A 130,866-nucleotide genomic window follows, 5' to 3' on the forward strand; every position below is an offset into this window, starting at 1 on the left:
ATTGATAATGAAGAAAGTGATTTTTTTTGGCATTGGTTTTCTTTGGGTGTTGGTTTTTTCTTTCCTTTTTTGTTTGATGAAATATAGGCAAGTTTTTTGCTATTTATTTGTTACTATATTGAGTTTTAGCTAATTAGTTGGGTAATTAATTTGTTTCTATATTGAGTTTTAGCTTATTGATGAAATATATGCAGATTTTTTGTTGTTTATTTGTTTCTATTTTTGTTTTTTTATTTTTAGAAAGAGAAATATAATTTGGATGCCACCTAATAATTTGGAGTTATTAAGGGAGATATGGAGTTCCTAGATAGTTATTAAGGGAGTCTAAATAGATTTGTTTGTAAACATAAATAATTATCAATATAATTCCTATTTTTAATCGAAGTTCTATAATCTGCAGTTCTGCACTAAAAAATCAGTGGGCGCCTTCGAATTTTCATTTACTAACATAAAAATGTATTGATCGACAGTTTGACACGATGACATCAAGTGTATATGTGTATATCAATTTGTGGTCCTTGATATATGTCATATAACAACTTGATCTTATATTAAGTAATAATATCTCCCACTCATGCTTTGTTGCTTTTCTCATATTTTTCTTGGTTGACTTGGTTTAATACTTTTAGAGAAAAAATCGCTCCTAGGGGCTTAGGAGTGAAAAGTCTCCTAAGAGCATTTTTATGAGTGATATCAATCTAACATCAAACACCAATAATTTGGTGTGTTTTCAATTTCACGAGAGTCACATGTTGATAAAAACACCAAACCAAACACCAAATCGGGCAATATTTGGTTTCAGCTTTAGTGCTGTATCAAATCACTCACACGGTTTTAGAAAAACCGCGCGGTTTTGCCAACACCTCGTGGGTTTGGCCGTTTGGACTGCTAAATAGGCTTCTATGGCGCGGTTTTGGCAACACCGCCTGGGCTTGGGCTTCTATTGGCGCAGTTTTGCTAACACCGCGTGCGTTTTTTCTAAAAATTTAGAAGTGTGGTGCATATAACTTGAGAAATTATGAATTGTGCATGGAAGTTAAGAAATTAAGAATTGTGCAATTGAAGAAATTAAGAATTGTGTTCCAAAATCGAAAAAATTAAAGAAATTAAGAATTGTGCAATCCAAAATCTATGATTATGATATAATATCAAAAATGATCCAAAACACATCATATTACATAAAATTTATTTAGCTCTCTTCTTACGCCCCTTACCACTCGATGCCTCTCCTCTCTCTCTATTTGGATACTCCGAAGCTGCTCCTCTAAGTTCCTAACCTGAGAATCAAGATCTTCTCTGTTTGCACAAAAGTTAACTACCTCAGCCTGAAGTTCCTCATATCCCTGATGTTATTGCGTGTACATCTGCTGAATATCCTCATACACTTTTCGAGTCTCGTTATATGCACGTTGGGATTGCTGATATGTCTGAGAATATGCCTCATCCCTTTCTTGGCTATAATGATACATGACAGTCCTCATCCCATCAAACATACAAATCTGGTTCTCATATCTTTTCCAAATCTCAGCCTGAAAATCAAAGAAAATATATTATGAGTACATATTATATATATAATGAATAAGAAAAATAAAATAACTAAACTCACCGTGGTATACTAATCAATCTGCGGCTCTAACTCATGGCAACGAGCACGAGGCACCGCAGGAATGGAAATGTAATTAGCCTCCCTATCAGGTCAACACACGGCAAACATATGAGGATTACTGGCAGACACAAGAGCTAGATGATATACATTCAGAGGTTGTGGGTTGTAAACAGGCTGTGGTGGATGAAGAATACATAGCTCACGTCTCATCCCTTCCAGGCCTACAAACTCGAAGTTGTTAGCCCGACCAACAGGGGGCAACAATGGACCCATGGAGACACGGTTCCACCATCTATAATACTGATCAACAGTCTACTCAACAACAAAAGAAGACGTATCTGGCCAAGGACCACCACTGGCATGAACTTCATGAACTTGAGTTCTACCCCACGACTTCACATTACTAACATCTGGCATGGGAGCACATGGAACTCCATAACGTCCAGTCATCTGTCGCCACAGTACCAAACATTCTGATCCACGTCGCGGCAAAAAAATAACTCGTGGACGTGACAACACACAAGCATACTGCATAACTGGATCGTCAAAGGCAGTAGACAAACGCCAAGGTCTCCACTCAATAGATGACAATTGCAATGATCTAATATTAATCTGAGCACGAGCCATACATATATTATTTCTAATTTGCCCCCTGTTACGAGTCAAGTGAGGCCCTGACCAACTACCAAATTTAGGGCGAGTATCAGCAATCATGTCTATGTTAGGACAAATAGTTCGAAAGTACTCATAAAACCAAATCTCTACAAGTCCTGTGAATCCTGCAATATGAGGAATTCTACTTCCGAATGTCTGTGAAGCTTTATCTAACACCACTATCAATGTGGCATATACTGAGCTACCCAGGTCATAATCTCTCATAGTATGCAAATCAGATACATAAGCATAATATTTCAGTCGTACCATAGAATGACCATTGAGAAACATAACATGCCCAATAAAAAATATCAAAAAAGCCCTAACATACACATCGACACCTTCACTACCAGGTAGAACAGTCAAAGCTAACTCCACTCGTGTATCAAGATCCAAGAGGGGTTCTATATATGCAGTCTTAATATGAGATAACTTAATACCAGAAGAATCATAAGCATCCGCATCCAAGCGAGGAAAACTCATAAGCATACTATCCATATTCTCATAATTTGTATGAGAATATACCGATACTCAACCCATAAATCATGGTGAAGTCTAGTGGTGTGAACCCTAACTCTGCACAAAGGAAATGAAATATATGAGTTCTACTCCACCATCTTTCTACTAAAGCTATGACCACTACCCAATCAGCCTTCTCATAATCCACATCAACCAAAAGACCCAAAGGTATACACATAATACTATCTCTAATATGTACAAACTCATCCAAACTCTTAATAATTATTTTAGTTTATCTTTAACACCAAGTAAAGCGGATCTAACTTCGGTAGTTAATAACATGTTGATATTATGAAAAAATAATAATGCGTATAAAATAAATAATTAATTGGTCCAACTCAACTAATTAATGCATAATATTCAAAATATATCTTTAATCAAAACTAATTAATTACCTGAGTATTAGCCACTGCACTTGACACGTGTTTTGTATCACGTGTAGAAGACACAACTCCCATATCAAGTGCTTCACCGGTGCAAATTGTCAATCAAGTGATTTCATCCGATACTCCAAAGACATAGGGATGTCTATCAGTTGGTGCGACATCCTTAGGTTCTTCTCCCCCACCGTCTTCTCCCTCACCGTATTGTACTTTCTCGGGTTCTTCTCCCCCATTACCAATGTCGTTTGTATACTGCAAATCATCACCCTCGAAAGGTTCAAAAAGATCCATATAAAATTTCAAGAGTTTAGATAGGTTTTTGTTTTTTTTTAACTAAGGATAGGGTTTATAATTGAAAGAAAAGTTGAAAGTGTTTGAACCGCACAGTTTTGGTCATGTATATATAGAAGTAGCACGCGGTGTTGAGAACACCAAAAAAAACCGCGTGGGCTTGGGCCCTGTCGGATGGGTTTTCCAATAAAATGCTATGATTTTGGAAAACAGCGTAGGCTATATATGGTTATATGCGGTTTATCCAAAACCGCGTCATTTGATGTCGAAAATTTGATGTTGTTCCTAAAGATGGTTGGTGTTTTTTTGGTTTGATGTTTTTTTTGTTCAAAATTTTGGTGTTTTTTTGTTATTCTCCTAAAGATGCTCTAAGCACCTATTAGGGGTGGGAATTTGGCCCTAACGACTTAACCCGGACCGACCGACCCAACCCTAAGCCCTATAAAGCCCTCACAACTAAAGCCCTCACAGAAAGTTTAGGGCGGGCGAACGGCCCTAATGCCTTAAAGGCGGGTGGCTAGGACTAAGATTCTAAAACATAGGCCCGAATCCTAACCAAGCCCTAACCGCCCTGTTTCATACTTTTACTATAAATACACATACCATAATTGTCCAACTCTTTGTTAAATATTTTCAATTAAAATAACATTGTCCTTTGTAATTTATCACTTACACCCAAAGGTACTTCCAATAACTTGTTTTATATAACAAAAACTTGTCAACTTAGCGACCATGAAGAACAATGAAAGCATAAATTTTTAATAAAAATAAGACTTTATTCCTTTGATCATCAAGTCAAAGTCCATAACTTATTATATTCAATTTCTTTTCTCACTTATTTCTTTATAAATTATATTTTTATTCACATCCGCCTAAGTCTAAAACTAAAGGTTTCCTTCCACACCATTAAAAGCGTGTTAGAAGTAGACATTTGTAACATAGAAACCAAAACACCCTTTATCGGAAAAATGACATTTGTAATCTCAAACATTTTCCATCACTTGTTCAAAAGCCAATATTTTTATTTCCATATACAAAGTCTTGAATCACTTTTAAATTAGAAGAAAGGTAATATTATATTTGTTTGAATCTATTATAGAAATAATTTATGATATTACAAATAGTTTAACAACTTCCATGACTTTAACCAAAACTATTATGTTTCTTCTTTATATCTATTACTTCTTCCTTTAAAATGATAATATAATTATTTGTCTATGTATTTCAATGTTAAATGTAATTTCAATTGAGGTTTGAGTCTGAGGAAGAAAAATTCGAACTCTCGATGACTTGAGTTCATTAGATTGTGGATGTGCAAGATTTTAAATTTTGGACTTATACTGAGATTATTACTAGATTGGTTGGACTTTGAGTTTGTAGATTATCAGATATTTTTGTAATATAAATGAGTTTTAAAACCGATGTAGTAAAAAAAAAATATATAGGTTTATAAAGTTTAAACCCTAAAGCCCTTAAAGCCCTTTAAAGATTTGGATCGTGGTCGAGGCTCGAGGTTTAGACTTGGTTGGTTTTTTAGGGGTAGGGGCCGATGTCCGCCCTAATATTCAATTTTTAAATGTTTTGGTTATTCTCTAGCCCGCCCATTGCCCACCCCTAGCACCTATCCACTACACATCCAACATCTCTTTTAACTAGTGATTAACTCTAGTTAATTAAAATCTAAACATATATTTATTTTATTCTCTCTCCAAATCATTCTATTTTTTTCTTCACAAACATTTTATTTCTCTGTGTTTCCATAAAAAATAATAATAATAAATTATTAGCTAAAATTTAAATTTAAAAATCTGCAAATAAATTTTTAATTTTTTGTTGTAGATTTTTCAAAGGGTTCTCCTTCATTCAATTATAACGCAAATTTCTAAATTTTATTTTGTATTAGCTATTATCGTCAATATTTTGAGTTGTAATAAAGTAGCAATTTATAATTGCATTTACGTTTATTTAATAATTATAATAAAATTTAAGATTTTTTTCATAAATGTTAGTTTAGCTTTCAATTTATTATATAAGGTTTATTATTATTATTTATTATATAAAAAAATAGAATAATTGGGAAAGAGAATAAAATAAATATTTAATTAAATTTCAATTAACTAGAATTAATCAATAGTTAAAAAGTAGTGAGTGTGTCGTGGATGGGTGCTTAGGTGACTTTTCGCTCCTAAACGCCGAGGAGTGGATTTTTTTTCCTATACTTTTATGTACTTCACAATAATTCCATAACAGGACATTTCCTTAAACTCAATATATATCCAACATCTTACTTTGGTCAGTGGGATATAATCTCATTCTTTCACTTTTCGTGGTGCCTGACTGGCTGCATAATTCATATTATCCACAAAAGAAACTTGGCCATGGCCCATGGGAAACCATTTCGAAACTACTGAAATTACGACAAGTCTAAAACACGGAAAAACCTTACTAAAACTGTGATATTATACTAAAAACTTCAAACATTTCCACCTCAAATCCACATTCCACATTGGCACATTCCACATTCCAAATTTCCAACCAAAACAACATGTAAAACACCAATCAATACGTATGTTGATGTCTCTGTCCATGTTACCATAAAACACTCCAACCAATCATGTTCAGACATTTAATCAAACACTCACTTGGCATTTTCTCTCCGTCCATTATTCCACCTTTTCCTTCTTCTTTCTCTTCATTTGTGAAGGGGTGTGACTATCAACATTGGCTTGTAGTAATGAACCGTCCACTAGGGTACCCATTAAGAGATGAAATAATTGAAGGTTACATCAAAACCTTATCATTAGCCATGGGGGGAGGTAAAAAATTCGACACAATAATTTTGGAACTTAAACTAAATGAATTTGATAATCTTATGTTTCATTTTGTAGTGAAGAAGAAGCTAAAAAATCTATTTATTCAGTTTCCACTAAATATTACTACGCGTTCGGGTGCAATGTTAGCGAAAATATACTTCATAAGATCAAATGTGAGTTTGTTTTACTATATATTGATGAAAGGGTAAATTTCTGATTCGGCCATGATAATATCAATGTGTTTTCAATTCGGACACAAATTGCAACTCAGCGCATTTTGTCAGCAATTAGTGGACAATGGCCGGATTAGGAACAAAATGACATTATCATGGTTGATGAAATACTGGGCACGTTATATGTATAGCTATATTATATCGTTCAGTTTAGTTTAGTTACGCGATGATAAACTTTGTGCCAGCTTTATATACTTGTGTTGTTTGCAGCATTGCCTAATGTGAGATGGGTGCTCCCTGATTCACACATAGATGCTGTCGAAAACGACTATGGAGGTACGATTCCAGTCAGCTTTTTTGCCGAAACTGATAAAAGCTCAATGCACTGCGTGGTTGAATTTTGTGACATCCTATAACTTGTTCATGGCTTCAGCTTACATATTTTTCACTTGTAAACAGGAGAACCATTTGTTAATGGAAAGGCTGTTCCATATGAAGAGAAGTATCATGCAGACTGGAATCAAGGCAGGTCAAGGAATGGGAAGATATAAAACAAGTACACCTAATTGAGTTATGCTTCTTGAAGATTAGTCTTTCAACAGGAAAATCTTGAGAAGTCATTTTTACTCTGTGCAATGTACATGGCATCTAAGCGTTTGTTAGGCTTAGGAGCTTGTTGATATTCGCATCTCAATTTAATGAAAAGCAGTGTATTGTATCTGCAGAGCGTATTTATTCGCCTATTTTGGAATTCAATGTAACAGGACACCAGGAACTTGAACTCGAGTAGCCCCAGTTCATCAGTAGTAAAAAGTGGAATAATGATTGATGAACAAACAAAGAAGGGTAACATATAAAACACGAAGGAAGTAAGGGAGAAGCAGTCTCTCCAAGTAAATGTACATCGAACCAGGAAAACAGCCAACAACATTGAAGCAAACTGGTTACAGACTTTCCCTAGAATTTCCACCCATGCAATAGTCAAACAGTAAGCAAATCCTGCAAACAAACCCATTCTCATTGATCTCCATTTGTCCCAAAGAATCCACATCTGTCCTCGAACATTTTCTATATTGAGTTTCTTCTTCATTTCCCATAATTTTCAGATGCCTGGGGATCAATGGAAAGCTCGTGTACAAACATTTAACGCCAGAAAATGATTGACTTGGGCTAATTATAGTAACTTGACACATAACAAGTCATGAACACTCTTTCAGCGTATCAGAGACTTCACATAGCTTGCTACAGTCTCCAAACCTTGTCAATAAAGCACAATAGCCCACTTTTTTGCCAAAACATTACTTTACTAACAACTTGTACCGCATAAGTGGAGTATATCACATCAATTGTGTGTGTGGGGTTGCGCATCACACTAACCCAGTGTCGTTTCTTTTCTTTCTTTTAATGACTTTCAGGGGCATAATATAATGTGGTTTTGCACCACTATCTTTTGCAAAATAAAAATAATTTACCTCAATTTTTCCACGCCTTTTACACATCATAATATGAAGGGTAAATGAGGTAAAAGCTGTAGTAAGAAAACCGAGAAACAACACCAGTAAAACAGAGAGGCACTCCAAATATCTGGTCACAAAATTACGAATTACTGTGGGAAAATTTTAAACTGACAGATTTCTTATGGCAAAGCCAAAACTAATACAAACAACTTGCTTTCAAAATTCTTTTCTATCTTACACTCAGCACCTTGAACAGAAAATGTCTGCATCACCTCAAAAGCACTTGTTCCCGGATATATACACCTATTGAAGCCAAAAAACAATATCAAAAGCCAGTTAGCTTCTTTTCCCACCCTCCTTTTTCTATCTTACACTCAGCACCTCGTAGTACATGAGACCACCAATGCTATATACAAAGAGGACCACGCCACCCTGCAGCAGATACTATGATTAATGTGGTATAGGGAAAATGTTCTGGAGATCAAAGTGCTAAATTGCTAAAATACACAACTTACCCATCAGCATTGGATGTCAAACAGAGTGCCAAACTCAAGACATCAGCAAAACACCAAAACGTCTCGTACAAACCATTTATCTATCTGGTTCAAGCAGAGAGGCAATGCTATCTGAATACAAAGCTTCCATTTTGTTGGCATCTCAATCTCTCTATGAGAGACTGGTAAAATGACTTCAGAGCCTTGATATCACTTCCCTGAGAACAAACATCCATGAGTTGGACGATAGAAGTTGATAAAATGCAAATATTTATGCAATATCCCAAAAAAATTCTGTTTAACTTTTTTGAATAATAAAATAGAACAAAACACAAGATATACATAGCATCTCGTTGAAATCTCTAGTGACTAATGACCCAATAGTAGTCTGATCAAGACCATACTTTTGCCGCACTGAGCATACACAACTCAAGCTCAAGGGGAAAAAAACACCACTAAGGCAAGGGTCGATCAAATAGTACTATGGACCATAAATGTTCACCTTATCAAACTTCCTAGGGACTACTGACCCACTAATAGTGCTCTGATCGAGACCACACTTATAGACTTTTAGCATATACCTCAGGTTGAAGGGAAATCATTTCATGCTAAGTCAAGGGATACATGGAGGACTAGAAAACACAGTACAGAATAGATGTCGATACTTATTGCAACCTCACTTTGACTCGTCAGTCTTAGTCTCATTATGTTTTACCACACTGAGCATACATACCTCAGGTTCAAGGAAAAAGAAAAACCTTACGTTAAGGCAAGGGTCAATCAGATAGTGCTATGGACCATAGATGTTCATAAAATGGTAACTAGCATCTTATCAAACTTCCTAGGGACTAATGACCCACTTGTAGTGCTCCGATTGAGACCATGCTTCACTTTTAGCACATACCTCAGGCACAAGGGAAATAATATTATGCTAAGGCGTGGGTTGATGAAGTACAACATAATTACTCCTGAAGTAGTACGTGGAGGACAGGAAAGACAGTACAAAACAGATGTGGATACCTATTGCAACCTCACTTTGACATCAGTCTTGGTGACAAATCAAACAAACTGAAAGTGACCCAATTTTCTCAAATATTCAAACTACTATAGGCTCTACATGGAGGAGCTAAGACTCCTAATTTTCATAATAAAGGACCTAGCAAGTTAACGAGATCAAGGCATGCAAGTCAAAGTGATGTTGTAATGCTGCGGAAGCGTTTAAAGTCCAAGGAAGCATTAGAGTCGCGTTGGAGATCAAAGAAGTACTCTACAAATGATATAGGGGAGTGACCGATTTGAAGACCTTAAGATTTCAAGACTTTGTGTGTGATTGGGATAACATTGTATTTTGAACTTGAAGGGTATCTTATGTTTATGGTGTGGGTAATCTTGTAACTTAGCATCTTGCTAAATGGGGATTAAGCTTTTGTAACTTTGTTTATGATTTGGAATACATGAATACTTCTTACGGATGCGGAAGCGTGTGAAATACCTAGGATACACTAGGATGGTGGAGGTTTCTGCTCGACTTAACGAGTCTATGAAACAAGAGATGAATCCTCAACATAAAGAAGAAGATGTAGGAGATAAATTGATAACTTAGATTTAGAAAAATAATGTATTGGATGTCTCATTGCAATGCATAGATCTACTTATATAGATAACTCTACTTGGGAGTTGGGACTCAAGAAATAGAATACTACTAAAACTATTGGACTTCTAATTCTAGCTAGACTCTTAATAATAGTAGGTTACTAAATAAACTATGTTGCTTTTTCTGATCTTCCCTTATTAACTAGGAAAGACTAGCTTGATGTTCGACATCATGTTGGGCTAGGTAGCTACATCTATTATACTGTGCTTCCAATCCTCTATGTACTACTTTAGGAATTATTGTATTATAGGTGATGAACTCTGCCTTAGTTGGTCCATGCACGATACACCTAGATCAGTTTGGAGGTTGAATTGCGCTGGTTACTACTCTGATATCAATCATGAAGAAGAATGTTAGAATTCACCATCTGTCTTGACCCTCAACTTAGGTTAAACAAACTGTCAATATTAAACATGTAGCACGCAAGGATAAAAATTATTGATAATTTGACAGGCATGTACGTGCCTCAGAGAATACATGCCTTACAAGGTTGTTTCTTTCTCAAGTTCATCTTAGTTCTTTCCTTATGTTCTTTATTTGTTTGTTTATTTTTTCAGTAGACAGCATAAAATAATTCTTAAAGTGATGGAAATCAACTACATGACAAACTTGCAGTACCTGTAACTTTTGATAGTATTCCTCAACTAAGTCTTGTGGGCACTGTGCATTCTTCAAACCTTTTGAGACGAAATGGACGAGAAAAACATTACCAAACTTCTCATACATGACTTTTTGAGCCACCACGATTTCTCCAAAAAGAATGAGCTGCCATACAAAACAGAAAGTAAGGGGAAAGCTCTTATTCCACAATGAAGTACCACATAACAAGTATATGCTCTTAACAAGATGTCAGTCACTCTAGCAAAAACAATAATAAACTTCGCTAATAATTATGAAAGGCAAATGGAATTATGATTCATCAACTGAGCTTCTTTAGCCAAAACCTTGATCCTAAGGGAAGTAGCGTGTGTACTGTGTACCTGAATAAATACAGTAGACTTCCAATTACATGATTGTTTTTCTTTTCTTACTATTTTTCTCTTCCTAATATTTGTTTGGATTAATAACTGCACTAATACGTCAGGAAGTTCAGTCTCACCAAAATAAAAAGATTCAACCTCCAAAGGCCTATCCTGGAAATACTGTATATAATATATGTATTTTCAGGTAAGTTAGTAGTGAAGAAAAAAGAAACACATGAACCCCACACACAAGTTGCTCTTCTTTTCCCTAATGATGGAAGTAAACCATGTCCCCTTGTCTTTTACGTGAAAAACCAAGAAGTTTAGGTAAAATCTCGAGGGTTTACGTGACAAACCAAGATGTTTAAGTAAAAATTTAAGGCTAAATAGCATCATAGCATGAACTTCAGCTATCATCATTATGCAAAAGGCAATTATTACCGAGTAAAAATAAAGGCAATTATTAGTTATTTTTAGCACAAAAGAGTAAGACAGCTTACAGTATTTGCATCACGAAGATCGAAAGATTTGTCAATCACACTGTAGAAACAACAGTTGGTTGCGAATGTTTCAACTATGAATTTCTGGAAACCAGGTACCTGATTATGTTCGATCAAGTCAATATCTGTAAAATTACAGAAACATAAATAGTTCGACTGGAAGTCAATAAAATACACTACCTTTTCTTCGCCTTGAGATCGAGTACACCAATCTTTGATCAGTCTGATAAATAACTGTACACATGTCTGGATAGTGGAGATATCAAAAACATTAGGTTTCAGTTAACAAAAAATCTCTTTCACAATTTATCAACATTCTAATATCGTAAATCAGTTACTAGTAAAGTAAAGTAAAGTAAAGTAAAGTAAAGTTAAAACACCTTCCGAAGAAGAATATCTTTGTGGCTGCAAGAAGTGTACAAGAGCAACTGCGTTATTGGTTCCAAGTAGACTATGCTTTTGGGAGTAATGAAAACTGAAGATAGATCATGTGTAGTCATTACATGAAGCAATGTATACAATGTTTTCTGCAGCTCTTGAAGCTCGCGAATTTCCTACAAGAATCCAATGAGTTGTGAGATATAAATGACCAACAAATCTACAAATAAATTAGCATATACATCACAGCAACTGGTATATCTGCTATCACCCCAAGAGACCATGCATGATCACAATTAATTCCAAATCTCTACTATGGTAAAATTTAAGAGCATGAGATCCACAAGCCTTGTCTTCATTCAAGTTACTTCACCCATCCAGTAATTCTATAACTATTAGCTGGGCCTATTACTACCATGGAATCACAGAATGAAACTAAATTTGCACTGACCGCACATCCATTCCATCAACGGGAGGTTGAAAGAGGTATCACTTCTTCTATGCTTAGCACATTTCTGTTGGGAGGAAGTTTAAAACACCTAGCAAGGATCTTACATTCACGTGAGACTCAATTACACAAAAATAAGCATCTTGGTTGCCAACCTCTGGAACACGGTTAAGACTTAAAAATGTGTCTCAGAATCTGAAACAGGTACAAAGAGTAGGGATGGGCAAATGAAGATAAGAAGGATCCAGAGACATGATGTCGCTTAGATATATAGGCTGACGATTTATCTAAGGCTTACACTAAAGAATAAAACTGTGTTAGGGACACAAATGTATAAACATGGTCCCAGAATTGAATTATTACAAAAGAGGATGGTGTGCCACGAAAAAGTGTCTTGGTTACCAACCTCTTTAAAATGGTTAAAACTTAAAAATATGTGGCTCAGAATCTAAAACGGGTGCAAAGAGTAGGGATGGGAAATGAAAATAAGTAGGATCCAGAGACACGGTGTACGGGTGTAGCTTCTAGGCTGACAAATTATTAAGGCTTACACTAAAATATAGAACTACGTTGGCGACGCAAATATATGGTCCAAGAATGAATACCACAAAAGAGGATAGCACCACGAGCAACCCTAACAGTCTAGTAGATAATTTAACTTCCAAATGTCTCATAAAGAAGAAATATTCATATATAAATTCTTTTAGGCTCTTAGAATACAAGCAAAGGAACAATTTTCATACCTCAGTATTACCTCCTGGCTCTGAAGGAATTCCATTTCTCGGAAGAACATGGAAAATCCTACTTGCAATAACAGGAAATATCTCTTCCAGTATACCAGAGACCAACGCACTGAATTTGCATATGAGCTGATTGATAAGTACAAGGAAAGCCACCATTTCCTTCGGCTGAGATTATAAAAGTACCACAAGTCAAATAAATAAAATAAAAGAACTTCAATAATAAAAGAATTTAAGTGTAATAACTGCTCAAACAAATGAGAGTATCCCCAATGGAATACTCAAAAATGAGTATGCCAAGTGGGCTGCAACACCTGATTTTGAGTAGTGCTAAATTCATCTCCAATGATTATTTGAGTTGAAACTCAAAGAATTGCAAGGTGCGGGAGAACTTCAAATGTAGGGTGACTTTCCATATTTAAACTTATGTATTGTATGCTTCATGCGGCTGAACATTTGCCATAAGGTGACTTTTAATGTCCACATGGCGACATAAAATAGGTTTTAGTGCCTTGCTAAATACTCAAATATTCCTTCATTTTTTAGGGTAAAAATAAGTTTTGATTTGAGATTTGAGTGGTAAAATAGAACCACGGGGAGTGCATATCAAATTAAGGAAGCTCTGAAAGATTCTGAATCAGTATACAAAGACAAATCACATAAAGTAATATGCATTTACTTTGATCATCTAAGCTGAAAAAGAATAGTTGAAAATGGTGTGTGTTGAAATAGAAATGAATTTTTAAAAAAAAAAGAAAAACAGCACTACTTATGGTTCACTCATACATGGAAAACATGAAGACTTAAAGGACACAGATGACAGATGTAAGGAATTCAAGATAGTATCTAACATCTTTCAACTTTAAAGAATCCAAAAACAACTCGTGTTGTTTACTTTCTAAATTGTAGAACCCTATGTAACAAACATATGTACACACACGTTGAGTGTCAGTATTAACATGTATGAAGTGTGTCAAACACACCGACCAACATATTCGTCCTATGAACAGAGGTGAATGAGAAGATCGAAAATAACAATGTACCTCACTTTCTGCAAGCAATTGCTCCAGCGCCTTAGGAAGGTAAGGAAATACAGAAGCCCCTAAAGTATCTACCATACGGTGAATAAATGACGTAACCTGTGTATGAAAAAACTATGTCAGGACCGCTGCTTACAAATCTAGTCTCATGATGCCCCATCATCAAATTCTCATTTGTTGAACAAAAAATATTTCAAATGTAAAATGTAGAGAATAAAACACTCTTTACTTACCTTGCTTCGCAAAGGCTCAATCTTTGGAAACACCACAAGAATTTCAAGTAGAATGTCCATTGTCTGGGAGAGGACAAAAAAAAACACCCAAGGACATCAGTCATGTAATGAAAATCAACTAAACAAAACCTAGAGAGAAAAAATAACAAAATTTCACTAGTTTATGTATCACTAAAAGATATAAGACCACGACAAATGTGCTCCTTCAAATGATCTCCTCTTCCATTTTGTGGTGTAAAACCATCACTGGATGTTTGTATATATATCCAGACTAATGGCTGACCGAAAAAGAACCCAGAGTTCTTAAAATACACCATACCGTCATACCACAACTCAAATCATATCACAAACTTTCACTTTAAATTCTAGCAATTACCATTTACAAGTTGTCCATACTATTAAGTCAAGATCCAACAAATGGAACCATTTAAAAACACAAACAACACAGGGACATAATACCAACCTGCTTGAACATTTCACCAATTCCAGGTCGGCTAGCTGTGACCTAGGACGTTCACTGAAGCCCTAAAACACCGTGAAAAAAATAATAAACATATAAGCATCTAGCATTCTGTAAAGCCAGTAAATGAATATAATAAAACTACAGACAGTTACTTTAGTGCTGAAGCATTTTCATATTTATCGTCACTATATGGCGGATGAAGTATAGTTGTTGGACAAACTAGGGTTATGATGTTGATTAAAAAGGCAATCTTAAGTGGACTATGATGAACCTATCATCTAGAGTATACCTGTTCCTTAAAGAAATGCCCTCTACAGAAGCTGAGTGGTTATTTGACTTTTAAAAATCGAAGGCCTAGTTTTATCTCAGCAGTACTAAGCTGTGAATGGCATGTTTTTCAGTACTTTCTTTACTTATATTGGACAAGGGAGGTTGATAGGGAAGGGGTGATGCTGTTTTTACTCTTTAGAGGGTCGAGAACTCGAGATATCAAGATTTCTTATGTACTCGGACACTTTAGTGTTGTAATTATCTCTAATTGTGTTTTTAGGGTTAGATACTTAAATGGTACTGACCCTCTTTAAGGGTAGTACATCTCTGTGTTACTTTTAACGTATCTTTTGAAGGCAATGTAATTGCATTTTATTGATCAAAACAAGGAAAAGTTGGATATCTATATAACAAATTAGGGTGGTGTGGGGCCCCAGAAACAATCCCTAACCTTTGGATCTGCTTATAATGCTTATGATGTGGCGGATCTTAGGGCTTATGGGGCGTGGACAGTATAATAAGTGGCAACAGGAGTACTGGATCATTGTTTGAAGTTAACAAATGCAGCTGGACTTTTTGGGTGGGCCAATACCAGTCTATTAACGGGAGAAGGAAGAAACTACAATTACATAAAGGGCAATAAAAAAAGAAAACAGTAAATATTATAAAAAGAAAACATCGGGGCTATCTTAGTCAAAATATAGCTTTATGTATAATTAGTGGGGACCGTTCTCATAATTTGCTCTTTTGGAGGTTGGGGGCTCATCTCCTACGTTGCGATATTCCCATCCTCCTTTAGACATACTGCCTGTTAGAATTGTATTTTTGGAGATGCCAAGGGATGATATTTGCACTACTACCAACAATACAAGTTCAATCACAAATCCTAATATGAGCTAATTGAAAAATAACTACATGATTTTGGGATAAAGATTTGAGTTCCCCAAAAGAATAATAAAACAGAAAAGTTAAAAGTGTATCTATGAAGAACTCAAGTAAACAACAAAAGCAGGAAAGAAAAGGCTAAACAATTTCAGGGCTCAGGGGCGAGTTGAACCTTGCTAAGTGCATTAATCGCCATAATTATTTGTTGAATATTTGCAATTTTTGCAAAAGGACCTTCTCCATTCTGTGCTTTGGCGTCTATGAGCAGCACCTCAACCTAGTGGAGTGCATAAACATATAAATTTTAGAATAACACATATTCAATACTGGCTTGCTAAAAAATACACTTCTTGTTTTCTCCTCTACTGTAAGTGAGTATAAATCAAGGTGGGTGAGTGGGTCTATACAAGTTCAAGAGCATAAACATAATTTTCCTCCCAACAAATAGTTTTGTTTTTACAGGAAACGACCTTTCTACCCCTATAAATAATAAAAGGTGCAAAAAAAAAAATGGTGCAACTAAACCTGTTGACAGAGAGGGGTAAGCAAAGACTTGAGATACTCCGATTGCTTTTCTGGAGACACTTCTTCCATCCCAATTAATAAACCGATTGCCTAGAAAATTCAACATGTCACGGTCAGGACGGTCAGCATAAGAAACGAAACAAGCTCAATCGTGCTAAACAAACTTCTAGATCAAATACATTAATGCATATAAAGTATACCTCAAATATGTGGCTCCCATCTTCTGACCCTGAAGCCTTTAGCTCTCTCGAAGCAAAATCCAAACTTGTCAATTGAGTCACCGTATCTTGCAATTGCTGATAAGCCAATACCAGAATAAATGAAGAATAACTAGAAGAAAGCACGAAACAAAAAAATAGAAACTGCACCTAAAATATAGTATAGAAATAAGGTATGGGACAAAAAGGAGAATATACCTGCAAGACTGTCTCTATAAAAGGCACAAGCTTTGCTTTCAGCATTTTAACTACTCTCATGAATAGATAACTTGCCCTTCTACTCACATTGACATTTGAATGGTGTATACCCCTTTCATCTAAAAAAGCAGTCAACAGGTAAGGTATATAGTCAGTGTTCTCCTGCACAAACTTCACATATCTTGTGATTGTCTCCATATACACCAATGCCACCAGACGATTAGAATGGCAAGGAAACCTCGTCGATAAAAGTGTAGGCACCAACTCTCTCAAGAGCCCACTTCCTGTCCTTATCCCCTCATCACTCATTGACTCTCCAAGGGCATAAAAAAGAGAAAGTGCAGCCTCAACTTCTTCGACATTTCTCTCCGAAGAAGACACAGCTGCACTTGCTAATGAATTTTTTATGAACAACTGGGTAACATCTGATGCAACACGACCCACACTGCGTAGCAAAACAAACAAGTCCTTCCGAAACTCCACCATTCGATCCTCCTCCTCTTTGCCAATTTTATCGGGAACATCAAGATTATCTCTATAAACTGGATCGTAGCATATCTGCACACGGATCACCTCCAATATCTGACCTACATGAAGAACCTGCTTCTCTTTTAATGGTGACAAACTCTTCATTGTAGCAACATAACTTGACAGAAACTGAACAACACTAAAAGCTGTATCCATTTCACAGTTCTGCATGACATAGAAGACCGACGGCAAAATTTCATCCAATAGTTCCACAGACATCCCCTTAATTTCCTCAGTATCCAATCGTTTGGAACAATCCAATACCTCGGATGCATAGCCAGTAAGCAAGGCTGCTACCTTGGACACCAGCTCCGAATCCCTATCCCCAGTCACTAAAGCAAATACCCGACTAATCTGAAGGCTTCTAAGAAGCATAAGTTTTGATTTTGAGTCCATTTTTTACAAACTATAGCCAGGACACAACTGGCAGCAGCACCTCTGAGCTGCTCCGGTGGTCCTTCGACCAAAATGAGTTCAAACAACAATGGCACAAATGCATCATTTGCAATCAATCCAATATCAATCCACGATACATATCTCCTCATACAATCTAATACACTAGTACATATCTCAGTATCGGAATTTCTAGAAAAAGATACAATGTCAAACCAAGCACGAACAATCTGAGCAATACACTGTTGCCTCATTGAATCCTTAACTCGACAAGCAACCGCAACTTCCTCAGCATTACGAGGGTAATCCAAACTAATCAACTCATCATCCAACGATTCAAAACCGACAAAACATATCAATCACCACTGCCCCTTTACTCAAATGAGGCAAGAAATCAAGAAAAACAGACTAAAAGCTCAGAGGGTATTCATAATAAACTAAAGTAACTAAAACCTGAGCAAACTTATTCTTAATAAAAGCAGGTCCATCTAAAACCCTTACACCACTATTCTCATCGAAAACATACTCATAACAAGCCATTGCCATAACAGTTTTCCTAATAAAAGCTTTCTCATCAACACTTATCGAAGTATATCTAAGACGAATAACATCATGAAGTGTCTGTAAACACCAAAACTGAACTTGAACAAATTTCGCATACGATAAACGTTCAATACAAATGCGATGTACATCGGGTGTTTCTTTTGTTTGTTGACAATATGAAACTGCTTGTGATTTCAATATAGGGTCTATTGTACCAGATTCATCAAAACTAATCAATATTGCTTTCTCAAAATCATCCATATACTTAAACCCTTGATTTTCACCTCTTGTCCAATTAAAAAACACAACTTTTAAACAAAATATAATAAACTTATAGATGATCAAATAAAGAGTGGTGAGAATAACTAACCAGGAGTAGAAAAATAACAATGTTGATTTAAGGGGCAAATAAAAAAAAATCTAGGGTTTTGAGTGTGTGAAAGTGTTTTTGTTTTTTTTTTTTTAAGAGAAATGAGACTCGTCCTCTCTGAAGGAAATTTCTATGTTTTTTTTAATGGAGAAGAAGGAAATAATGAGGACTCTTTTTACATTTTATAGGGCAAGAAATGGGCCTCAGCCCACTGGATTGGACCGGGTCCGTGTAAACCACCTCTCTTCGGCCCATATAATAAAACCTCACTATTATCCATTTGTTTTTGAGATTGGGTTCTCATTTTTTGATATTTTTATCTTTCTCTTTTACCTTTTGAAGAAAAACCCCATTTGCATTCTTTATCTTTCTCCTTCAACTTGTTTCGATTGCTTTGGATTCTCTTTCAATCAAGTTCGATATAGTTAGATTTTGAGAAATTAGATTTGGCAAAAAAGATATCTTTTTCAATAATGAATAAATCAAGTTTAACAATGAAGAATCACTCTCATTATCATTTTAATTGATTGTTGTGAATCTTTGTTTTTGTTTTATTGATTTTTATTTATTCTTTCTAATTTTGAATAAATTGGGTTTCCGTGACTATGTAAATTTGTTTTCGCATAGAAATTTAAGTATGCAAATTTATTTTTACATGTTGATTTTTCTCAGCAGATCCCGTGACTGACTGTGTAAATATGGTTCTACATAATCGTTTTAATATGCAAATTTATTTTTACATAATGATTTTTATGTGCGGGTGTGAGTATGTAACTATGTAAATTTGTTTTTACATGGATATTTCAGTATGCAAATTTATGTTTACATAGTGATTTCTCTGCACATTTCATGACTATGTAAATTTGTTTTTACATAATCGTTTTAGTATGCAAATTTATTTTTACATAATGATTTTTATGCGCGAGTGTAAGTCTATGACTATGTAAATTTGTTTTTACATGGGAATTTTAGTATACAAATTTATGTTTACACAGTGTTTTCTCTGCATATCTCATGACTATGTAAATTTATTTTACGTGGGAATTTCAGTATGCAAATTTATTTTTACATAGTAATTTTTATCTACAAATTTATTTCTACATACTGATTTTCAATGAAAATTTAATTTTTACATATTGATTTTATATCATAGATGTTTGTATTCTAAATAATTTTGATTCAACGATATCGTTGCTTGACATATCTTGTGTGATATACGTTCTCCCATTTGCCACAAACGAGTGTTAGATTTTGTTTCTTTTTGAGTAACAAGTGTTGGATCTACAAATCTACAATCATATATACTTTTGTTTTTAATGTTTTAATCATTTATTATTATTTTTTTCCATTACAAATTTTGTCGAAGATAGAAATTTAATATATCTTTTTGTGTGTTTTGGGTTGTTTTTTATTTTATTTTCCTTTTCATTGGAAAGAGGATGTAGAAGGAGTGAGAGAACGTGGATCTTTTGGAGGCGGTATTTTTTGTCACTTTCGATTGTGGGTTTGCATTTTTAAAAACATGAGGTTTTATCACTTTATGCGTGTAAAGAGGGTTTTATGTAGCCAGTTGAAGATAGAAGGAGATTAAACACAAAACCTGTTTTATAGGGTGCAGTGTGTGCCGCGTGACTTGCACGTTTTTTCCTTTGTTAGGTTCGAGACCTATGATGGGCTAAACCGAACCAACTTCCCAAATCCCTAATTCGACAACATCTTTGGTTATTAATTGGTACATTCTCAAAATGATTAATAGATTTATTTCAAAATGTAGAAATAGCATTTCAATAAAAATAAATATCTAATTCATTTCTCCCGTGATCAATTTTATGATGTTTTTTTGTAATTATTTGTTTTGGTTTGTTTTGTCTATTATTGTTGGAGCAAGTTGTTCATTTTGATTGCCCCACGGTGCTTATGTAATTTTACTTAATGATTTTGAATATGAGGACCCTTTTATAATTTGAAATTTATTTTTTCAATGTGTTAGAGCATCTTTAGGAGAGCTACCGAAAAAACACCAAGCAGCTTCAGGAGCAACATCAAATTTTCGATATCAAACTATGCGGTTTTGGATAAACCGCGTCATATAGCCCCCGTGGTTTTTCCAAAACCACGCCACTAAAGTCCAACTGATAGGCTCAAACCCACACGATTTTGAGAAAACCGCGCCGTGTATCGCACATATATATTTTTTTCCTTTCCCAATCTCTAGCGGTTTTCACAAAACCGCGCCATATAAGCCCAATTAGAAGCTCAAGCCCACGCGGTTTTGGCAAAACCGCATGAGTGATTTGATACAACACCAAACCTAGAACCAAATATTGGCCAATTTGGTGTTTGGTTTGATATTTTTTTGGTGTTTTCATCAACATATGACTCTCCTGAAGCTGGAAAACACCAAATTGTTGGAAATTTGGTGTTTGATGCTAGGTTGATATCACTCATAAAGTGCTACTTGGGAACAGTTAACCTGTCTGATCATACTTCTTGTACAGAACCATCTTGCTCAACCTGAAACCATATCAGTGTGTTACAGAAGTTGCCATGTTGATTCAACTCATACAGATATACGAAAACACATGTCAATTAAATGGTATCCGTCCGAGGGGAATATCTTTGTAAACATTCATTATCTAATTATCTAATTGCTTAAAACCATCGTGCTCACCTTACTATGCAGTGACGCCGCATTTTGTACTCGCATCTGATAAATGAAAACTTTGACTACGCTGTCGAGGAACTCTCGAGGTCACAATTGACACATGATAAGGAGCAATTTTGTTTTTTGACAACTCCAACAGTTCAAGAGTTGATGATCCATTTACAGGCACCTCATCCAACAATGTCGCGGTTGGCAGCCCTAGTTAGCGAGTTAATTGCGCGGTGAAACCTACTCATTAAGAAAATCAGAATTGAGCATCTGAAGAAACAATACATTTGGGGGTGTAAATATCAACTACCTAGAAGGAAAAAGAAAACTGGAAGTAGAAGATTTCAGAGAATAGTTGATTCAATGAAATCTTACTCACCAGCGAATCAATCATAAGTGTTATAGAATATAGAATAATCCAATATGGGAAATCTTGTGCCAGTCCTCTTCGCATTGCCTATACAAAGCAGAATGACAACTACTGACTTCAAAATTGGAAGGGGCAGATAGGTTTTGCAACCAATCAGGTAAAATTTCTAGCCTTACATGTATTGCACATATTTTTTTTTTTTTTCTTTCCCAATCTCTGGCGCGGTTTGCGCCATATAAACCCAATTAGAAGCCCAAGCCCACGCGGTGTTGGCAAAACCGCTTGAGTGATTTGATACAGCACCAAACCTGGAACCAAATATTAGCCAATTTGGTGTTTGGTTTGATATTTTTTTTGTGTTTTCATCAACATATGACTCTCCTGAAGTTTAAAAAACACCAAATTGTTGGAAATTTGGTGTTTGATGCTAAATTGATATCACTCCTAAAGATGCTATTATATTCCAATTGGTATCATTTTAAAAGCTTTGTAGAGATGAAACTAATTAACATTTAAAAAAAAAAAAAACATTGGTTCAAATAGTGCAAAGACTTTTGGAAAACCATGATACGAGTGACTTTTGTGATGAAGAACCTGACCGTGATTATAGTTGTTGTTTGTTTGTTTTTTTTATGATGGTGAAATGTACTTATGGTTGGTAAAATACTAGTAGTAGAAATTCAAAAAATATAAATGTGGATGTATTTGATCCCAATAGAAATCATTAGCATGACTTTGACATTCATAAATATAATTCCATATATCATAGACAAAGTAGCTTCAACAAATAACATAATCACTTCAACAAAGTATTTATCATATATATAATCTCAAATTTGCAGCGTTAAATTTGCATCATCACGATTTAAGAATTTATAGGTATGAATATATGGAGTATTGAAAAAAAAGTTTTTTTTTTTTTTTTTTTCTTGTTTCTACCGTAGCCATTTAGTGAGACTTTTGTTTGCTTCGTAGCAATTAGTGGTGTGGTAAGATCCAAGTGTCTTTAGTTGATCCCTATTTCAAGAGGTTTAGATTTGTTTGGTAGACCCGAAGAAACCAGTAGACAAGGGGAGTTGATCATGGACCTAAGCTAATTGCTAAGGTACAATATATATAAATAATAATTGTTTGTAATTATTTTGTTATTTGAACTCCTTATCTTGTGCAATTTTATATATTGTTTTTTTTTCTTCAAAATAGTGAGTTGCAGGAGGGCTTGTGTTTTTTATGGTGCGAGTGGAGTAGGTCCAGAAGTATGTAGAGTATTGAATAATTTCATAAAAGTCAAAAAGTCATGTGAAGACTCCCTTTGTTTATGTTTGCCTCCCTCGAAAGAAAAAAAATCTCACATACACAAAATATCACAACGAACTTCATAAGTTCATATATCCCTTTTCCACTAAATCTTAAAACAAACATGCACGATGTGATGCATTGGAATCACTAATGAAGGGGGAGGGTGGATGATCGAATAGACTAGTTTTTTCATTCATGCAGGTTTAAAGATCGATTAAGATAAGCGGTTGCAAACTTTCAATGCATATCTCATAAGATTCAATTTTCTCCGCAAAATGCCAAATTACGAGAATAACAATATTATGCTCGTCCTCAGTTACAGTAGAGTTCATGCACATTGATAGGCTAACACTTCTAATGGACACCTACAAGCTCTTATTGAGTGTTGAACCACTTGATTGATCAAGTTGTTGCATCACCTATCAAGTTGTCGAAACCACCTAAAAATCAAAACATACAGTGATCAGTTAAAGTTGAAAGATGGGAAAAACTACAAGATGCATCCTACGAGAAACATGGTAAAAATGAGAGACCTCTAGGGAGGCTTGGCAGCAACATCCGAAGCTTTGGAGACTCGCTTACGAAAGGTACACATAGACCTAAGTGACAAAGCTAAATCAATGGAAGTAATCAGTGGAGTGACCATAAATGGAGACACACATACAACCCTGAATCCACAAGAGGAGTAGGTCAAAAAGTATGAGGGAAAATACTCCATTTTCTTGTGCTTGACCTCTCAAAAGTAAAGAAAAAAAAACTAGTATGGATGCATGTCTTAGCTTGTGTAAAAAAGTTTAAGAATGAGATAACTTTCTATTAACTTAGTTCATAACTAATTTAAGAGGAAATCATAAGTGGTTTCACACAACATAAAAAATAACGAATATAACATATTTAATTTTTGTAAACAATTTGAAGTGAACTCAAATAACATAACAGTGGTTTCTATCTCATGGTAAAATTACACCAAGAAACGAGCCCATAGCACGCATCTCGAACGCACACAAACGGTGGATTGCGACAGTAGCAGTTATCTAATCTCGAACCCGGTATTACAGGAACCAAAAAATTGGTAAACAAATAAAACACTTATTAGCAAATTCCAGGTCCTTCCTCAAATCAGCCATGGCTTTGTCTCTTCCAAAAACAGCTCGCCTCTCCCAATTAACAACCCAAATCAGATCACTATCAACGTCATCACCAGCTCCATACACACGTCCACCTCTTCCAACAACCCAATCACCACCACCTGGAATATCCAAGACGGCTGAATATGTGGTATCGAAAGTGGATGATTTAATGAACTGGGCAAGACGTGGGTCGATATGGCCCATGACATTTGGATTGGCTTGTTGTGCTGTTGAAATGATGCATGCTGGTGCTGCTCGTTATGATTTTGATAGGTTTGGTGTTATTTTTAGGCCTAGTCCTAGACAATCTGATTGTATGATTGTTGCTGGTACTCTTACTAATAAAATGGCCCCTGCTCTTCGAAAGTAAGATTCTTTTCTAATCATATTCATTTTTTGTATTCATGAGCACTATAGAATTTGAGACTAGACATAAAAACAAAGTAAAGCTCCATTCTTTTCTGCTATCTTGGCATATTCAGTTTCAAGTAAGTATATTTCATTTGGTTTGTTCATAAATTGGTAATATTTTTGATAGTGAATCGTAAAGTACCATATATTATAGAAAGTATGAATTGAAATCTCAATAAAAAAAAAGCATACAAAATACCAAAATATATAAAGACTTGAGACGTACGTCTCATGGGATGTTTTATGAAGGAATTGATGCAAGGTACGTTGCATAAATTATACTGCTAGGATCGTTAGGAGTTAGGACTCGTTTAAGAACTCTGTTTCTAATTCGAAAAAGAAAATAAAGCACTTTCTTTGTGTGATGTCTTGTTACGATATAGTTGTGGCCTAGTTGATACTTTTGAATTTTCTAGGCATATAAGTTTTTGTGCTCTTTGCAATCAATGAGAAGTTCCTATTTTGAGAAGCATTCTATATGGTCATATTAAACAACAACAGGAAACATCCCTACTCACACTTGCCTAGTTGGATCTATCGAGAATGTCTATCCAAATGAGATATCTATAAATGCAGTTTAGAACATAGATCATTTACTGAAGTACGTGTTGGATAAGCCTATGTTGCTCCATTTACAGAGCTGCGTGTAGGACAAGCCTATTTTGAAATTGATTAAAATAGACAGGTGATTATCTGTGTTGAAATCGTTTTTCAAGGAATTGTATGTTATGTGATTTGGGAGATGGTTAGATGTTAGGACTGGGGTACTGGGACAGGAGTATTTGTGATTTTCTGTTTTTTCTTTGCCTCATAGAGTGTCTTAGCTGGTAGGTGGCAAACTGTGAATGGTATTTCATTTCAATAGGTCTGGGGTACCAATAGCGTGTTATACTTTATCTAATTTGCTTACTAGCAATATTCGTGTTAAGGAAGGGTATTTAAAATTACAATTAGCAAATGGGTATATTGTGTGTCGAAATGGGAGAAGGTTGTTCTTGGGGTTAGCAACCTTTTAATCACAACGCTGTCACTTTGTAAAACTCATTTTTTTGTTTGATAAGTAATGTTCAAGTGATTACGAAGGTTTGCTAGTTTGTATGTAACAACGCCAAGGTTTGTAGGTAGGCCATATTATAAATTGCTTGGTGCACTTTCTAGAGAGAGTTGTCATTGAGTTGTTAGGCATTTAAGTTTTTGTGCTCTTTGCAATCAATGAGAGGTTCCGATTTTCAGAAGCGTTCTATATGATCATATTAAACACCAACAGGAAATGTCCCTACTCACACTTGCGTAGTTGTATCTATCGAGAATGTCTACCCAAATTAGATATCTATAAATGCAGTTTCGAACGTAGACCATTTACTGAACTACGTGTGGGATAAGCCTAATTTTGTTCCATTCACTGAACTGCGTGTAGGTAAGCCTATTTTGTTCGTGTGTGTGCCTGATAGGAAAAGGACAATGGTTCCACATACCTGCTCATTTAGGTGTTTGAATGTTGTTGGGGTTATGACCTGTTGGTCATTTGGCAAAGCAGAGCATGTAGACATGTTTAACCTTTTGCTGTATCTAAGTATGTGTACAACTATACATTCTGTCGTTTATACGTTAAGGCAACTTATTGGAGCATTAGAACATGCAATGACAAGGTGTGTATGTACGCCATATTGTAAATTGCTTGATGCACTTTCTAGAGAGAGATGTCATTGAGTTATGTTTGAGATACATGCACCCTGAGACTAAACATAGAAAGAAAGTAAGCACAGTGCAACCAAATGAATCTCCATTGTTTTCTGCCAGTGGTAGTTATGACAATATGAGTTTTGGAATGAGAAACTCTAAAGGAGTTCAAAACCTTGTATGTATACGAAACTTATGGTCTACAACCACTGATACTTATTGAAGCTGTTGAGTGTCTTCGGCATCTTCAGTTTCAAGTAAGTATATTTCATTTGTTTTGTTCATAGGTAATATTTTTGATAGTGAACTATAAAGTACCATCTATTAGAAAATATGATTTGAAATCTCAGTAAAACAAAGCATACAAAATACCAAAATATATAAAGACTTGAGACTTACGTCTTATGCGATGTTTTCTGAAGGAATTGATGCAAGGTATGTTGCATAAATTATACTGCTAGTATCGTGTACGTCTTATGCGATGTTTCCTGAAGGAATTGATGCAAGGTATGTTGCATAAATTATACTGCTAGGATCGTTAGGAGTTAGGACTCATTTAAGAACTCTGTTTCTAATTCGAAAAAGAAAATAAAACACTTTCTGTGTGTGATGTCTTGTTATGAGATATTTGTGGCCTAGTTGATCCTTTTGAATTTTCTCGGCATTTAAGTTTTTGGGCTCTTTGAAATCAATGCGATGTTCCTATTTTCAGAAGTGTTCTGTTAGGTCATATTAAACACCAACTGGAAACGTCCCTACTCACACTTGCTTTGTTGGATCTATCGAGAATGTCTATCCAAATTAGATATCTATAAATGCAGTTTAGAACATAGGCCATTTACTGAACTACGTGTAGGATAAGCCTAATTTTGTTCAATTTACCGAACTGTGTGTAGGATAAGCCTGTTTTGTTCCAGTTACTGACTGGGTCAAGCAGCATGTGGGGGTGTAGCCAAATGGCTTTGCTCGTTTCTCATGTGCCCAAATGATCATTACGTGGTGAGGTGCTGGTCGGCAGTGTCAGCTGTGATATGCTGGATACCTTGTTCCATGGCTCCGGAGACCTGGGTCCCTCACCTTATCAGATGGCCTTGAATGATTTGACATCTTGACTCCCAGTTATATTATGACTAAATAAATAAATATCTTGATATTGTGATCTTCAATCAGCCAGTTTGTAAACCTGTGGTCGAGATTTGACCATTCACATGTAGTTATATGTGTTGTGAAAGTGAGTTTTTGTACTTTCTCTTTGCACACTTCTATTTGCTTTGTCTGCACGACTATACAATGTCGTATCATTTTACATAGTATTGCAGTTCGTGTGTGTGCCTGATAGGAAAAGGATAATGGTTCCACATACCTGCTCATTTAGGTGTTTGAATGTTGTTGGGGGGTTATGACCTGTTGGTCATTTGGCAAAGTGGAGCATGTAGACATGTTTAACCTTTTGCTGTAACTCAGTATGTCTGTATAACTATACAACATGTCATTTATACGTAAAAGTAACTTATTAGAGCAGCAGAACACGGTTAGTCTCGTACTCTTCTTGCATAAAGCTCTTTGTGTTAGTGCCTGTGTGCAGCAGAACATGTGTTTTGGACATGTTATTTGTTAACATTCCTGCTCCACTGCAATCTCACCAGAATGGGTTTGTGCTATAGGTTGTGAATTGGACATCTTTTACCTGTAACTTTACTTAGTTGCTTCTAAGTTCTGATTCCATTTTTAAATTAATAGTTTTAATACACAAAACCATCAGTGTAATGCATTATATTATATTTTAGTTAGTTATTGTCGTCGATTTTTACAGTGAGTGAGTGAAGAGGATGACTGAATACCTATGAAATATTTTGCAGGGTTTATGATCAAATGCCAGAACCTCGATGGGTCATTTCGATGGGTAGTTGTGCAAATGGCGGTGGCTACTACCACTACTCCTACTCTGTTGTTCGTGGCTGTGACAGGATTGTGCCTGTTGACATTTATGTTCCAGGTTGTCCTCCAACAGCAGAAGCTTTGCTCTATGGAGTTCTTCAACTTCAGAAGAAGATCAACCGACAAAAGGATTTCCTCCATTGGTGGACCAAGTGAGGATCCAGAGTGATACTACGGCGGAATGTCAGCCTGCAGTGTGTGTTTCAAGCTTTTGTTTTCCTGAATGTTCAAATAAAACCAGTTATATGGGACTCCGGCTGTTCTCCAGCGTCTGAAAAGAATACTGTGATTATTTGTTATGGTAGCAAGTCTTCTGTTCTATATTTTGTGACGAACCCTTTTACCCTTTGTATTTACTCAGAGGGTTAACGTACTATATAAGTCTAAATATTGTCTAATATGTATGAGCTTTTGTTCACACCATGCATTTTCAATCAGTTTTCAGTTGTTGTATGGTGGACAGTCACTTTGATTATGTTTTTCCCACCCTACTAAGAGAAACTGCCTGTCAATCATTTCTTTTTCCTTGGGCGAATAGCAGGGTAGGTATACAAAAGATACTTTTGGTGGAGGAGCAGAAGCAATAATGTTTGTTTAGTCATTTCAGGGCCACGTTCATTAGGATCATATCTGCAACCAAATGAACACATCGTTAAACATTCCAGAGAATCTGACTCAAATCAACTTCGTTGTAATTTACTTTCATAAACCATCAGTTAATAGTGTTCAAATTACACACATCACGTGGAGCACGAAGGAACACGTGGGTGATAAGTTTTCATTATTTTCAGTGTGGATAAAGGAAGCTCATTATTTTCAGTTGTAGTTGTTGCTTCATGGGATGCCAGAAGAAGCTCAGCTGTTTCTGAAGGGGTCTCTGAAAGATTTGAAGATTTTCCATCTTCAGTTAAGTTGGCAGAAGCAGTGGTAACTTGATGACGATCCCCCATGCATGACCATGAAGATATATTGAGTGTTGGACGGTAATGTCACAAAATCACCAACAAAAAAAGGAAATATGATGTAAGTCGAAGAAGTTTCTAGGAAAATTAGATTTTATTTGCCAATTAGGCAAAAGCCCCTGTTAGCTAGCCCTGCACACATTCGGAGTATGATCTGTGATGACACTTTTTTTGTTAGGGATAGTAATGCTTGACATAAAACCAAATTTAGAAAATAATAGAACATCATTTAGTATTTCTTGTACATAACCGCAACTCCATTGACTACATAATGCCTGCTGCACAGAAGTTGCTAAACAGGGCCTAGATAAAAACAAAACCATTGTCTAAATAACTAAGGTGCTGACGAAAACGAAAAACATGATTCTCTGCTTTTGCATCACCAGCACAGCCCTTGCCCTCCAAGATGCTATAAAAGATAAGAAAGCCATTATGCACATAAGTCCTGCCACACTGACCAGGGCTAACTGCTCTTCAATCTGCGAATCGAGTTTCTGATCCTCCTTGCGCTTCTGGTCTGGATGTTGCTGAACTACTACAACCAAAATTAAACTGTTGGAGCTGCTTCAATAACCAATCTTCAGTTTCTGGCTTGCACTCTTCGCTCAAATCTGTCAAATCAAACTCCACGATCAACACTTTCAGGGCCCCAGCTATTTTGTCGTCGATACGAGTAAGACACTCACGACAAAAGCTTAAGCTAGAACTGCAATCCTCAAGGTATTGCCGTCGTTTCTCATACAATGTGACCAATTTCGGTAACACATTTGTCTCTGTATACATTTTCATTGTATTTTGAAGACGGCGTGAAAATTGCCTCTGTCTGAATTTGAGACCAAACTTCAAAAGTCTAGCACAACGAACAAGATAAGATAATAAGTCATGTATCTCGTCTCCATCTTCATATATAGGAAGTTGAAACACATATGTTGAGTCATGATTTGGAGTACGTGCTACCCTGTCCAACAATTTCATGAGACAGAACAAAATCCACTTGCAACCTGGAGAATCATTCAACATTGACAGGTCGTGGTCATCAAAGTGAATCTGTCCCTTCAATGTGCCATCTGGTTCCTTTCGGCGCTGAGGCAAGTCGAGATCGACAGTAAGGATAGGATCTGGTAGACTTTCACATTCTTTTAAATCGGCTTCCATAATTTCTGTCCATCTTGCATCTAATGTGGCCTGATCTATCTGTAGAAACTCGAAAACAAAATCCAGACACGCTTGAATCTCTTTCTCTTTAACCACTGGTTTGAACTTGGCTTTAACAATTTTCACATATTCTTTCAGAGGAAGCCATGGTTTGAATCCGTTAGCCATAGAGACCAGAGAAGAAAAGGCACGAAGATCGCCAAAGAGATCCAAAAGGGAGAGGAAAGCATGCGTAAGCTGAAATAATATGCACATAGAAACATCGTCTTTCAAAAGGTTGTCCACCACCTCTTTCCTCCTTTTTTTTATCCACTTAAAGTGGTCGTCGAAGCAGGCAATAGTCCTCGGAAGTCTAGACTTGGCTACTTTGAACTGGGATCGAACTTGCGTTAAACGACCATGTTTCATCTCCATCTGACCCCAATAGTTCCTATTCAACTTCAACTTCGGCCTCCTGACGACTTGTCTCTTTGGCCTCTCCATTGAAAACTACAAAAAAGTCTTATTAATTGGATTCAAGAATCGATCTTTAAACGTTATAGAAGCAAACCCAGTCTAAGAAGAGGTGGAGACGAATGAATAATTATCAAATTTCAAACGAAATCACAACACATAACAAGAATTTCACGGTAGGAGAGAGAAAAAAAATTACCAGAGTTTGTGGAGTCGATTAAGAAGAGGAAAGCTACGTTTTTTTTCCTTCTATCCTACTAGAATTTGTCAACAAAGTAATAATAACGATTTTTATACTTTACTAGCCCTCATTGCACGTGGGTCCTCGCCTAGGCCGTCGTTGAGATCTGGATAAACTGGCATTTGATTCTCTTCACAATGGCTGTTGCGATATTCAGACGGTTGGAAGAGTACCTAATTGAGTAATATTATGTTTATCTCATGAGATGGTAACCACTAGAGATCATTTATCTTATATTATGTTTATCTATCTAATAAAACACAATGGAGTGGAGCCCGAAGGGCCCAATCCAAATAGTTATCATCGTTTTACTTTAAGTTTATGGCGTGGTTTTGTTTTTTATCCTAAGTGGTGTGCTATTCTCTAACTTTAGGTACAGTTCCACAATATCATTTTCTTTAGGGTAAAAACTTTTAGGTTCGATTCTCTTCTTCTCTTCTCAGATCTTCAATCGCCACTCTTGACCCATGTCAAGTATGCTACTCTCTCCTCTTCTTATCTTCCTCTTCCTTTATTTCTCTTTTACCAAAGTTTGGATCTTGATTTTCACGTTTTTTGATGTTTGAGAAGGTGGATTATCTTCAGTGGATATGTGCTGTGGCTATTTTTTTCTTTGTTGTTGTTTTAGTTCAAATATTTTTACCTGGTTAAGTAATGGAGAAATCAGGAGTTGGTTATGAGTTTGGTGTTGTAAGGGATAGAGGGGAGTTGGTGAGTTTTAAGGAGATTGGTGGATTGGATTTTGGAGATGGTATTCGATTCGAGCCTTCGAAATTGTTGGATAAGTTTCAGAAAGAGGCTACTACTCGGTTGAACTTGAGTAGACCTTTTTGTGAGGTCGGGGAGTTAGGAAACCTCGGTGGCTTTGGTTAGTAATGCTTTTTCCGGTTCATCTTATTTTGCATTCTTGTGTTTGGTTTGTTGATTATGTCTAATTGTGATGGTTGATCTGTATGTGCGGGTTTTGCCGATTTATCGGTTCGGCCAGGTACCATTTGATGGTGGTCAATGTGGTAGTTTCTTTTTGCAAGAGATTGGATATGCAATTGAGGTACTACATGCATGAAACATGTCTTGATGTAATTCTTTGAATTTTGTTATGCATGTAAGTAAATAGTTGGTGGGATGCCTAATCATGAATATAGGAATAGACAAGGTGCTAGACTCACGGTTTCGTTTCATAATTACATGGGGTGAAACAAAATACCATATGTTTTAACATTTGACACTGTCACATTGTTTTGCTGGGAACATTATTGTTACCAAATGCGAATGGGGGGAGGGGGAGGGGGAGGAGAGAGTATGATTGCAGAATGTAATTTCTCTATTAAGGGTGGGAGTCCTTGGTTCTGTTTAATGGTTATAAGGAGATAAGTTTTAGTTTTCCGACTTTGAATATACTGGTGGCTGAATTGTAACATATAATAACAAGAATTAATCCAAATGAGCAAGTTCCCATAAACTTACCCAAGGTCATACATGTTAATCCGCAACCTCACAAAAGACGATGATTTCCTAAAAGCTCCTAGACTTCCATAATAATCATCATTTTTCGTAAGATAGTACTCCTACCTCCCTGGAGGTTAATTATTAGATCAAGAAATTATTTGATGCAGCTTAGATTTGGTCACATGAAAAAAAACTACACGAGTAAATACTAGAGGAAATTGGAAAAAGTTTTTCATGAACACTGGTCCAGTCGTCCAACTGATTGTCACGCGACACTGATGTTCAACCAATATCACAGTAAAATTAGAACTATCCTTTCTTTGTTAAATCTCCAAGTTCGTAAAAGGTTGAGCTTTATCAATATCAATAAGGCCGGCCTGAATAATGTAAGTAATGACATTCAACTGAATGGTTTGAAGAAAATCTAGAGCAATATTTTATTTGAAGCTCGCTTTTTGAAAGTGTACTAAAAAAGCCATCTCACAATATTTTTTGCTGGTAATAAGCTTTTTAGTTCCTTATTGACAATATGAGGTCCTTTATTTTGCAGAAAACATTTATTGATCCCATTCACTCGAGAAAGCTGCAAACCCTCACTATTACAAAGGGGATTCTACTAGGAGGGATGGGGCGTGTAGCAGGTGAAGTACTACGTTACAACCCTAATTGTTTTGTTGAGATTTACCATCAAAGACATATTTTATCTGGCCATACCATTATCATTCACGTCCGGTATGTGCTTCACTTAAACTTATTGATTTCAACTGGATCATTGTCCTTTAATGGCTATTTGCAATTTTTTTACTCAACCTATATAGCTTTCTACCAGTTATACCAAATGTAAATCTCTTTTTATGTCTGCATTGACTGGTATCTGCCTTTGTATTTCCCTTTGAGTTAAATTGTACTAGCACCCACTTGCCAGAACATTAGAAATTTCTTCTATATCTGTGTTCATTAGTTTTGGGTAGTTTATCACATAAATAAATTTTTGGTATAGTATGACACTAATATATCTTTATTGCTTTTTGAAATCAAGGTTAACCTTGAGGAATTTAAATTGCTACAGAAGCGCATAACTCAAGCTGATAAATTACATTCACATGTGAATTAGTTGGATAAGTGCGTGTGTGTTGGACTGTTTCATTATTTATGAAGAGGAAATGAAACCTATCATTTTAAGACATTGTATTTGGTATGTAGTTTGACATGCTTTGTTCATTGCATACATCAAGTTCCAACCACACCTGGTTGTTGAATTTTGTTTATGTTTAAGATCTGCTGATCAGTAATTTTTTGTTTACAAATTCTCTTTCAAATTTATAAATTTCTAGGTGTCTCCAAAATTTTGGAAACTGATAAAAGATTTCAAAAAAATTTTATACTAGATATGTGGTACATTAGCCTACTATCAGAAGCTCAAAGGTGGTGCCACAGGCCGGTTCATGTGTGCCGGAGGGCACGGGCAAACCCTAGTCCCTAATAAATCATGTCTTTTATGTGGCAATGTGTTGGAGAGTGTACACCATCTTCTGCTGGCTGCCCTTTCACAACAGCTTTGTGGTTTCAAACATCTTGGATGTTTCTGGTTCAAGCCACCACCTGATTGGCCTATAGAAACAAAGCAATGGACCAAATTCTGCCTGCTTCTTTACTTTAACATCCGGGTGGGCCGGATGTAACACCCTCCATACCAAGTCTAAACCTTCTCTTAGCGAGAATAAGCAAAATCATAAGAAACTTCTTTGACGAGCTAAGTATACCTAGGCCTAACATAAACAATCTGCATTTGCCTATCACTGTTAATTGGTTACCACCTCCAAAGGGACATCTAAAGTTGAATGTAAATGCTAGTTTTCTTTTAAATAAAAAACAAAGCGGGTTATGGGTATGTGTTGAGAGATGACAAAGGCAATTTGGTGGCTGCGGGGAACAAGCACAAGGCAAGCTACCGGTACCAAGGAGAGGAATCGATTTGTAGAGGATTTGCTTTCGAGCTATTAGTTGGTGCCCAAAAACACCTCCTTAAAGCTTCATGTGGAGTTGGAATCAAAAGCTGCAGTTGATTATCTGGGGAATAAGCCTTCAAATCTTTCTGGACAAAGACAATTGATACTTTCGGATCAACAAATCTTTTTGAATTTTTGGTTCGTAAATATTAACTATGTACCCAAAAGTGGAAACTTGGTGGCACATAAGCTGGCGGCCTCTGCTAGTACAAATCCACAGTACAAAAACTGGACACTCACCCCATCAAACAACGAGGTCGACATTCAGTTTGCTTTCCCTATTATTCCTTGTCAGATAGTTCCAATATGGCTGAAACAAAGCCGGGAGCATGACAATGCTTTTGTAATCCGTTGTTGATATAAATAAAACAGTTTGATTACCAAAAAAAAAAAAAATGAGTAATATTTATTTTTCATGTTATTAGTCATAGTAAATAAACTTACAGAGGCTTGTGATGTGAGAATGTGTCCTCTGATTTACTTTCTCTTAACCATGAAATTGCATATGTCTAATTATAGGTATGGTGAATGATATATAATTCCATTTTCTCTATTGTTGACATTCTCGCTGAATTAAATCAGGGCTATAGTAGTGGCATTATTTCTAATTTATTTTACGCGCTAAATTGATATATTATGCTGTAATAGTTGTATTACAACTCATTCTGACAGAAATTTATGTGGGATATATGATTAGCCAGTCTGATATATGAAAAGATGTGGTGCATCTCCCTGAAGGCAGATTTGTTGGCATGTATCTAGTTGCCTTAGATACATCATTTTGATGGTATTTGGGGTACATGTTTGCAAAAATGGCTTCTGAAGCTTTGAGTGAAAATGATTGCTACCAGTTGTGCCTTTTTCAGCAAGTTCCCTTTCACTTTATGGATGGTAATGGGTGAGTTGATTTGATGGAAAGAGTTATGGGATGTGGATCAATTTGTGTTTGTATACTGGACTAAATCTGCATTAACGCATATTCCTTTTAGTAATTGCTCTTCTAGAACCGGATTTAATTGGTTCTTACTTGTAGTTGTAGTTAGGGCTAGGAGTAGGTAATGTATTTTGTTACGTTGGGGAGTAGAGGACTATTTTGTCAGACATGATTTCTGCTATGGAAATTGTTGGGTTCTATTGGTTGGTTGGAGCCATGTTGGAGACTTATGTATGAAGAATTTAGTAGGTTTGTTCGTTTTAAAGTATGTTGGCGAGATTGTGAGATGGATCTTCAGATTCATAATGAAATCACTTGCTGAGAAGATCAAGATTGAAGGCTTTGTATGTTTGCTTCAGCCATGTTTCTTCCTATTTGCTTCCTATATATCTTTTACGAAGCTCTAATTATTTATTTTACTTGTCATTTTCCCTTATAAATCTTGTTAAGAGAGTGCAGCCACCTACGTAATAAACAGAGTGCTCCTGCTTGAACTAAGTGATCCTAACGAAAAAAACACTAAGACATTCGAATCCACCCTAGACCGTTATAGGTTATCCTAGTTAAATCAGTTTATAGTTCTCTTTTAATTACGAGTAGCACAAGGGAAATGTAACCCTAGCTTTCTCGACAATATGATCGTGAAGTTCTTATATTTATTAGATTGATTGAATTTCAGCAAACGAAAATATAAATCCCTAGCAAGAGTTGTCTTTTTATAGCACAACTCTTCACAGATTTATTTAGACGATAAACGTAGTGCATTGATATTAATAAGAGAATAATCTAACTATTAATTAGTCGAGACATGAAAACATGCAAGATATAATTAATGAAAGTAATCCTATTACTATCTAAGGAAAACATTTGGGGGTTCGATCGCCGGAATTTGAGGAGCTTTTGGTTTCTGTTTCTGTTCGTGAATGGGAGAAGGTAAGATGGGTTGCTATGGTGCTTCTCGAATGGACAAGAAATGGTGTGACCAGTAATTAGTGGGTACGGGCTTTTTAGTGTGTGTATATGGACTGTTCTAAGGAAATGGGCTCATAAAGGTTCATGGATCAAAACTAAAGTTTAGGCTTAAATTTAAAGCATCCACCCTTTGCAGGTCACGGCTCTACTTCACTTCACTATTACAAAGGCCCAACTAAAGGTGGCCCATCCAAAAGTCTAAGCAATCATGCCCATCAGGTCATATCCTCTCGGCCACTAAATCCAAATAGGCTTCAAAAGCCATCCACAATTCCACATATACTAACAGTAAAGATACACCCACCCTTCTACTGCTGCAACACATGTATTCAGTGAACAATTTACGCTTTTACTACACTTTCATATATTATTTCAATTTCCTACAAAATCACCGAAAATGCACTAATTTAATCAAATAAATAAAATAAACGGACTAACTAATATAAAATTGGGCGTAAATATGTAACATTTACGTATTTATCATTTATCTTTCTGAAATATTTTTTGGTGGTGTTTGAGTTGTTCTTTAACACAGGATTTATTTGGACTGATAGCTGAAATTTCATTGCAAGCATAGCCATATAAAATGAAAGGTATGTGACATGAACAGTATTGAAACATCATTTCACGGTAAATATAAGAAGTCTTCATGAGTTTTCATGTTTGAAATGCTTATTTTCTGTTTATTTTCAGTGGTGGTATGTGACCTTAGTCCTTAGCTCAAGCATAAACCTTTTATTCATTAATTTTATCTTACCGTGAGTATGATTGTAAATCTTAAGTAGGACAAGGTGAAAGGCATGACCAGAGTGAGATGCCCCCATTTTGGTCGACAAGCTAGGAGAAAATATGACTATCGTATTGCTCTTATTTTATTTGCCTTCCGTCGGGGCATAAAATGTTTAGATATATATAATGAGAATTAGTAGTAAATGAATTTTCTCCATCATAGTAAACATTTTGATGCTGTGAGTAACTGATTTTTGTTTGTTTGCTCACCCAGAAAACAAAGAGATCACTGAAAGTAGAATTTGGCAGAGGAACTACTAATGCCTCCATGCATGAATGCTTGCAGGTATAAGTTTTTGTACATATGTCCTATAAAAAGGAACTTTTGGAAGCATTATAATTTAGTGTCCTCATTTTGCAATCTAAATATTGATTATTTCTTTCTTCACAATGATCTGGAGACATATGCTCAAACAACATCGAACAAGCTGAAAAAGAAAAAGTACTTGACTTCTCCATGCTTTTAGCTTAGAGGACCTACGAAGAAGTGAGATCTGCTACTGACATTATGGATTTGAGGCTCCTCCTTAGAAAGGGCAGAAGTTGATAGTAGGTACACATCTTATAAATTTATGATCTCTCTATCAGTCTATTTCCTTTTTTGTCTTCTCTCTTTTTTTATTGGGTTTTTCACTAACAATAGGTGTTAATAACTGAACTGTGCATAACACCTCAATTTCTGTTGTTGTCTATTCGAGATCTCAGCAATCCATCACTTCTATTACTAAAATGCTTGGACCTCGATATTATATTGTTTTCTAGAGAAGTTGTGCCCCAATATTATTTTGTTGTTTTTTAAGAAACTATTCTAAAATGGGGAATGACAAAGCAAGATACATAAGGATTCAATACTGGAATTTATATCTTATATATGTTTGGTGGTTGGAATTTGGAAATGCAAAAAATCAAAAAGCTTTTAAGAAATGTTCATCAAGTGATTTTGCATTCAATATTAAAATCTAGTAATGAAGCTCATAGTATATATACGATAAATGGGCCAATAGATATGCCGGAATTTGCCTGCCTCTTGGGTATGTATCTATGTAAAACACGTGTTATGGGGTTGGCTTTGTGTTAACTCCGCCTTTTTGACCACCATCGCTTTGATGTTTGTGCTTGCACAAATTTTGGGATAACACTTTTAATCCCATTTCTGTTCTCAGACTTCACAAGAACACGAAGTCCGTTATACTTATTTGGATATGAAGCTAAAAAACTTTTATAATATGATGTTTCACGTAATGAGAAACAGTTACCAACTCGGGTTCTGTGTCATTAGCAAATCAATTTTCATGCAAAGTGGATTACTTTCTTGAAACACACTCATCTAATACATCAATGCATATATTTTTCATGCTCCCCGGCTCAACCGGTTCAATAATCTGTTATTATTGTGTACTCCAACACGAAAGTGCTTGGGATATAATGTTGGGGATGAATTTATGGGGTACCATATACAATATCGTCTACATGTTCAAATTTAGCCACGTGGAAGTGGATTTTAGGGATCCAGTTTTGTAGAGATCATCCAGAGGCAAAGATGGGATATTTTTCTCTTTTGTTTGTGTGGGGCGAGGACTTTATCTTTTGACCATCACCGATTTGGTCCCTTTGCCAACACCACCATCACAACTACTTCGGAAATTTGTGAGCATCGTGGTTGCTTCAAGTGCTTAGTGGTAATCCCCACAAACCAAAGCAAAGAGAGTGGTGTCATAATGGTCTTCTCCGGTCTTTCATACCGGATATATTTGAAGTGGAGAAAGCTCCGTAAGAAAAGAAATCCATGTAAGAAAGGATATTAATTCATCATACTTCTTTGTTTCTATTATTATGGATGGGTCTAAACCTTAAGTTTTAGTGTTTCCTTAAGTTTTGATAGTTTTGTAGAGTAGAGGAAAATGTAATCGGCCATTTATGTAAAATGAAGCGGTGTAAAGCATAGGCTTTACCACTCGAAGTTCTTAAAGGCCCTAGCCAAGTGCTTAATGTGAGACCCCCTAACTTTGAGATCTAACAAAAAAACTATATAGAGAGTTGATTAAAATGAGCTGAATTGATATGTTGGAGAAGAATAAAGTGCCTTTGTACAATACGATTTATGTCTTGTGAGCAAACTAGTGATTTTCTTAGTTGGCAGTGAGAAAACATAAAATGTGTAATAATAATTGTCACTGAATTTAGGGCCCAAGTTATGAGCAAAAAAATTGGGGCCCCAGTTGCCCGCCTCTCTTGGCTACCCTCAGAGCCGCCCCTAGTAATACATTTGTTCTCATTTCAGCAGTGTCTCTTAGTTGTAAACACCAAAATATTATTTGATTTAAATTTACAATTGTAACAAGTAATGCTATACTTTGATGCATAACTATGATAAGTCAGTAAGTTGACCTTTGTGATTTCACGTCTATACGAATGAAAAACAATTTAGTGTAATTATCGAAAAAAAAAAAAAAAAAAACCAATTTAGTGTCAATTAAAGTTGTCTTACACGTCTGCATTGCTAATACTAATACGTGCATGATTCTAGTAAGAATAAAAAATTACATGGTTTTGTGACCTACTCACTAGAGCACCCTCGAAAGCGAAAGTACGTAGCATTTGGGTTCTCCCATTTATGCAAATATGGGGGAATGCCCTCATACATTAGTCTCTCATTCATATCTAAAGATGCACCTATTTTTGCCATGGCATCAGCAACAAAATTAGCTTCTCGCCAAGTGTGAGATAGAAGAAGTTGTATAAACATCCCCTTGCATCTCGTCCAATACAGACCAGATCGTTTCAATTCAAATCCTTGTTAAGCGTTGGCTCGATCCAAATGGGGGCCGGAATGATCATTGCACACTCCAGTGGATAATGCGCTTCAAAGCTGCAATCTTCCAGATTGAAGACTCCAATGTCATGAGGTCCAACTCCACGATCACTTGCTTCATAATAACCCTCCAAAAAATCGTCTGTGAAGTAGATGCAATTCGGCTTACATCCTGGGAAGTCCGAAGCCAATAGAGAAAATGAACTATTATCACCTATAAACACAGAATGACCGAGTAGACTTTTGACCTCAGTCCATTTATGTTCATTAGTATTCAATTTGCACACAACAAACCCAATAGAAGAATAGGTAATAGAAGAATAGGTGTTTTCATGATATCTCCTTGTCCTTATAACTAGTAGCAAGTCTCCACCTGATTCCACAAGATACTTCGTTTCCTCGCCATGAACTCCGATAGGTGGTGCTACTCTTGACACTTTGGGATGATGAGGTTGATTGAGATCACAACCAAAAAGTGCTCCATAGTCGTCGACAAAGTAGAATTGATAGCCATAGTAAATAACGTCATTAACAAGTGTGTATGTTGAGTCTAGGTTTGTCCAAACTTTGTCGCCAGGCTTGAAGAAGGCTATGCGATTAAACCCACCATGGATTGCCATTATAGCATAATTGGGATTAGATGTTGGGTTTGCAGAGACAACTGCTTTTCGCAGATATTCACAGCCCCAAATTCCATGGTTTTCGTCATGGAATTCGAAAGCTGTTAAAGGGGGAAGGTGGATCTCATTCTCAATCGACACAAATGGGTTCAAGAGGCGAACCTCGTAATTCTCCAGAACAGTTACCAGCCATCCAAAACTACAACCCCGACATAACCTGTTGTGCGGCACTGGTACTTGGAAATCTAAGACTCTTTTCCTGGAGAGATCGTACAAGCTGCGTGTCTGGTTATCAAGTGTAATTGGAGTTGGAAGCATGAGAAGAGGAAGTTGGTGAGGTAGACAACGGGGTTGACTTTCCAAATAAGCAGATCGCCATGACTTACAAACTGCTCCAAATCGAACATAATCATCCACACCACTCAATTTTTCTGCAATTGTAGAAAGAAGATGACCCGGAAGTTCCAACCAGTTAACCACTCTACTATCTGTGTCCTCGAAAGGATCATAAACAGTAACACGCCCACCACAATTATCCTCTCCATCCCTTATATAATCGGAACCGTTGAGAAGATTTACAACAAAGCGAAGAAAGAAGAGGACATATTTCAAAAGCTCCGGCGGCACAATGTATCTTAAAATGAAGTGCAAAATATGTTGTTGTTCACGGAGAGAAATCATCGCCACCACAGAGACAAAGAGTACAGCAAGCCGGTATCTATATAGACAGAAACTTAAATAAACAGATTTCCGATTTATAAGAAGGAAGATGGTTTCCTAATTGTACAAACTAAAGAACTTCCAAATTAATTTAGATTTCCTAATCGTACCTCAAAAAGGATTCCTAAGACCACATATTTGGAAAGGCCTCCAAATATCTAAATTAGCCTTATAGCAATCCCCTTATTTCTGTTTTTAATGCGGTATTATGGTAATAAACAATAGATATAAATGGTAAATGTCATTTCGAGGTAGCTAAATCTTTCACTCCAGGCACTAATTTTTGGGAGAGAATTAATTAAGAGTGCTTCTACAGCAACACACACTTTGAACACAATTTGTGAACACAATGACGTGGCAAGCTGAGAGACCTTGATTTTCAGTACTTCTTTGAGAAATACACACGCATCCCCTGCCTGATGAGTGCCACGTCATTGTGTTCACAATTTTCGGTTCATTTTGTGTGTTGCTAAAGACTTTTCCTCTCAATATTCCCCACACCTATCCTTCACTTCTCCCCTCTCTTTATGTAATACTTCTACTGTTTGTATTTCATTTTTTGAGTTAAACATCATTTTCAAATAAGAAAAGAATATATTTTTCTCTAATTTTTCTGTTTGGAATTGGATCTACACTGGTAAATTTGGTGTTTTATTTTCCAATTATGTATAACGATTACATAGTTGATTTTAATATATTATTTGGTAATTTGAATTTTTAGGTGACAATGAAACATGGTACTTTTCTAACGGTTTATTTCTCCATTTAAGGCCACAAATTTTTTTTTTGCCTAAGGCCCTCGCTTTGCCTAGAGCCGGTGCATCTGGTATCATCACCCAAAAGTTTTTACCGATTTTGCTAGTCGGCACCTGTTGTAACCTGATATATGTAACTGTCTTTTTCCTATTTTTGCTATGGATTGACCTGAATACCTGATGGTTTCCAATATATAACGATGTTTAATGCCTTAGTTTGTATCATCAACTTTAGCAGAGGTATATGAAGTTATAGGTGTCTCATCCATGTATTAATTCCCAGAGTCAGTTAAATTCCTTGTACCCTGTATTCCCTGATTTTGTATGTTATTCAGCAAAAGCACTTTGGCCCTGTTTTTCTTTTGATTTGTACATGCTTGAATATTCAACCCTTAAAGTACAGCCAGAGACTCGAGTTGCTCATAACCAGAGTTCTTCTATCCCAACTTTGATCATTACCCACTACTCATGTGTTTGTCTGCTACTTGGGTTGTATTATACATTTACATTCTTTTTTCGGATAATTTGTGTAACTGCTACAGGAATGCTGCACCAGAGTTCCAAGCTTATGGAAGAGGACAAGAACGTGTGATAGATCTGCATGGATTGCATGTAAATGAAGCCATTCATAGGCTGAGAAATGAGTTGTCTGTATTGAGAAATGCAGCCCGGTCTGCTGATCAGCGCCTGCAGGTGTACATCTGTGTAGGTACAGGCCACCACACCAAGGGATCTCGCACTCCAGCAAGGTTGCCTGTGGCTGTAGAGCACTACCTGCTTCATGAAGAAGCCTTTGAGTACACTGAACCACAGGCGGGGCTGCTGCGTGTTGTGATATATTGATTCTAGAGAATCAAACCTTTTAAGTTATAGCAGGATTTTTTTTGACACATCAAACCGAAAGGTCTCATCAGTATCACATCGTTCTTGCATGTGTATATGGCAGAGGAATCAAAGCCTTGGAAAAAAGAAAAATAGTGAAAAAAAAAATGAAGGAAGATGGAAAAAAGTGTAATGTACCATTAGTGTTAACAGGGTGACAATCAGTCACATTTTGGAAGTTTCAGGCAGGAGGCAAGGCCTTCTCAACTCCTCCATTTCATTTATTTTTTTTTGAAGTAAATGTACCTTTGTTTATAATTTTTTTTGTAGTTGTAACATAGAAATGTTATACGTGATACAGCTATTAAGTTCTCATTTCTTAGATGTTCCGATACATGAAAAAGCTTTGATGCATGATGTGTTATTTTTTACTTTCAATCCAACAGCTTGTACTCGGGTTTTGGCTCGTATTGTTAATATAGGCTACTGAGAAGGAAATTGAAGTCATTTTGCCTATTGGTATATATTTACATTTGAGTTGGACACGCAATCTATCCCCATCCGTCTTTGCTAGTTGATTCAGTTGGTCTTTGCACACTTTATCAGACTCTTCCCTGCCTGGATCAATGTCATTTTTTATCAAGTGCTGACCTTATGCTGTTGACATGTATCCAACAGTCCAAACTCATAAAGGGAATATCTATTGGTCGTGGTGCCCCCTCGATACACCACTAGACGGAGATGATTTTGTACTCTTTGGTAATAATGAGCTCAAAGAAGTTAATGAAATGGTCGGGGCTTTGAAGCTGTTTTGTCAAGCATCAGGTCATCAAATCAATTTTGAAAAGTCTGATTTGCTCTCCAGTCCTCATGGCGATGGTAGACTTCAAGCAAAATTCTCGCACAATTTTTGACATCAAGAGACAGCAGCCAATTTCAACCTATCTGGGGAACCCAACTTGCCTTAGCAGAGTAACAAGCAAGTCCTTCAACCCGCTACTTCTGAGACTGCAAAACAGACTAAGGTTATGGAAAACATCTACCCTCTCTCTCTCAAGTGGGTAGACTGATACTCATCAACGCGGTTTGCTCCACAATTCCTAATCATCAGATGGGGTAAACTACCAGAAGTGATTACTCACCCCATTGATATACATCGGCGTGCATTTCTCTGGGGACATGAAGTAAACACTATGAAAAGTTCACTTGGTTAACTGGGAGATGATCGAAAAACCAAAGCTAAATGGCGGTCTGGGAGTCCGAAATCTTTAGCATACAAATCTAGCCCTCCTAGCTAAAAAAGGTTGGGAAGTCATTGCAAGCGACAAGTCTCTTAGCAAAAAAAGGTTGGGAAGAAATTGCGAAACAAATTATCTCCATTCCACTTTCACATAGTGAAAAACCCGACAGAAGAATTTGGACTCTAGCAATCAATGGGAAATACACGGTGAAATCGGGGTATCAAGCAATATACTTCGACCACAACACCACTCTCTTTGATTGGAGAATCATTTGGAAACTCCGATGTCCTCCGCGAGTGAAAGCTAAGTATTCATCCATCTCTGTTGGAAGCCTCATTCAGCTCCATACATTACTTTAAACACAGATGGTGCGTGTCACGAAAATCCAGGTCCTGCGGGTTTGGGATGTGTATTAAGGAATTATGAAGGGGGTTTCGTTGCTGCATCAGTGGATTATGTCCCTATCAGAACATCCTTCCTTGCCGAAGCTTTGGCCATGAGACTAGGTCTCTATTTAGCTATATCCTATAGCATCACCCACATACATATCCAAAGTGACTCGCCGACTTTGATCAGTTGCATTAAGGGAGAAGACAATGATAGTCCATGGGAGGCAGCTGGGATCATAGAGGATATTCGGTAAACTTTTCTCCTTTTTCGAAAACATATCCCTGCATTAAGGGAGAAGACAAGGATAGTCCATGGGAGGCAGCTGGGATCATAGAGGATATTCGGTCAACTTTTCTCCTTTTTCGAAAACATATCCCTCATCCACATATACAGAGAAGGAAACGCTACAACAGACACACTAGCATTTCTTTAACTCGACACATGAGCTGGCATGGTAGACCTCCAGATATCATCTGTAAAGATCTCTATTTCGACTGTATGGGTGTTTCAACGCCCGTTGAGTTTAAATAATATGCAAAATATTTGAGGAAAAAAAAAATGTATGGTTGGGCAGTGGTATAGTATACGAGCGTACTATATGATAGTTCGAAATCTCCAATGGTGTCTTCTCAACACCGCTTGCAGAAAATATTTCAGAAGGTTGGAGAACAGTGATGGAACTATATCATCATATTATGAGCTAAGAATTCTTTTTTTGTTGGTAACGTAATAATGATTTTTCTTCAGCATGGACAATGGATTTCTCGCGTTACATGCGATAAGGTGGATTAACAAAACACACAAGCTCGTGTTACGAAATCAGAATTTTATACTTGGTAACGGACTAAAACCCCCAATTAGGCAATTACAAAAGCTCGTTCGTCTCACTAGCCCATCCCAATCACACATGAAATCAACAAATTTTACACCCGTAAACAATGGAGTAGCACGTCCCCAATCAAATAGGAGTTCATTGATTTCCCCTACCGACTTATGCATCTCCCTTTGGCTAGACATGCTAAATGAGGAGGAAAGCCAGACACAGTAATTATAATTTCACCGAGGTGTCTTTTTAAGCACTTACGTTGTAACATCAACATTGAGGACTCTAATGTTTCTTTTGCTGCTCCAATAGCTCTCTGCCTTTCTTCCAAGGAAAGAAGAGGAGCTTCTGCATTCTCCAACTCTATTTTTAAGCCAATTCCGATAAGTTGCATCACAAGAATAAATTCTCAACTGAATATTGATTTTTTTTTTTCCAGATAATTTCCGATATAATGATATATATTGACTGATATATACAATATATCCGATATAAATTGTTGGCTTTGGTCGATACTGTTGATTTTGACTGATATATTGACAATATTTTCAATATTTCTGATATATCGATATATAAAACAAAATTTTAACTGGTCAACAAAAAAATAAATATCTTTGATATTTCCAATATATTTATTATATATTGATTTTCTAGTACATCAAAATATTCACCGAATTTGATATTTTGGGCCTTGACTCTAAGCAAAAATCACACTCATCATAACGTAATATTTCAGACATTCTATGACCCGAATATCGCTGGCAAACGTTTTACTTAAATCCCGGTCCGAAATATTACGATAAATGGACATAGCACTGATATATATATATATATATATCAATCGCTTCTTTGACCAGAAAAGTATCAAGAGTTTTGAGGCACATAAAAAACCAAACTTGAGTTTTGAGGCAAAACAAAAAGGCCCGTGAAATTCATTCATTCATTCAATCAAAAAGGTTAGTTTTTTCTTCTCAACATATTACCAGGATCATTAATTTATTACTTGTGGTGTAATTTGATTTGAGTAATTAGGGTTTGAATTCTAATAAAGATTCAATCTTTCATCAGTTTTTGCATAAATGTCTGGTAGAAATCGTATGGCTCGTCATGGTATGGAGCATGGTCGTCGTGGTTATCCACCTGAAACTCCATATGCACGTCCCATGCCTCGTCCACCACATCCAGCTATGTTAGAGGAAGAGCTTGAAATGCAGCATGTTGAAATGAGAAGGCTATTGGAAGATAATCGTAGGTTGGCTGAAGATCGTATGGTAATGCACAGGGAGCTAGGTGGTGCAAAAGAAGAACTTCATAGGATGAATATTGCAATTGCAGAAATTCGAGCTGAGAAGGATGCACATACTAGAGAGCTTCTTGAGAAAGGAATGAAGCTAGAAGCTGATTTACGTGCAGTTGAACCTCTAAGAAACGAGGCTATTCAGTTGCGTGGTGAGGTTCAGAAACTGAATACAGTGAAACAAGACTTGAGTGGACAAGTTCATAAACTTACACAAGAGTTAACCAAGACACAGGCTGATAATAAGCAAATGCATCGTATGAAAGCAGAGGTCGAGGGACTACACCAGGAGCTTCTTCGTGCTAGGTTGGGTTTTATGCTTGTTTTATTGCTTACTGATTATACTCTCGATACATATAGTTTATGTTAATATGTTGATTGGGCATCACTGATGTATATAGTTCTTGCAAATGCTAAAGATGTATTTTATTTGATAGGACTGCTTTTGAGTATGAGAAGAAGGCAAATGTTGAGTTGATGGAACAGAGGCAGGCTATGGAAAAGAACTTGGTTTCTATGGCTCGTGAAGTTGAAAAGCTACGTGCTGATCTAACAAGTTCTGATGGTAGACCATGGGGAGCAGGTAATTTCTGATCTTTACATGATTTTTTCTAACCAAATTCTTACTGTGTTAAAAGTCTTCACAATTCCCGGATCCAATTTTGATTAGTTTAAAATTAGTTTTTGCTGACTCAATTCAATTTACTATTTGAGTGATGTTTCAGCTGTGGATATTTGGTTTTCCTAGTTAGTATTAATAATTTATATAGTCGAACTTTTCTAATAGGATGTAGTTTTTTGGGACTAAGATATGTTATACTGATACTATTTCATCTTAGGTGCATAACTGTGCATGATGCTTTTTAAAATCAATTATTTTTCATATATATTCATCCCTTAAATCTTTTCAGTTAAGTTTGGTTGACCAACAAATGTCGAGATCAAATCCTCTTTCGCTGACGAGGGTCATCACTAGTATATTGGTTGCAAGTATCTTATACAGATTAATATTATCACGTTTTGTTTGATATCATATATATATATATATGGGGAGGGATAGAGCCACTCCATCGACTTACATATTGAATTAAGACCCATTTTTTGTGGATATGTTCTTCTCACAATGGATAACAAACCCACAAAATTTTATCCTATTTGGATATGTCTAACCTTGCAAAAACTAGTGTTCAATTTTGAATGTTTATCTAACGATCCAAAATTTTCTGATTTCATAATAACATTTGATTAGGTTAGACATATTTGAATGAGCCGAAATTTGGTGGGCATGGTATTCATGGTGGGGAGATCATATCTACAAAATATCAGGCCTTAATTTAACTGGTAGGATGAGATATGACTTTGTACGTTTTGGGAGTGGCTCTATCCCTCCCCTATATATATATTTCGATCCTTAATTTAGCATCCTTTAAGTTTTTTTTTTTTTCTTTCGACTGTTGGTTTAGCATTGTTGAAGGTTAAAATGGCTCCTAGATAGGTTGGGTTGAATTAAGAGCGGGTCGGTTAAGGCGTCCGTTTCTTGTAGACATAAATCCCTTGATTTCTGTGTTGGTTTCTCTTTAAATTGCTTTCCTTTTCCTAGTACTAATTTTTGTGATATTGTGATACTTGCCGATAGAAGTATTAAAAAACCATCTGTTGTTGCTGACAGTTTAATGTCCTTTTTTCTTTGGCCCACATTGAGTATCTTACGTTTTATTTTTATTATTATTATTATTATTTTCCTTCCAGATGCAATGAACAACGTTTCTCTGTAGGGATGGTGATTTCATAGCTTAGGAACATATTCATATGTAATATGTATTTCTTCCGCTTGAAGTTTAATTATTTTGAATTCTTTTTCTTGTTGTGTGCTGCTATAAGGTGGAGGATACAGTGGTATCAAACTTGGCAGTCCTGAAGGAGGCTTTCCGGCTTATGGGGATCCATACGGGCTTCACTCGGTATGTTTGTTTAAGAAGATCTATTTAGTTGCTTTTGAGTTTGTATTTCATGGATGTCAGAGTCTCAACGTTGAGGTTAGAACTTTGCAGTTGTCTTGTTCATATTACATAATTCTTTATGGATTTTGCAGGGTATTGCTGACAAGGGGCCCTTGTTTGGCATGGGTTCTGGTCCGTGGGCTGGACTTGAGAAGCCTCGCCTAGGCCGTCGTTGAGATCTGGATAAACTGGCATTTGATTGCGAAATCTAAACTTCTCTTCACAATGGTTGTTGCGATATTCAGATGATTGGAAATGCTGATTTCATCTCTGGAAGAGTACCTAATTGAGTAATATTTATTTTTCATGTTATTAGTCATAGTAAATAAACTTACAGAGGCTTGTGATGTGAGAATGTGTCCTCTGATTTACTTTCTCTGAACCATGAAATTGCATATGTTAATTTTGATAAACTTTACCGAAGCTGTCTAATTAGTGCTCTTATTATAGGTATGGTGAATGATATATAATTCCATTTTCTCTATTGTTGACATTCTCGCTGAATTAAATCAGGGCTATTGTAGTGGCATTATTTCTATAATTTATTTTACGCGCTAAATTGATATCATATGCTGTAATAGTTGTATTACAACTCATTCTGACAGAAATTTATGTGGGAGTTATGAGCTGCTATATACACTACTTGTATCTGTTTAGCTTTTACAGTAAATAACTTCTGTCCTTTGGCCATGTCAAATGGAGTTGTAGGAACTCCTAATCTTAGTCTCTTAAGAGACTGATAGTGACAGTTTACCTTTTCCAATGGTGGGTCTGCCACGCAATCTGCACCATCGTTGTTCTTTCACAAGTAGATGTCGCTTTTGTCTTAGGATCTGAAGGTGTCCAGGGTGGGCTACTGGCAAAGCCTTGGTCTGCTTTGAATAATGTGAGATCCAGGGAACATTGGAGAACACAATAAATTACATGTTATATACTTGTGAGGAAGAGTTAAGGGTTAGGGGGATGAAGTGATTACTATATATGTATATAACTATATATATAATCTTTTTCTTCTTCTTTATATTGGTGTTGTATTGATACGCCATACCAAGTAGCACAGAAGAATTCGTGCTGTGCGTTGTGCTATATAATTTGGTTACTAGCTTGTAACACACTAGTGTTCTTTCATTACTCTTTATTTGACTCTTATTTGAGTAAGCAATTTTGACCTGTGGATGAAGAGCTTTATGGAGACTATATTGCCGGGGTGTAGGGAGTTTTCAAAGATACTTTCAATCTGCTTTTAGCCAGTCTGATATATGAAAAGATGTGGTGCATCTCCCTGAAGGCAGATTTGTTGGCATGTATCTAGTTGTCTTAGATCAGTTATACTTGGACCTATCCTTTGGATTCATCATTTTGATGGTATTTGGGGTACATGTTTGCAAAAATGGCTTCTGAAGCTTTGAGTGAAAATGATTGCTACCAGTTGTGCCTTTTTCAGCAAGTTCCCTTTCACTTTATTCTAGGTGGATTAGATAGAAATATATGGTGCATATTTCTGGAGCAGAGTGAGTACGTATAGATTCTACTTGAATGTTTTAAACAGGTAACAAGGACCTCTTTTAGGGGCCGGATAGGGTATCAATTTGATCTTGTTTGTGGCACATCTAGACGGACTTCTGATGTTTTAGTGCAATTAGTGGTTCTTCAAGATATCAGTTGTGTACATTAGTCGTATACTCAAAATAGTTGGGTCTGCATTTTCGGGAAAAGTTGCTACTTGTTGCATCTCAAGAATGGTGCTTTAAATTTTGGAGCATTTGGTGCCATATGTGCAATATTTTACCTCTGGCTTGTTTCTAATGCTGATCTACTGATAGATAGGGTCACCATTCTATTAGTGACATTCTTTTCGAAGCGTCAGAGGTTACCCCTATATGGTTAAGGTTGATTGGGACTTAATTGGGGCTTTTTCTTCAATTTAGCGATGTTGGTTCTAATAAGTTTCAGACTGATCGTTATAGAACCTGACCAGCAGATGGAGAAGGATCCATGTTATCACCACTTTATGGATGGTAATGGGTGAGTTGATTTGATGGAAAGAGTTATGGGATGTGGATCAATTTGTGTTTGTATACTGGACTAAATCTGCATTAACGCATATTCCTTTTAGTAATTGCTCTTCTAGAACCGGATTTAATTGGTTCTTACTTGTACTTGTAGTTAGGGCTAGGAGTAGGTAATGTATTTTGTTACGTTGGGGAGTAGAGGACTATTTTGTCAGACATGATTTCTGCTACAGAAATTGTTGGGTTCTATTAGTTGGTTGGAGCCATGTTGGAGACTTATGTATGACAAATTTAATAGGTTTGTTCGTTTTAAAGTATGTTGGCGAGATTGTGAGATGGATCTTCAGATTCATAATGAAATCACTTGCTGAGAAGATCAAGATTGAAGGCTTTGTATGTTTGCTTCAGCCATGTTTCTTCCTATTTGCTTCCTATATATCTTTTACGAAGCTCTAATTATTTATTTTACTTGTCATTTTCCCTTATAAATCTTGTTAAGAGAGTGCAGCCACCTACGTAATAAACAGAGTGCTCCTGCTTGAACTAAGTGATCCTGAAATATCTGAAGAAGATGGTGCACATGCGGTGTTGCGATGGTTCGGCTACTTATAAGTGAACTTCATAGGCAGGTATTTAATTACTGTTAGATGGGTTTCTACATGCTTTAAACAAATTTTAAGGAGTTTTACATAATATGCTTGTTATAATAAGTGTGCTAAAGGTTTAACCCGTGTGTATTCTATCAAGTACAGCTGGAGTTATAAGCATTCCTATTCCCTCCTTTAGGATTAGAGATTTCTGTGATCCAATAGTGCTGCTCATGTTGGTGTTAGCATAATCTTATGTAGGTTTTGCTATATCTATTCATTTTTTTCTTTTCCATGTTTGAGATAAAATGACGAGAAAAATAGGATGAGGTTTTGCAAACAGGAGTTACAATTTAAGGAAGAATATGCGAAAGTGTTGAGAATGAATTAGACATTGCGGCAATATTGAAGATATCAGACTTTTATCACCAAAGCAAGACTTCTTGTCATTTGAAATTTGTATTGGAGTTCAGAAAGGACCTCACTTTACATACACTATTGGAGATCACTGTTAAGAATTGTCTCATCACCATAGCGTAGCATATGAAAGCGGTAGTATCCTCCAAGAAATGTGTGTGTTACTACCATATGACTTGCAGTATCATCATGCGAATTGATTGACATATCTTGATTGGAGTGCACCAAAAGCCATAAAGAGAAAGGAAAGTAAATGGGGTTTTTTCTTTTTGTTTGGGGACAGATAGAGACATCCAAGGACGGACGGCTAACACATTTTCTGTGGGATTAGATATGTTGTTTTTTAGAATATGGCCAAGTCCTTTTCTGTGTGTAATTAGGTTAGTTGTTCAAAATATGTTATAACACAGTATCAATTCTCAACTCTTACGGCTCAGAAAAAGAATATTCAGTATTCTGCCCTTATAGGAAGCTTGTGGTTTTGTGATCCTGGAAGAGCGTTGAACAAGGCTTTGAGATCGAAACTAGGTTCATGATATATGATTAAGTGTTGGGATGCAGAGATTCATAGTCAGCGGGCTGATTTTTCGTCTATTTCTGTGGTTCCATTTCATACAGCCTTTTAACTCAATGAGTGGAGAGATGTTTATATTGCTATAAAAACAACCACTTGACGTATTCGTTTGTTTGAAGGATATTAAAATCCATGGTACTTAAATTGATTTCTCCCAAATTTAGTGCATGCTTGGATTCCTAGGCAGGCCACACGATAGAATGAGAAAGTTGTTGGCTTTTATTGTTTCACATTCCATGGGATTAATTCTAACCTTAACGTCATCTACCGAAATGGCTGGACGGATCTCATGTATTTTGGCATTCGACCAGCTTATGTTGGGTCACCTTGCCTTCGCTCCATTCCTAGAAAGCATTGAAGGTCAGTTGGGTTTCACGGTTGGTAGGTCATGTAGTTATCTCCCAATACCAAAAGCAATATAGATCAATCAGGTTTGACGGGTTGTGAATGTTTGTGGTGCAACATAGATGCTTCCATCTACCTGTTATATTTAACTATTTAAGTGTTCTCGTGATGATTATTGGTAACAGCTTCTGTGGGTGTGTATCCTCTAGTATACTTTAGAAAGTGTAGTTGGATGTTTAGCTTTATGAAGCAGTGGCGTTGCTGATGCACATTACCGGCTTAGAGAGTCTTGGACTAAACCTTGAAAAATGAGGTAGCAGTCATTTATGAAGGAAGGAGGTCGACATACAATTGAAGTGGTTGGTTTTGCATTTATGTGGGTTTCTAGCGATGTTATGTGTGCGTGGGTGGAATGGGTTGACATACTTCTTGTTGTGAAGTTTAAGCTGTTGCATTCCTCTGCAAGGAACCTACGAGTCATATGGACTGGTAAAATTTAGAAGCACAATCAGAATAATCAAGGATGTTAGTGGGTGAAGTTCTGACCTGGTTTCTTGGGTTGGTATATTCAAGGGTTTCTTTCAGAATAATGGTTTTTGGACATGTAGCTTTCTTGTCTTGTGATAGGGTTGCAGTTGCTGTGATTCTGCAGTATTTGTGGTTGCAGTTATTTTTTTGGCGTTTGCATGTTTCTGTTTCCAGATTGCATCCTCTGATTGTTATTGAAAATTCTTGTTTTTAAATTGGATGTTTTGATCTTCGTTTTCTTAAACTAAAAATAAAATTTTTAGTATTATCATTATATTTAGAAAATTTTCAGTATTCAATGCTATTGCCTTCTATTCTAATGAAATTTATTTTGTTCTTTTGATTCTGCAGGTGGAATCTTTCCCCAGCAATCCAGTCACCCGCTTTATAAGCTGTTGCAAATGCCTCAGGTGCATCTTCTTTGTTGTGGTGAAACCATAGCAACCAATAAAAGTCTTAGTACTGCCTTGGTCATGTTGTTAAACGAGAAGCTAATTGATTTGGTAATGCTTCTTGAGGCTGGCAGATTTGGTACAAGTCATCAGGTAATACTGTAATAGTAGTCTAAACAAGATGAAACATCTGACTCCACGGCAAAAGAAGAAAGAAAAAGCGTCCTTGCATAATTCAGTCAGTTCTTATAGTTAATGATTTAGTATAGCTCTGACTAATAGTTAATTAATGACCGTACATTGACTAGAAAAAAGGAAAGTTGTGGCCGATTACCAGGATTGCCCACTTCTGTTGATATTTGGATCCACTTAGGTTTTGAAACTTGAAAGAAATTGGTTGTCCACCACATCAGCCGAAATTGATGTCTATGTGAATTAAATGATGTGATGATGTGTAGGACTGACCCAGTGCGTAGGTTCTAGTATCTGTGTTCTTCAAAATAGTTAACGCATTGTTTGGTATATGTTATTCACAGAGATTAATGCTCTGTTTGGTTTGTTATGTTCACAGAGTTCTGTTTATGCCCCAGTTGGCCTGGAAACTCTGTAATCTGCTGTTCTGAATTGAACCTGCAGCAACTCCTTTTGGTTCTTTTCTGGCCATCCATATGTTATTGTTTTTTTTTTTTTTTTTTTTTTTTATATTATAGGTTTTGTATTTTATTAGAATATATTGATCATGAGTACCGGTCTTGGGGACCTAACCTTTGTGTCTCTTTTTTAAATGTTTGGGAAGATATTTTTATTATATTATATTTTTCTTTTAAAGAAAAGATAAAGGGAATGGTTAATATGAACTCCACCTTAGGGCATCTCCAAACTTATTCGTATAAAGTGGAAATTTTACACCCCAAATATAAAAAACTCTCCAATGGGAGTGCTATACAAGGTAATAGTGTATTATAATAGAGGGGTAAATTCTCTCTTGCTATTAGTTAAATAAAAGCCAGGCGAACAGAGCGGACGAGATGCAAATCCAACGGACGCCATGACGACCCAGAATTCAAAAGTAATTTTTAATCTTATCCGTCCTATTTAAATTAAAAGAGTCGAAGTTTAAAATCAATTTTTTTACACTCTTCCAACAGTATAGAGTGTGGATATTTATAAATAATATATAATTAGAGGTGTAAAATTCTAATATGGTTTTGGAGCTTAGGTTGTAATTTTACAACCCCCATTGGAGATGCCCTAACTTATTCCAAACTTATTCCACTCCTAAAAGTAGACTCACAATACGTATTGAGGGCTAAACCTTGGACTGGCCCATCAAATGAAATACCATTAGCAGAGTCATAAGCAAACACATCTACGTGATTGTAAGTAAATATTAAATCATCGACATTAACAGTTCCAACAGAGCAATGAGATGCAGGCCATGACGACCCAGAATGCAAACAATCTTATCCCCGTTAGCAACAAGAGTTGTAGAAATGGGTTCACAACTCTTAACAGTGAGTTAAGGAGGGTCGGCAAAAAGGGAGAATAGGTTAGATTCAGGATATGGTGTTGGACTTAATTTATTATCTCCAAAATACGTAGATTTTTCCGTGTGTAGCAACTAGTGCAGGAGTAGACCTCTTGGCAAGCAACTGAGTGGCTCCTTTTGCCATTCAAAACAGTCAAAAATTGGTATTAGTATCAAAAGAGAAGACATCAGCAGAACCTTGAGCAAGAATCCCTCTCAAATTTCCACGAATATAACCACCCATCATAAAGATCTTGGACCCTAGAGCAACAGAACCACTATGCAAAGCGATTACAGGGTAAGTAACTATGCAAACCGGAGCTAAAAAAGATTCACTACTGGAACGGCTTATATTCTTCCTAGGATCGACTTTGTACCAATGAACACCATCTTTCACAGAATAACTGTTAACAATTTCTTCTTCCCATGATTATCATACTCTATCTTTGATTGATAAGATGATAGGGTGGTATTTCAGTTTTCCATTTTCCTACAGTTAACAATTTAGAAGAACCCAAAAAACCTATACCACAGATGATAGATGTTTGAGGTGCGGATTTGAAGACTTAAAAAACCAGTACATAGCATGGTTCACATGTATATTATGATGCAGCTAAAGTTACAAACGAACAAACAAATGTCTGTTTTTCTTCAAGTTTATGTACAATACAAAGCATTAAGAAAATATCACTTGCATTCAAAATAAATCCCGCAAAAGTGTTGAGAATGAATTAGACGTTGCCTGAAGATGATAGACTTGTTATCACCAAAGCCAAGACTTCTTGTCATTCAAAAATTGTATGGGAGTCCAGAAAAAGAACTCACCTTACATACACTTTCAGTTTCATCACCAAATAACAAACAAAGATCCATTTCCTAGATTCAGAACACTAAACGTCCACAAAAAATTTGATCACGAGGCAACAGACTTGTGGAAACAATATCTAAACCTTGGACTGGCCTTTCAAACCAATTGCCAGTGGCACAAATAATGCACAATCATAAGCAAAACACATCTCCTTGATTGTAAGTAAATATTAAATTGTTGACATTAACCTGCTCCAACAGACCATTGATATGGTTCGCAAAAAGGAAATGAGATTTGAGTCCATGATCCATTTATTACGTCAAACAATCTTATCCCCGTCAGCCACAAGAACTGTAGAAATGCTTTCAGAATTCTTAACAGAGAGCTCAGGAGGGTCGGGATGAGGGGAGGATAGCTTATATTCAGGATCATAAATTTCAGCCAATGGTTTTGGAGGTGCTGGAATACATTCACCATTTCCTTAGATGTAGATTTTGTTGTAGCAACTAGTGCAGAATTATACCTCTTGGTAAGCAAGAGTGGGCTCCCTTTTGCCTATTCAAAACTATCAACATTGGTATTAGAGCATTCCCAATGCAGGTGGAATTGAAGAGAATGTGAAAATTTTCACCTCTTTTTTGTTCAAATGTAGTGCCCAATGTATAGGTGAAAAAGAGGGTGACTATATTCCCAAGTCATTACGTGGATAAAACCTTCAACCGAGATAGTGGTTGATTCGTGAACTTTGGACGGGATATTGGATTTCGTGTCGTGTGTTTTTTTTTAAAAAAAAAATCGGTTTTTTTTTCCGGATGGAATGTTTCATTCCGTCTCGCGTGTTTTCATTCCGTCTCGCGTGTTTTTTCGACTTTTTTTGGTTTTTTTTTTAACTTCAGACAAAATACCATACGGGATGTTACATTCCGTCTCAATCAAAATGTCTCCAGATGGAATCCAACATCCTGTCTGATATTATTTTTTACCTTTGCATTCGACAGTTTCACCTTATTTTTCGCCAAAATGGTAAAAAAGAGGGAAAATACTGCCTACGTGGAGGTGAAAAGAGGGGAATTATAGTCGACTACATTGGAAATGCTCTTAGTATCAAAAGAGAATATATCAACATAGGTCTAGAGTTCGAACCGCCTACATATTATTGATCTCTTTAAAAACAGGTTTATCCACACATTTTTTTTTTTTTCCCTAAGTGTTTTCTAGCTTAGTTAGTAAAATCTTTGGGGTGATAATACTAGAAGTTTGGAACACACTATTGAGTTACTTATCTCTTTAAAAATAGGCTTGCCCGAAAGTGCCAACTAGCAAAGTCCATAAAACTTTTGGGTGATGATAAGGAAGTTTGGGTAACCTTGAGAAATAGTCGTCCTCAAATCTCTAGGAATACAATCACCCATCATAAAGATCTTATTTATGACGAAGATAAATTTCTATATAAACCATTTATGACGATATATGGACCACTTATTTATTATTAGCCCAAACCCGAGCCGAGCGGACCCATGCCACAGCCATACAAAGTATCAGCAAAATTGGAGACATATCGACACGACATTCACCGATATTTTGCATTCAAAATAAATCCCGCGACATTTATTAAACCCTACAAAAAAAAAAAAAAAAAAACTAGGGTTAGGGTTTAAGAAAGCCAGTTCTCTCAAAAAAATGGAATTAGTCTCAACACAACCCCAATCCCAACCCCAATCAACTATACTAATCGGTGAAAACTACCAGACCATGTTAAAAGAATCAATTGATCAATTTCTCAACGAAATTAGCCGTGGCATTTCTGATTTTTCAGGTTTTGTTTCGATTTTCTTTCGTTTATTACATGCTAGAGTTAATCCACCACTTGAAACTATCTGGTTTTACTCTGCAGTTAGTTTTAAAACTAGTGTTGATCAGAATGATGATGTTTTGACTAGGGTTTTGAAAGTTAAAGACTTGTTTCAGTTACTTACTACTTGTTCTGTTTCTTGTAATGGTTTGAAATCTGTTGCTGTGATTTCTCCTGTGTTTTATGAGTTGTGGAAAGTGGGGCTGTTTCAGTTGTTGGGGAAGAAAGCTTTGAGGGAGATTGAGTGTTTGGTTGAAGGGGTTGTTAGTTATGTTAGTATTTGTGGGTGTGAGGATTTTGGTGGAAATGATAAGGATGAGAATGTAGAGGATTTAGTTACTTGTTTTGGGGATTTGGTTCGTGTTTGGACTAGTGATAAGGCCAAGGGGAATGTTGATGTTGGTGAGAGTTTGAAGGTGTTTTTTCCGCTTGTTAGTGAGGGAATTATAGATGGGTTGAAAGGTGAGGTCGGGGTTGGTTACCTTGCTGGTGTTGTTATTGTTCAAGCTTTTTTGTTGAGGTTGTGTTTGAAACTAAATGCTGGAGTTGGATTGTCAAAGACAGTGTTGCAGAAGGAGTTGACGAGTTGGGCGGTTTGTTCGATAACTGCATTCAAGAACTGTTGCTTTTTTGGTGAGTATATACTTTTGTTTTTCTTGAGTTATGCAATAGGAACTGTTGTAGTAATTACCCTATATCTTCTATTAAACCGCAATGACAATGTGGAAGCATCTAGGACCAGCCACCACCAAGGAAGCAATAGGAAAGGATTGGAAAGAGAGTACTAAGTAGTAAGGTAATACAGTTTAAGAGGAGAGAGTGGAAAGAGACGTAGAGTGTGAAACCACAAGACCTAGTGTTGGTAATTATGGGGTGTGGTGGGCATTGAAGCCTTTAGCTCTACTTGTGATTTGAAATTATGTGGTATTCTGGACTCGGGGATAATTATGTGACCATATAGCTTTAAGCGTTTGGGTTTTATTTTTCCAGCATAGAGAAACAGTTCCATATTTTAGTTGTAATTTTAAATAATTGGAATGATTAATTTCAGTTCGCCTACGTTACAATCCATGTCATAAGCTACTTTATATATCATATGATTAAATAGCGCCATGCATCGATTGATTCGGGGAAAGGTGGAAAGACAGCGCAGGTAATGTCAGACTGCTTGGGAAAACATGTTACAAGTAGATATGTATTCTGTATCGTAAAATACTACAAAGTATCTTGACTCTTGTCTAAATTTTTCTTGCAAGTCCTTTTCCGTGTGTTTGTTCTTATGTAAAATATATTGTTCGGATTTTTTTTACCAGTAATACTGTGAATTATTTTCTTCTTAAAATAGACGTTTACGTACTTACTACTTCATATCTTGCTTTTGATTGCAGAGATTCTTCTGAAGCTGCTACTGGAATCAACTTTGCCAGTCACCTCTCTACTGGTTAGTTTTGTTGTTGTCGGTGTTATATCGTGGCATGTATAAATCTACTTTCTAGATAAGCACTGGGGATACTGCGTCGAAAGCACTTGCATATCTACTCGTAGTTAGGTTGTCTTAGTCCTGTATAGATGCCTGGTTACCTCTCTTTTGGGCTATTTGTACTCCTTGCCATGATGCTATTACCATCATCAATGAGTTATACTGAGTATGATACTCTGAGAATTTTACTTGTTGTCTTTTGCTTTCTTAGTTCAATGTTAACATTCTTTCTGTGGAAATGCGCTGTTCAGAAAGTTTTTGTCGACTTCATTGGGATGAGTGCCTTTGCTTTTTGTAATTTGTCTGGTATTGTTAAATATTCAATGTCCCACATGTAAATTGTCTTTGATGCCAGGATTCTGGAGACGAGGCTATTTTACGGAAGGTTCTTTGTGATGCTGTCATACTAGTTGACTATTCCTTCCTTAATAATGAGACAGAGACAATACTAACTTCTCACTTGATGATCCGGCTTGCCATAACAAGGTTGATTGTAGCTCATGAAGCCATACAGGATGCGAGGTAAGAAGGGTACTACTTTAGTCATGCATCAATAAGTTGCTACATGGACTTCTAATTTGCTCATTTCCTACTATTTTACTGGTTGCAGGAAAAGTGGGGATCAGACCAAAGCAATCTCTTACATAAATGCTTTTTCTAGATCACGTTTACCATCAACAATGGTTAAGTGGGTAACTACTCAGATTGGCATGGATAAAAAGCAAGTAAACCCAATGCCAGTACTCCTCAAGCCCTTCTTAGTAAGTACTCATACTCTCTTCTGTTATTTTTTGTGAAGATTGTGGTAGAATTATATTTTGAGTTTAGGAAATCTTCAAATCAGTTTTCTTGCTAACTGCTAGATATATGCTAATTTATTCTACAGAGTGGTTACTGAATTTTGAGCAGCGGGGAGCAAAGATATTCAATAACAATGCCTTAAGACTTCGTGCTAAGTCAGTATTTGATGAGTCTAAAGCGGACTTTGAACAACGGTTACTACAGCCATACAGCAAGGTGGAAGATGATCTTCTTTTCTACATTGACAATAAGCGAGAAGAGAAGGAAGAGAAAAAGGATGACCAGGAGATGCTTGAGTCTATCAATGATGCATTTACAACAGCTGCACATATGATGAAGTTCACAGCTAATGATGAGAGAAGAAAACGCAAAGAAAACAGAAAGAGTGGAGACAAGTCTCGATTGAAGTTTCTCAAGTACAATCTTCATGAGCACTCAGTGAAGAAGAAGTTCTTACCTTCTGATGCCCATAGTAGTGAGAGTGAGGAAGAAAATACTAACGTAGATGAAGAAATGGAAGAACTAGATGGATGAACTGAATTGAGTTGGACGTAAGCTTTTGTTTGTTTTGCGGTGGAAGGAGGGGACGCCCATGTTGCCCGCTGTAATTCCAGTATATATAACTGATCAAAATATGCTGCGTAATACAGTAGTTGGATTTTGGCTAGAGAAAAAACAGGGCTTTTGTATGTTTGACACTGAATAAGCCCAAAGGATGTAATTTCAAATCAGTTTGAATATCTATCAACTGCCCTGTTAACAACGGGTCTTGGTCAGGGCTTATTTCTGTAGCAAATCTTTGTTGTCATTAATCATTATATACTGGGGTGCATGTGTATCTCTATGTATTATTATTATTGAGGGAGACAATACATCCTGATCGAAAACAAAAAAGAGGGAGACAATACATCAACACGACGATCTTGATATGTACATCATTTTAAAGCAAATTGATAAAAAAAAATTAGACGTCTAGTCAATTTCAGAAGGTGTCTTTAATTCAGGTGATGGCCCTTGAATGTTATGTGGTAGTGTAAAAGGGTACTATTGCCCCTTGGTACAGTTCATGCTCTGTTTAAAAAGGTAAGCAAGGCCCAAGTGGGAAAAGTCAATGTCCATTGTCCAGTTGGTAAGTTTTGTCATATGTACTTACTGGAGTAAGGATAAGCCCATGATTTTTCTCTCTTTCACAGTAGTAGCAGATTGTACTCCCAATTGCACATTTACAAAATACGGAGAGGTAACCTAATGGTGCATATGCTCTGCACAGAGAGACGTATTTTTTTGTCTTCATACTCGCACAAAACAATTTGTTGTCACTTTAGTGGTCCTGTTTTTTTTGGGTAAAAATTGTCGTTGATTATTGCTGTCTTAGAGCATTCCTAGGTGGCGGTAATATATTATTTAAATTTGAAGATTTTTTTTTAAAAATCTAGTCGCAAATTTCGACCAGCAAATTCCATTAACAAAAAATAGCCCTACTGTCGCGCGATAATTGGAGTGTCACATGTACAATTCCAAAACAATCCACGCGACATTAGGAGTGGCGTGCAACTATTCCCAAAGAAAAAAAAAACTCCCATGCAACAGTACTACTGGCGCGTGGTGCTGGTTAAAGTCAAAAAAAAAAAATTAGGACGACATTTGCAATATCACTCCGCATCCGCATTCGTATCCAAATTACTAAATTTGCGAACAAGAATGCAAACAAACATGTGATGTGACCGAATTTGAGGCTACCTAGAGACGAAATTTTCTTCAAATTTGAAAAATTTGACACTTATACTACCACCTAGAGATATTACTAGAGGCATTATTAACTTTTGGATTTTTTTTTTAATTGTCCCTCTAAAACTGTTATTTGTGCATGTCCTAATTCGTTTAACTGAAATTTTCAGTTGCCAAAAACTAGAAGTTTGCTTGAGATTTGGACACATACCAAAATTTGTTGTCTTGAAAATAGGCAGATAGCCACCTACCAACCAAGATTGGGGTGCAATTAATTTGCCGAGGGTGGTAGTGTCTCTCACGAGTCAGGTCAGTTATCAGTGTACGTGAATGTACGCTATTAACCCACTTTATTACACTTAATTACTAAAAAGAGTCTGCAACCAGTACTTGGAATCAAACCTGTTGAGAGAATCTAATGTTAGATTCGTAAATAACACTGAAAACAAAGCCCACTTAACACTAGACACTCTGCCAATTGACATTGTTTTTTTTTGGACAGCAAACCAATCTGCAAAGAAAGAAGATGAGGTGGTGTCTGTTTTCTGTATAGATGAGTTATGCATGACAACAATGATAACAAACAAACAAACAACACACACAGTTTAGTTTCTTGTTTCTAGTAGACCAACAAACAAACAACTTCTTAACATTTCAAAATTTCTCATTTTGAGCTTTGAGCTCTGGGGCAATGGTTTATTAACAAGTTTAATATATAAAAAAATAATAAAGAATGTATCTTTACTTTGTATAATCGAAAGTTTGGGGTCATTTCAATGATTTGATTGTGTTTTTTGGCAAATACCCAGTAAAGATTCTACAAAAACTTCTTAACATTTCAAAATTTCTCATTTTGAGCTTTGAGCTCTGGGGCAATGGTTTATTAACAAGTTAAATATATAAAAAAACAATAAAGAATGTATCTTTACTTTGTATAACCGAAAGTTTGTGGTCATTTCAATGATTTGATTGTGTTTTTTGGCAAATACCCAGTAAAGATTCTACAAAAGCTGCTTAAAACAGTAAGATCTGTGTCGTTATCTTTGGGTGTTGAAATTTTACTGTTTTAGCTAAGATTTTTTTATATTTGCTTTTCTGTAAAACAGGAATAGAATGTTTCTGTTTCAGTTTTCTTTTGGGTTTGAAGCTAAAGAGATTTGGTTATAATAAATGTAAGGGTCTAAAAAGGGGGAAAAAAGTGTTTATCAAGTATTGAGTGTAGGGGTTTGTTTGCCTTTTCTTGTACATTTCTTTTTGTGATCAGGTTAAAAAAGTGTCTTGTCAGTCATTATAAAGTTTTAGCTGACAAAGTATAAGGCTTTGGGTTTTCTGCATTTTCTATTTTATCTAGGGTCTTAAATACCTTCTCATCTTGTTTAAGGCTTTCTGGGGTTTAAAGAGAGTTTCTGTAATAATGGCTGTGGTGGAGATTTAGGAGTGGAGTGAGATAGTATTTTGAGATGAGTATACAACAACAGAAGAGAGGGAAGGCAGAGAAGGGGTCGGATGTCACGGCAGAGAAGGTGGTTGTTGCTGTTAAGGCCTCTATGAAGGAGATTCCGAGAACTGCTTTGGTTTGGGCTTTGACTCATGTTGTTCAACCTGGGGATTGTATTACACTGCTTGTGGTGGTTCCAGCTATCAGTTCAGGTAATTTTTTTTTTTTTATGCAATAGTTTTGGTTCTTTTGTGACTTGGGTGTTTTTGGCGATGGACATGAAGTTTTTGATTAGTTTCTAGGTTCTGTCTAAGTCCTTGACAGTGGCTGTTACAAGGGGAAGGTGCTTGTTTAGCAACTACATGGCTAGACCAGATTAGTTTCTGTTTTGGTCATTTTGTTGAAGCATAGTGTATCCAATCAGTTTTAGTTCTGTTATTAATATTTCAACTTGGAAACTGCTGGAGCCTGGTTCTTGGTGCGTTAGAATCCCTGACATGGTCTAAGTTATCCTATTACCAGTGTTTGGTTTGCCAGAAGTTGCAGGAAAAGGAAACCTTTTTGTGTTTCTGTAATTTGTTCCAAGAATTTATTTAATGCAAGTCCACTTTGTTTGCTCTTGTAGAAGAAAACAATTTTCTAGTAAAATCTTGCAAACCATTTTTCTCATTTTTGGTAAGGTAAGCCGATGATGGATGAGAGCTTGTTCTTTGTACAGGTAGGAAATTATGGGGTTTCCCCATATTTGCTGGAGACTGCGCCAGTGGCCACAGGAGATCTCAGTTGGGAACCAATTCAGACCAAAAGATTGATATTACAGATTCTTGCTCTCAAATGATGCTCCAGCTTCATGATGTTTATGACCCAAACAAGGTTAGGGGTTTAGTAACTTTGTATACGTATATGTGCAGATGTGCTTAGTTAGCTACTAATTCTTTTTCTAATGGTACTGTTCATCAGATAAATATCAAGATCAAGATTGTTTCTGGAACACCATGTGGAGCAGTTTCTGTGGAAGCTAAGCGTGCTCAAGCTAACTGGGTTGTGTTGGACAAGTAAGAGAAATATATCCAAAAGCATATTTTCAACTTAAATGCATGCAATTTTGGTTCTGAGAATTCAAACTTGGTAGTTCTTACTGAAGCTTTAGTTTTATGTTGTATACTTCCCCTAATCCCATTTCTTTATACATTTCTCCGTACAGACAGCTTAAACACGAAGAGAAACGATGTATGGAAGAGCTGCAGTGTAACATTGTAGTTATGAAACGATCCCAGCCAAAAGTTCTTCGCTTGAATTTAGTTGGATCACCTAAGGGGGTGCCTGAAGAGACTTCTGTATTGCCTTCTGAGTTAGAAGAACCATCAGAAAAGTATCCGAAAGACAATAGTGATCCAATGAATTCACTTCGTGGCCCAGTTGTTACTCCAAATAGTAGTCCTGAACTGGGGACACCATTTACTGCAACTGAAGCTGGAACTTCATCAGTATCAAGCTCAGACCCAGGAACTTCACCATTTTTCATCCCAGAAATAAGTAGAGACGTAAAAAAAGAAGATTCATTAGCTTCAAAAGAAAGCAGGAATCTGGATGATAGTTGCTCAGACACGGATAGTGAAGATCTAAGTCCACCATCAACTGGTCTAAGTTTTCAACCATGGATGGCCGAAATTCTTAGTTCAAGCCACTCATCGTTAAAAACTTCTGATGAAAGCTCGCAAAGGCTCAAGAACATTCATTCTTCCACAGCCAAAGCTTTGGTGGAGAAATTCTCAAAACTTGACCGTGAAGGACTTGGAAGACTCAACTATAGGCAGGATGTTGAGTTTGGTGGTAATGTCAGAGAAGCAGTGTCATTATCCAGAAGTGCACCTCCTGGACCGCCCCCATTGTGTTCAATATGTCAGCACAAGGCTCCTGTATTTGGGAAACCTCCAAGGTGGTTCAGTTATGCTGAGCTTGAACTTGCTACTGGTGGATTTTCACAGGCAAATTTCTTGGCTGAAGGTGGGTTTGGATCTGTCCACAGGGGTGTCTTACCAGATGGCCAGGCAGTAGCTGTCAAGCAACATAAATTGGCTAGTTCCCAGGGTGATCATGAGTTTTGCTCGGAAGTTGAGGTTTTAAGCTGTGCACAACACCGAAACGTTGTGATGCTGATTGGGTTCTGTGTTGAGGACAGAAGAAGATTGTTGGTCTATGAATATATTTGCAATGGATCACTGGATTCTCATTTATATGGTAAGACTTTTGAAGTCCATTTTAGCAACTGTGTTTTATGATTATGCCTAAAGTGGTTTAGCTTATGAAAAATTTGACATGCAAATGTTAATCAAGAAAGCTAATATGTGATGAAATAATTATTTGTCCAACTAGTTCATGAATGAAGCCTCCTACATTGTTATAGAAAGAAATATGACAGTATAGAGGTACTAGAGAATTATTTTGGACCTAAAGCTTTTTCCTTATCCTTCAATTTCAAAATTGTGGCAGCATTTTGCATATGCTGATTAAAATTTGTAGATTTTTTTGTCAGTGGGGAAAAGTCACCTCTGTTATATGAATACCACTCTTTCTTAGTTCTGGTTCAGTGTATTGCTTGAATTGGTCCATAACAAAAAAGGTTTTATGCAGGGCGTAATCGGCAAAGATTGGAATGGGCTGCACGACAAAAAATTGCAGTTGGAGCTGCTAGAGGGTTGCGATACCTTCATGAGGAATGTAGAGTAGGATGCATCGTCCACCGTGATATGCGTCCAAACAATATCCTCATTACCCATGATTTTGAGCCACTGGTATGGAATTCATTCATTTATATAGACTTAGTAGGAGTTCACAGTTGTATCTAATTTCCTTCTGTTTTTTGCTCTATTTGAGACCAAAATCTTAAAATAAAAAATTTATATGTTGTCATAGTTTTCAGCCTTTTTACATATCTAACAATTGGTGTTGGGTTATAATTTCTTTAATGCTTGTGGATAAGCAACCATTTATCTAGCACATCCAATAAATTGCTGTAGATAATGCTCTGGTTTTTTGGATACCCATTAATCTTTTGCGACTAGTTGATGAAAATAGGGACTTTGCACGAAGGGGTGGTCCCAGTTTAAAAGGGTTGCTTATTACCATTATTAAGAAAATTTATCGAAGCCAAGGCAGGAGAAAATAGTTATCATCATTTTACTGGTCAATTCTTCCATGTGTTTGCATCAATGTTCAAAGTCTCACTTATGTATCTACATGTATGAAAGGTGTCCAGTGTTCTACGGGTCAAGCCTTGGGAAGTTGGGCCCAAGGTCTTGGGTTCGATTCCCACCTTCTCTTGGGGTAAGGGGATTTATGGGGATAGGGAATAAAATTCAAATTATATAAGAAGAAATGTATGAATTCATTTTTCTTCTTTTTCTTAAAGAATTGTAATTTTATAATATTGAAATCGAATTGGATCTCATACGGCATTCCCATTTTCACAGGTTGGAGACTTTGGCCTGGCTCGATGGCAGCCTGATGGAGAAATGGGGGTGGAGACGAGAGTCATTGGAACATTCGGGTGAGCTAGATTGTTTTTCATTTCGAAATTATGTTGTAGTGTATTACTTTGGCTCTTCAGTAAGCGTTGAAAAACTGATTAATCTCTTCTGCCTTTACCTAGGTACTTGGCGCCAGAATACGCTCAAAGTGGTCAAATCACAGAAAAAGCTGATGTCTATTCCTTTGGGGTGGTACTGGTGGAACTCGTTACAGGACGGAAAGCTGTGGATATTAGCAGGCCCAAGGGTCAGCAGTGTCTTACTGAATGGGTATATATATTCTATTAAGTGAATGAACGTTGAACACACATGGTTTCTAGTTTATATTGTCCTTAGAGTTCCGTCTCCGTCATCGTAAGTTCTAATATACAATATTGTTCGACGCTTGAGCAGGCACGCCCACTTCTAGAAGAATATGCCGTTGATGAATTGGTAGACCCATCCCTAGAGGACTACTCAGAACAGGAAGTTCATTGCATGCTTCATGCTGCATCCTTGTGCATTAGGCGAGACCCCCATTCAAGGCCTCGTATGTCCCAGGTAGGAAATGTTGATTCTTCTTTCAAGATATGTACGCTTGAATTAGAAAATATAGAGGATAGCATTTGTAGATTGTATGATTTATCTATTTATTTATTTTTTACGCTGTGACTATTTCTGATTCTTGGTCTTATTTTATGCTATCCTCTAAAGGTTCTACGGATATTGGAGGGTGACATGTTCATGGACAACAACTACACGTCAACACCTGGGTACGACTGTGGTAGCAGAAGTGGGAGGTTGTGGATGGAGCAGCAACAGCAACAACAACAACAACAGCAGCAACAACAGCAACAGCATTATAGTGGAACGATATCAAATGAAATTACAGAGGTTCCAAGTGGGAAGCTGTCTTACGAGGCACTAAGAACAGCTTACCGTGAAAAAGAGAAAGCAAGGAAGATCTCAAGTGCTGATCATATGTAACCTATATACGTTGTCCTACATAGTATATCTTTGTTTCTTTTCCACATTCCACGCCTTCTAGGATTTTTCGTTTGTATAGAATTGAAATTTGTTAGGCTTTAGCTTGTTTGGAGGGTGAAGGGAACTGTTAACTGATGTTGGCCTTACAGAAAACTGAAGGTAATGAATTCTGTAATTCTTCAATAACCCCAACAAGCTCTCTGCTTATATTTCCAAATCAAACTATCGAAATAGATTGGTATATGGACTGAATAGAGTATTAGCTATCCCAGTTTTTGTTTCTATTCAACGTTTATAGAATCTACTTCCACAGTATAGAAAAGTAGACGATGATCACCTGTGCTAGTGGTAGAAAGCAATGAGGCGGCCACAAAAGTAAATTTTTTTATAACTGTATGTCACCGCGCTAATATAGTGTGATCGTACTACAAAAAGACCATTTTTTATAACTGTATGCCAACTGAAATTGGTGATCTTACTATATTAGAAAAAACCAAATTCTAGAGTGTCTGGGCTCTCCATCAAGCAAGGGGTGAGGGTGATAGCATTGCAGATTCTCTAATCAAAGGTGTAGAGTACCAGCACCCAGAGCAAGTCCAATGGGGGCTATATGGGCTGCTAAAGGCAAATATAGCACTCAAACCACAAAAATGTCGTTCCAATAGGACTGTTAAAAGGGTCTTAAATTTGGAGAGAATAAAAAACCCAGCCAAAATTAAGAGCTTCACTAGCAGCTGCTATAATAAGTTCGGGAAACGGACGACATAGTTTCTACCGTCCATGTGTTAAATTTCGACGGACGGCACAAACTGTGCCATCCGTCCATTTTTTTTTCTAAAAGATAATAGACGGATTGCAGAAACTATGCCGTCCGTATCATTTAGCACTTCAAAACAGAAAAAGGCCTATGTGGCAGTTATGTGACACTTTTAGCAGTTTAATTTAACAGCTCTCCATTAGACTTGCGGAATGTGGGGTTGATGAACATGAATATGTCCATCACAGGTGCTTTTCGTCATTTTCCAGGGTTTTTTTTTTTTTTTTTGTTTTTTATAATTTTAGGTCCCTGTACTCTATATAAACTACAAAACAATCTCTAATTTTTACGGTAATTACAGTACCGTCCATATACTATACGGTAATTAAATAACAGTCTCTATATTTTGTCTATATTAAAGATTATTTCCTATATTTTATCTAAATTACAAAAAAAATCCTTATGCTTTTCTACCTAATTTAAATTACAAAATTGCCCTTATATGTTTTTTTAGAGTGATATTGGTGTATCCCATTTTCTCTCTCTTCTAATCTAAACAAATAACCATTAATATTTCAATTTTTTGAGAAAATTGAAACGACATCAAAATTGGAATGTACCTTATCATAATTAAGTAAGGTTTTGGGAATTTTTTTTTTGCACATGATGGAAAAATAGTAATTTCCCTTCGATTGTAAATTAAAAAAAAAAGTGTTGTGGCTCATCCATGAAACTAGTATATAGTATATACACACAAAAACCAATGCCGAGATTTCTGATTAATAAGCGATATTTAGTGGCATTTTGTTCAACTATGAAATATCGGTGATATTCTAAGTCCAGTAGTTGAAAAAAGAGGAGGGAACTCGGCGGGAAAGTGAGTAGCCATGTTTTCCGTCGTCAACAAATCACTCTCCTCCTCCTCAATTCTTGGAACACGTCTCACTAGAACACTTACACGTACGCATTACTTACTCTCTCTCTCTCTCTCTCTCTCCACATTTTTTATTTGTACAAAAATTAAAATGTTGCTGACCAAGTGTTTGTTTTATTTCCTGACAGAGATGCATTACATAACAACAACATCAACTGAGTTAAACCTATCTTCATCTTCACCTTCTATCCACCCAACTGCTATTGTTCACCCCGGTGCCCTCATTGGCGAGGATGTTTCGATTGGCCCTTTTTGTACAGTGGGCTCGAATGCCAAAATTGGTAACGGGTGTCATTTATTTCCATCAACTCATATTTTTGGTCATACTCAACTTGGGGACCGTTGCATTCTCATGACGTGAGTTTTTTAGTTTTTGTTGCCGTTGTGCATTGAGATATTTGGTTACAGGATTATATTGACACCTATGGACTCTGTTGCATGGGTACGCCCTAATTTCCTCTGTATCGCGTACCCGTGTCCTGCGGACATTGGTATGGACACCCGGACACAAGCAAAACAGACCCTGCTCCTAAACTAATGATAACATAATTTGTTATCCCGTACCCATGCAACACAGCCTATGGACAACATAATTTGTTTGCTTGTTTGTTAATAAAAAAACTAATGATAAAGTGCTTACATGGCGAGATACCACCTGCTAACATACACCATTTTTTTTTTGTCTTAGTGAGAGTTATTTAACAGGTTGCTTAAAGTTTTTAACATTCCTTAAACAATGGAGAATTTTCTTTGAGGTGAATTTATATATAGGGATGAGATAGTGGTTGGATTTGAGTTAACGTGATTTTCGAATTTGACTAGACCTCATGAGATTTTATCACTTTGGAGAGGTTTAAAAAAAACAAAAGAAAATTAGACTACTCATAAATGACACTCGATGTGGTTTCTTAAAAGGGACAAGTCTTAAGAAGAGACTCTGCTCCTAAACTAGCCATCATCATACTTATCTCCATGTAAATCCCCGAAGTATATCTGCTACTTGCATACCAACATATACACATACTAATTAGGTTCGTTTCTATTTTTGTGTTTCAATTACTTATTTAGTCGTGCAAAACTTTGTCAGGCAGTGGGGCCATTGTTGGGGAGGATCTTCCTGGGAGTACTGTCATTGGATGCAATAACCTTATAGGACACCATGCAGTGGTTGGAGCTAGGTGCCAAGATTTGAAGTACAAGGTAAAATCTTCTTGAATCTAGATGTTATCATATGATTTTATAAACTTCTTCCTTTTCTCCTTAGATATAGCTTGGGTTTATACAAGGGAGGCTTAGCAGTGATGTTGTCGAAAGGTGGCTTTTCTTGGAACAAAATAACAACTCGTATGTTTATGATTTGTTTGCTTTGGGGTTTAGGCAGGAGATGAGTGTTTCCTCAATATTGGTGACAACAATGATATCAGGGAGTTTACATCTATCCATCGATCGTCAAATTCAAGTGATATAACGGTATGGAGGTAGCTCGAAAAATTATGTTATTCAACACTGTAAGCGTCATTCTCTGTTGTGTTTGTGTGCTGATGTACTTCTCTTTTTCTACATGATCCACTTCAACTTAGGTTATCGGTGACAACAATCTTCTCATGGGGTCCTGCCACATTGCCCATGACTGCAAAGTAGGTCATAACAACATATTTGCTAACAGTACTCTTTTTGCTGGACATGTTGTCGTTGAAGTAAGTCCTTGTTTTATTTGTCATCTTCTTGAAACTTTAACCGGTCTATTAGTACCATCTTGAGGAGCATTGTTGAAATAAGGTTAATTTTAATCTTTAATGTAGGACTCTGCTCACACTGCAGGGGCTATTGTTGTTCACCAATTTTGTCAAATTGGATCTTTTGCTTTCATTGGAGGCGGTTCTGTGGTATGAGCATTCTTCAATATTTTATTCGTCTCGAAAATACTATTTGACTTGATTAAATAGACTTATATTAAGTGAAAGATTTCTATCACTTAAAATATTTATTTTGATTGTTTTATTCGTTTGTTGTTTATAGATCGCACAAGATGTTCCAAAGTACATGATGGTGTCTGGCGATAGAGCACAACTATGTGGGTTAAATTTGGAGGGTCTCAGGCGCCATGGATTCTCAAGTGAAGAGGTTGGTATAATCTGTAATTGCTTCCTATGTGTTAGGGCATCTCCAATGGGGGGTGTAATTTTACACTCCCACATAGGCTCCACATAGGTGCCACTAGGATTTTGCACCCCCCACTCCACTCTATTATATTCAAGCAAAATATACACACTCAACAGTTTCCAATGGGGATAATTAAGAAATGTGTATTCCAATGGTCGGAGTGATGTTGGAGAGATTAATAGATTGAAACGTCACTTTAAGTGGCGTCCCACTTTCATTGTGTTTCTTCAAATAACGCCCCACTCTTCTTATAAGAGGTACGTTGCTTTAAGTAACGTTTCTCTTGTCTGCAGAAAAAAGAAAAGGGCGGAAAGAGTCTAGTAGACTGAAACACACTTCTTATGCTTCCTCTTCTCTGGAAATACTAATATGCAAAAATTCTTGAGATGGTATGTTAAATGTTGAACGGGTTAGATACCATTGTTCAAGATTTTTAAATGAGAGAAACAGGGTTTGTTATTCATGGCTTCAAATCCATCTTGATCTTTATACTGTTTGTTTTCCTCGTCTCAAAGTTGACTTTCTGTAGATCTATTGAAGCAGTTGCTAAGTACCCATAAAAGATCCTCTGCTTCTGTCTAGTCTTCTAATCCACTTTCACCAGGTTCGGATTGTTTTTCTTCATCTCTCCCTGTGAAGCTTGAGTGCGAGCCCAGCCCTTGTGTCCATGATAATCTTTTTCCAAGAACTCAGCTATGCGCACTGCCTCCTCAACCGACATTTTGATGATTATTTTCCAGTCGTACTTTGATCCTTCACACTTTATCAGATACATAATAAAATTATCAAGAATAATACAAAAAGCATCCCATGTCAGGATCTACTATAATTGGAAGCAATCCACAAAATCGAGCCATAAAGAAGAAGGTCCACTTGAATAAGGGGCCACCTAAAAAATTATTATAACCGGTTGAAACATCACTTGGAGTGACGTCCGAAACGTTTTTCTTCAGACGTTTGTTTGAGTGTCGTCCGAGCTTTTTATTAGCTAATTTCCGGGTGGGGAATTCCCCACCCTCTCTATTAACTACTAGCCTATTACCTACGCTATACAACCCCCATTGGAAGGAGTTTTTTGACAATGGGGGTGTAAACTTTACACTTTATACTGTTTACACCCCCCATTGGAGATGCTCTTATATGGTTCAACTAATTATCTGTCTTATCAAGTCTTAAGGAAATTGCGGAAACGATTTAGATATCTTTCTTGGGAGATTAATCATCTGAAAGAACATAAAATAATGCTTTTACTGTTTTGCTACATATATATACTTAATGAAGGCAAATGCTTCTCGACTAATTCCGGTAGTTGAGCATCTATAATGCGTAAAACACTTTCTGGAGATGAGAAGATATCAGTTAGCTGATAGCACCCAAAATTTGTTGTAGACTGGTTTATGTGTAATTTATTTCCTAATTATTTGGAGGAGGGCTAGGCATGGGTCCTGTTGCAGAAGATTGACCCAGAGTGGATCCATGATTACATGTTGTTGCCTTAACAAAGTTGGAAGAGGTGCTTTGGTTAACAAAAAGTAAAAGGATAGAAAAGAAAACGGAGTACAGATGAATTGTGCATATTTAAAGCATCCCTCCAGGGTCAACTTTTATGCATAATCTATCTTTTGGAGGATTGCGTGTCCCCAAATGCTCCCATGTTTCCAATTTTTCCCTCTATTTAATTAATTAATTGACCAGGTACACTGTAAAACCGTCATGCATGTAAGGTCTATGAAGCAAGCATGTGGAAAACGTAATTCCAGTTTCGTTGATGGTTTTCAAAGTTAGTTTAGTCCAAATTATACTTTCATCATTAGTCCTACTACAATCTGTTGTGAGAGTTTTTAGGTTGTGGGTTTAACTGCATTTGTCAAATTTCCTTATATACTATTCCTTGACAAGAGTTAAGGTCAGAAGCATGAGGAAGGCTTATCGAAAAGATATTCATGTCAGTAGATGCAAAATCCGGGGTATTGAAGACCGTCTCAGCGAAGTGGTAATCACATGTCTCCGTCTGTTAGATTACTAACCAAGAAATATTATCTCATTATTCTTTAACAAACTTGCAGGAGCAGAGCAGTGAACTGGCTAACTTTCAAGTTGTACACTCTATGGTGCAATCTATTCGTGATTCTTTTGAGCAAAATCGTCGTGGAATTTGCAAGTCTAGATTCTGGGGTGATTAAACGAGGGTATTCTCAAGTTCCTCTAAATTATTTTGATTTGTGCAAGTAAAAGTACACATTTTTTGTACGCAAAATTATTAAACTATACAAGTATCAATTTTATTAGTGGTCACTATTCCAGAAGAGAATAATAGTCGTGATCTAGATTTGTGGATTATATGTCCTGTGATCTATCAAATCATACAGTAGGAGTCCAAAATTAATATTGTAACTAATAACTAAATCTGTATCCTGGGTTGATTATATAACTTGATTTAAAGCTCACGCCTTTCTGCATACTCAGTCTTCTTTGGTTCCTGTAAATTGGTAGCATCTTGATTTTTATGTAATGAATGCTTAGCCTCTAGTCCAGTCCCTCCAAGTGCTGTACCATTCCTGAAGCCTAAAGTAACTATTTTCTTAGATAACATGACACTAGCAACATCCAAAAGTGCACTTTTAAAGTTTCAAGAGTGGATTTGTTATTGATTGATGCTCCCAAGGATCCGAGTCTGCGCTAGAGACAGTAGAGAGTGTAGGATAAGAAACGAAAATAAAAAGCCGTGATGACTATACCTTAGCCAAATATTAGAATTGAGTATTATTTCAAGTGAAAAGATACCGAAGTTATATGAGTCTGGCCAACTGTTCGGCTTGCAAGACAACTTATATTACATCTGAAGATACCAAATGGATAGCGGTTCTCTTGGAGTGTATATTTATCTACATCAATTATCTGCCTTCAGTCTTCGCGATCAATTCACTTCTCCACTCGACTATAACAATATCAACAGAGATGGAGGGGAGTTTTCTATGGCTTATTGGTTCTACTGTGGCAATTGTATTGGTCATAACAACCATAGTCCGAATGTCATCCTCGTCGTCTTCCTCAAAAAAGAAATGGCCTGGTGGTCCGAAAAGGTTACCAATCATAGGGAACTTGCACCTACTTGGTGATCTGCTCCATGTTACACTGGCCAAACTAGCTAAAGTTCATGGTAGTGTAATGACAATTTGGATCGGTAGTTGGCGACCCATAATTGTCATCAGCGACATCAACAGTGCATGGGAGGTTCTAGTGAGCAAATCTGCAGAATATGGACAGCGTGACACGCCTGAAATATTTAAAACTTTAACAGTAGGTCAGAATAACATATCTATGTCTGACATCGGTCCCTTCTGGCATAATGTTCGTAAGGGACTTCAAAATGGAGCACTGAGCCCTCTCAATGTTGCTGCACAAACTCAATTCCGAGAAGAGGACGTGAAAAGATTGATTCATGAGATGAGCAGAGAAGCATTGAATAAGAATGGCATCATCAAACCACTTGACCACATGAAGAAGAATACTGCAAGATTACTGGGTCGCCTTATTTTCGGTCCAACTTTTGATAATGACAAGTTTGTTGAATCTATGCTTTATGAGATTGAAGATGTACTTCGCCTTAGTGGCTATGCTCGTCTCACAGAGGCCTTCTATTATGCTAAGTACCTCCCTAGTCAGAAAAAAGTTGCGAGAGAGGCATATCTGGCGAAGTATAGAATTGAAGAATTGGTGAGGCCACTTCTCTCTTCAAATCCTCCTACAAATAGCTACTTGTACTTCCTTCAGTCACAAAATTACTCAAAGGAGACTATCATATTTTGCACATTTGAACTGTTCCTTCTTGGGGTAGATAGTACTTCCTCTACCGCTACATGGGCACTCGTGATACCTGATCCACGAACAAGCAGTCCAGGAGAAGCTCTACGAAGATATTGAATGACAATAGGTGATGTTGATCTTGTGAAGATAGAAGATTTGAGTAAATTGAAGTATTTACAAGCTGTGGTAAAAGAAACAATGAGAATGAAGCCAATAGCACCTCTTGCCATCCCTCACAAGACTGCTAATGATACTACATTGATGGGTACTAAGGTAGCGAGGGGTACTCAAATTATGGTAAATCTTTATGCCTTGCATCATAATGAAGACATATGGCCCGAACCATATAAGTTCATGCCTGAAAGATTTCTGCAAGGAGAAGATGGAAGCGCTAACAACAAAGCGATGGAACAGTCATTTCTTCCTTTCGGTGCTGGAATGCGAATTTGTGCAGGCATGGACTTGGGGAAGCTTCAAATTGCTTTTGCGCTGGCTAATTTGGTGAATGCATTCAAATGGTCATGTGTTGACGAAGGTAAGCTTCCTGATATGAGTGAGCAACTATTTGCAGTGACCCTCATGAAAACCCCACTTGAGGGAAGGATCAGTACCAGAAATGTTTGAGTTTTGTTTACATGTGTGGAATGAAACATGCATTGCTAAAAAAATAACTATCATCTTGTGAATACGGTTTCTGAGAGTGCAGGCACATTCAAGTCTGTACATACTTTGTGAAACTATTAGTTGATGTAATTTCTTTCGATCTTTTTATAGATCTTTGAAGCAAAATACTTACCATGTACCCTTTATTAGTCCATGTACCATCTGCCTTCCGACATAACATTGCTACTACAGTATTGAAGATATAGAGCGCCCAGGCTTAACTCATAAACTTGTTAGTGTGAATCATTTATACAGCTTGAAGTACATGTTCTAGTCGTGCGTCTTAACAACGATCTATATGCTCTATTATCTACTGTACTTAATGGAGGAAGCTGTATAAAGGTATAGCTATACATGTAGGAAGACATTTTCTAGTATAATTCGTACACAAACATTAAGTTGGAGTAGGAAACCTTTTTGTAGTATGATTCTTGGTCAATGTACAGTACAAGAGATCGCTCTTGAGCTTTCAAAACCATTCATTATGTTCAAAAGAAAAGTAGACTAGCTAGGAGAAAAAAGGGTAGATGACGAGTTCAAAAAGAAGAGGTACTGGCCGTGGTGTATGTTGGTGGAAATTCCCACCAGATATCACTTTCAATATATTCTCAAGACTACCGCTACAAACTTTACGGCGATGCAGACGCATGCTCAAAGAATGGCGAATTATAATCTCTGATCCTCATCTCATCAATACACACCTAATTCGTTCATCTCAAGTCGAATATCCTGATATATTGATCCTTACTAAGAATAAATTTTATTTCGTTAACCGTGTTAGCTCTATCGAAGAATCAGTAAAGGGTTTTTCACTCCCTAAAGATCTAAAGTCATCCATAATTATTAATACCTGTAACGGCTTGCTTTGTTCACATCGTGACAATAAGACGCATGTCTGGAATCCATTTACAAGAGAAGTAATGCACATTCCGCCCAGCAGGGACACTCCTAAGGTCCTTGGTTTTGGGTTTGATCCTATCCTTAATCAGTACAAGGTGGTAGCGTTCTTCATCTCGTCTAATAATGTAGAAGTTGAGGTGTTCACAATAGGTTCGAGTTCATGGAAAAAAGTTACAGAGGTCCCTTTTGTTCCTGATCCTAGCTATACGAGCGTCCTCTTGAATGGAAGTCTTCATTGGTCAGCATGGTGTATGCGTTCAAAAAGAATGGGAATTGGTTGTTTCGCTATTGGGGATGAGGAGTTCCGATTTGTTCCATTGCCTTCTGCAGCTGTTTCTGTTCACCCACTTGACCTCAGTGTGTTGGGAGGTTCTCTTGCTTTAGCCGAGCATGTTTATCCCAACCGTGTCGTGGTATGGCTTTTGAAGCAACAAGAAGGAAAAATGACATGGAGCAAGCAATTTGTGCTATGGCTCCCTGCTTTTATGTCCATAGAATCATTGCACTTGTTGTATCTCTTGAAGAATGGAGAAATTATACTCGAGTATAACCACCAAAAGTTGGTTTCTTTTGATCCTCAAAGAAGGCAAATTAGGGATATAAAAACTTATCCTAGGTCCTTCGAGACGTGTGCATTTCTTCATGTAGGAAGCCTTGTTTCGCCTATAATAGGCACTGCGTAGTGTTGTTTATCAAACATATTTTTACTTAAATTGTCTTGGTTTTGTTTCTATGCCAACTTTTATGAGCTGGTCTTCAGTGCGCGAGCTGTATCGTGCGCAAGTAATGTGAGCCTTTGGATTCAGTACTTCTGCCGTCCTATACACACGCACCCCTGGCATGAGTGGCCCAGAATTCACAGCGCACCATACGCCTTGCGCAGGGTAGATTTAGCCAACTTTTATAGGCAAGAAACAGTAAGAGACAACTGAGTGTCTTATTTATTGTGCACTATTTCCATCTGGTTAACAATCAATTAAACTTTCAAGGAAATTGGTTCGAGTTTTTCTCATTTTCCGTGAACCAAACGTAATCACATGTAAATCACAAGGAAATTGGTTCGAGTTTTTCTCTCATTTTCCGTGAACCAAACGTAATCACATGTAAATCACAAGAAAATTTGACGCCTATGTTGGTGAAACTTGAAACTTTGAAAGTGTGTCTAATTGCCGTAAGGGAGAATTTGTTGGAATTTAAAATGTAAACGTCTGTGGCCCACATTTCGTTTGGAGCTCATGGTTGGAAATGGTATGGGATGCGATCCGAATCCATTTTAACGGATATGATTTTTATGTTTGTGACTAGAATCCGACCTGAATATCCGAAAACCCGAATCATTTTAAGAAGATTTATATTTTGATACCTAAAAATTAATTTATATCCTCTAAAGCACGGACGCACCAACCCATGGGATGTGTCCGCCGTCGGGATGCATTATTACCTAACGCAAAAGATAGACGCAGCGTCGGACGTGGTCAACTAAATTGAACGCGGGTCAAGACGCAGTCCAGACGAGGATTAATATGGTCAGGACACGGATTTTGATCCAAAAAAATAAAAAATAAATCAAAATAATATTAAAAAACTCAATTTTGTCATTTTTTGTTTTGTTAAGACTTATGACATGTTTTTAAAGTTTGATTAGGAAATATTAAACTTAATTTTGTGGTTATTTATCTTTAATAGTATTGAATTTATGAATGTTGATACATTTAATTTAGTTTTTAATGTTCAATTTATATAAAATGAAATTATAAATATTAATTAATTTTCGCGTCCTTTGTTGCGTCTGCGTCCTACATTGTTGAGATATAACTGAGTCGCCGCGTCTGCGTCACTATAACATAGTTTATATCTTACATTTATATATGAAAATTATTAAAATTGTGTATTTTTTAGTGTTTTTAATGGATATGGATATCTGAAATCCGACCAGAATCCGGATGGATCCAAATATGATAAAGAGTTTTGAGTGAGAATCCGACCTGAACCCGCTCCATTTCCAACCCTAGCTCTTGGAGCAAAACTCTGCTGGGAACACTCTGTTTTTGAATATGGACAGTTGGTTAAGCGGTATTTTTCAGTGTTTCAAATTTGAATTTTTTGGATTATTTCTGTTTCAAGCAAATGATTCCTTGATTAGTGCAAATCCATGTTTCCGAAAATAATATCTTTTATGTAGGTACTAACATTTGCAAACTCTTCCATTTTTTCTTGTGATACAGAAATGTATAGGACCTATTGATGACATGTGGAGTCGGAGGTACAAAAGGGTCGACTGTAATTGTGAAGAGAAAACGATGCGCCGGATCAAGTCCCAGGTAACCTAACTGCCGAGAACTGCCATATAGGGAGTGGGACAGGTGGAGAGCTAGAAGGCGAGGGATGGAGAGGAGATGAACGAACCTGATGAGAGGGGGAGTTAGGAAAAAAGGGAGAGTATAAAAAGAGGAGAGGAGGAGAGAAGAAGAGGTCCATTTTTAGAGATTGTAATTTTTTGAGTATACATTTTGGCGCCGTCTGTGGGGAGAGCGAGATAAAATGGCCACCATAACAAAAAAGGGAGTAGGAAGACCTAGAAAAGAAATTATTCGAGAGGTAGTAGAGAAAGTGGTGAGCGAAGAAAGAGAGGTGGGTGGAGAGGAAGAGATATCTGATGTGGCGGTAGACGCCACCAGGCTTATGCAAGAAGAAATAGTCAGGTTAAGGAACGAGAACGACGAGTTGAGAAAGGAAAGAGACACCGCACAAGATGACATGGAACATGGGGATCGTCGGGGCAGTGAGATGGAAGGGGAAAATGAGGTATACCAGTCTCGGGGAGTAGATCCAGTAGAGGGCATCACGCTGGAAGTAGTACAGGCAATGATTGAGAAAGATAGGGAAATGAACCGTGCGGTTGAAAAAGTGAACCAAAGTGCCGCTCAATAAGAATCCACTGGCGGATTCGATCTGGAATTCGGAGGTACCTAAGAGATTCAGTCAACCAAGATTTGAAAGGTATGATGGGAAGGGCGACCCAACTGATCATTTGCATCATTTTAGACAACAGATGCCATTGTGGTAGGAAAATAAGTATGACGGACTGCGCTACATGATGTTCCCTGCAAGCCTTAAGGGGGGAGCCTCGGATTGGTATTACCGCTTATCTTCGCAGAGCATCAGTAGATTTGAAGAGCTAGAGCGTGCCTTCGTGGACCATTTCATCCACCAGAAACGAAAGGTAGTGGATATCGCGGCATTATTTAACATCAAACAGAGGTCAGCGGAATCATTAAGGGAATTTCTGTGCAGATTCAAAGAAGAGACCCTGAGGGTGGAGAATCTGGATAAGTATACATCGGTCATTGCATTTTAGCACGGCTTGAGGCAGGGGACTAGGGTCCACGAGTCGGTGTCCAAAATCGAAATCACCACTCTGCACGCTCTGTACCCAAAGGTAGAAAAATATATTGATGACGAGGACATAATGCAAAAGAAATGCGAGGGAACAAAAGAGATCCGGGAAGGCGGTCGGGCGGTGGATAAAGATGATTGAAGAGATAGGGGAAAAGAGAAGAGAGAAGGGGATCCTACAGAGGGAAAGTCGCGGACCCGAAAGAACTGGAGATCGGAACAGGAGAGATATTCGTGAAAGAAAGTCGTACAGTGAGATAGAACAAACACCTCTTAATAGGCCATTAGAGGAAATCTTGCCACTTATCAAGGGGTTGCAGCATTATGAAGGACTGCGGAATACACCTGGAGAGATAGAGGGGAAACCTTTTTGTGCCTATCATCAGATTAGGAACCACGCCACTAATGAATGTTATGCTTTGAAGTGGCTGGTGGAAAGAATGATTGAGAAGGGGATGCTCAAAGAATATGTCACGGAGGTTCGTCATGTGGAGAGAGGGCAGGCTCCTGCTAGGATCTTGGGAACAATAAATGTCATTTACAGTGGAGAGACACTCTGAAGAAATGCCCACCGAGACAAGATAAGAAAGACAGCGAGCTTACAGTAGGTAAATGAGGTGGCAAGCATGCCGCGGTTAGTGTTAGGAACCGCGATTGGCGAAGGAAACATAATGTTCACACCGAAAGACTTGGAATCACTGATTTCGCCGCATGAGGATGCTTTGGTGATTACCATAGCAATAAGTAATTATCTAGTGAAGTGAGTGTTGATAGATAGCGGAAGTTCGGTAGATCTGTTGTTTAAAGGAGTCATGGAAGAGATGAACATAGATAGGGATCAGTTGAAGGTTCCTCAGGCCAATTTGTATGGCTTCAATGGTAGCATGACAGAGCCTATGGGGGAGTTAACGTTTGCGAATAAAGAGGTCCGGCGAGCGGTATTCACGAGTTTATGGTGGTAGATATTGGGTCCCAATATAATGCCATTCTAGGGAGAAGATGGATTCATGAAATGAAGGCCATTCTCGTCGACCTATTATCGATGATCCGCTTCCAGCGGGGTGTAATGGAAATAAGGGGGATCAAGTCGCCACGCAGAATATACACCAAGTGACGGTAAAAAATATGGTCCGTGGAATAGGGGGGGAAATAATACACGAAAGGAGAAGCGAAAGCAATTACGTGAGGCGGACTTGATGAACGATACGAATCTCCCTGGAACGAAAACTCTAGATGAGATTGAGATCGTGAACACAGGGGTGGGAGAGGAAGAGAAGTTTGCTTCGGTCGGATCGGACTTGCCAGAGGAATGGAAAATCAAACTGGTACAATTATTGACAGAGAATGCTGACATATTTGCATGGGCGATTGAAGATATCACAGGGAATAGATCCAGAGTTCGCTTGTCATCACTTGCATATGAAGGAAGATGTGAAGCCCAGAAGACGAGAAGATGATGAAGCGAAGACCCAAAACGCCGGAAGGGATTCGCGAGGAGGTTATACGGCTTAAGGGCGCGGGGATAATCAGGGATGTAGAATGTATGGAATGGCTGTCCAACGTTGTCGTTGTTCCAAAAAAGAACGGCAAGGTTAGAATGTGTGTTGACTTTACAGACGTGAATAAAGAGTGCCCTAAAGACTGTTATCCTATGCCGCGAGTGGATGAGTTAGTAGATAGAACTGCTGGTTTCAAGGTGTTCTCTTTTATGGATGCATCTATGGGATATAACCAGGTCGCGATGTTCGGCCCAGATCAAGAGAAGACTACCTTCGTGGTGGAAGGAGGTACTTATTGTTATACAAGAATGCCTTTTGGTTTGAAGAATGCGGGGGCTACATTTAAGCGGTTGGGGGAAAAAATGTTCGAAGACAAGATTAGGAGGGGCATGGAAATATATATTGATGATATGGTGGAAAAAAGCATGTCAGAAGAGGAACATTTGAGGGGTCTCCAAGAAACTTTTCACATACTCCGGAGGCATAGGCTGAAACTGAACCCCGAGAAATGTACATTCGGGGTATCTTCGGGAAAGTTCTTGAGTTACATAGTCACGTACCGTGGAATAGAGGCCAATCCCGAGCAGATTAGATCCCTAGTTGAGATGCCGTCCCCTCAGAATGTAAAGGAGGTGCAACGGTTGGCAGGAAGGGTCGCAGCATTGAACAGATTTATATCTAAATCATCGGACAAATGCAGACCGTTGTATCGGTTGTTGAGGAAAACGCCAGATTTTCGATGGACCACTGAGTGTGAGGAAGCCTTCCAGGAATTGAAGGTTTATTTAGGGAAAGCACCTTTGCTATCGCGGCCGGAGCAAGGAGAGAGATTGTATCTTTATTTGGGGTTTCAGAGTACGCGATAAGCTCGATCCGGTGCATGTTGTAGAAAAAAATAGAGAAGCCGGTTTACTTTCGTGAGTAAAACCATGCTAGCCTTGAGACGCCGATCTGAGAGAATTGAAAAGTATGCCTTAGCGTTGATTTTCTCTGCATTGAAGTTGAAACCCTATTTCGAGGCTCACTCAGTAGTAGTGATAACAAATTTGCCCCTCGAAAAGCAAAGCGTTGAAAGGCGAAAAAAAGTCGCGAGAATCTTTGAAATGGGCGATGATGCTTAGTTGTTACTGAAATCCAATATCAGATTAGAACAGCGGAAAAAGCGCAAGCCATGGCGGAGTTCCTAGCAGAATTTCCAGCCGAGGATCCCACTTGGGGAGAGGAAATGGTCATGGATCAGGAGGAAGAATCTAGACGTGATCCCTTGGACCCTTGGGATATGCGCAATGGATGGAGAGTATTCGCAGATGGATCAGCTACAGATACAGGAAATGGGATTGGCGTGATTTTGGTGACTCCTGACAACACAAGGCTGGAGTTGTCAATGAAACTGGGATTCGCGGCTTCCAATAATGAGTCTGGATATGAAGCAGTGATAGCAGGTTTAGATTTGGCACAAGATCTGGGAGTAAGCGAGTTATCGGTGTTCTCTGACTCTAACTTGGTTATTTGTCAGATGAATGGGGGGTTTGTGGCGTTGTCCAAGGATGGCACGATATCTGGAGGTTCTACAATGAAAAGCCAGCAAGTTCAAAAGGATTCAGTTTGCCCATTTGGGCCGCGGTGAAAACAGACATGCTGACGCTTTAGCATATGTGGCCGCTGTGCTTCCAGGAACAGAGGGTCGTTCTATTGAAGTAATTAAGAGTTTTGAGCAGGCCAAGTACATAAGAAATTGAGGGTGTGTGTCTCACCATTGAGAGGGAGGCAGGTTGGATGACGCCTATTAAAACTTTTCTTATGGGAGCAGAGATAAAGAATACAAAGGAGAGACGAAAGATGGAGCAAGTCAGTCAGAGATATGTTCTGTTAGATGGGGATTTGTACAGGAAGAGTTTCAGCAGGCCACTATTGAGATGCATAGGGCCACAACAAGTGCAAGAAGTGTTGGCCGAGGTACATGAAAGTGATTGTGGAAGTCACTCAGCGGGTCAAACCACAACCCATAGATTGATATCGCAGGGGTATTTTTGGCCTCATATGAAGAGGGATGCAACAGAGTATGCAACCACTTGTGAGAAATGCCAGAGGTTTGCATAACTCATCCATTCCCCAGCAGAGCCGTTGCATAATGTGTTTAGTCCGTGGCCATTCGCCATGTGGGCACTGGATATAGTGGGGCCCTTGCCCATGGCAAGCGGCAAAAGAAGATTTATGCTGGCCGCCACTGATTATTTCACCAAGTGGGTAGAGGGAGTGGCACTACAACAAGTCAGAGAAGAGAATGTGAAGAAGTTCCGTTGGGAGAACATAATATGCAGATTCGGATTGCCCTATACAATCATTGCAGATAATGGAACACAATTTACTGGAGGAAAGGTACGTCAATTCCTTCAAGCCTACAAAGTGAAACAAGGGTTCTCGGTGCCATACAATCCGGAGGGGAATGGTCAAGCCGAGGCATCAAACAAAATCATCATGGACAATTTAAAGAGAAAGTTGGAAGACAGAAAGGGAGCGTGGGCTGATGAATTGAATCATGTTTTATGGGCTTATCGCATCACCCACCGCGAACTTCGACGAATGAATCACCATTCGCAATGGCATATGGAGTAGAGGCTGTCATACCGGTGGAAATGATAGAGAAAACGACAAGAACCAGGGTCGTGGAAATGAGTCTAAATGAAAAGATATTAGCCATTGAGTTGAATATAATTGAGGAAAAAAGAGATACAGCTCGCATACGACTGGAGGAGTATCATAGAAGGCTACAGAGACAGTATGATAAACAAGTAAAGCCGCGGGGATTCATGATTGGGGACTTGGTGCTGCGAAGGGTTACCCCAGCCACTAAGAAGGAGAATGATGGCAAACTAGGACCCAACTGGGAAGGACCATATGTCGTGACAGCGAAGGGAACTTCTGGCACTTACAAGATTGAAACGCCGGCAGGGGTAACGATTGAGAAACAATGGAATATAAGAATGCTGAAGAAATTCCATGAAAGAAGTAGTGTGTAGCTTTCGGCGTGACAAGAATTTTTTTTTTTGTATATATATTGTGTGTGGAATTCTAAGTCAATGAAGCAAAGAATACATTCCTGGCGCCATAGCATGAATAATGGTTAATCAAAGACAACGGGGGGGATGATCCCTTCGCGGACACAACGTTCGAATCAAACTAGGGGCAAAATAAGTGCCCCATCAGGCTTCACAAATGCTCGTTAATGAGCGGGACGAGCCCTTCGCGGACTTCACGTCCGAATCAATCAAGGGCAAATGAGTTGCCCCGCATGAGGCTTCACAGCCGTTCAAAACGGCGGGGATGAGTCCTTTGTGGACGAATTGTCCGAATCAAACTGGGGGCAAAATGATCTGCCCCATCAGGCTTCATAGCCATTCAAAGAGAGCGGGGGGGACGAGCCCTTCGCGGACGAAATGTCCGAATCAAACTGGGGGCAAAATGAGTTGCCCCTATCAGGCTTCACAGCCGTTCAAAGACAGCGGGGGGGATGAGCCCTTCGCAGACGAAACGTTCGAATCAAACTGGGGGCAAAATGAGCTGCCCCTATTAGGCTTCATACCGCTCAAAGACGGCCGAGGGGGATGAGAGCCCTTCGCGGACGAAACGACCGAATCAAACTCGGGGCAAAATGAGCTGCCCCCATCAGGCTTCACAGCCATTCAAAGAGAGCGGGGGGGACGTGCCCTTCACGGACGCAACGTCCGAATCAAACTGGGGGCAAACTGAGCTACCCCTATCAAGCTTCAAAAAAAAAAAAAAAAAAAAAAAAAAAAACGGGGGAGACGAGCCCTTCGCGGATGCAACGTCTGAATCAAACTTGGGGCAAAATGAGCTGCCCCATCAGGCTTCACGGCTTATCAAAGACAGCGGGGGAGGAGCCTTCGCGGACTGAATATCCAAATCAATTATGCAGCAAACTTAGGTAAAACAGAAAAGAACTCCAACGCTAAAGAGGTAAAAAGTACATTCAATGGGAATTAGATTTGCTAACAAGGAACTCGGGAATGAAAAACAACTGACATTAAAAGCCTGCTGGGCTTACCCAGAAATACAGGCGAAGTATATAATACAAAAAGTGCAATGAGTCATAGTAGAGGGATCACAACAAACACAAAAACACAAGTTTCGCTTAGACAAAGACATGAATTCAAATGCGTTACTATTGCCCTTCAGTTGCATCCTTCGGAGTGGACGCCAAATCCCCTTCACCAGAGGAAGGGGGATCATTATCCAAGTCAATGGGAGAGGCAACCACACTGGATGTGGGTAGAGGCATCACTTGAGTAGCAATCGATGAGAGAAGGGACGAGTGGGGAGCGGCGGGGGGAACGAGAGGTTGGAATATCCGGCCGCTAGAGGGGAATGGGGAAAACGACGTGACGCAGAGCGGAGAGCTTCAAGTTGTTGTTTAAGTTCACGGCTAATCTTCTTCTCGGCTAGACTACGAAATCGGTCTGCAGCCTCCGCCACAGCCTTGTCTACAGCGGCTTGAGTAGCTATCTTACCCGCCGCTTTTTGGCCCTCGAGTTTGGAGGTAACACCGGACACATAGTCGCGATGCTTATCTTCAGCCAGCTGGAGCGCCTTTTGATTCTTCACGGCTATTATTCGAAGATCGTCACGATCTTTCTCCAACTTGGCGTATTTGGCCTTCCAGCCATCAGGGCCTTCGATCTCTTGCTTCACGGTCTCCAGCGATTCCAGCGTGTTGGTTAGGCCGTGGACCATGTAGCCAATGTCCAAACTCAACTGAAAAGAATGATTGGTTACTAAACTATCCAAATGAAAAGATAAGTTGCAAGGAGAAAAATGTATACCTTTTCCCAGCCGTGGTAGATGGAAGCTCTATGCGAAGCAAACGAGCCAGAATCTCCATATGCTTGGTCTTTCGGAAGATGCGAGCTGAAGAAAAGAGAGGCCGCAACAGCGGTGTTTTCTAGGGCCAAAGTCACGAGTTGTTATATCCCGTTCCCTGGCCTTGAATTGAGGGCGCCATATGTCAATGGCACCAGATGGCAAAGACCCAGATGGGTAGGGTTCTTTACCAGGACGTCGTGGAGGACCAGTTGGTCGCGGTACAGATCTTGGGTTCGATGAAGGCGGGAAGCGGCCGATTCTAGCCTTTTTGGCCGGGGGACTCTTGGCTGCAGCTTCGGGGGTCTCCCCCCGTCCGAGTCACTTTCCCAAAGTTTGAGCTTATTAGTGGCCATGGCAGCATCAGGTACAGTGGATGAGGGTTGAGTAAAGTCGTCTTCCCAATCCGCCACGACAGAGTAGGAATAGGGGGTGGTATTAGGAGTAGTGGTATGAGATTGAGCGGCAGCTCGTTGGGCAACGACTTTGGAGTGATATATCTTGTTGGTGTACTTGAAGGACTTGAAAGCCTTTCTTTTAGGGCGAGGGGAGGATTTGTGTGACACCCCGAGACCCCACACACACATCCCGAGGACGAGGAGTGAATCTCGAGGCTGACACCCAATTCTAATGAAATTTCGGCAGAGTTTCCTTTGTTTAATCGACATTCGTAAAACCTTAAAACCCTGTCATAAAACACGGAAATCCTAAACTACAACCTTCCAACAACCATATATATACAAACCAATCTTCTAAACAACCTTATATACATCCACCATTTGTTTTAAGTGTAATCGCTGCTACTCAAATACATCAAGTATTATATCAAAATGAGCGAAGCTCTCTCTATATATACAACCAAAATGACTAGACTATTTCTAAACAACCCAAAATACAAACTTGACTCTGTCCTCGTCAAGCATAAGGAAATCCTCCCAAATCCCCATAACCATCATCGCTAGGGTTAGGAAAAGCCTCCTCCGCAACTGGCTTGTCTGAAATGTTAAGTAGGATGAGCAACAACTATGCCCAATAGAAACGCACATAACCAATAAATAGTCTACTTATAGAAAACATTTAAAACATGCAGGGTTTCTATAAAAGTATTCAAATATCGTGACTATGTATATATACATCACTAACTAGCAGAAATCATCTCGACATGCTTCATTGATATACAAAATAGAGCTTTTCACAATCATCATACAACTATTGTGGCCGCTGCATCCTATTAGAATGGTGAGGGTAATGAACTTTCGGCCCGATCCCAAGCAATCTCGGTTCAGTACTTTCCAGTGTGAACCATGCACCATTGTTTTCCTAATTTTACCGGCAGGGAGCTGAAATGCCGTTGTTGTGTTCGTACACACAAAATCCCCAAAGCTTTTAGGGCTCAGGTGGGCCCTCGTGGACTAACGACTCCCATACGGAACGTCACCTAACTTACGGTGGTCAACCGTTCGACGACGCGCAGACCGCCGGGATCGACACACATCCGAGTGGACTAAACTCTCTCACTCGGCGCCTAAACCTCATCGAGGTAGCATGTAACCCCACACAAGCTAATCACCATACAGCGTGACACGTACAAGCATGGTTATCTAGAAAAGTAGAAAAGGAATTCCCGGACTACATCCAGTGATGCATCCCTTTAAAGGTGGCCCACCACCTCGAAAAGGTGTACACCACAGTTGAATCCTAGAGCTTAACCGCCTCCGAATTGCGACAACAGTTCCTTCTTTATAGGAATTCACAATTCCTTTTCTAAATCCCTGATAAGCATAGTAATATCTATATATATACTGTGATTACCGATTGTTTTCAAATACTCTAGTTACATATTTAGTTTTTCTTTTAAAAGCGTTGATTATGTAGATGTGAGTTCTGGATTTCCCATAATCGAGTAAAACAACCTATGACTCCCAAGCGGGCGGTCATAGTAAATAACAACCGATGATTCCCAAACGGCGAATCATCGTAAATAACACAACCATCCGGGAACAATCCGTAACCTCCCACCTAGTTACAAAACACGGGTAATCCTCACCGCGATACAAAATCCATCTCTCTCTCTCTATCGAGACAAGAGACGAACCCTTCCTAAAACCAGTTTTTCTCTTTTAACAAAGAAAACAAATCTCCGCTACCCGATTTTACCAAAAAACCATTTCACACCTAAAGCTATCTATATATATACAGGTTTATATCGAGGAAATACGATTGCAAAACATGAATATCATATATACATGCATGGTTGATATGCAACTATCTATTTCCTATTTAAACAATTCAAATCATGCATGAAAATAAGCGGAGACCATATATTGGTATGTAGGTTCCTACCTTAACAAGCTCCTTCTCCTCAAGCCCACTTAACCAAATTGAGCCCGCTTTAACAGAATCAACTCGAATTCACTCCTATAACAAAGATATACATATCGTTCGGTTGTTAGAATTGATCGAACAACGAGGAATTCTTAACTAGTGTAAGCCGAGAAGAAATCTCGACGTTAAGAATTGGGTTTGGATAAATTTTCATCTAACTACCGTTATCAATTTCTGAGGCCATTTCGGCCTTTGTTACTCTGACGGTCTCTACGGCTATTTCAGCCATGGCAGGCCCTCATATCGACGCCAATCCTATCACATCCCAATTCCAAGTCCCAAATTTCAACTACAACCAATCCCACGCCCTTCGATTCATATTAAATCTAACAATAATATCAGGGGTGTTCCTTATCCCTCACTCATTACTCAATCAAATCTTAAACAGTTATAAACCGACATGAATTACTCGAAATTGGAGTGAATAACCAAAATTCTTACCAAGTCAGCAAACAAAATCGCTCCTAGCTTGCTGCTCCACCAAAAGCGCTCCACTCTGTCTCCACCAACAGCTACTGTCGACATTACAACCACCCCATTCAATTATCTCTCATCAAATACCACCAATTAAATCGAAATCAAGTTTACACTATCGATTGGAGAGGAATTAACTCACCTATCGCCGCGATTTTGCTTCGGTATGCTCGAATTTCAAGGAGATTTCGAATTCTCCCACTTCAGTTTAGTGTTTCTAGGTTGGAGTGTGAAGAATTGAGGGTTGGATCGATGGGAATTGAGAGAATTGAGTCTCTCTCTCTTAGGGTTTTTAAAAAGTAGCGAAATTGGGAAAAATAGGTGCGATTTGATTTGGGGATTTTGTTTGGTGCGATTTTGGTCTAATTTTTTTGCCAAAAGACCATCCTGCCCTTACCTTCTAATTTAGCATCCAACCCGGTTTTGAATCCCCGCCCCCGCAAGGTAACGCCTAAGTTTTCGCGACGCCATACCGTAATTGCGGCTGCCGTTTTGTTTAATTTGTCCGATTTTCTACGGTTTTACCGGGTTTTGCGGCGATGGACTCTTATTGACTATTAAATTATTTAGTTAGGTGCCCACGAGGTTACTACGTATCGAATTATTTTATCACTTCTTATTTATCTTCTTTTCGATTTTTTAGTATATTCTAAGTAACCAATTATATGAAATCTAAGAACTTTTCAAGTGGTTTTAGGAACTAATTGGATTTTCGGTCGGTGTTAAATTAATTTACGTTTCGTCACTAACCGATCCATCCGACCGCCCAAGACGTAATCGCCCCTAAGGTTCAAGTGTCCTTTACTAATTTACCCTTAATAATAATTTAGGACTTTACAATTTGGGAAGTCTTTCTTTGGGCGGTGCTGGGCGGTAGAGCGGATCTTGATAGTTACCAATGATTTTCAATGAAGGATCAAGGAGAAGAGGGTTGCCCTTGTTTGAATCTATATATACCAAGAACTTCACACTGGGCACTTCCCAAATCACGGAGCCTTTGGAAAATTGCTGATGAGACGCCGGTGTAAATTTTAGATCGCGAATCAGGGCTCCAACCTGTGTCACAGAAGAAAGAAGAGTTAAAAGCAAGTTAGGAAAAGGCACTGCGAACCAAAAGATGTTACGTACCACTAGAAAGGAAACTGAGATGCCTTAGAGAAACTTCAGAGGAAAGTTCCGCGCGGATAGAAAACTACCGGACACATATAACGGATAATAATGCCATACTTTGTCAGAGGTAGTAATGTGGAGGACAAAGGACTTCTTCTATGGACGGGTACAAAAGGATTGGTATCCTACGCTACCAAATTTGGTACTTTTCTTTATATAATAATGAGCTATTATATCGCAGAGTTGGATTTTGGGGGAATTGGTTTTGTTGTAGTAATTCGCGGCGTATAAGATGCGCCAAAAGTTACCAATGCCTTGGCATGGGGGGATGTTGAAGTGGTTACATACCTCGACATCTAGAAGAGTTAAGGGAAACCGCAAGCCTGCGGCTATCTGACCTACGGTAGCGATGAGACAACCGGGCCGCGGTGTGACTAGATGTGGGAAATGGGTAACGCCAGGCACGTGCTCAAGGATCACGTCGGCTGGGATGCCGTAAGCAATTTTAACGGCATCTAAGTTGGGTCTACAACGATATGAAGGTGGGGGAGGAAGAGTGGCTTTCCTTCCTGAAGTGGAAGGTTCCGCGGCAGGGATAGAAGTGTCAGAAGTCGTGGATTCAGATCGTTCCGTGGTATGACTGCTAGATCTGGAGGTGGAGGACGCGGATCCCCCGGAGTGAGTGCCTGAGGTACTCACAGATTCGGATTCCGACATGATAGAATCCAACAAGTTGGAGAGCTCAACTGAGGTAAAAAAAGGGAAATAAACCCACGGCGGAAATGAAGGAACAGTTTACGAATAAGCGTAATCGGGTACAAAGGACAGGAGCAAAGAGGATGAAGACAAACCTGAGGTAACAAGCAGCAAAGAGCAACGAAAACGAAGAACGGTGAAGAAAACTCGAACCTTGAGCGGCCAAAAATCTACCGGAAACGAATAAACATTGAGAAGGAGGAGCAGAGTGAGAAAAGTGAGAGGGTTTAGATGCAAAAGAGGGGTTTTGAAGAAAGAGAGATGTTTGAGCGGGATACTAAGCGGCAGGGGTAAAAACGTAATATCAGCAGAAAAAAGGACCAGAGGAAAAAGGACACGTGGGTCCTTGAAAGTCGAAAAGGCAGGTTCGATGCGCGTGCGCCGAAAAGACAGCTTTCCTACACGTGCGCTTTGGCCACGTGGATGAGGGCGCACATGCAAAGGGGGTGTATGCCAGAGATGGAATATTTGGAGGGGGAGGTTTGGGATGATTCTCGGAACCGTAGACAGTCCGCGGAATGTCAACGGGACCGAGAGGGGCATCTGTATAGGACCTATTGATGACATGTGGAGTCAGAGGTACAAAAGGGTCGTACGCAGAATTGTGAAGAGAAAACCTGATGTAGCGGATCAAGTCCGCGGTAACCTAACTGCTGAGAACTGCCATATAGGGAGTGGGACAGGTGGAGAGCTAGAAGGCGAGGGATGGAGAGGAGATGAACGGACCTGATGAGAGGGGGAGTTAGGAAAAAAGGGAGAGTATAAAAAGAGGAAAGGAGGAGAGAAGAAGAGGTCCATTTTTAGAGATTGTAATTTTTTGAGTATACAAGAAATTAAATAGGATGATTGAAAATCAAGTTGTCGTGGACAGAGAGGGTGAAGAAATCAAAGTGTGTTGCTTGGTGGACACTACCCCAAGACATCACATTCGACGTACTCTCAAGGTTGCCTGTGGAAACTCTCATCCAATGTAGGCGCCCACTCATTTTTAAAGAATGGCGCACTACTATTTCTGATCCTCTATTCGTCCATGCTCAATTCGCTTGTGCATCTCAGGCTAATAATGATCAAAATCCTGATATCTTGGTCGTGACCAACAAGTGGGAACTATGTATGGTCAATCATGTAGGTTGTATCAATGAATCAGTGAAGCGTCTACCATTCCCCAACTATCTCTCAAAACTTGGTATGAATTCCTGTAATGGCCTGCTTTGTTTGTGGGATTATCCTTTTAACCGCATTACAATTTACAATCCATTTATTACCAATGACATAATGAAGCTTCCCTATGATAGGAGTAGGACTTCCTCTGGTTGTGGTTTTGGTTTCGATCCTATCAAGAATCAGTACAAGGTAGTAGCGTTCTTCCGGAGTTCTACTGGGTTAGATGCTGAGGTCTACACGCTTGGGTTGGGTTCATGGAGAATAATCGGAGAGCTTCCATTCAATCCTTTACAACCTGAAAATGAAAATGTATTCTTGAATGGAACTCTTTATTGGTTAGCAAAACGTAGAGCGGGGAGAAGAAATGGAATTGGCTATTTTGACATTGGGCGTGAGAAGTTCCAGTTTGATCCAACATTACCTTTCAATGCTGTCTCCGGTAAAATAGCCTGAGTGTGTTGCAAGGTCTACTTTCTTTAACTGACTATTCTTCACATGAAAATGTTGTGGTATGTCTTTAACTGACTATTCTTCACATGAAAATGTTGTGGTATGGATAAGTGTTCTTATCCTTGTAATAAGTTCTACCCAATAAACAAAGAGGATCATGCTTCATCCCCACGTTCTTTCCCAGGCTACCAAATGGATAGCGGTTCTCTTGGAGTATATATCTATCTACATCAATTATCTGCCTTCAGTCTTCGCGATTAATTCACTTCTCCACTCGATTGTAACAATATCAACAGAGATGGAGGGGAGTTTTCTATGGCTTATTGGTTCTACTGTGGCAATTGTATTGGTCATAACAACCATAGTCCGAATGTCATCCTCGTCGTCTTCCTCAAAAAAGAAATGGCCTAGTGGTCCGAAAAGGTTACCAATCATAGGGAACTTGCACCTACTTGGTGGTGATCTGCTCCATGTTACACTGGCCAAACTAGCTAAAGTTCATGGTAGTGTAATGACAATTTGGATCGGTAGTTGGCGACCCATAATTGTCATCAGCGACATCAACAGTGCATGGGAGGTTCTAGTGAGCAAATCTGCAGAATTTGGACAGCGTGATACGCCTGAAATATTTAAAATTTTCACAGTAGGTCAGAATAACATAGCTATGTCTGACATCGGTCCCTTCTGGCATAATGTTCGTAAGGTACTTCAAAATGGAGCACTGAGCCCTCTCAATGTTGCTGCACAAACTCAATTCCGAGAAGAGGACATGAAAAGATTGATTCATGAGATGAGCAGAGAAGCACTGAATAAGAATGGCGCCATCAAACCACTTGACCACATGAAGAAGAATACTGCAAGATTACTGGGTCGCCTTATTTTCGGTCCAACTTTTGATAATGACAATTTTGTTGAATCTATGCTTTATGAGATTGAAGATGTACTTCGCCTTAGCGGTTATGCTCGTCTCACAGAGGCCTTCTATTATGCTAAGTACCTCCCTAGTCAGAAAAAAGTTGCGAGAGAGGCATATCTGGCGAAGTATAGAATTGAAGAATTGGTGAGGCCACTTCTCTCTTCAAATCCTCCTACAAATAGCTACTTGTACTTCCTTCAGTCACAAAATTACTCAAAGGAGATTATCATATTTTGCACATTTGAACTGTTCTTTCTTGGGGTAGATAGTACTTCCTCTACCGCTACATGGGCACTCGTGATACCTGATCCACGAACAAGCAGTCCAGGAGAAGCTCTACGAAGATATTAGAATGACAATAGGTGATGTTGATCTTGTGAAGATAGAAGATTTGAGTAAATTGAAGTATTTACAAGCTGTGGTAAAAGAAACAATGAGAATGAAGCCAATAGCACCTCTTGCCATCCCTCACAAGACTGCTAATGATACTACATTGATGGGTACTAAGGTAGCGAGGGGTACTCAAATCATGGTAAATCTTTATGCCTTGCATCATAATGAAGACATATGGCCCGAACCATATAAGTTCATGCCCGAAAGATTTCTGCAAGGAGAAGATGGAAGCGCTAACAACAAAGCGATGGAACAGTCATTTCTTCCTTTTCGGTGCTGGGAATGCTAATTTGTGCAGGCATGAACTTGGGGAAGCTTCAAATCGCTTTTGCACTGGCTAATTTGGTGAATGCATTCAAATGGTCATGTGTTGACGAAGGTAAGCTTCCTGATATGAGTGAGCAACTATTTGCGGTGACCCTCATGAAAACCCCACTTGAGGGAAGGATCAGTACCAGAAAAGTTTGAGTTTTGTTTACATGTGTGGAATGAAACATGCATTGCTAAAAAATAACTATCATCTTGTGAATACGGTATCTGAGAGTGCAGGCACATTCAAGTCTCTACATACTTTGTGAAACTATTAGTTCATGTAATTTCTTTCGATCTTTTTATAGATCTTTAAAGCAAAATACTTACCATGTACCGTTTATTAGTCCATGTAGAAGATTTTTTGCTATTGAGGGCTTGAGCCTCGGTCTATATATTGGCACATCCAGGGTTGCGGTTTTGGATATGATCCCATCTGTGATCAATACAAGGCTGTAGTATTTTTTATCTGCCCTCCTATTCAGAATTTCAGATAGAAGCTGAGGTGTATACACTCGGTTCGAGTTCATGGAGAAGAGTTGGAGAGGTCCCGTTACTTGTTCCTCGACGGAGCAATGTACTATTGAATGAAACTCTTCATTGGTTAGCAATCTGTGAGTATCAACCAAGTCTAACAGGAATTGGTTGTTTCATTTCGTCTACTATTTGCTAAACTTCATATTGTTCCCGCGTTTATATTTATCAAATCCACAGTAAACTTACAGCAAAAATCAAAATAACGAAATGAGTGCATATAAGAAAGTAAGCTAAACAACTAATTATTATAAGAAAGTTCGAAAAAACTCATGAGATTACACAAACTATCATTAGTCCATGAAACTTTTTGTCTATGTATTACGAATTCAAGTTTCACATAAAGGTTAACATGTATGAGTTTAGTGCCTCTCTATCACTGTACTGATGGTAATAAATTAATGATCAATGACGCGGACGGGAAGATATAAACAAATATGGAAAATACAACCAATTCGATAATTGACTACTCTAAACCTGAAGATATACAGCTTAACTCATAAACTTGTTAGTGTGAGTCATTTATACAGCTTGAAGTACATGTTCTAGTCGTGCGTCTTAACAACGATCTATATGCTCTATTATCTTCTGTACGTAATGGAGGAAGCTGTATATATAAAGGTATAGCTTTGGTCTATGTAGGAAGAAAATTTCTAGTATAATTCGTACACAAACATTAAGTTGGAGTAGGAAACCTTTTTGTAGTATGATTCTTGGTCAATGTACAGAAACTGCCTTTTGATTAGTACGAGAGATCGCTCTTGACCTTTCAAAACCATTCTTTCTGTTCAAAACAAAAGTAGACTAGCTAGGAGAAAAAAGGGTAGATGACGAGTTCATCAAAAAGAAGGGGTACTGGCCGTGGTGTATGTTGGTGGAAATTTCCACCAGATATCACTTTCAATATATTCTCAAGACTACCGCTACAAACTTTACGGCAATGCAGACGTATGCTCAAAGAATGGCGAATTATAATCTCTGATCCTCATCTCATCAATACACACCTAATTCGTTCATCTCAAGTCGAATATCCTGATATATTGATCCTTACTAAGAATAAATTTTATATCGTTAACCGTGTTAGCTCTATCGAAGAATCAGTAAAGGGTTTTTCACTCCCTAAAGATCTAAAGTCATCCATAATTATTAATACCTGTAACGGCTTGCTTTGTTCACATCGTGACCATAAGACGCATGTCTGGAATCCATTTACAAGAGAAGTAATGCACATTCCGCCCAGCAGGGACACTCCTAAGGTCCTTGGTTTTGGGTTTGATCCTATCCTTAATCAGTACAAGGTGGTGGCGTTCTTCATCTCGTCTAATAATGTAGAAGTTGAGGTGTTCACAATAGGTTCGAGTTCATGGAAAAAAGTTACAGAGGTCCCTTTTGTTCCTGATCCTAGCTATACTAGCGTCCTCTTGAATGGAACTCTTCATTGGTCAGCATGGTGTATGCGTTCAAAAAGAATGGGAATTGGTTGTTTCGCTATTGGGGATGAGGAGTTCCGATTTGTTCCATTACCTTCTGCAGCTGTTTCTGTTCACCCACTTGACCTCAGTGTGTTGGGAGGTTCTCTTGCTTTAGCCGAGCATGTTTATCCCAACCGTGTCGTGGTATGGCTTTTGAAGCAACAAGAAGGAAAAATGACATGGAGCAAGCAATTTGTGCTATGGCTCCCTGCTTTTATGTCCATAGAATCATTGCACTTGTTGTATCTCTTGAAGAATGGAGAAATTATACTCGAGTATAACCACCAAAAGTTGGTTTCTTTTGATCCTCAAAGAAGGCAAATTAGGGATATAAAAACTTATCCTAGGTCCTTCGAGACGTGTGCATTTCTTCATGTAGGAAGCCTTGTTTCGCCTATAATAGGCACTGCATAGTGTTGTTTATCAAACATATTTTTACTTAAATTGTCTTGGTTTTGTTTCTATGCCAACTTTTATAGGCAAGAAACAGTAAGAGACAACTGAGTGTCTTATTTATTGTGCACTATTTCCATCTGGCTAACAATCAATTAAACTTTCAAGGAAATTGGTTCGAGTTTTTCTCTCATTTTCCGTGAACCAAACGTAATCACATGTAAATCACAAGGAAATTGGTTCGAATTTTTCTCTCATTTTCCGTTAACCAAACGTAATCACATGTAAATTACAAGAAAATTTGACGCCCATGTTGGTGAAACTTGAAACTTTGAAAGTGTGTCTAATTGCCGTAATGGAGAATTTGTTGGAATTTAAAATGTAAACGTCTGTGGCCCACATTTCGTCTGTAGCTCTTGGTTGGAATCCATTTTAACGGATATGATTTTTATGTTTGTGACTAGAATCCGATCTGAATATCCGAAAACCCGAATCATTTTAACAAGATTTATATTTTGATGCCTAAAAATTAATTTATATCCTCTAAAGCGCGGACGCGGACGCAGACACGAACACAGCATAGACGTGCGTCGGTCGCGGTCAACTAAACTGGACGCGGGTCAAAACGCAGTCCAGACACGGGTTAATATGGTCAGGACGCGGATTTTGATCCAAAAAAATAAAAAATAAATCAAAATAATATTAAAAAACTCAATTTTGTCATTTTTTTTTTATTAAGACTTATGACATGTTTTTAAAGTTTGATTAGGAAATATTAAACTTAATTTTGTGGCTATTTATCTTTAATAGTATTGAATTTATGAATGTTGATACATTTAATTTAGTTTTTAATGTTCAATTTATATAAAATGAAATTATAAATATTAATTAAGTTTCGCGTCCTTTGCTACGTCTGCGTCCTACATTTTTGAGATATAACTGAGTCGCCGCGTCTGCATCACTACAACATAGTTTATATCTTACATTTATATATGAAAATCAAGTTGTCGTGGAGAGAAAGAGGGTGAAGAAGTCAAAGTGTGTTGCTTGGTGGAAACTACCCCAAGACATCACATTCGACATACTCTCAAGGTTGCCTGTGGAAACTCTCATCCAATGTAGGCGCCCGCTCATTTTTAAAGAATGGCGCACTACGATTTCTGATCCTCTTTTCGTCCATGCTCAATTCGTTCGTGCATCTCAGGCTAATGATCAAAACCATGATATCTTGGTCGTGACCAGCAAGTGGGAACTATGTATGGTCAATCATGTAGGTTGTATCAATGAATCAGTGAAGCGTCTACCATTCCCCAACTATCTATCAAAACTTGGTATGAATTCATGTAATGGCCTGCTTTGTTTGTGGGATTATCCTTTTAACCGCATTACAATTTACAATCCATTTATTACCAATGACATAATGAAGCTTCCCTATGATAGGAGTAGGACTTCCTCTGGTTGTGGTTTTGGTTTCGATCCTATCAAGAATCAGTACAAGGTAGTAGCGTTCTTCCGGAGTTCTACTGGGTTAGATGCTGAGGTCTACACGCTTGGGTTGGGTTCATGGAGAATAATCGGAGAGGTTCCATTCAATCCTTTACAACCTGAAAATGAAAATGTATTCTTGAATGGAACTCTTTATTGGTTAGCAAAACGTAGAGCGGGGAGAAGAAATGGAATTGGTTATTTTGACTTTGGGCGTGAGAAGTTCCAGTTTGATCCAACATTACCTTTCAATGCTGTCTCCGGTAAAATAGCCTGAGTGTGTTGCAAGGTCTACTTTCTTTAACTGACTATTCTTCACATGAAAATGTTGTGGTATGTCTTTAACTGACTATTCTTCACATGAAAATGTTGTGGTATGGATAAGTGTTCTTATCCTTGTAATAAGTTCTACCCAATAAACAAAGAGGATCATGCTTCATCCCCACGTTCTTTCCCAGGCTACCAAATGGATAGCGGTTCTCTTGGAGTATATATCTATCTACATCAATTATCTGCCTTCAGTCTTCGCGATTAATTCACTTCTCCACTCGATTGTAACAATATCAACAGAGATGGAGGGGAGTTTTCTATGGCTTATTGGTTCTACTGTGGCAATTGTATTGGTCATAACAACCATAGTCCGAATGTCATCCTCGTGGTCTTCCTCAAAAAAGAAATGGCCTAGTGGTCCGAAAAGGTTACCAATCATAGGGAACTTGCACCTACTTGGTGGTGATCTGCTCCATGTTACACTGGCCAAACTAGCTAAAGTTCATGGTAGTGTAATGACAATTTGGATCGGTAGTTGGCGACCCATAATTGTCATCAGCGACATCAACAGTGCATGGGAGGTTCTAGTGAGCAAATCTGCAGAATTTGGACAGCGTGATACGCCTGAAATATTTAAAATTTTCACAGTAGGTCAGAATAACATAGCTATGTCTGACATCGGTCCCTTCTGGCATAATGTTCGTAAGGTACTTCAAAATGGAGCACTGAGCCCTCTCAATGTTGCTGCACAAACTCAATTCGAGAAGAGGACATGAAAAGATTGATTCATGAGATGAGCAGAGAAGCACTGAATAAGAATGGCACCATCAAACCACTTGACCACATGAAGAAGAATACTGCAAGATTACTGGGTCGCCTTATTTTCGGTCCAACTTTTGATAATGACAATTTTGTTGAATCTATGCTTTATGAGATTGAAGATGTACTTCGCCTTAGCGGTTATGCTCGTCTCACAGAGGCCTTCTATTATGCTAAGTACCTCCCTAGTCAGAAAAAAAGTTGCGAGAGAGGCATATCTGGCGAAGTATAGAATTGAAGAATTGGTGAGGCCACTTCTCTCTTCAAATCCTCCTACAAATAGCTACTTGTACTTCCTTCAGTCACAAAATTACTCAAAGGAGATTATCATATTTTGCACATTTGAACTGTTCTTTCTTGGGGTAGATAGTACTTCCTCTACCGCTACATGGGCACTTCGTGATACCTGATCCACGAACAAGCAGTCCAGGAGAAGCTCTACGAAGATATTAGAATGACAATAGGTGATGTTGATCTTGTGAAGATAGAAGATTTGAGTAAATTGAAGTATTTACAAGCTGTGGTAAAAGAAACAATGAGAATGAAGCCAATAGCACCTCTTGCCATCCCTCACAAGACTGCTAATGATACTACATTGATGGGTACTAAGGTAGCGAGGGGTACTCAAATCATGGTAAATCTTTATGCCTTGCATCATAATGAAGACATATGGCCCGAACCATATAAGTTCATGCCCGAAAGATTTCTGCAAGGAGAAGATGGAAGCGCTAACAACAAAGCGATGGAACAGTCATTTCTTCCTTTCGGTGCTGGAATGCGAATTTGTGCAGGCATGAACTTGGGGAAGCTTCAAATCGCTTTTGCACTGGCTAATTTGGTGAATGCATTCAAATGGTCATGTGTTGACGAAGGTAAGCTTCCTGATATGAGTGAGCAACTATTTGCGGTGACCCTCATGAAAACCCCACTTGAGGGAAGGATCAGTACCAGAAAAGTTTGAGTTTTGTTTACATGTGTGGAATGAAACATGCATTGCTAAAAAAATAACTATCATCTTGTGAATACGGTATCTGAGAGTGCAGGCACATTCAAGTCTCTACATACTTTGTGAAACTATTAGTTCATGTAATTTCTTTCGATCTTTTTATAGATCTTTAAAGCAAAATACTTACCATGTACCGTTTATTAGTCCATGTAGAAGATTTTGCTATTGAGGGCTTGAGCCTCGGTCTATATATTGGCACATCCAGGGTTGCGGTTTTGGATATGATCCCATCTGTGATCAATACAAGGCTGTAGTATTTTTTATCTGCCCTCCTATTCAGAATTTCAGATAGAAGCTGAGGTGTATACACTCGGTTCGAGTTCATGGAGAAGAGTTGGAGAGGTCCCGTTACTTGTTCCTCGACGGAGCAATGTACTATTGAATGAAACTCTTCATTGGTTAGCAATCTGTGAGTATCAACCAAGTCTAACAGGAATTGGTTGTTTCGATATCAAGGATGAGAAATTCCGATTTGTTCCATTAGCTTCCCAAATTGTGCCCAATACATCGGTTGATTTTGACCTCGGTGTGTTGGGAGGCTGTCTTTCGATAATTGACTACTCTAAACCTGAAGATATACAGCTTAACTCATAAACTTGTTAGTGTGAGTCATTTATACAGCTTGAAGTACATGTTCTAGTCGTGCATCTTAACTGTTGGGGATTATACCAATACCAATCGATTTCTCACTACACAGATAATTTGTATATGGACACAATTCAACTCGGACAAAATCTAAATATCAACTACATTCTATACTAACATGCCCAACTCATAAAAACAACTATCAACAACAAATAATAATGTAAAAGCAAAAAGCAAAACCACAACACAAAGATTTACCGTGGTTCGCCAATGAGGCCTACTTCCACAAGAGCCCGGTTCTTAATAAAGTGGGAAGGAAGATTACAATCTCTCCTTCGGTCTCTCACTTACTAGATCACTCTTATCTCTTTACAGGGTTGTATCTGTGTAAAAGTTATCTCTCAATCTTGATAGCTTTCAAGATTGGGTTTCTTTCTCTTTGTTTTAGTCTGGATTCCAATCCTTCTGAATTGGTTGGTTAGCTTTTCCAAAACCTTGATTTTGGTTTTTATATCCAAAAACCAAATTTCGCGGTTTCTGTAGCAAGGCCCACGAACATTAGACCTGGGAGTAGGTCGCCCCTTTGGCCTTAGCGCTTAAAACACCGGAGCTTTGGAGCCATGGCCTTGAGTGCGCTTCATCCGGCGCTGGTAGCGTAAAAATCGGAGTCACGAAGCAGGTCGCTCCTTTGGCGCGTGTCGCGCTCTGAACACTGGACTGATTCCAAGGTATGCAGTAGCGGCGCTTCTACTGAAGCGGTCGGCGCTCGACATATCCATGCAGAATCAGCTCCGTTTCTCTCCTCATGTGAGGGATAACTCCAACAATCTCCCCCTCCCGAACAGTGAGGGAGGATACCTCCATGCAATTTCCAAATCAACAGGAGGAGTTTGCTACCATTCCGGCGGTAGCACAACAAATATCAAACTTACCTTTCGGTAAGACTTTGGTCATCATATCCGACCCGTTCTTGTCGGTATGGATCTTCTCGATACACAAATGTTTGTCTTCGAGTACTTCTCTAATCTAATGATAACGCACGTGTATGTGCTTGGATCTAGAATGAAAACTCGGATTCTTGCTCAAGTGGATGGCGCTCTGACTGTCACATAGAACTACAAATTGTTTCTGCTTTAGCCCTAGTTTGTCGAAGAACCTCTTCATCCATAGCATCTCTTTGCAACACTCAGTGGCTGCAATATACTCGGCTTCTGTAGTGGAGAGGGCAACACACTTTTGCAACTTAGATTGCCAAGAAACTCCCCCCCAAAAGTAACGGATAACCGGATGTGGACTTCATCGAAGTCAACATCACCGCCATGTAATGCGATCGATTGTAGCCTTCAAGTAAGGGCTTACTTCCACCAAAGCACAAACACGATTTGGAAGTTCCTTGAGATATCTCAATATCCACTTAACACCTTCCCAATGTTCTTTACCCGGATTTGATGAAATCGCTTACAACCCCAACGGAAAAAAGCAATATCCGGCCTAGTACACACCATGACATACATCAAACCGCCCATGCGGATGCATAAGGAATCTTTTCCATCGACTCGCTTCATGCTCACCCTTAGGACACATCTCTTTGGTCATCGCGGAAATGGCCACCAAGCGGACAACCGACCGGGCTTCGCTTTTGATCCAAGTTGAATCTCTTCAACACCTTTCAATGTAGCTTTCTTGAGAAAGCCACAACTTCCCACTCTTTTACGTCGAAAGTGATCCGTGATCCTAAGTATCTGCTTTGCTTGACCCAAATCCTTCATCTCAAAGGACTTACTCAAGTCTTTCTTCAGCTTGGATATCTTGTTGATGTTTGGGCCGACTATCAACATATCATCCACATACATCAATAGCACTATGAAATCCCTATCTGGAAATCTCTGAACAAACGCACAATGATCGGAAGCAGACTTCTTGTATCCTTGTTTCGCCATAAAGGAATCAAACTTTATGTACCACTGTCTCGGTGCTTGTTCCAACCCATACAAGCTCTTTATCAGCTTGCATACTAGGTGCTCCTTGCCTTTGACCTTAAACCCCTCTGGCTGGTCCATGTAGACATCTTCTTCAAGGTCTCCATGAAGAAAAGCTGTCTTGACATCTAGCCGCTTTCAACCTCTAGGTTCATACTTGCATGGCCATACCCAATACCACCGGATAGAAGTCATCTTCACTACAGAGAGAGAAAATCTCATCAAAGTCAATCCCTTTCCTTTGACCGAATCCCTTCACAACAAAGGCGAGCTTTGTGCCTTGGGTGAGATTGTTCTCCTCATGCTTGACTTTGTATATCCACTTATTCTTAAGAACTTTTCTCCCTGTGGGTTTCTCAACTAACTTCATAAGTGTGATTCTTATGCAAAGAATCCATCTCGTCATGCATGGCCTTCAACCACTTTTCTTTGTCCGTACGCTTCAAGTGCCTCTTGATAGTACATAGGTTCTCCACCGTCCGATAGTAAAGACGTCGCATTATGTGGTGGATACCGGTTGAAGCTAGTCTCCCCTCTGTCGGACCTCCTTGCCCCATCTGCTGGTGCCTCAGGAGGATGTACTTCTGCTTGCTCTGGTGGTGGTTCATGCATCTCATCTGCATCTTCTATACCAATAGGTTCTATCCCATCGTGAGCAATAGGATTCTCATCATGAGCTTCAAACTCATGGTTCTCTGCATTCTCAATGCCTTCTGCACGTTCCATAGTAGGAACTTCTGGTTCTGAATCAACAAGATCATTAGTGAAAGCCTGTAGTTTCTCACCCTCCTCAAAGTCTGCTATGGTTTGGTCTTCAAAGAACACAACATCTCGACTTCAGATTACCTTCTTGTTAATCGGATCATAGAGTTTGTAACCAAACTTTTCATCTCCATAACCCAGAAAAATGCACTGCTTGGCTTTGTCATCAAGCTTGGATCTCTCATCCTTCGGAATATGCACAAATGCCCTGCAACCAAATACCCTCAAGTATCTATAATCAATATCTCTACCTGACCATACTCTCTCTGGATAATCACTATTCAAAGGCTTTTTTGTTGTGACAAAGTTGATCACATGCACGGTATCAGACGCATTGCTTCTACCCTGTAGCTTCTAGGTAGCTTAGAGTGAGATAGCATGCATCTCATCCTCTCTACAATGGTACGGTTCATTCTCTCTGCTATTCCATCACTACACCATAAGGGTCATTTTGTAACACAGCAAAAATTTCATTTGTAACACATATATCCGTTAGTACCTTTCTAACGGATATAATTGTTAGGTTATTTTGTATCCGTTAGCATATTTCATTTTATTTTTCCAATCATTTTCAAAGTATTGTTTTAATATTGGGTAACAATTACATCCGTTAGTAAACAAATAAAAAAGGATGAATAACATCTAACACAAAGACCAAAAGGGTATATGTGGAACTAACGGAAAAAGATTAGAACTAAATAAAACAAGTTCTCCCCGATGCTCATCTCGCTCAGATCAAGTCTTCAAGCCTCCATGAAAACCTCATATGCTCTGTCAAACCCTCGCCGTCGAAGAAGGAAGTGAACCAGGTACGATTTCTTTCTCAATCTCTTGATATGTTTTCTCTCTCCTTCTACCCAAACCCTAGGTAGCGAATTTCCAAGTTTTTGTTTTAGTTGTGCTTCTTGGACTGATTAAGTTAGGTTAACATATATATACGCCATAAATGAAATTTGAGTTTTTGTTGTTTGTTTGTTATTATAGGCAGCTCCGAAAACTTATGAATAAGTGTTCAAGGCTGTTTGTAAGTATATGATAGGATTTTCTCCATTGTTCGACTGAGGAAGTTACTTTTCTTGGCAATTGGTGAGTCATTTTTTCATAATTATTAGTTTCTAGCTAAAAATTTAAGTTATTAATTTGTTGTTAGTGTTATTAAAAGACGGGGTTGCACCGCGAGTGAAAATGAATCAACAACGGGCAAGGAGGTTTAAAGCTGCTAAAGAGGCTGCCGATGCGGTAAGCTTGGTTATTAATATATTAGTCTGTTACTATTATTTGCAATGTGGTTTTTTGGATTCATTTTGTTTGTTAATTCATGTTAGGCTATGGGAGAGGAGAGGTTGAGAGAAGTTTTTGAATCAGAAGGACAAAGATTGTCTGCTTTGCGTAGTGACAGTCTCGATTCAAATGTAATCACACCTGGAACTGAGTTCATGGCTTCGCTGTTGTCAGCTCTTCAGTATTATATACATCTGAGAATGAATACTGATCCAGGGTGGTGGGGGATTAAGGTAAAACTTGTAATACATTACTTAAGTCCTTTGTAATTCAAATATGGTTGTATGTTTTGGTGGATTTGATTGGGAGTATTTTGGATTTTCAAGGTAATTTTATCTGATGCCAACATGGTGGGTGAGGGAGAGCACAAAATTATGTCATACATTCGCTTGCAAAGAAATCGTCGTGGTTTTTATCCAAATACACGGCACTGTATGTATGGGTTGGTAAGTATTTTTTCGTTTTATTTTCTCTATCTAGGTATACTGTATATGCTATTTGTTCTAGTTGATTATTAACCTTGTTTTTTTTTAAAAGGATGCAGATCTAATTATGCTCTCATTGGCTACCTAGGAAATACATTTTTCGATTCTTAGAGAGGTTTGTGAACAAGGATTTTGATGAGTATCTGTTCATATGTTTCTGTTTCGTTCTCTAATTGAAATAAGAGTTGTTTGTTTTTTGTTGATTTGTGTTTGAATTGTGTCAAGAAGCTGGGAGGAAAGTTTTGGAACAGGTCATGTCACCTAAGGTTTCAGTTGAGTGTTTTCAGAGGCCTGTTTCTTATGCAACTTCACCTAGTTCAGTTTCTTCCTCAACAGGTAGCAATTTTTCATTTTTTGCATTGATTTTACTGTTTTTGATTTCTTGTGTAGCTTCACCTACCCGATGCTGATAATTATAATTATATATCATCAAGATTAATGCTGATACTGTAAATATTGTTTCGCCTCATGTTTTAGATGATATTAATATTTTGATCCTTGATTATAGCAAAATGAAAATAGTAACTAACATAATCATTTCAGTTTTAGGGGCATATGGTTGAAAAGGTAGGCTTATGTATAATTCTCATAAACTTTTAACAAATGAATACAACAATCTCAATGCTGTTTTCAGGATCTTCAAGTGGAATTACTCTAATGGGAAATAGCCGAAGTGGCGAACGTACACTGTTTGAAAAGAATGAGGAAACCTCAAAGAACCCTCATATTCATGCAAATGCTTCGGGTGTCAAAGACGATCAGGAATTTGAAGGTCAAGAGATGCTCCATAATAGCACATTCTCTCTCCTTTACTTTTACTCATTTTTATCATCTCTCCTGGTGTCATGTAAGACACTGAAAAAGGAAAAAAAATAATCACTTTTCTTCCACTAGACTGAAACAGCTTGCATTGTGATATTTTGGCTAGAACTCGAGAAACATATCACCCTAACTGCAATCACTTGGTTTTAGGCTAGGGCAAGTTATGATGTTGTGGAAATGGATTTATGAACACAGCATTTGGGCACATTCTAGTGATGAATTGAAAGGTATTCTCATGATTAGATTCTGAGACAGTGGCTACCCTTTTGGTTTATATGCAACTATAGCATACATTTGCTAGTTGTGATACTACTTGTGATATCTGAATAGGTTGATTTGGAGTGCTCAAATGGACACTATCCAGTCACAAAAGTCTCTTTGTGTAAGTCTTAGTACTCTAGACCTTTAATGCATCCACATTATAGTTTTGTTGACAATATATTTTCTTATCCTTCATAATTTATTTCCTTATTGAGCCACCTTCGGTTGTCCGGACAAGTTGAATTGAAAGGTGTTAATTGCAAGTTATTTAGTTAACAATCACTCTCAATTCATGTATTTTCAAATCGATGGATGGGAACTTCAACATCCTGCATTTGCAATCAAGGGTTCATGAGGGAAGTCTTGCGGCTGGTTTCTTGTATCTAGAGGAGGTATGTGTCACAATTATATGCTTTGCTAGACAACGAGAAATTTCTCAGATCCATTTTTGACATTCTACCTATAAGCTTAAGGTATTTTCTCTTGGTTGCTCATATTATTCGATCTTTGTGACTGTTTGGTCTTGAGAAGTAATTAGTAAGTGGGGTTGGTCATTAGTTATTGATATTCAATTTGTTAGTTTTTTTTATTGAGAACCATATAATTATCTAATCATTAGTTAGAATAGATAGTCATATTTATCAGAGGTTATATACGTAATGAGCTATATAAGAAGCTTGGGCAACCTCAAGCTTTAATAGAGTGTGGACTTTGGTTTAGATCAGCATGTGTTCTTGATTTACCATTTTCATGAGAATACTTTGGTTTAGATCAGCATGTGTTCTTAAGGTGCCAAGTGTCCTTGGGAGAGTAAGAGGTACATACACCTCCTACTTGCATAAACCAAGAGCTGGTGCCCCGAGTTACCACACCCCATCAATTTAAAATTCCTCTCAATATACCTTTTCAAGAAGAACAAAGACAAAGGGGAGAGCTGGTCACTCAATGGGGTAGCCAACAGTAAGAACAGACACCTTATCACCTGGACTGGACTTACAACTTACCTTAGATTTTACCATATTGCCACTCTCATTCTTTCATTACTCCCATCACTTCATTCTATTAGTTTGAAATAGCTAAGTGGAAAATGAAGGCAGGAAAAGGAAGGCACCCAGGAGATACTAATTAGAGGAGGGAGGAGGGATTCCAAAGGACTAATATATATGCTTTGTTTTGGATAGTTTTATTAGTTTGACTTGAGGTAGTATTTTATCAAGGATGGGTAGGCTATGAGAGTGGGGTCTTGTTGCGGGACAAGCTTTTAGTACTTTTTAGAGTATTGTGGTGATTGGATGCTAGTGTTACTACATGGTATTGAAACTGGGATTACTATTAATTCGATTAGTAGTCAACTATGAACCTTGCAGAAAATGATAAGAAAACGGGACATAAAATGCGAGATAGTTTGTGGTCCAAGTGATATTGTGAAGCAAGTGTAATTCAAATAGATTATTGAGTTTATTGTTTTATTCTTCACGTTTGTTCAATTGTCAGATACGTAAAACATCTTTTTGTATTTTTTTTTCTTATATACAATAGATAAGCTGTCACAAAGAGCATTGAATTGGATTAGGAGATGATGGGACGTAAGATGGAGTTAATTAAAGGTCTTTTGAAACTTACCAAGCAAAAAACAAATTGTCTGCGTAAAATAAAAATGTTCTTATTAATTACAGATTCCTACTGCAAACAGGGCAACACTTTTTGGTTCATGTTTCCTTTTGAATTGGTTAGTCTCGTTTAACTTTATTTATATATATGTTCCTACTTTTACTTCTTTTTTTCTTTTTTATAGGGTTTGTCAAGTTCTCGAAGATTGGGCACTAATTATTTTGGATGAGGGCATCTTATAAAAGATGGTACAACTAGGACCTAAGAAGATATGGCTTTTGGAACCCGACAATAAATTGAAACACGCAGTCCGCATGCATTTGCTCCAGAAATTGTACGTCATGTGATGGCATCCCCAACAAAGAGTGGAGTAAGGACTCTCTTTCTACTATCTCAAAAGGGGGGAGGGGATTTGCAAGAAGCCCACGTGTCTTGGTGAATTCAATTCTTTGTAAGTTTGATTTGTAAATTGGGATTTGGATTGGTGGCTATGTTCTCATAATAATACTTAATTGATGATGTTTAATTGATTGGTGGTTTTGTTTCTGGTTATTCATTTGTTGATCAAGTTTATCAAATGTGATATCTTTATAAGAGAATAATCGTATGTGCTAGAATTAGATGTGCAGGGGGAAACAATTGACCCAGTAAATTTAATTTGTTTTTTTTTTTGTTTACTGGCTATAGATTACTAACGGATATTTCCATTACAAACAATAGTTAGTAAATAACACATCCATTACTAACGGATATATCCGTTAGAAATGCCAAATTTAATCGGGCCATTAACTGTTGGCTATCTATTACAAAGAATTTTAGTAACGGATATAACCGTTACTAATATTATTATCAGTAACGGTTATATCCGTTACTAAATTTGGCCTAAGTGAGAGTGACTCCCCAGAGCTAACGGATATAACCGTTAGTAAAAATATAAGTAACGGATATAACCGTTAGTAAATGCTTTTTCTGGTGTAGTGCATTCTGTTGCGGTGTCTTGGGAACGGTCTGCTCATGACGAATCCCATGACTCTGGCAATACTCTTCAAATGGCCCAATGTACTCACCCCCATTATCTGAGCGAATACACTTCAACAACTTCCCGGAGTCTCTCTTTCCACCATACTTATGGAATTTCTCAAACACGCCAAGTACTTCATCCTCGGTCTTCGGACTATAGGCCCATATCTTTCTTGACGATCATCAATGAATGTCAAGAAGTACGGCTCCCCGGTGGGACTTTACTCTCATAGAACCACATAAGTGCGTGTGTGCACTAGTTCAAGGACGATTGTCCTTTCGTGAGGCGGGAATCTTTGGAAAGACACCTGTGTTGCTTCCTACCAAACGATGAGTACATATATTTAAATGTGTACCTTTAATGTCCGGCACGACCTTTTGCTTAGCAAGAACTTCCATCCCTTTTATGCCCATGTGACCGCGGTCTCTTGTGCCACGCGATTCGGATGAAGCTTCTTCTTCTCACGATTCTACGCTTTTACACAAACTAGCCTGTGTTTTGTAAAGAGAGCAATTTTTCTTTCCTCCGTCGCCGCTACAATGGAACCTCTTTCGGTTTCCATACCCCGTTACCAAACGAGTTTCTGAGCCATCGTCATCTAATTTCCCAGCCGAAATTAGGCTTAACCGTATGTCAGGGACATGTCTTACATCCTTGAGTGTCAAGGTGTAGCTGACATTGGTTTCTACATGAACATCTCCAATGCCTATAATCTTTGAGACTCCACTGTTACCCATCCTTACTTCACCATATTCACCACAGTTGTAGGTAGTGAAGAATCCCTGCGGTGGTGTGGCGTGATAGGATGCTCCTGTATCTATCACCCACTCAGATCCCGACATGAGGTACTAAGGCAAAGACACACCCAATGTCGACACAATTCCCATTAGGTAGCCGCCGACTAGTGCGGTAGTATCTGCACTTTTGTGTTTCCGTTCCTCGCACCATGTCTTCATGTACACGGTTATTCTTCTCATCCCTCTTCGTTCTCGCGACTCATATCACGAAGTGGCCTTTGGTGGCACAATAGTAACATTACCTCTCCGCCTTTAGGAGTTCTAGCTTCACCCCCTAGATTTATGCGTTTCTACCTCTCTCCCGTTTCTCTGTGAAAAGGATCTCTGAGTGAGAGGAGCTGCTTCTTCCACTCCTTCTAGTCTCCTCATTCAACAAAGACATGGTAGCCATCTCCATGGTAACAATTCCATCCTTGGTCGCTCCATGTAGAAACCGCTAATGTCTCCCAACTTTCGGGTAGAGAGCCTAATAGAAACAAAGCCTCAACTTCGTCTCCCAAATTGATCTTTATCAAATGCATCTGATTGATGATATTCTGTACTTCATTAAGATGCTCAGACATTGAAGAACCTTCTTGGTACTTCGTGTGGTTCCGCAAACTTCTTAAGGACTAGCACTTTGTTTCCACCGACTTCATCTCATAAAGGTCTTCGAAGTTTCTTCCACGGTGAAGGGCGTAGTATCTCGGGGACACATGGTGAAAGACACCGTCGTCAATCCATCGTCGAATGTATCCAATCGCTCGTCAAGCTTTTTCCCTTTCGGCCTCATCGGTCTTTTCTACGGTTTTACTCTCTCATTCTCAATGGGAAGTGCCAAGTCTTTGCAGTATAGCAAGTCTTCCATCTTGGCTTTCCAGATGGTGTAGTTCTTCCTATTCATACTCATCATGCGAGTGTTCACTGAATGGTCCATCTCTACAAGTTATTTAACCTCAAATCTTCTCTCAGGAATTTCGTCAAACACCTTTTGACCAAGATTCGGATAACACCCTAGGCTATTCCAACCAAGGCTCTGATACCACTTATTGGGGATTATACCAATACCAATCGATTCCCCACTACACAGATAACTTGTATATGGACACAATTCAACTCTGGACAAAATCTAAATATCAACTACAGCCTATACTAACATGCCCAACTCGCTAAACAACTATCAACAACAAATAATAATGTAAAGCAGTAAAAGCAAACCACAACACAAAGATTTACCGTGGTTCGGCCAATGATGTCTACTTCCACAAGAGCCAGTTCTTAATAAAGTGGGAAGGAAGATTACAATCTCTCCTTTCAGTCTCTCACCTTACTAGATCACTCTTATCTCTTTACAGGGTTGTATCTCTGTAAAGGTTATCTCTCAATCTTGATAGCTTTCAAGATTGGGTTTCTTTCTCTTTGTTTTAGTCTGGATTCCAATCCTTCTGACTTGGTTGGTTAGCTTTTCCAAAACCTTGATTTTGGTTTTTATATCCAAAAACCAAATTTCGCGGTTACAATCTGTAGCAAGGCCCACTTAACATTAGACACGCGCAGTCACCCTTTGAGTGCAGTCGCCCAAAACAACGGAGCCATGGCCAGCAGTCGCCTCATCTAAGCGCGGGTAGCGCCCAAATACTAGAGTCACGAGCGCAGGTGCGCTCCCTTTGAGCTCGTGTCGCACTCGAACACCGGATGATTCAAGGTACGGCTAGCGAGTCGCTTACTACGGCCTTGATCGGCTCGACATATCCATGCAGAATCAGCTCCGTTTCTCTCCTCATGTGAGGGATAACTCCAACAATTGGCACATCCAGGGTTGCGGTTTTGGATATGATCCCATCTGTGATCAATACAAGGCTGTAGTATTTTTTATCTGCCCTCCTATTCAGAATTTCAGATAGAAGCTGAGGTGTATACACTCAGTTCGAGTTCATGGAGAAGAGTTGGAGAGGTCCCGTTACTTGTTCCTCGACGGAGCAATGTACTATTGAATGGAACTCTTCATTGGTTAGCAATCTGTGAGTATCAACCAAGTCTAACAGGAATTGGTTGTTTCGATATCAAGGATGAGAAATTCCGATTTGTTCCATTAGCTTCCCAAATTGTGCCCAATACATTGGTTGATTTTGACCTCGGTGTGTTGGGAGGCTGTCTTTCGATAATTGACTACTCTAAACCTGAAGATGTACAGCTTAACTCATAAACTTGTTAGTGTGAGTCATTTATACAGCTTGAAGTACATGTTCTAGTCGTGCGTCTTAACAACGATCTATATGCTCTATTATCTTCTGTACGTAATGGAGGAAGCTGTATATATAAAGGTATAGCTTTGGTCTATGTAGGAAGAAAATTTCTAGTATAATTCATACACAAACATTAAGTTGGAGTAGGAAACCTTTTTGTAGTATGATTCTTGGTCAATGTACAGAAACTGCCTTTTGATTAGTACGAGAGATCGCTCTTGACCTTTCAAAACCATTCTTTCTGTTCAAAAGAAAAGTAGACTAGCTAGGAGAAAAAAGGGTAGATGACGAGTTCATCAAAAAGAAGGGGTACTGGCCGTGGTGTATGTTGGTGGAAATTTCCACCAGATATCACTTTCAATATATTCTCAAGACTACCGCTACAAACTTTACGGCAATGCAGACGCATGCTCAAAGAATGGCGAATTATAATCTCTGATCCTCATCTCATCAATACACACCTAATTCGTTCATCTCAAGTCGAATATCCTGATATATTGATCCTTACTAAGAATAAATTTTATATCGTTAACCGTGTTAGCTCTATCGAAGAATCAGTAAAGGGTTTTTCACTCCCTAAAGATCTAAAGTCATCCATAATTATTAATACCTGTAACGGCTTGCTTTGTTCACATCGTGACAATAAGACGCATGTCTGGAATCCATTTACAAGAGAAGTAATGCATATTCCGCCCAGCAGGGACACTCCTAAGTGTTGGAGTTATCCCTCACATGAGGAGAGAAACTGGAGCTGGACAGAAACGGGCAAACTCGACATCGCAGAAGTCGAGGCCCCAGCGCCAGATAGGGCGACTTCGGGCTCGAGTTCCGATAACATAGAGGCGACCAGCTCAAAGTGGCCGCGCCAGCGCTCGGCTTCAGTCTTCGGTAGCGACTTCGGCGCTCGAGTGAGCGCCAGCGCAGAGTCTATTTTTCGTGGGCTTGCTACAAGATCCGCGAATTTGGTTTTGGAGATAAAACCAAAATCAAGGTTTTGGAAAACCTAACCTATGAGAACCAAACAAGTCGGAGGATTGGAATCCGGACTAAAACAAAAAAGAGATAACCTTTCTGAGAGATACAACCTCGTAAAGAGATAAGAGTGATCTAGTAAGGAGAGACCGAAAAGGAGAGATTGTAATCTTCCTTCCCATTTTATTAAGAACTGGCTCTTGTGGAAGTAGGCATCATTGGCGAACCACGGTAAATCTTTGTGTTGTGGTTTGCTTTTACCGCTTTACATTATTATCACATTTGTTAATAGTTGTTTAGCGAGTTGGGCATGTTAGTATAGGTTGTAGTTGATATTTAGATTTTGTCCGGGAGTTGAATTGTGTTCATACAAGTTATCGTGTAGTGGGGAACCGATTGGTATTGGTGTAATCCCCAACAAGTGGTATCGAGCCTTGGTTAGAATAGCCTGGGGTGTTATCCGAATCTTGGTCGAAAGGTGTTTGACGAAATTCACGGAGAGAAGATTTGAGGTTAAATAACTTGTAGAGATGGACCATTCCGTGAACACTTTCATATGATGAGTCCGAATAGGAAGAACTACACTATCCGGAAAGCCGGGGATGGAAGACTTGCTTTATTGCGAGGACACGCACAACCCATTGAGAATGGGGAGTAAAACCGGATCTGATATCCGATGCCGATTGGAAGGCGCTTTGATGAAAAAGCGATTGGGTGCATTAGACAACGGATTGACAACAATGTAATCCGCCTTGTATCCCAAGAGACCACAACTTTCAGTCTGTGGAAGATTTTAGAAGACCTCAACGAGAAGACAAGAAAGGACGCACAGAATAGCTCCTGTCACTCAGAGATCCTTGTTACAGAAAAGCAAGAGAGAGGCAAAAGCAGAAAACCATCTCACTCTAGAGATGATGACAAAAGAAAATCTAGGAGCGCGAGCAGACCTCCTAAGAAAGACTTGTCGTGCAATTATTGCGGTATCCATGGCCACTTCAAATATGAATGCATAGAATTGAAGAGGGATGAGAAGACTAGTACCGTACATGAAGACAAGTTAGAGTTGAAAGAAAGCACCACCGGTAGAGACGCCACAGATATCGCTTCACATGGTGAAGTAGGAATTGTGTCAGAAGGTGACGAGTTATGCTTGAGCACTTCATGCCAGGGTACAGAGTGGGTGGTAGATACAGGTGCTTCTTACCACGTCACACCCCACAAGAGTTTCTTCACTACCTACAAATCTGGTGATTTTGGTGAGGTGAAGATGGGCAACAGTGGAGTCTCGAAGATTATAGGCATTGGAGATGTTCATGTAGAAACCAATGTCGGCTACACCTTGACACTCAAGGATGTAAGACATGTCCCTGACATACGGCTAAGCCTAATTTCGGCTGGGAAATTAGATGACGACGGCTTTGTTAACTCGTTTGGTAACGGGGTATGGAAACTGAGCAGAGGTTCCATTGTAGCAGACAGAGGAAAGAAAACTTGCTCTCTTTACAAAACACAGGCTAGTTTGTGTAAAGCGAAGCGAATCTGCGAAGAAGAAGCTTCATCCGAACTGTGGCAACAAGAGACCGCGGTCACATGGGCATAAAAGGGATGGAAGTTCTTGCTAAGCAAAAGGCCATGCCGGACATTAGAGGTACACATTTAAATACATGTACTCCTTTGTTTGGTAGGAAAGCAACACAGGTGTCTTTCCAAAGATTCCCGTCTCACGAAAAGGACACCGTCCTTGAGCTAGTGCACCCGGACTTATGTGGTCCTATGAGAGTGAAGTCCCACCGGGGGAGCCGTTAGACTTTGACATTCATTGATGATCGTCAAGAAAGAAAGATATGGGCCTATAGTCGAAGACCAAGGATGAAGTACTTGGCGTGTTTGAGAAATTCCACAGATGGTGGAAAGAGACTGGGAAGTTGTTGAAGTGTATTCGCTCGGATAATGGGGGTGAGTACATTGGGCCATTTGAAGAGTATTGCGAGTCATGGGATTCGTCATGAAGCGGACCGTTCCCAAGACACCGCAAATGAATGGAATAAATGAGAGAGAATGAACCGTACCATTGTAGAGAGGATAAGATGCATGCTATCTCACTCTAAGCTACCTAGAAGCTCTTGGGTAGAAGCAATGCGTCATACCGTGCATGTGATCAAACTGTCACCAAAAGCAAAGCCTCCGAATAGTGATTATCCGAGAGAGTATGGTCAGGCAGAGATGTTGATTATGGATACTTGAGGGTATTTGGGTGCGAGGGCATTTGTGCATATTCGAAGGATGAGAGATCCAAGCTTGATGACAAAGCCAAGCGGTGCATTTTTCGGGTTATGGAGATGAAAAGTTTGGTTACAAACTCTATGATCCGATTAACAAGTAGGTAATCCGAAGTCGAGATGTTGTGTTCCTAGAAGACCAAACCATAGCAGACTTTGAGGAGGGTGAAAGCTGGGGCTTTCACCAATGATCTTGTTGATTGAGAACCGAAGTTCCCTACCGTGGGAGCGTCGCGAGAAAGGCATTGAGAATGCAGAGAACCATGAGTTTGAAGCTCATGATGAGAATCCTATTGCTCATGATGGGATAGAACCTATTGGTATAGAAGATGCGAGATGAGATGCATGAACCACCACCGAGCAAGCGAAGTGCAACCTCCCGAGGCACCGGCCAGATGGGGGCAAGGAGGTCGGCGGAAGGAGAATAACTTCAACGGTATCCACCACATGCGTCGCATTACTACTATCGGATGGTGGAGAACCTATGTACTATCAAAGAGACACTTGAAGGTACGGACAAAGAAAAATGGTTGAAGGCCATGCATGACGAGATGGATTCTTTGCATAAGAATCACACTTATGAGTTAGTTGAGAAAACCCCGGGGAGAAAAGTTCTCAAGAATAAGTGGATATACAAAGTCAAGCATGAGGAGAACAATCCTCACCCAAGGCACAAAGCTCGCCTTGTTGTGAAGGGATTTCGGTCAAAGGAAAGGGATTGACTTTGATGAGATTTTCTCTCTGTAGTGAAGATGACTTCTATCCGGGTGGTATTGGGTATGGCCGCAAGTATGAACCTAGAGGTTGAGCGACTAGATGTTAAGGCGACTTTTCTTCATGGAGACCTTGAAGAAGATGTCTACATGGACCCGACCGAGGGTTTGAGGTCAAAGGCAAGGAGCACCTAGTATGCAAGCTAATAAAGAGCTTGTATGGGTTGAAAGCAAGCACCGAGGCGATTGGTACATAAAGTTTGACTCCTTTATGGTGAAGCAAGGATACAAGAAGTCGCTTCAGATCATTGTGCGTTTGTTGAGAGATTTCGGATGGAGATTTCATTGTGCTTATTAGCGTATGTGGATGATATGTTGATAGTTGGCCCAAACATCAACAAGATATCAAGCTGAAGAAAAGACTTGAGTAAGTCCTTTGAGATGAAGGATTTGGGTCAAGCAAAGCAGATACTTGGGATCGCGGATCACTTCGTGACGAAAAGAGTGGAAAGTTGTGGCTTTCTCAAGAAAGCTACATTGAGAAGGTGTTGAAGAGATTCAACATGGATCAAAAGCGAAGCCGGTCGGTTGTCCGCTTGGTGGCGGTTCCGCATGACCAAAGAGATGTGTCCTAAGGGGTGAGCATGAGCGAGTCGGATGGAAAAAGATTCCTTATGCATCCCGATGGGCGGTTTGATGTATGCCATGGTGTGTACTAGACGGATATTGCTTTTCGCCGTTGGGGTTGTAAGCGATTTGTCAAATCCGGGTAAAGAACATTGGGAAGGTGTTAAGTGGATATTGAGATATCTCCAAGGCACTTTCAAATCATGTTTGTGTTTTGGTGGAAGTAAGCCCTTACTTGAAGGCTACACCGATCACGGAACATGGCGGTGATGTTGATTTCGATGAAGTCCACCTCCGGTTATCCGGTTACTTTTGCGAGGGGGGCAGTTTCTTGGCAATCTAAGTTGCAAAAGTGTGTTGCCCTCTCCACTCTGAAGCATAGTATATTGCGCCCGAGTGTTGCAAAAGAGTTGCTATGGATGAAGAGGTTCTTCGACGAACTAGGGCTAAAGCGTAAAGCGGTTTGTAGTTCTATGTGACGGTCGAGGCGCCATCCACTTGAGCAAGAATCCGAGTTTTCATTCTAGATCAAGCACATATACGCGTCGCGTTATCATTGGATTAGAGAAGTACTCGAAGACAAGCATTTGTGTATCGAGAAGATCCATACCGACAAAAGAGCGGGTCGGATATGATGACCAAAGTCTTACCGAAAGGTAAGTTTGATGTTTGTTGTGCTATTGCGGAATGGGCGACACCACCTCCCTGCTGATTTGGCAATTGCATGGAGGTAGCCCCCACCGCTTCGAGGGGAGATTGATCGGAGTTATCCCTTACATGAGGAGAGAAACTGGGCGACGAGCGGGCAAACTTCGACATCGCGGAAGTCGAGGCGCCAGCGCTCAGATAGAGGGCGACTTCGCCAGAGTTCCGATAACATAGAGGCGACCAGCCTTCGGCTTCAGTCTTGGTAGCGACTTCGCGCTCGAGTGTAAGCGCCCAAAAGTCTATTTTCGTGGGCTTGCTTCTAAGGTATCCGCGAATTTGGTTTTGGAGATAAAACCAAAATCAAGGTTTTGGAAAACCTAACCTATGAGAACCAAACAAGTCGGAGGATTGGAATCCGGACTAAAACAAAGAGAGATAACCTTTCTGAGGAGATACAACCCTGTAAAGAGATAAGAGTGATCTAGTAAGGTGAGAGACTGAAAAGGAGAGATTGTAATCTTCCTTCCCATTTTATTAAGAACTGGCTCTTGTGGAAGTAGGCATCATTGGCCGAACCACGGTAAATCTTTGTGTTGTGGTTTGCTTTTACTGCTTTACATTATTATCACATTTGTTAATAGTTGTTTAGCGAGTTGGGCATGTTAGTATAGGTTGTAGTTGATATTTAGATTTTGTCCGGAGTTGAATTGTGTTCATACAAGTTATCTGTGTAGTGGGGAAACCGATTGGTATTGGTGTAATCCCCAACACTAAGGTCCTTGGTTTTGGGTTTGATCCTATCCTTAATCGATTACAAGGTGGTAGCGTTCTTCATCTCGTCTAATAATGTAGAAGTTGAGGTGTTCACAATAGGTTCGAGTTCATGGAAAAAAAGTTCTGAGAGGTCCCTTTTGTTCCCCGATCCTAGCTATCTGGCGTCCTCTTGAATGGAAGTCTTCATTAATTGACATGGTGTATGCGTTCAAAAAGAATGGGAATTGGTTGTTTCGCTATTGGGGATGAGGAGTTCGATTTGTTCCATTACCTTCTGAGCTGTTTCGTTCACCCACTTGACCTCGGTGTGTTGGGAGGTTCTCTTGCTTTAGCCGAGCATGTTTATCCCAACCGTGTGGGTGGTATGGCTTTTGAAGCAACAAGAAGGAAAAATGACATGGAGCAAGCAATTTGTGCTATGGCTCCCTGCTTTTATGTCCATAGAATCATTGCACTTGTTGTATCTCTTGAAGAATGGAGAAATTATACTCGAGTATAACCACCAAAAGTTGGTTTCTTTTGATCCTCAAAGAAGGCAAATTAGGGATATAAAACTTATCCTAGGTCCTTCGAGGCGTGTGCATTTCTTCATGTAGGAAGCCTTGTTTTAGCCTATAATAGGTACCTGCGTAGTGCTGTTTATCAAACATATTTTTACTTAAATTGTCTTGGTTTTGTTTCTATGCCAACTTTTATAGGCAACTTTTATAGGCAAGAAACAAAGAGAGACAACTGAGTCTTATTTATTGTGCACTATTTCCATCCAAGAAATTGGGCTAGAGAGTCTCATTTAAAAAACAACTCTAAAGCCCTATCCATAAATTTTTTGGGTTTTAATACCCCTACATTGTTTTTTTATTAGGTCATAAGTGTTTTTTATAGAAAATTTTTAGAATCTAAACTTTTGACTCGAGACTAGGTGCCACTGTTATTTTTAATATAAATTATTCTCTTTTTCACCCTTCCAAGATAACTACTTGTAGATAAGATAACTACCAGAATAAAGATTGAATAAGATAACTACTTTTAGATAAGATAGCTACTAGAACAAAAAGAGTAGATTTTGGGTTTGAATAGAATTTAGCAAAAAGTACGTGTATTGCTCCAAAAGTTAAATTTGACACTACTACCTGTTTTCATCCGAATGTGGACGTTATAAACTTATACATTTTAAAATACAGATGCACCATGTTATAAACTTATATATTTTAAAATGCAGATGCACCACGTTATAAACTTATATATTTTAAAATGCAGATGCACCACGTTATAAACCTATATATTTTAAAATGCATACACACCACGCATTTTAAAATACAGATACAAAATGCATTTGATTATTTATTTTGTGGGTTTGATTAACTACTATTAAATGAAACGGGTTGGTTTAGAGTTTATTGTTTATAAATTTAGAATATAGGGATTAAGGTTTAGTGTCTTAAGGTTTAGGCTTTAGGCTTAGGGTCTAGTTTATAGGGGTTAGGGTTTAGTGTCTTAAGGTTTAGGGTTTAGGCTTAGGGTCTAGTTTATAAAAAATTTGGGTTTAATGTCTAGTGGTTTGGAGTTTAGACTTAACGACTAGTGTCAAATGCCTCCACAAAATATTGGAGGCATAATATTTTTTAGTTTTTTCATTACCGAAAAAGCTAGTGTCTTGTGAGGGGTGTACTTTCGGTATAGCATCTGGGCCACTCATATAGGCACAAGTACTAGTGTATTGCAGCAAAGAAGTATTGTCCAAGGGCTCTCATTCCTCAAGCAAGACTCATACACTCGATGCACCCTAGATGCCCTCTTTTCATTATATGCATTTTTAAATGTGAAGGCAGGTAGTTATAAGTGAATTTTTTTGTGTGAAATTTAATTTTTATTTTGTATCCCACTATATTACTTTCGATAGATAGTCGGTTATGTTTGTTTCCAAATGAGGATATTTTCGTCTATTCACGGTAAAGTTGGATAGCAGGTGGTTAGTTCCACATTCGGTCAAATTGGGGTATTAAATTCTAAACAAATTTAAGAAGAGTCTTAGAACTACTAAATATTTATAACTAAGTCCTCTAGACTAATTTTATGTATTTCCATCTGGTTAACAATCAATTAAACTTTCAAGGAAATTGGTTCGAGTTTTTCTCTCATTTTCCGTGAACCAAACGTAATCACATGTAAATCAAAACGAAATTGGTTCGAAGTTTTTCTCATTTTCCGTGAACGGGCGTAATCACATGTAAATCACAAGAAAATTTGACGCCCATGTTGGTGAAACTTGAAACTTTGAAAGTGTGTCTAATTGCCATAAGGGAGAATTTGTTGGAATTTAAAATGTAAACGTCTGTGGCCCACATTTCGTTTGGAGCTCTTGGTTTTTTTTTTTTTTTTTTTGCTAAAGGGTAATTGTATTAGATAGCAAAGAAAAAACAGTATACATTTGTGAGGGCCTTGGGTAGACCACTCCAACATACATTTCCTAAATTTTTAAGAAATAAATCTGAAATAGGTAGAGTGTTGGTTCTCTAACCTATAAACAAAATTAGGTCTATGCTCCCACCATTGCTTCGGCCTTTTGCTAGAGGTCGCTCCTTTCTTTGCACACAAGTTACGCTCGAAATTTGCCTCCCTCCATGTGCTTGTTAGAACTATATTTGCCTTCCCTTTAGTCCTTTCCCAATCTGCTCTAACTTTCGATAATCGAAGTTGGTTTGGAATGCTTTGATTCTGCTTTGTGGAGTCCGACTCCACCCATATTTTCGTGAACCCCATCTCAATCGCCTTCGTAATACCTTCAACAATAGCTCTTGATTCAGCCACATAGTTTGTATCTGAGCCTATTCCCCCAATGTAAACTCCAACAACTTCGCCTGTATACTTCCTGAATAGTGTTCCCCAACCTGCTGGACCAGGATTGCCTCGAGCACAGCCATCTGCATTGATTTTTAAGTATTCAGGTGATGGAGCAGTCCAATAACACTCAAGAATCCTTGGTGCTCGTCTCAGTTTATTCCTCAGTCCCAAGGCATGAAGTGCTTCCAATTCTAGAGGGGTGTTGTCCATGGTGCCACCAGAGAGCTCATGTGCTCTTAGAATAGCCCTTTTGATATGTATTCTGACCTGCCCCTTCTCAACATTCCCACCATCATAAAGAACTCGGTTTCTTGTCTTCCAAATATGTACAAGGCAAGCAATGGCTGCGGCAGACCAGATGTCTTTTGTGAGTGGGCTCCTGGACTTACAAGAATTGAGAACATCTGTCCTCGAGTAGATGCCGGACTGCAACTTGAATGATTCCTTTAGATAGTTCCATTGTTCTTGTGCGAGAAGTGCATCTGAAGAGAATGTGTTCCTGTGTCTCTTCATGCTGCAAGCCCAGGCAACACCTAGATGCAATTTTAAAATTCCTCTTCTTAAGCATGTCATCAGTGTGCATAATCCCCTGGAAAATTTTCCAGCCAATGGCTTGAGTACTTGGGTGCAACTTGGCCTTCCAAATGAATGTATGCCAGCTCACCTTTTCTGCCTTCTTTCTGATTGCTTCATGTGCAGTAGAGACTGAGAATTTGCCATTGGTAGATGGCATCCAGATCCTAGCATCATCTTGTGTGGAATTTGGGGCTTGTAGGTCATTAACATTGACACCAGCGGCATCCAGAATCTGAATCATTTCAGCAGGGAAACTCCATTGTCCATTGCGTATGCATTCACTAAGTCTTGAACTGCAATGCCCCCAAAAATCATCTGTCATCTGAAATATATGAGTGAAAGTTCCGGCTCCTGTCCAGTTTTCCTTCCATGTGTTTATGGCTTCTCCAGTACCGATGACCCAGGTCGTATGCACTTTTGATTCCTTGAGAGCCCATTTGATGCCTGGCCATATAGTAGAAGTCTTGTATTTTGTCCACTCATCACTTCTTGCACCATATTTCCCCTTCATATACATTGCCCAGTCATTATTATCATTTTCTAAGCTCCAAGACAACTTCATCAGCATAGCTAGATTAATGTCTTTGAGTCTCCTCAGCCCAAGTCCACCCTCTTCCTGTGGCTTACATGTTTTCTCCCAGTTCAGAGTCATGAATTTCTTTTCTGCAGGATTTCCAGACCAAATGAAGTTTCTAATAATTTTCTCACACTCCTTAATGACTGAAGCAGGCCATTTGTAAATAGCCAAGTTGTGGACGGGTATGCTATTGAGAACATGCCTTGCAAGAACAACTCTTCCTTGAAATGAAAGCATCTTGCCAGCCCAGCTAGTTGCTTTCTTCCTTATCTTGTCGACCAGAAGGGCTAGGTTTGCTTTAGTTAACCTTCCTGTGATGATTGGCACACCAAGATACTTCTCTGGAAGGCCACCCTCTTTTATGCCCAGAAAAGACACAATAGATTCCCTTCTGCATGTGGTCATGGGGCTTAGAAAGATTTTTCACTTGTCTTTGTTGATGTACTGACCAGCTGAGCATTGATACCTGTCTAACAAATCTAGAAGAGACTTTAGACATCTTTTATCAGCATTACAGAACATAAAAATATCATCGGCAAACATGAGGTGAGAGGGGCTACAATAGTTTGTATGTGTTACCATTCTTTTGACTTTCTTTTGGGAGACTAGGTACTCTATCCCCTTTGAGGCAGATCTTACGCAAAGGCAAAGAGGAGAGGTGATAGTGGATCTCCTTGTCGTAGTCCCCTGCTTGCTGTGAAATAGCCTCTTGGCCCTCCATTGATCATGACTGATATGCAATTGTTTGTGATAGCTCCTTGAAGCCAATGAAGCCAGATGTCAGAGAAGCCAAATCTTTCCATGACAGACCAGAGAAATTTCCAATCGAGTGTATCAAATGCTTGAGAGATGTCAAGTTTGATAGTTTGCATTGCCTCCATGTCTCTTGACTTTGAGTTCATTAATCATTTACGAAGCAAGCCCAATGGCATGATGTGAGTTTCGATTGGAGATGAAACCATATTGAGCCTTTGAGATGATTTTTGAAGCTATTGGAGCCGACCTAGAAGCCAAGATCTTTGTAATAATCTTGTAAGCAAAATTTGAGAGGCATATTGGTGCAATACCGATTAAGGTGATTTGCATTCCTCTCTTTTGGTATCAGCACAATAAAATTTGCATTGTAGCTTTTTGGTAGTCTGCTTTTCAAAAAGAAGTATCTCACTGCTCTATAAACATCCCCACCAACTATGTTCCAGCAAACTTGATAGAAGTGTCCATTAAATCCGTCTGGCCCTGGTGCACTATCTGGACAAAGACCAAAGACAGCTCTTTTGATCTCACCGAATGTAGGTATAGACGAGAGCTCTTTATTTTCGTCTTCTATGACTAGCTTTGGTATCAAGTTCAAAAGGTTCACATCTGATTCTAGCTTTTGGAGCTCTTGGTTGGAAACTTGGAAATGGTACGGGATGCAATCCGAATCCATTTTAACGGATATGATTTTTATGTTTGTGACTAGAATCCAACCTGAATATCCGAAAATCCGAATCATTTTAACAAGATTTATATTTTGATGCTTAAAAATTAATTTATATCCTCTAAAGCACGGACGCACCAACCCGTAGGTCGTGTCCGGCGTCCGGTTGTGAGCCTTGATTTAACGCTAGCATATAGGCAGCGTCGGTCGCTGATCAACTAAACTAGGCGCTGGTCAAACGCTTGATCGGGCGCGGAGTTAATATGGTCGGTAGCGGATTTTGATCCAAAAATAAAAAATAAATCAAAATAATATTAAAAACTCAATTTTGTTATTTTTGTTTTATTAAGACTTATGACATGTTTTAAAGTTTGATTAGGAAATATTAAACTTAATTTTGTGGTTATTTATCTTTAATAGTATTGAATTTATGAATGTTGATACATTTATTTTAGTTTTTAATGTTCAATTTATATAAAATGAAATTATAAATATTAATTAATTTTTAAGCGTCTTTTCTTTGCGTCTGCGTCCTACATTTTTGAGATATAACTGAGTCACAGCGTCGTGTCGATAATGCGCATCACTACAACATAGTTTATATCTTACATTTATATATGAAAATTATTAAAATTGTGTTTTTTTTAGTGTTTTTTAATGGATATGGATATCCGAAATCCGACCCGAATCCGGATGGATCCAAATATGGTAAAGAGTTTTGAGTGAGAATCCGACCCGAACCCGCTCCATTTCCAGCCCTAGCTCTTGGAGCAAAACTCTGCTGGGAACAGTCTGTTTTTGAATATGGACAGTTGGTTAAGCGGTATTTTTCAGTGTTTGAAATTTGAATTTTTTGGATTATTTCTGTTTCAAGCAAATAATTCCTTGATTAGTGCAAATCCATGTTTCCAAAAATAATATCTTTTATGTAGGTACTAACATTTGCAAACTCTTCCATTTTTTCTTGTGATACAGAAATTAAATAGGATGATTGAAAATCAAGTTGTCGTGGAGAGAAAGAGGGTGAAGAAGTCAAAGTGTGTTGCTTGGTGGAAACTACCCCAAGACATCACATTCGACATACTCTCAAGGTTGCCTGTGGAAACTCTCATCCAATGTAGGCGCCCGCTCATTTTTAAAGAATGGCGCACTACTATTTCTGATCCTCTTTTCGTCCATGCTCAATTCGCTAGTGCATCTCAGGCTAATGATCAAAACCCTGATATCTTGGTCGTGACCAACAAGTGGGAACTATGTATGGTCAATCATGTAGGTTGTATCAATGAATCAGTGAAGCGTCTACCATTCCCCAACTATCTCTCAAAACTTGGTATGAATTCCTGTAATGGCCTGCTTTGTTTGTGGGATTATCCTTTTAACCGCATTACAATTTACAATCCATTTATTACCAATGACATAATGATGCTTCCCTATGATAGGACTAGGACTTCCTCTGGTTGTGGTTTTGGTTTCGATCCTATCAAGAATCAGTACAAGGTAGTAGCGTTCTTCTGGAGTTCTACTGGGTTAGATGCTGAGGTCTACACGCTTGGCTTGGGTTCATGGAGAATAATAGGAGAGGTTCCATTCAATCCTTTACAACCTGAAAATGAAAATGTATTCTTGAATGGAACTCTTTATTGGTTAGCAAAACTTAGAGCGGGTGGAAGAAATGGAATTGGTTATTTTGACATTGGGCGTGAGAAGTTCCAGTTTGATCCAACATTACCTTTCAATACTGTCTCCGGTAAAATAGACCTGAGTGTGTTGCAAGGTCTACTTTCTTTAACTGACTATTCTTCACATGAAAATGTTGTGGTATGGGTAAGGAAGTGTTCTGGAGGAAAAATGGCTTGGACTAAGCAATTTGTGCTAACATTCCCTGAGGGCAACATATGTTCTTTGCACCTCTTGTATGTCTTGAAGAATGGAGAGATTGTAATCGAGCATAACCGACAAAAGTTGGTTGTGTTTAACCCTCACCGAAAGCAAACTAGGGAAATTGCAAATTATTCCGGGTCTTTCAAGAGGAAAAAGTCTTTCCTGACGCGTACATTTGTTCATGCAGAAAGCCTTATTACGCCTAGGATATGCGGTGGAGTTCAGTAGCATAGGTTAAGTACCTCATTCCACCTACTTTCCTTTCGAGAATTGTTTATCAAACTCTCGGAAGAAGATTCCACAATGGATGTAAGCAAATGTCTGACCCATTCGCCTCATCCCAAATCTCTTTAATATAACCATCAAAATGCTTAATTTTTTTCCTGGCCAAGAAGAAACTTTCTTCATTATGGCGAGAGTGGGATCATCAATTTCACCAGGAGATTGTTGAACGTGCTTCTTAGTTTTCTTTTTCTTTTCAATGGTTCTCCATTCATCTCCATTAATCAGAGGTGTTACCGCCAAAATTTCAATTACGTACGTGTTTCTTATCTCGCAGTAAATGTTAATTTGCAAGGTCTACATTTCTAACGATCTTTTTTTTTTCTCATTAATTCTTCTGTTGTATTCTGTAAATAGATATCTGCAACTGTTTAGATACTAACAGTTATAACCAACCAATTTTCCTTTGAGATATCAGCATATAAACAACTTATATATGATGGCCAACTTAGCTGATGTTCTTGGAATGATTGGTAAAATAACGAGGTCATTGAAATTATTTTAAATCTTCTTAACTAGAAAGTATGATGGCCAACTCCTTGTACTCTCCCCCCATCACTAGATGAGCCAATAAGGATTTCATTCCCACTAGATGGGAAATTAGGGTTTCCTCCAGTACACACAAAAAAAACACTGTCCTCATTTAGTGAGACTGTTGAGGCCCTAATTTTCTATCTAGTTGGGAGAAATCCTAATTGGCTAATCTAGTGAGGGGTAATACTCGTTAACCATACAAATATTTGCTTACCTAGAAAAAAAAAAAATTTTTTTTTTATGGGGCCATTGAGGCATTGAAGCTCACTTGTCTAGTACTGCTTTATCTAATTTTCTTCCTGCCTAGTTAGGAGATTTTCAAAATCATAGTGTGGCCCGCGGTCCGCGCTGTTTATTACTAAAATTTGTGTATTGATATAGACTTTTGCCTACTAGTGTATTTGGTTGAGATCTCGATCTACTTGGTTCAATCTATCTTTTATGACAAAATATCATTCACATTAATATGAAAATTTTCACAATCCTAATGCAATATCGAGATCATTAATATTGTTATCTAAATTTCCAAAAAAAGTTTCAAGTATTATTCCCTTTGCTCTATAAAAGAAGTTCTAAATCTTCAATTCTTCATTCTTTCAAGTGATACTCTAGAGTCTAGAGAGGATTGGAATTTAGAGAGTACTCACAAACGCTCAAACCAGCTGATTCTGTATTAGTTGGTTACATGAACACAATGGCGACAGCATTTATACAAGCCGGTTTGATTTATTCTTACTCTTTATTCTTCTGATAATTTTTTTTTTTTTACACCATTTTCTTTATTTTATTAATTGATCCTTAGCGTTAGGATTGATTATTCGACCCTTGTTGGCCATATAAATCACCCCCAATGCTAAGGATAGGTTGGAGGTAGTTTGGCAAATGGTGACATCTTAGATATATACAACGATTAAATAGACAAAAGATTATAGAGAAATACCATCAAATATGTACATACGAAAAATGAATCGCATTGCTTTGTTTGGTTTATATTCAAAATATCATCAACTTGAATAACTAAGACAGTGTTCAAGTTTGGTAGCAATTTCAAGTTGATCACCATAAGCAATCTAGACCTTATTCCATCAGATTGGGGGTCAGATATGTGAGTCCTATTTTGCCATTCAACTTCATCAGCGGTCTCATCTCAGTCAATATCTGTTTCTTCTCACCCGTCTTAGTACATCTATCCATATATATGCTAAAACAACAGGGCATCATAATATTATGCCCAAGACATTGGCGTGCCAGAAGGCAAAGGGTATTTCTAGCACACCTTGTCTTTACGCACATGGATGTTATAGTTTAAGAAAGATCTGAAGTCTTGACTGAGCAAACACACTCAAGATGAAGTTGAATCGCAATCTAGGATTCACGTTCCTGACTCCAATACTCGGATAAGGCGTACATGATGGTGAGCTGAAATCGCTGTGATTCAGAAATATTTGCACAAAATAAGTTCTGGGTCTCAATATTCTGATATATATGAGCCCAAGCATGAAGCATATGATTCAATATGCATATTAATGTGATGAGTAAGGTGTGAAGTTTCTACAATCTCCCTCTGTTAGCAGCGAGCACACTGAATTTGATGTTTGGCGGGGCTAACTTCGTGTGTGAGCTATTTCTAAAATAGCAATAATTACATATACCTGTCCAAAAACACAACCTCAACAATGGTTCTATTGTACCGCCCTGCTGTCTCTGCACCATAATCGTTGCTATTTTTTTATTTTTTTTGATTGACAAGCCTATTATAAATGAGATCAGTAACTTTTTTATTCTGGCAGGTTCGAACTCCAACAACTCTGGTATCATCACCCAAAAGTTTTACCGACTTTACTAGTCAGCACCTGCAATTGTTGCTAATTTTCGCGCAGCTATAGCAAATTTGCTTGAGTTATTACTTGCAGAGGGATTTGATGTCAAAGATGTGGTGTTGCCATATATCCTGAAGAGGACTTGTTCGTGTCTTGTAATTGCTCTAGTTGGTACTTGCTACTGAAAAATTATTTTGTCATCAACAGACAGTATCCTAATAAAATGTTAAGAGTATTACTTCTAACTGATTCATTTGGACAACATATACTGCTTTAATTTGTTTCTGGTGCTTCTGCAGTTGTGCCAGGTGTCAAGGTTTGTCCCAAGGGAGGCTCCTCTGACATCCATGTATAAAGCACGAAAAATGTGGTGTTCTAGATGAAAAGTTGATTAGTGCCTCGGTGGCTGCATGAGTGGGCATGTTCTTATGGCAATAAAGAAAAAATCATAGTGCCTTCCAAAGTCCCAACTATCACGTTTTTTTTGTTTTTTCGATGATATGCCCAACTATCAATTAACACTAATACTCCGTAGTTTAATTTGGAGATGATTTTTGTTGGCATAGATGGTTTTCTTATACATGTAATAAGTTTTATCCAATAAACAAAGAGGATCACGCTTCATCCCCCACGTGCTTTCCCACGCTACTCACGTTTTGTCTCACCATACATACCTATGAAAATATGAAATCATTCAGTTCAACACCTTTTATTATTGGAATTGACTACAGCCATTATCATTCAACATAAAGCAGATGCTAAATAATTGTCCCCCACTCCCCCAGTCACTGTGAACAAAAATCAGATATAAAAGACTCAAGTGCACTGTGGTTTCCTTCATAAGTTTCAAAGACGTAGAGAGGTAACAAAAAAGATAGCTAGAAATGGAGATGAGTCCACTTCTTGTCTGTGCCACTGTAGCAATTGTGTTTGCCACAACAACCATAATCCGAATTTTATTCTCGTCCTCGTCATTGCCACAGATGAAATGGCCAAGCGGTCCGAGAAAATTACCAATCATAGGGAACTTGCACCAACTAGGCGATGATGTGCTCCATGTCGCCTTGGCCAAACTTGCGAAAGTTCACGGTAGTGTGATGACAATCTGGATTGGTAGCTGGCGGCCCGTCATTGTCATCAGTGACCTTGAAAAGGCATGGGAGGTTCTTGTGAACAAGTCAGCAGATTATGGAGCGCGTGACATGCCCGAAATAACTAAAATTGCATCAGCCAGCTGGCACACCATATCCACCTCGGATGCTGGTCCCTTCTGGCAGAATGTTCGTAAGGGACTTCAAAGTGGAGCAATGGGTCCTTTCAATGTTGCCGCACAAAATCAATATCAAGAAAGGGACATGAAACGCTTGATCAAAGCTATGAGCGACGAAGCAGCCAACAACAATGGCATCGTCAAACCACTTGACCACATTAAAAGAACACTGTCAGGTTACTAACTCGCCTTATTTTCGGTCAGAACTTTGATGATAACAAGTTTATTGAGTCTATGCATTATGAGATTGAAGATATTATTCGCATTAGTGGCTATGCTCGTCTTGCCGAGGCATTCTATTATGCAAAGTACCTCCCCAGTCACAAAAAAGCCGAGAGAGAGGCATTTCTGGTGAAGTGTAGAGTTGAAGAATTGGTGAGGCCACTTCTCTCTTCAAACCCTCCAACAAATAGCTATTTGTACTTTCTTCTCTCACAGAATTTCGAAGAGGAAGTTATCATATTTTGCATTTTTGAGCTGTACCTTCTTGGGGTGGACAGTACTTCCTCTACCACTACATGGGCACTCGCTTACTTGATCCGTGAACAAGGAGCACAAGAGAAGCTCTACCAAGATATTAGGATGACACTCGGTGATGTGGATCTTGTGAAGATTGAAGATGTGAATAAATTGAAGTATTTGCAAGGTGTTGTTAAAGAAACAATGAGAATGAAGCCAATTGCACCTCTTGCTATTCCACACAAGACTGCTAAGGAAACTACGTTGATGGGGACTAAGGTAGCCAAGGGTACACGAATTATGGTGAACCTTTACGCCTTGCATCATAACCAAAACATATGGCCTGATCCTTACAAGTTCATGCCTGAGAGATTCTTGGAAGGTGAAACTGGTACTGCATATAACAAAGCAATGGAACAATCGTTTCTTCCCTTCAGTGCTGGAATGAGAATTTGCGCAGGAATGGACTTGGGAAAGCTTCAGTTTGCTTTTTGCTCTTGCTAACTTGGTGAACGCATTCAAATGGTCATGTGTTGAGGAAGGTAAGCTTCCTGATATGGGCGAGGAACTATCTTTTGTTCTCCTGATGAAAACGCCACTTGAGGCAAGGATCGCTGGTAGAAATGTTTGAGTTCGATTGGTTGAGTGAAGTGGCAGTGGCTGTTTCACGTTAAAGTTGGTTGTATTTTACTATTTTGCTTGTGTGTCAGCATATCTCAAAAGCATTATTGTAAACGAAAATTTTTACTATTTTGCTTGTGTGTCAGCATATCTCAAAAGCA

General features: G+C 38.5%; 13 protein-coding genes, 4 long non-coding RNA genes and 5 pseudogenes across 27 annotated transcripts in view; 18 read left to right on the forward strand and 4 right to left on the reverse strand.

The window, feature by feature from the left end:
- Positions 1-5,821: 5,821 nt before the first annotated feature.
- Positions 5,822-7,159, forward strand: LOC147507002 (uncharacterized). The gene is made up of 3 exons (XR_015217512.1): positions 5,822-6,439; positions 6,710-6,775; positions 6,899-7,159. It is a non-coding gene; the product is annotated as an uncharacterized LOC147507002 (long non-coding RNA).
- An 850-nt stretch (positions 7,160-8,009) lies between these two features.
- Positions 8,010-18,764, reverse strand: PSD (ARM repeat superfamily protein). Its single transcript, XM_086599730.1, is given in 18 exon segments — positions 8,010-8,199; positions 8,278-8,328; positions 8,412-8,608; positions 10,663-10,809; positions 11,507-11,605; positions 11,687-11,752; positions 11,887-12,060; positions 13,076-13,240; positions 14,116-14,211; positions 14,346-14,408; positions 14,809-14,850; positions 14,853-14,870; positions 16,136-16,240; positions 16,489-16,578; positions 16,689-16,784; positions 16,905-17,830; positions 17,833-18,167; positions 18,169-18,764. Coding segments are annotated over 16 exon segments (2,973 nt in total). The 5' UTR covers positions 18,630-18,764; the 3' UTR covers positions 8,010-8,199; positions 8,278-8,328; positions 8,412-8,518.
- A 5,234-nt stretch (positions 18,765-23,998) lies between these two features.
- Positions 23,999-28,637, forward strand: LOC147507004 (NADH-ubiquinone oxidoreductase 20 kDa subunit). The gene is made up of 2 exons (XM_086599732.1): positions 23,999-24,556; positions 28,141-28,637. Exons 1-2 carry the CDS (start codon positions 24,186-24,188, stop codon positions 28,373-28,375), a joined length of 606 nt encoding a protein of 201 aa, XP_086455858.1. The 5' UTR covers positions 23,999-24,185; the 3' UTR covers positions 28,376-28,637.
- Positions 28,638-29,387: 750 nt separating this feature from the next.
- LOC147507005 (uncharacterized) lies at positions 29,388-31,234 on the reverse strand. Its single transcript, XM_086599731.1, has 2 exons — positions 30,989-31,234; positions 29,388-30,825 (listed from the first exon to the last, which is right to left on the reverse strand). The coding sequence occupies exon 2, from the start codon at positions 30,817-30,819 to the stop codon at positions 29,656-29,658; it is 1,164 nt and encodes a 387-aa protein (XP_086455857.1). The 5' UTR covers positions 30,820-30,825; positions 30,989-31,234; the 3' UTR covers positions 29,388-29,655.
- An 8,400-nt stretch (positions 31,235-39,634) lies between these two features.
- On the reverse strand, positions 39,635-41,415 carry LOC147507006 (F-box protein SKIP23-like). The gene has a single exon (XM_086599733.1). The coding sequence runs from the start codon at positions 41,294-41,296 to the stop codon at positions 39,965-39,967; it is 1,332 nt and encodes a 443-aa protein (XP_086455859.1). The 5' UTR covers positions 41,297-41,415; the 3' UTR covers positions 39,635-39,964.
- Positions 41,416-46,211: 4,796 nt separating this feature from the next.
- Positions 46,212-54,371, forward strand: LOC147507007 (DNA double-strand break repair protein). 3 transcript variants are annotated; one of them, XR_015217514.1, is made up of 7 exons: positions 46,212-46,322; positions 46,435-46,969; positions 47,101-47,246; positions 48,545-48,624; positions 48,756-48,953; positions 53,478-53,671; positions 54,090-54,371. XR_015217514.1 is itself a non-coding variant. In XM_086599735.1 (5 exons), the coding sequence occupies exons 2-5, from the start codon at positions 46,446-46,448 to the stop codon at positions 48,837-48,839; spliced, it is 834 nt and encodes a 277-aa protein (XP_086455861.1). In that variant the 5' UTR covers positions 46,212-46,322; positions 46,435-46,445; the 3' UTR covers positions 48,840-49,147. The 3 variants fall into 3 exon arrangements, 1 of the variants encoding a protein (XP_086455861.1); XR_015217513.1 differs by having other exon boundaries at positions 53,478-54,371; XM_086599735.1 differs by lacking the exons at positions 53,478-53,671; positions 54,090-54,371 and having other exon boundaries at positions 48,756-49,147.
- A 3,094-nt stretch (positions 54,372-57,465) lies between these two features.
- On the forward strand, positions 57,466-60,819 carry LOC147507008 (uncharacterized). Its single transcript, XM_086599737.1, is given in 6 exon segments — positions 57,466-58,339; positions 59,095-59,147; positions 59,542-59,708; positions 59,797-59,906; positions 59,909-59,947; positions 60,073-60,819. Coding segments are annotated over 6 exon segments (1,623 nt in total). The 5' UTR covers positions 57,466-57,534; the 3' UTR covers positions 60,522-60,819.
- Positions 60,820-62,226: 1,407 nt separating this feature from the next.
- On the forward strand, positions 62,227-67,892 carry LOC147507009 (kinase with adenine nucleotide alpha hydrolases-like domain-containing protein). Its single transcript, XM_086599736.1, has 9 exons — positions 62,227-63,365; positions 63,872-64,026; positions 64,114-64,208; positions 64,358-65,394; positions 65,788-65,948; positions 66,627-66,703; positions 66,806-66,953; positions 67,077-67,223; positions 67,377-67,892. Exons 1-9 carry the CDS (start codon positions 63,176-63,178, stop codon positions 67,647-67,649), a joined length of 2,283 nt encoding a protein of 760 aa, XP_086455862.1. The 5' UTR covers positions 62,227-63,175; the 3' UTR covers positions 67,650-67,892.
- Positions 67,893-69,151: 1,259 nt separating this feature from the next.
- LPXA (bacterial transferase hexapeptide repeat-containing protein) lies at positions 69,152-73,962 on the forward strand. Of its 4 annotated transcripts, none has more exons than XR_015217517.1 (9): positions 69,152-69,366; positions 69,469-69,621; positions 70,428-70,540; positions 70,718-70,810; positions 70,921-71,037; positions 71,143-71,226; positions 71,360-71,464; positions 73,403-73,496; positions 73,570-73,962. XR_015217517.1 is itself a non-coding variant. In XM_086599741.1 (9 exons), the coding sequence occupies exons 1-9, from the start codon at positions 69,294-69,296 to the stop codon at positions 73,684-73,686; spliced, it is 942 nt and encodes a 313-aa protein (XP_086455867.1). In that variant the 5' UTR covers positions 69,153-69,293; the 3' UTR covers positions 73,687-73,962. The 4 variants fall into 4 exon arrangements, 2 of the variants coding, with proteins under 2 accessions (XP_086455867.1, XP_086455866.1); XR_015217516.1 differs by having other exon boundaries at positions 69,153-69,366; positions 69,469-69,697; positions 70,432-70,540; XM_086599741.1 differs by having other exon boundaries at positions 69,153-69,366; positions 73,410-73,496.
- Positions 73,963-74,206: 244 nt separating this feature from the next.
- On the forward strand, positions 74,207-76,122 carry LOC147507011 ((S)-canadine synthase pseudogene; annotated as a pseudogene). Its single transcript, XR_015217515.1, has one exon. The product of XR_015217515.1 is annotated as a (S)-canadine synthase pseudogene (transcript).
- LOC147507012 ((S)-canadine synthase pseudogene) lies at positions 75,414-76,122 on the forward strand (annotated as a pseudogene).
- A 251-nt stretch (positions 76,123-76,373) lies between these two features.
- On the forward strand, positions 76,374-77,588 carry LOC147507013 (F-box protein CPR1-like). The gene has a single exon (XM_086599738.1). The coding sequence runs from the start codon at positions 76,501-76,503 to the stop codon at positions 77,554-77,556; it is 1,056 nt and encodes a 351-aa protein (XP_086455864.1). The 5' UTR covers positions 76,374-76,500; the 3' UTR covers positions 77,557-77,588.
- Positions 77,589-87,507: 9,919 nt separating this feature from the next.
- Positions 87,508-89,788, reverse strand: LOC147507014 (uncharacterized). The gene is made up of 3 exons (XR_015217518.1): positions 89,648-89,788; positions 89,473-89,546; positions 87,508-87,641 (listed from the first exon to the last, which is right to left on the reverse strand). It is a non-coding gene; the product is annotated as an uncharacterized LOC147507014 (long non-coding RNA).
- A 2,642-nt stretch (positions 89,789-92,430) lies between these two features.
- Positions 92,431-94,952, forward strand: LOC147507015 ((S)-canadine synthase pseudogene; annotated as a pseudogene).
- Positions 94,953-95,968: 1,016 nt separating this feature from the next.
- Positions 95,969-97,108, forward strand: LOC147507016 (F-box protein CPR1-like). The gene has a single exon (XM_086599012.1). The coding sequence runs from the start codon at positions 96,088-96,090 to the stop codon at positions 97,021-97,023; it is 936 nt and encodes a 311-aa protein (XP_086455138.1). The 5' UTR covers positions 95,969-96,087; the 3' UTR covers positions 97,024-97,108.
- A 1,803-nt stretch (positions 97,109-98,911) lies between these two features.
- LOC147507017 ((S)-canadine synthase pseudogene) lies at positions 98,912-100,728 on the forward strand (annotated as a pseudogene). Its single transcript, XR_015217519.1, has one exon. The product of XR_015217519.1 is annotated as a (S)-canadine synthase pseudogene (transcript).
- On the forward strand, positions 99,060-99,533 carry LOC147507018 ((S)-canadine synthase pseudogene; annotated as a pseudogene).
- A 3,842-nt stretch (positions 100,729-104,570) lies between the features above and the next one.
- LOC147507019 (5'-3' exoribonuclease 2-like) lies at positions 104,571-107,010 on the forward strand. Of its 4 annotated transcripts, none has more exons than XM_086599016.1 (10): positions 104,571-104,717; positions 104,893-104,994; positions 105,071-105,147; positions 105,234-105,422; positions 105,516-105,635; positions 105,734-105,789; positions 105,900-106,010; positions 106,309-106,446; positions 106,647-106,723; positions 106,827-107,010. In XM_086599016.1, exons 3-6 carry the CDS (start codon positions 105,094-105,096, stop codon positions 105,737-105,739), a joined length of 369 nt encoding a protein of 122 aa, XP_086455142.1. In that variant the 5' UTR covers positions 104,571-104,717; positions 104,893-104,994; positions 105,071-105,093; the 3' UTR covers positions 105,740-105,789; positions 105,900-106,010; positions 106,309-106,446; positions 106,647-106,723; positions 106,827-107,010. The 4 variants fall into 4 exon arrangements, with proteins under 4 accessions (XP_086455142.1, XP_086455141.1, XP_086455140.1 ...); XM_086599015.1 differs by having other exon boundaries at positions 105,903-106,010; positions 106,827-107,007; XM_086599014.1 differs by having other exon boundaries at positions 105,727-105,789; positions 106,827-107,006.
- Positions 107,011-107,103: 93 nt separating this feature from the next.
- Positions 107,104-108,898, forward strand: LOC147507020 (uncharacterized). Its single transcript, XR_015216136.1, has 2 exons — positions 107,104-107,149; positions 108,553-108,898. It is a non-coding gene; the product is annotated as an uncharacterized LOC147507020 (long non-coding RNA).
- A 15,881-nt stretch (positions 108,899-124,779) lies between these two features.
- On the forward strand, positions 124,780-125,947 carry LOC147507021 (F-box protein At3g07870-like). The gene has a single exon (XM_086599642.1). The coding sequence runs from the start codon at positions 124,826-124,828 to the stop codon at positions 125,945-125,947; it is 1,122 nt and encodes a 373-aa protein (XP_086455768.1). The 5' UTR covers positions 124,780-124,825.
- A 1,012-nt stretch (positions 125,948-126,959) lies between these two features.
- LOC147507022 (uncharacterized) lies at positions 126,960-128,979 on the forward strand. Its single transcript, XR_015217520.1, has 3 exons — positions 126,960-127,254; positions 128,326-128,526; positions 128,655-128,979. It is a non-coding gene; the product is annotated as an uncharacterized LOC147507022 (long non-coding RNA).
- Positions 128,980-129,122: 143 nt separating this feature from the next.
- LOC147507023 ((S)-canadine synthase-like) overlaps positions 129,123-130,866 on the forward strand; it is a 1,790-nt gene continuing 46 nt past the window's right edge. Inside the window, 3 exon segments of the mRNA XM_086599742.1 lie at positions 129,123-129,786; positions 129,789-130,573; positions 130,575-130,866. The exon segment at positions 130,575-130,866 is cut by the window's right edge and continues 46 nt beyond it. Of these exon segments, the coding sequence (XP_086455868.1) occupies positions 129,240-129,786; positions 129,789-130,573; positions 130,575-130,715 (1,473 nt within the window). The 5' untranslated portion in view covers positions 129,123-129,239 and the 3' untranslated portion in view covers positions 130,716-130,866.

The sequence above is a fragment of the Coptis chinensis genome, chromosome 3 (genome assembly GCF_015680905.1).
Source record: "Coptis chinensis isolate HL-2020 chromosome 3, ASM1568090v1, whole genome shotgun sequence".
Classification (NCBI taxonomy): domain Eukaryota; kingdom Viridiplantae; phylum Streptophyta; class Magnoliopsida; order Ranunculales; family Ranunculaceae; genus Coptis; species Coptis chinensis.

Excerpts from the sequence above, each read along its gene's own strand:
- LOC147507013 (XM_086599738.1), top strand. The coding sequence starts at position 76,501 with ATGACGAGTTCAAAAAGAAGAGGTACTGGCCGTGGTGTATGTTGGTGG.
- LOC147507021 (XM_086599642.1), top strand. The coding sequence starts at position 124,826 with ATGATTGAAAATCAAGTTGTCGTGGAGAGAAAGAGGGTGAAGAAGTCA.
- LOC147507007 (XM_086599735.1), top strand. The coding sequence starts at position 46,446 with ATGTCTGGTAGAAATCGTATGGCTCGTCATGGTATGGAGCATGGTCGT. Across the intron at positions 46,970-47,100 it reads CAGGAGCTTCTTCGTGCTAG|GACTGCTTTTGAGTATGAGA; the intron begins GTTGGGTTTTAT and ends TTTATTTGATAG. Across the intron at positions 48,625-48,755 it reads ATCCATACGGGCTTCACTCG|GGTATTGCTGACAAGGGGCC; the intron begins GTATGTTTGTTT and ends TGGATTTTGCAG.
- LOC147507004 (XM_086599732.1), top strand. The coding sequence starts at position 24,186 with ATGGCTTTGTCTCTTCCAAAAACAGCTCGCCTCTCCCAATTAACAACC. Across the intron at positions 24,557-28,140 it reads ATGGCCCCTGCTCTTCGAAA|GGTTTATGATCAAATGCCAG; the intron begins GTAAGATTCTTT and ends AATATTTTGCAG.
- LPXA (XM_086599740.1), top strand. The coding sequence starts at position 69,294 with ATGTTTTCCGTCGTCAACAAATCACTCTCCTCCTCCTCAATTCTTGGA. Across the intron at positions 69,698-70,431 it reads GACCGTTGCATTCTCATGAC|TGGGGCCATTGTTGGGGAGG; the intron begins GTGAGTTTTTTA and ends TTTGTCAGGCAG. Across the intron at positions 71,227-71,359 it reads TCATTGGAGGCGGTTCTGTG|ATCGCACAAGATGTTCCAAA; the intron begins GTATGAGCATTC and ends TGTTGTTTATAG.
- LOC147507009 (XM_086599736.1), top strand. The coding sequence starts at position 63,176 with ATGAGTATACAACAACAGAAGAGAGGGAAGGCAGAGAAGGGGTCGGAT. Across the intron at positions 64,027-64,113 it reads ATGTTTATGACCCAAACAAG|ATAAATATCAAGATCAAGAT; the intron begins GTTAGGGGTTTA and ends ACTGTTCATCAG. Across the intron at positions 66,704-66,805 it reads AGAGTCATTGGAACATTCGG|GTACTTGGCGCCAGAATACG; the intron begins GTGAGCTAGATT and ends GCCTTTACCTAG.
- LOC147507016 (XM_086599012.1), top strand. The coding sequence starts at position 96,088 with ATGCTCAAAGAATGGCGAATTATAATCTCTGATCCTCATCTCATCAAT.
- LOC147507019 (XM_086599014.1), top strand. The coding sequence starts at position 105,094 with ATGAATCAACAACGGGCAAGGAGGTTTAAAGCTGCTAAAGAGGCTGCC. Across the intron at positions 105,148-105,233 it reads CTAAAGAGGCTGCCGATGCG|GCTATGGGAGAGGAGAGGTT; the intron begins GTAAGCTTGGTT and ends AATTCATGTTAG. Across the intron at positions 105,636-105,726 it reads GGCACTGTATGTATGGGTTG|GATGCAGATCTAATTATGCT; the intron begins GTAAGTATTTTT and ends TTTTTTTAAAAG.
- LOC147507006 (XM_086599733.1), bottom strand. The coding sequence starts at position 41,296 with ATGATTTCTCTCCGTGAACAACAACATATTTTGCACTTCATTTTAAGA.
- LOC147507005 (XM_086599731.1), bottom strand. The coding sequence starts at position 30,819 with ATGGAGAGGCCAAAGAGACAAGTCGTCAGGAGGCCGAAGTTGAAGTTG.